Below are 114,050 nucleotides of genomic sequence, written 5' to 3'. Positions count from 1 at the left end.
TCTAATTAATCACATATTTGAGCATTAAATCCAAATTTAGATTACACTGCCCTGAACAATTCACCGCAAGAGATAAAACATACAGTACATGTGGACATATAGATGTATACATATAGTGAAATGAATCATTTAACAACACCTCTAACTCTTGAATACAATTATTTACTTTGAATAGCGAAACCACTTAAAAATAAATGATCTGATTTGGTTCTTTAGAGCCCTTTTAGTTTCATGGAAACTAATCTAACTTTTCGTGGTACAGTATATGACAACAGATATTATTAGATAGTACACAACTGATACAAAACATCTATAAACACAACACTTCTATGTTTCCTGAAGTATAAGCTTGAAACATTTTTAAAACATGGTGTAGGGCTTCAGCTTATCTCACTAATAGTGAGGTTCAGGAAATAGAGAAGCATCTTTGAGGAAACAGCTAAATCATTGTAAAATTGGAAAATAATTTCCACGAACCAATTACCAGTAAGCTTAGTGTAATAATAGTCCGTTCTCAGCAAAACAAAAACAATCTTGAATTTCCTGTGAGAGGAATACTGAGAACATGTTGGAATCTAGTACTACAAGTCGTACCTGTATTTAATGAAGGTGTCTTACGCACTCACAGTGCTTTTGACGTAAGTGTACAAATTCATTTAATGTTTGACGTGTGGTATTGTACTTCTGCATTCTTGCAGGAATACTAAGACAGCTTTTGGTCACAGAGCAAGCTATGAAGTAAGGAGGTAAAGCATCTCTCCTCTTCTCAGGTGAGAATTTTACTGCTACCAAAACCTAAATCTTTGCATAAAGTTTACAGGATCTTTTTGTTTTATTCTCACAAACTATTTCTACTTTAACTTGGTTATTCTCTCATGGTGCTGCATTTTCTCCGTAATGATTCAAGTGTCACAAATTGTCCATTAAACCGATAAATCTGTTTATGTTTGGATTCAGACCACTTCAGAATCAAATGCTAAAGATCGTGTAATGGGTCTGCTGTCCAAAAGAAACTGATTCAACAAAACTGTGTATTTCTACTAACAGACAGCATGGTGGCAATAATAATAATAATAAATTATAATAATAATTGCTTACACTTATATAGCGCTTTTCTGGACACTCCACTCAAAGCACTTTACAGGTAATGGGGATCCCCTCCACCACCACCAATGTGCAGCATCCACCTGGCTGATGAGATGAGAGCAGCTGCCTCACAGACCTTGGGCATTGAGGTCATTTCCAGCCTAGAACACTGCCTTGAGAGTGTTGAAAGATGCTACTGTATATGAGAATAAAATTGATTGATTGATCGATCGCACAGCGCTTGCATGTCCTCCTTCCTGAGTCATTCTCCAGGTGATCGACTTTCCCCTCATCCTTCAAAGACATGCTGGCTAGGTCGTGTATAGGTTACATGGTGTCACTAATTTACCCCTGTGTGCTGTCTTGTGTGTGTGTGTGCACACGCGCACATCCTGCAATAAATAGGCATTCATTCTAGGGTGTAGTCTCACCCTGAACCCCCATGCTGGGATGCCTTAACCCTTACTGGGACTGAGTAACCTTCTGAAGATAGATGATGGATATAGTGAAACTAAAAAGTACTATACAAGTTTGCGAAGTTAGATCTAATACCATCATTTTCTTCTTATTAATGTATAACTTTAAGCATTGAATGCGTGTTGTATTACCGCGGTTTTCTGGGGGACCCAGAGGAAGTACAGTAAACTGCTTCAAGGGCTACGGCGCGCGTTCTGGGTGCTGCAGAGCGCGCGTTCAGGGTTCCCTCGGCACTGTATTAGTAATCAGTATTGCAGGTTGTGACATCTGGGAGGCGACATTGAGTCTAACTTCATGAAAAAACAACATTTTTACCTTCTTTTCCTTTTACCCAAAATGCTCGAGTACGTTTGAGTGACCATGGACCGCGTTTGCTGTCATGTAATAGTACAATAATACGGCGAGGAAAAAAGGGGGGGAAGGATACTTTTGTCGGAATTAAAGGATCTACAATTCGAAACATGGCTGTGAGGGAAGAAGGAGAGGTACTGCACAGTAAAATCAAACACCACGACGGTGTTGGTAATGCAAACAGCACAGAAAGCTTCAGAAACGGCTATGTGAAGAGCTGCGTCACCCCTTTAAAACAAGACCACCAAAGGGGCTTTTTATTTAACGTCTGCAGGTTTTGCAATGCGGATTTAATAGGTTCAAGACGATTTCGGGCTTCGGCTCTTTACTTTGGTGCAATCGCAGTTTTTGCAGCTTCGCTACTGATTTCCAGGAGCCTGCAAAGTGGACCGAGCTCTTCGCTTCTGCGGACTTTGCAGTCATTTTTGCTGGTCTTCTCACAATCCGTCAGTCCCCTCTTTAGCATAGGCTGTGCATTCTTCTTTTTAACGTTTTACCTGCGGAGGAAGAAGAGGGAAAGTTACAGATGTTGGCTGGTATCGCTACCAGCATCATGCTACTTGGGGGATTTCTTGGTCTTGCAGTTTTTGCATTGGGAAGACAATCAGCATCAGATGCAAATGGTGGGCAGATTGCTCTTTGTGCTGGGCTGTGTGGGCATACTGACACTGATCCCCACTTTGAAACTCAGATACAGTGTTCTGATCTTGGTTTTTGCCAGTCTGGTCTGGCTCGTTTCCTTCACTAGCCTCGAATGCCTGCCCAAGCCTCTGAGACCCCTTCTGGCTTGTCTCGCAGGGGTTTCGGGCTCTCTCCTGGCTCTCTGTTTCGATCATTATTACCTACCACGGGAAGCGCCACACAGGATCGCTAACGCTGAGGAGAAAGTACCCGTGATCAGACCTAGGAGAAGGTCCAGTTGTGTGTCTTTGGGAGAAACCTCAACAAGTTATTATGGCAGTTGTAAAATGCCCAGGAGACCTTCATTGCCTTGTATTTCCAGGGAACAGGTAGGTCCCCAAAGGCAGACACACATATACCCAGTCTTTTGAATGCCAGCGTCATGAAACTTTTGTGGCAACACGAATGTATTAACGCACCACACGACTCGGCTCTTCTAGGAAACAAAGTATTGATGTGTGTTCTGCATTGTGCTATCCATTTTAAGGGGGAGGGGGTAGGTACTGTAGCAGTAACCGTTACATGAACTTGTAAGGCAACATGGAAAACTATTTGCAAGTTCACATGTTGCGACAGACATGCATTGCCCCCTCAAAGGCTTTTAGTGAAATCCTAGTTTTAAAACAATTCTGTACAGTTCTGCTGCTGAGCTCTTTAAAACCAGTTGACAGGACAAGTTTGTTTACTACGAGTGTTGCTTCACCTCAAGTTGTGTATAATTGTGCAAAGTAGGCCTAAGGAACTGTGCACTTTTCAATTAAAAGTAAACAAAAAAAACGTACTATATTTGTACAATTGAATGATGGAACTGGAGTGTTTGTCCCCCCCGCGCACACACAACACTCATTTTTCACATTATGATTAAATTAATATTTTCTTAATCGGATGAACATGTAAGAGAACTCGTAGCTTTGAAAATTTCGATTTTGTCGTTTTAAAATTGGTGCAAACATGGAAAAAAGGTTTTAAAGATCAAATCGTTTTAGTTTAAAACCATCTGGCGTGTTTTATGTGAATTTTTCTGAGCAATCCCAGATACTGATGTACTTTTTGTTTCAATGTTCAAATGTGAGGATAATTAATTTACAAGGTCTAGAATAGTAAAATCACACACTTCTTTAGATTTTGTACGGTTTATCTATTATTTTTAAAACTGGAAATATGCTACAGTGAACTACATTGTTCCTGCTGTCTGCAGGCATTTTTCATTGATGAGTAAATTACTGTCAACAGGGAACCTTGAGTACTTTGACGGTTCGCGGTTTGCTTGTTCAATTAAAATGTTCCTAACTATAAAACAGCAAAGTACAGAAGTAAATGACGAGCAATTAAATGTTGCTATTATTAATTTTAAAGTGAATGAAAGTGAAAGTGGCGGGCATTTAATTTCAGTAGCAGTATTTGATTTGATGTGTGAAGAGTCAGTTGAATGTTGGTGAATACTTTTCTATGCTGTTCGGTTTACCTTATAGGATCTACTGTAGGTGTTAGAAAAGCCCTTGAATTGGTGTATAATATTTTTAATCTATTTAGATGCATATGTTTTAAGTATGCAGATTGAATGACAATTCTTGGTACATACTTTATTATTATGATTTATCGTGTTTTACTTTCTCGCTGTCGAACCTAAGTTAGATCTTGATGCTTTGGGGAATAATAAGGCAGTATTTTTTAAAATAAAGTTGGTGTAGTATAGCACAGCGCGTTGTTTTAAATTTGAGTTTTCATAAGTTCATTTTTAGATCCTGCCTAAAGTAAAACACACTTTATAAATGCAAAACTACCTGTTTACCTGCCTTCCTGTGTTTATTTTATTTGAGCTCACCAAAATAAGCGAGTCAGCAATGAAGAAAAAATATCTTTATAAAAAAATTGCTGGAACCTTTTTTGGGTCGCATGGTAAAATACATTTTAACACTGCTTCACGACTCTGTCCTCCAATAAACTTTAAAGTTATAAATAAAATGTGTTTGATTTGACTGAGGCCAAGAGGTTTATATCTGCTAGACTTACAAAACTGACGTGGGAAATGGATTCATTCAGTACAGAGGTGTAGTTTCTTAAGAAATTGTGTCGTTGCTGTCTCTCAAGCATACCATTTAATAAAACTTACTGTATTTTAGAATATAAATTAACTAACTATAGGCGATGTTTGTATATTTGTTTTGATAAAACCTATAACATAGGTGTTATGTCTGGGCAAAATGATTCTTTAGAGTTTTTATTAATTTCCCCCTCCTTAGAGAGAAATTACATACTGTTTTTCTATGTGATAGGATTGTAGGGGGCAGGTGCTTCATATTCATTATATGTGCTGTCATTTAAATATATAGTAAATTATTTCAGCGTTTGTGTAAATAGGGAAGAAATACCATAAACTAGTCATGGACTGATTTACTCTCTGATCATTTATTTTAACATTACACTGAAATGTGGTATTATCTTTAAAAGCTATAGATAAAATACATATGTGAAAAAAAATACTTTTAAAGAACGTTTTTTAAAGCTGATCACATCCTTTTATGCAGTAGTTATTTGTAACAGTTATGCTGTCAATTTACAGTGTGTAGATTAATTTACTGTTCTTTTTATTGGGAAAAAAACCCTCAGATTTAGAACACAAAAGAGCTTATGGTTATTGAAAGTTTAAAATAATTATTTTTGTTATTACTGTATTTTCACATATTTCAAAGAAACATAACATAACTTTTGAACATTCTTGAAAATCCAGTGTTGAATGTGTCTATATATGCTGATAGACTTTTTTTTACAACAAATAATGGAAACATTTCCTCCGTTAATTAGAAGTGTAATCCATGGATAAAGTTCTAGACTAAAATTAGTTTCTGATAATGTGTTTGGTGTGAAACAAATAGAAAAATTCTGCTATATATGTGTCACTCTGATTCGCACAATAGTTTAAAAACACACCTTAGCCATGTTACAAGCAAAAAAGGTACAAATAACACATGCAGAGAAATATCATAAGAAAGGCCATGCCTCATGAGGTCATATTATTTTATAGGAAGTTTCTTTTGACCTTGGTCTGGGTTTTAAAAGAAAATGTATTGTGGCCTACAGTACATTGTTTCCTCAAAAAAAAGGAAAGACTGACTAACATTCAAAGTCTACACTTTTCAAAACAGGTCTTGGATGGTTAAACAGATTTTGCAGTTTCTGTTTTTTTGAACAAAATGGTATGGAATTACTTTGTGTACATTTCTTTTTTCTTGTAACACTTAAGATGCCAGCACGTGACAGTTTTAAGATCTCTTTTAAAAATATTTCTGTAAGACATATTTTTGTAAGATATATTGAAGATTTTGTGTAATAATTGATATAGTTGTAGTAACAGGACTGAGGGATGACCATTTGCATCAGGCGTCACTATAATGCCTCATTTGACTCCCATACTGAAGTGTTGCAATTAGCTCAAAGATTCTTCCTTATTAAAGCTTCATTTTATGTTATGTAGCAGCTGCATTGTTATTGAGAATTCTATTATGAAGAGGTGAGTTCAAATTAAAAACATTGTGGATTTACTAAAGCAGACATGGATTTCTTAAAGAAAGGATTAGCAGAGGGACTGGAGTATTGCTTGCAGAATGTAGGCAAGCTGTGTTTTTTCTGCAGAGGTCTTGGTTCCTCTCAGCTAAACTCCTCACTACCCACTGGTTGTGGCCTCCTTACCCTTTTACCAGCTCCAGATTTATTGTAGGTCATGTATTAAAGTATATAGTATCATACAATTGTGGAATACCTTTCAATTTACGTATTCAGACAGCACACATCACCACTGAACATTTTAGAAATGTCTGTAGTACAAAAAAGAGCTTGTCTTTCTTTTGGTAAGATTATAGCAATTCATCCCACAGGGCAGCATAGCAAAAAGATGGTAATCCTTTACGTTTGCGTGCATTAAACTGTACTGTCCTGTTTTTTAATTGGAATTATAAAGTAATGGGCACCTTGGTGGCACAGTGTGTGGCACTGTTACTTTGCAGCGCCAGGGACATGGGTTCAATTCCGGACGTGGGGTGCTTTCTGTGTGGAGTTTGCATGATCTCCCCCTTTTTACCAGGCACTCCCTCAGTCCAGACATGCTGGTAAGTTAAGTGGGCTCTGGGAAAACTGGCTCAAGTGTGTGTGTCTGTTCTAGTGAGGGCCCTGCAATGGACTGGTGTCCTGTCTGGGTGTATCCTGCCTTGTACCCACTGCTTGCCAGGATAGGCACCGGGTCCCTGTGGCTCTGTATTGGATAAAACGATGAGAAAATGGGTGGATGTATTACAAAGTGATCTTTAATTCAACTACAGTTTGTTTATTTTTGTAGCCATAGTGGGTGCAAATAGGCTTTACATTAACTTTGTATATTTAGAACAGATTATGCTAGCTGTGTGTAATGTTATTTTTCACACTTCCTTGAGCTACACTCAGTGACTCTTCTTTGCAAAAAATGAATTACAGCAAAGTAAGGTTTCAACTCTATATCAACCTGCCTGCCTGTTGTAAAGGGAGATAATTAGTGCAATTTGACATTGCTAAAAATGTCTTCACATGCTTTGGTTATACAGTACAAATGGGTTGTCACGTATTGGAGCTTAAATTGCCAGTTTTGTAACTCATGCAAATTAGTTGTGTTTTGAAAGACTATAGTAGTCTTCCATTTTGATACATCGCAGTCTTTGCTAGTCTCAGTTCCTTGTTTCATTCCACCACTAAATCAAATTTGCGCAAGGTGAACCTCATGTCCGACCTGATCCTTTTTGTTCACCAAGCTGAGAAACGAGTATTTCTGTTATTGATCTCCAGATGTTGTTACAGGTTATCATCTTATCTTGTTGAGAATAGTGATGACAGTGCTGGACTCCCTTATGGGTCCCACGCTAAATTAGCAGTAACTGTGAGGTCAAGATCTCTGGCCTGTGGTATCCCATGTGCAGGACTTACCTTCTGCATTGTTCAGTGTAATGTTTTATTGTAACACTGAGGATCTCTTGTCTATAAAATCAGAACAACACTTCAGTCTTCGCTTACATATTTTAAAGGTTTATGTGTACACAATGTAAAAGCAGCGCACTGTGCAGTTTAGGTGATGATTTCAGTCACGCACAGTTCCCTTCAGAGTAAACATTCCCCTGTGGTTGTAGTTACTCATCCTTGTCATTGCTAACAGTTCAGATTTTACAGAACAAAATTGTACTGATGATATAAAGGTAGCTGTTCGAATGTCAGTAACTCCCACATATTTAAAGTTCTGTTTTATTATCACTGTGCAGTTGCATACTTATAAACACGAGGCGCTCCTGCAATGCTTGTCAGACTAGTAAAATCTTGCTGCAGTTGTAACATTATTTTCTATGAAAACTAACATTCTTTTCTATTTAAACTACCATCTTCTGTTAAAATTAAAAATAAAAAAATTTAACAGCCATAAAATATTCTTTTCTCTGCCTCCATTTGAGTTTCAGGTTAAGTTTTTAAATCTTGCCAGGGAGAAGTCCTTCAAAAACATTTAGAAGGGAAATATGTTCCAACCAAAAAAATAATTTTAAGCAACTATTATCATTACAATTTGTTTATTTTTTTACAAAGACTGTGAATTTCCTTTTAGTTCATATTCATATATTCTCACACGCATTATAATGGGGTTATTGTGCCTTTCTGGTAACACATTTTAGGGTAGATGTCTACTCAGGATTTTTATTTTTTATTTTCAGAAATGAACAACTATTTGCAACTTCATGTACATATAGGATGAATAGGAAAAATACTTTGTAAAGTGTCTTGTTATGTTGGTGCGAACAGGAAGCTTATAACATGCCCTTTGCAAAATAAAAAAATACAATTATAGTTTTGGTCTAATGGAGTACATAGTAAAATCATACTTTACATGTATGTGCTGCAGCCTTTCAAATTGCTCTCATTCCTAATCACATTTTTGATTTGACTTTCTGAAATGGAAATAGATTTCATACTCATATTTAATTGTAGTTCTGAAATATATTTGAATTCCTTCATTCATTTCAATTGATTTTTGGGCAGAAGCACCACAAAGAGAATGAAAAAAAGAGTCTGAAGTATTTTAGCTATGAATGAGAACTTGGAATTTTTTAAGCCGCCCTAGTACTTTCTTGATTAGTGATTGTGACCTTTTTTGTTCAGGTAAGTATTGTTTAGAAAAGCAACACTGAGGTTTCTGATACCAAAACATTTCCTTTTGCGGGCATTTTCTCTCTTCGACTACTGTACTGCCCTTACTATTACAACACATGATTTCTCACCGAGAGTTGTGATCTGAGTGAAGGTTTTTATGAACAAAGAACTCTTCTGTTGATGATAAAACCTGAGATAATGTTAACCCTGGTGTGTCTGCAAAATGTCTAGCCACTACGTATTTTCTTCTATGAATGTATAACCTTTTTTGAAATGAGTGTAGAAGGGTGGGTCAAACTGTTCATAGATAAAGACATGTAAATTCATCAATTCAGTTTGATTCAGGGCTCATTTGGAATCTTACTCTTTGTCAGGTTTACATGAAGTAGATTAATAGAGAATCAATAGGAAGCTCTCTTATGTGCTGGAGGACAACAGGTAGAATGAAGCTAACCTTCAAAATGGATCGCACTAAAACTAAACACTGAGCCATCATTACTTCCTTTCTAAGGAACTAGAAAGGCCAACCAAACATATTGGCAATTGGTGAGTGTGTATGCTGATGGTAACCCAGAAAGCTAGGTACTTATTCTGTCACAGATGGCAAGAGGGCCTGTGGTAAGAACTGATGAAGGCAGTTTGTCACATCAATATATATGAGAAAGCAGAACATTTTGGCATTTACTTTGGAAGTATTTTGATGACTACCCAAGAGCATTTGAGTATATCCCAAGTCTTACTACTCCATATACACCAATGGAAAGAATCAGGTCCTCAGATCCCGCAAAACCTTCAGTGATGACCTAAAGGTATATGACTGTTTCACTGTAGATGATGAGACATGGATTCACCATCTGTGTGAAGTCCTGCTCCTTCATGTTCCACACTGTAATCACTAGCAACCAGGACGTGATGCACTCAAGCTTCAGCGGGCAAAACCTTGGCAACAATTTTGTGAAATTTAAATGAACCCTTCAAAATTCAACTTTTATATGACCTGTTTGTTGGGAAAGGCAAGCCCAGGGGTGTTGGAATGCTGGAGATAAACACAGCTTTTTCACAGGAAGCCAACAATGTACAAGTGTTGTTAAAGCATTCTTAGTAAGTTTCACTTGGTGAACTATGTACCTTATGTATACTTTCTGCCTCTGGTTGGTTACAGTTTTAAAATCTGAAGGTTCTCCTTAGTGAACAGGACTTTGCAAATAAGTAGAATATTTTGTCTGTCCATCAACCTTAAGAGTTCTGTATTTGTACTGGGGATGCCAAGTGTGTGCCAGATAACGCTATTTGGTTTTTAATTTGGTGAATTTTGTAATTTAGTGTTTTTATTAGCTGGTCTAACATTGTTTTATAGCAAAACTAGCAGCGATTTAAGAAGATATTTAAAAATGTTACCCTGATCAAAGAGCAAACTAACAAAGACATATATTACTTATGTTCCATGAAATGGCAATGGATTCTTAGGGTATTGTAGCTGCCTGCAAAAGTCTCTGCTTTCCATAAATGCCTTTTTGCTGCTTGCTTTTGTTCTGAAGTTAGTACCGATGGTGAACGTTTTTGTTTTCTAGACTAGACTTGGTGCAAAGGAGCTCTCTGGAAACCCACACTCATACCTTCAGGATAATGTGAGGAGATAGAAAGGCACACTACATCCTATATTTTGAAAGCAGCTATTAGAATGGGAGCACATGTCTGCGCAAAGTGCAAAGAAAACCAAAAGAAAAAGAATTGGATGACTGCATTCATTATATGACAAATTTGGTTTACTTTTCCACTTAGAAAAATGTTGCAAGGAAGGCCTGATGTTGTGGCCAGTCACGTTCGTCAGGGATGATTATACCTTGCCAGTACTTCAACACAGAGAACAAAAAGAATATTAACAGCCTCAATTTAGCCAAGTGAAATGCATCACAAAAACAATTTCATGCATAAGCATCAATTAGTACAAGACATTCCAATCACATGTTCACATTAAATTGCTCTTTATTATAGATAAATATTTATTTATGCACACAGATCTTGTGAATTGGATATAAAAGCTTAGCAATAGTAAACTGTAATATGATGTTATTATAGAAAAGACACATCTAGATGAATTAACAAAACAAAGCAATAAAATGTGCATGTAAAATATAAACCATCACATAATTACACGGTTATTTTGAATATTAATCATTTCCTTCCACCTTAACCATACAATACCTTCGGCATGATTCTTACATTGATAAATGAAACTACTGGAAATCTAAACCATGTCGCTCTTCACAAGTGGAAAAAAGTAGATATGTTACAGAATTGTACAATTCAGCTTTTCATATGTTACATTTTATATGGGCTGCATTACTATCCTCTTTTGTATTGTTTTAACAAGTGAATTTTAATATGTGCATATGTTTAGGGTCTAACTAGACTGTATTTAAAATTGATTTAAATGTAGTAAATAAGATGGTTTTTAAAGGTTTGATGTTGACTGATCACATGGTTATTACAGTAAATGTGCCTGTGTGTTTAGTGTATCTCCAAAGTCTTCATGGGAATTTTTCTTATTTTAGTGAGTGAGGGATTGACTTTCTTCTGTGTAAGCAGACAGGTTACATGACCGTTATCAGCTTGTAGTATCCATACATGATAGAGTTCTTTCTGGGAGCTCTTATATCATATTATTTATTGATCCCTTTGATAGGAAAAACTGTGGGACCAGCCTCTGTGGCTGTACTATGAAACATGAAGGTGTGTTTTGTGATAGGGTAAGTTTTATCATGGAAAGAAGCATAAGTGATGTTGAAAAAACTGTACAACCAAACCTTTTCAGAACACCTTTCTTGTTTTTTCAGCAGAGCAAATGGATTCTGCTCAAGGATAAAAAATGACCTCTTTTCCAAAAGTCAGAAGAATATTTATCCTTATTATGCAAGAGCTGGAATCTGATCCATGCATCTCACATATTTTTTTTAAAATAAAAGACTGCCTGTGAAGTGTTTTACCAATTGATGTCCTTATAGCTGTAGGGTTGTTGTTTACTTTATTTCACTAAGAAAGCTGAAATTGCTTTCCTGGCACCTCACTTGAATGAAATGAACGAAACAACAACTGATGTATAGTTGTGGGGCTTAGAAAAGAAAGAAACCGAGATGAAACAAAAAAGTCTATTGTATAAGTAAAAACTTTACTTTAAGAAAGAAACAACTGTAAACCAGTTTTGTTGTCATCTGTTGAAAGAAGTGTCCATGATGAATTATTGTTCACTCCCTTACAAATGCAGTCAAGTTGTATTCCTGTGAGATGTCATTGGTTGTTGCTGCTAGACAAAAGCATGATAAGAGTTTTCTTCTTTTTTTAGAAATTATTGTTTTGTTTTCTTCAGGACTCATAATTTCCTCCTCCATTTTGTTATGATGACACAGACCATACTGCACGTTCAGTCTCCTTTGACTCTGAGAAACGGCAAGGTCATTGGCCAATCAGATGTGACTGGAAGGTGATGGTTTCGATTGACAAATGAAAGGACAGCTGTGGCAGAAGGAACACAGCTGCTCTTCAGATATGTACCCAATTCACAAGGGGAGTGTGGACTAAAATAGGCAGGGAGAACAAAAAGGGAACAGAATGTGAAAAAAGGAGCACTAGAAAAAAAAAACAGGCTAGTGCTCTGTCATATTTTAGCCTAGGTAGAAAATTGCTCCCTGAGTAAAAATAGTCATTCTTCACCATTCAGGAGTAGATCTTCTGCTTCCTAATGAAGCTGACGTGATCGAGAAATTAGTTTGCCCTCTTTTTTAGGATTCATACTAGTTTTTAGGCTACCTTCTATGTGGTGTTAAATGTGTACAGTATCTCCCTGTAAATAACCTTTACATAAGAAGGGTCTCCTGTCTCAATTTGTAATTAAATGTAGTCTGTAATTAAAAGATTTGTTGGCATGCAGAACAAAAATGGCACTGTACATACAGTATATGTAACATTTTACTAGACAATTAATTGCAATTGAACTTGAAATTGAAAAAGGAAAGTAAAATATTTTAGAATGTGTCTGAAATATGATATACACAGACTTCAAACATATGTATGCCGTACTCAAAACAACAATATACCTTTCAGCTTTATTGTAAAAGTGAGCCTGGGAATTGCTTTTAGGGAAATGTCTGGCACTGAAATGTCACATAAAACAGGCCTTTTCTTCCTAGTTGCACAATGTATAGATTCTGCACAGAAGGAACTTTACATGATTGTGTGTAGTAATCCAATTTGCTCCAAATTAGAGGTAGTCAGCATTATGCTGATGGTTTGTCAACATACAGGTTATAAGGCAAATGGGCAGAGTGAATCCTAGCAACTAAAGGCAAATATGCTCTCACACGTCAGTGCCACATTGATGTCAGCAACTAGTTCCATTTGCTTGTGAAGTCCTTTTGTTTTAAAGCATATTTACAATGGGCCAGTTCAATGAGCATGCTTCAGTGAATAGGGGCTTGCGTTACACTGTGTTATTACAACTACATCTGGATTTTACCTGGAATCACCCAGATGCAGAATAGTCGAATAATATTCTGGAGTTACAGAATTTACAGTTACAAAAAATGACAGTTATACAAAAATCAGAATAAATTGGAAAAGTATGTATATATGTTATCCCACTCATGTACTAAAACACACAATGATGTATCAAGTTTTTGAGATCACATTTTTTAGTCTCTGCTCAGATAAAATTGCTGCACAATTTGAAAACATTTCAAAAAGGTTTTTTATTGTATTTAATGTTTTACTCTAATTGTAATCAATGTTTTAAATGTTTAAAACAGTCTTAAACATTTTTTTATTCTTTCTTTCTTAATATTGCTGCACAAAATGATGCCAGAGTAGTTTATGTGCTGAAAATGTCTTCGTATTTGCACTTTGAAAATTAGCCATGTGTTACTGATTTTCCATGTGTGATATGGAGTTTGTGGAGTTTACTAAGAAAGAGCATATTGTTTATGCTGAAATACAAATGAACACATTTTGCATCTGTGAGTAATGTAGACCACTGAATTTGAAAGGGGAATTATAATTTACCAGCTAGTAATTTTTTCCGCACATTAGAAATTAAATGCTCTTAAAGTGTAAAGTATACATATCACCAAGAAATCTATCCCCCCCCCCTCACCCGTAGATATAGGAAATGTTATAGAAAATATTAATTTTTATATCAATTGTTATTGTTTGTGTTATCTTTTTGCTGACCTTTCATAAAATAAGTCTGGATACTGCTACTTAATTCAAGTTATCATGGATGTGAACATTTTGTTTTAGAAGCTCATTATAAATACATAAGGAGTGTGTTTGTCTGACTGTGTACAACAGGTCAAAGCTCTTTTTCTGCTGATGTAAGGGCTTTTAGCACAGGTGTTTATCATTTCAACACATTAAAAAGAACGGTGACAACTTTGTACTGTTGCTGAGGTATGTCTGTCTCTGCTTAAATGCATTAGAGTTTGACCTAATTCTCATATTCACAGAATAACACCTCTAATTTGAACACCTGTGAATCTGCTATTCTAATGTCCTTTGTGCATGTTGTCTTAATAAAAAATACGGATTTTTGTATTTTACAATTTATAAAAGAAACATAAGTTGGAAATATGAAAGCCCTGTCCTGAAAGTATCAAATCTATTCCATGATATAGAGTTTTTTCTCTGTTTATATTTGATATTTTGTGGATGAATATTTGTGTTGTCTGCTGTGCACAGTTGCTGTCACCCCAATTCCCAGAAATTCTTCTTCATTGTTTTCACCTCTGGGGACTTGAAAACTAGGAAGAATAAATATGGTTATTTAAAATGTAAATAAATTAATGAATAATTTACTTTTTGTGGCGATGATGCTGATTCTTCCATTGTACTGTTTGATTCCTGAGGGCCCTCAGATACCTTTCCGAGACTTGAGTATTAAGCAAGCACATGATAACTGAAGGAAAACAAAAACAGGTTAAGTGATTTGTTCGGGGTCAAACAATGAGTCAGAGCCTTGGCTGGGGTTTGAGCCAGGAATATGTACATCTGATTCTGAATCCTTCACTTTAACAAGACAGGTACATAGTTACCGTGAGTTTAATCTATGTTTCTTTACTATTGCATGCCTATTAAAATGCAAAGCACATCTGATCATAAAGTTTCTCTACTCTGAAATATATATGCTTTTTTTATACAATAACATTACATAACATCATTAACATTCACAAATATATTTAGAAATTCACATCAGAAATATCCAAGGGTATGAGGTGGTAGATGTTGTTTGATAAAATACAAGTGGATTATCAATATCCAGTATGCCAATTGCTGTTTGTTGGAAATGTTTCATAACCCGATATATTCAATGCTGGATTTTGTATATGATCATGTGTGTAGTACATACATTTTCAACATTATATTTCCATCAACATTAAATTGACCAAATTAAATACAATTTTATGTTCAACTTTTAATGTGTATTGAATTAATATATCTTGTAAATACCTGCAGTTCTGTTTTCAACAGTTTAGTTGTACTCTAAACAATCTGATTTTACTTTCTTTGTGGTGATTTGGTCATAAATATGAGAAAGTCTTTTTCATCTTTTTATGATGAAAACATCTTGTTTGTCCAGTTTGTGATTTCAAGCCTGATTGTTTCTGAAATCATTCTCATTGTTATTTAGCATCATATTTGGAAGCTTTGGGATTTCTAAGCTAGATTAGTGAGTATGACAACGAAGAAAGGGCAATTTACCTAACTGCTACTTATGGAAAGCAATGGGGTGCAGTTTTAGGTCAATACTAGGAAGTTACTATTGTAATATCCATACTGTGCTGATAAGCACCTTGGTCCCTGAAGTACCCAACTTGAGCACCAGTGAAAATTATTTTTTAATAAACAAATGATAGAACACTCCTGCTTTACAGAACCAATCATTGCCTTTTTTTTAGCGAGCACTGAGTTGTATAAAGCCTTTTATAGCTGAAAATAGAATGAGATTTTAAAGCATTGCTTTAAATAAATAAATGACTGAGATCGAACCCTATAATTTAGAGAATGTAACTGCTGCTGAATTAATATTTATAGTTTTTCCAGACCTTTACAACTGCTAACCTTTCCCCTAAGGATATCTGGAATTCACATTTGTCAACTATGTAATTTACTTAATGGGAATTAGCTTGTTTGAAAGTAGATATTTTGGTTGAAAAGAGTTATAGCAAATCCTTCACAGTTTTGACAGGAAAATTTACGTAAAGCATCAAAGAAAGAAATATTTGTGAGATGTGAAATATTTTGATTTTTTAAGTGAATGGAAAAGAATAATCACAGTCCTAAACACCATGAGCAACACTAATCAGCCCATGAACACGGGCACCTGTAACTTGATTTAATTTTATACCTCTGTCTTCCTTTTGCCAAATATAAGTATTCCAGGTTTTTTTAAAATACATTTAAATATTGTCTTCTTATGTAAATGAGGTACCATTTCTCTGCTTGGGAATCATATTGGATATGATAAAATTGAACAATCATATTAGAAAAATATGGCTCCTGCAGGACAGATTAAAATCTAGTTAATTATGGAAGATGCACTTCATGTGTCTGTTTTTTCATCCTCAGATGCATTAACATTAAAACTAGATTTGCAGGGCTTGTCTATGTGGAATTTCCAATGGCCTGAGATGGTCAGACATGTGCAATGGCTTTGCGATGCTAGAGTGATCTTAGAACATTTGTGCTATCTCATAATCTATTAATGTGATAGCATTATTAATTGCATGGCCAAGCTTCCTGGAAAATGTTCACCCTTCTCTGCTCAGTGATTTGCCACAGAATCCCCATTCCCAGCTTATACACAGAAACAAGATAGTACATTCATACTATGTGAGCATTTCCTATGAAGTCTCAATGTATTTCCAGTTTAAGTCTTTCATCAGAGAATTCGGACAAAAAACAGTTGTATTTATTTACTTTTATTTACTCACAAAAAATGGTTGATTGGCCTATGACTTCAGTGAGGATTTTTGACTAATAAAGCCTGTTTTATCCCTTTGAATAATAACTTCGCAAGAGGAAGCAGGAGACAAGGGGAGATTAATGAAGACTTGATAATCAAAAGATACACTTGAGAAAGAGCAGTTTTGCAGACAGGAAATGGCAAAAAAATAGTTTCACCCCAAAATGGAGATGTTATGGGAGAACAATTATAAACTTTTTTTTTTAAATTACAGGCATAAATGTTTTCATAATAGCTTTCTAATGTTTTTCTACTTCTCATTTTCCCATGATGCTCGTAAGAATGTTTTCTCCTAATCTGGGAACGTGCAGTAACAGCCATATGCAAACGCTGATCAACATAGCAGACAGCATTTCAAATCACTGTTCTATAAATCTAAATCCCCACACAGCAGCGGAAAAGATTTTACAGAGCATTCATGTAAAAGGAGGATAAAATGGCAAAATAAATATCATTCCTATCACTTTCAACTTTTTAGTATAAAATAATTAGTTTTCTGCTCTATTTTCTCTGGTTCTAAATGTAATCCGTAGTAGTGAAGAGAGAATACCTCACACATACAGTGCTGTTACTACAAGGTTATAGTATACATACAGCAGTGCATTTTATACGATTATGTTCAGAGAATAATTCCTTGCAGATGGAGGAGAATGCACTTTCTGTCCAGGTGAAAATAAGAAAGACACTATGGTAGTCTGTATCTCAGAATGAAATCCATGAGATTATGAATGGACTAATGTTTTTTTATTTGTAAATTTGGGTTTAGAGCTGAGGCCCCTGCCTAGATACATTCTCATCCTCCAACCTTAGCTTTTGGTTAAGATGATGTCGCTAGGCCTTTGGATGTCTAGTGGAAGCTAAATTTGCCACCTCTCTCTTTGTAAACATGTCTACAAAGACAGAGTTGAATGAAATCCCTTCCGTGGGTATTTCAGCTGTCAATCAGATCATAAACCCAAAGGAGGCCGTTTGGCTGATTAGTTTGATGATTGGTAATTGATTCATCTTGAAGGAGACTTGGAAGGTACTTCAACAACTAACTGGGTGGCTTGTTCTAGAGTCCTAAAATGCCACACTCCATGCTTTACAGTGAAAGTGCTGCAGGGAGCGGCCATACGAAGTTGTAACCTGATCTCATGATCTTTAGAAGCTAAGCAAGGCTGGGCTTGGTTAGTTCTGGGAGACCTTTGAGGAAATCAGGTAACTGCTGCAAGTGGAAGGCTAGTGAGTAACAATTTGACCTTGTGATACTTTGTGACAAACTTTGTGACACTTTGGCTAGTACGTGACACAAAGTTTGAAATGAAAGCCCCATGAATGTAACAGGTTACATTGTGCTGCAGGAGGTGTTCAACTCAGGGCCCTACTACTTGGCTATTAAAGATCCTATGACTGTAAATTCCACTGTAGGTTTGCATAACATGGGTTAACTAAATCCCCCCCCCCCCTTAATTCAGTCTCTACTTGTGTTCCTGTGTACAGTACAAAATACACTGGGATACTTCAGATTGAAAAGCACTAAACTTTAATATTTTGAAGGGATTTGTCTTATTTTTATTCTGTTGCCTAAAATGAAAATATGCATTTTGTGAATAGTCCTGAAGTCTGCCATTTTATAGGATAGACAAACGCTACCATAAAAAACATACTTAATGCAAACCCTTGAGAGACCTCTTGAGTGATGAGCTCAGCCTAAAGCATGTAATTGCCAATTAGGTCATTTAGGAACTCTCTTGTCTGTCAGATTCTTGATTTTTGCACATGACATTTATTTTATATTTCCCCCTCTTTAAAATTGTGTATTTAATTTCTGTGAACCAAAAAGATTTTTAAGTTGCAATACAGCATCAACATTGCTAAATAAATGAAAAACAAGTTGAGATAAAAATTAGAGTTTAATTAAAATTCATTTTTAAAAATAATCTAATGCCACCCATTAATAAATGTTTTTTTAAATATTTCTGAAGTATTGATATATGAGGTTATTTGATATGTTAATGTTATCTTATTAATTCTACCTTTTTTTTATTCAACAGCCTGTGTATGTGGAAATAATGTGGAACCAGTAGTCTTGTGTTTGGCATGTGCCTAAATATATCTGTCTGCCTCATAGAACCTACAATTTGGCCACCCAAATATTTTCAAATCAATAGGAATTGTGACCAGAAATATCAAACATGTAAAAGAAATGACACCTGTGAAAATGAAAGCTGCAAGACATTTAATATCTTCTTCACAAAGAATATAGCACAATGCTTTCCTCGACCACTTTCATTACCTTATCAAGTCTGTATCTTCAAGACATTTCTGTTTCTAGCTGATTAGCTGATTACTTAAGTGATTTCTTTATGCAGCATGTCATTTTCTTCTTTTTTGAGAGTGGGTTTAGGAATGGTGTATTGTGATTACTCATTTCATTGACCTCAAATATTACAGCATCAGCAGAGCTATGCAGCTGTTTTTTTGTGGTTTGTCAGCTATTAGAGAATAAACCTCAAATATTTTGTATTTATTACTGTTTGCTTTTAGTTAGTCCTTATATATATATTGCTTCTTTCTTCATTTAGCAGATACGAAATGTTTTGTCAGAATCTGTCCTCATGTAAAGATACCAATCTCTTGTTTTTCCAAAACATTGACTTGAACACTTAGGGTTAAAATTATTGAAAGTTAACCTTGTCTTTAGGTGCTTTTGGTTCTGTTTAGGGTTTGGGTTATCAACCAGGGATAACTGATAGCCTTAACTAACTAATAAGTATGTGGTTTAAGCACTAAGCTGCAGTAAAAGCCAGTAAGCATAAGAACCTTCAGTTGTCACGTTCCCCTGCTGTAGAGCCATGTGGAATGATATAACATTGACGTCACTTAATGACGTGCGAGTTTTACTTATTGCCCTGTAGAATTTTGTGACTGCCTTCAGCTCTGCTGAAAAAAAGCTCAGACAGGAAAGTGTCTATATCACAGGCTGCGTACCTTTCTCCTTTATGCACCGTTTATACGGAGCGATTTTACGAAGGCACTTGCAGACTGTATTCAAAATAAATTATAATCTTTTAAGAAATTATATCTGTATGTCTATCTAAAACAAAATATTATAATGAGTTTAGGAAAAAAGACAGTTGAAAAAATTGAGTTTTTCATAATATTGAACTACATTGTAGCTTTTTGATTTAAAAAAATGTTTTAAATGATTTATCATATAACATCATGCATATGTCTGGAAAATGTGTCAATTATTTATCCAAATTCAACTAATTACTATTGCCATACAGAGATACATGGTGCATTTTTAGTTTTAATAAATGCTGTGCATGTATGCATTTATTTGTAAATATAGTCATTAGAATATTTTAATATTTTCATATACTGTAAAATGCTATATTTATAGATAAGCATAGATTTTTTCAATATGTCTACGTGTTAACACGGGGGCATTTTTTTACAGCTAAAAGCTTTTTCAATTTGAAAAGGCTGTGCCGTTTGATATCTTTGTATTGTATACGCATTAGCATGCCTTTAATCCAATAAAGTTAAGCTTTATATTTCCTAACCCTTGAAATAAATATATAAAGATGTACAGTCGCTCTGTAGAGCCTTTGTTAAAGAAGAGGAGAATGGTTTCCTCATCTTTATTTCCACTGGTGTTATGACATTTTAGGAGAAGGTGGATATTATTTAGAGAAAATGTTCCTTTTATACTGCAGTTATTTTTCTCTAAGTGCAAAAAGATTTGAGTGCTTTGGGCAATCCTAACAGAATAAGAAATCCATATTTCAGATATTCTCTTTTCACTTATTACAGTTCAGCCTCAGGCTTGAGTGCACCCCTTCAATATGTATTTATCTATTTGAATATTATGTTAACTTCCTGTTATATGTGTGGCAATATGCAGAACTTACTCAATATACAGTACATGTTCTAGTGTCTTGTCAAGACAGTCGAGGCAAAGAATATATTTGAAAGAAAAGCACAATTTCTCCACCTTTGTGTAAAAGATTACTCAGTCACTTTATTTACAGTAATTTAACATTTTGTAATTGTCTGAAATTTCAACTCAGCTAAGAGTTTCAATTTTTTTAATTAAAAGAGTCTGAATAGAACAAAGCATAACAATGGTTGATTTTGTGATCGCAAAAGACTGTTCATTTTTCAGTCTTTGTACTATTTTAATTTACACTCTATTCAGGGAAAGTTGTAATAATGAATGAGGTCTGCAACATAAGTAAACTGTTGCATGGTACGTGTGTGTTTTATCATTACAATTATACAACACACTTGTGTCACACATATACCAGTAATTGTAGTAATTGTAAATCTAGTAATGGAAGTTTAAGCTGTGTTGCATATATGCGTTTTCTTTAATATTATGTAATAAAAAATATTCAAATACCTATGTAAGTAATGAACTAGGAATAGCAAATTTTGAATGTGCACTTGTAATATTTTTTTAATGTATAGTACATTAAGTAAATTTAATAGTAAATTAAAATGAATCCTGCAACATTCAGTGTGGTTTTCAACATCTTGGAATTATGTTAAGATACTAAATGTAGATTGCTAATATTTTCTTGGGAATATAAGAAGGTTTCCTCACGTTTGTATCCTGTTTGGCTCACCTATCCAATTTGGTAGGTGGTAGGTACAGTAGGTAATTGATCCAAGGATTTTTTCCAGCTGTGTCTTGAAAGAAGTCAAGGTTTCAGAATGGCTGGGTAGTTTTTTCTTCTTATAGTTTGAAATAAAAAAATCCACACATTACACACAATACATTTTTTATTAAAACTAACTGGAAAGGTCTCTTGGAATAATCCATGTTGACTTTAAACGATTTCTATGTGATATGTTTTTTTAGTGTCATAACAATTGTATGTCAACAGTAATGTGCGGTAATGTGGACATAACCCTTTGCTTTAATTGATTTTATTACTAATTTAGTACAACACAAATCATTATTCTGTCGGATTAACTTGTTCAGGTTATGTTTATGTCTGATACCGTACTGTATATAGCCAAACTGTAACCTGAATTATTTTACAATGAGATGAACTCTTTTGCCTCAATGCACAATGGACTTCACAAAAAGAGGAACAAGTGTGAATTTGAGGACAGAAGTAGCCCTTGGATATATCTGGACTGAGGGTTTTGTTGGGAGTGTATTAAACGAAGCTCAGTTTTTTTAATTTATGAGGCTTATTTAAGTGTAAACAGGACAGTGTTGACAGAAAACAGAGGTTGATAATCTATTGCCCCGTGAACAAATGGTTTTAATTAAGCAGTTCATGTTCGCAGCAAGATTAAATATGTACTGCCATTAACACCAGGCTGTTTTGAGTAAGGCTGAAAATGTTGTTACAGTATACGACTGACAAAAAGTGTTATTTGCGTGGATTGCAATATTCTTGAACATGGACGGAATTTCGGTGAAATAAAAAAGGCAAAAGCCATAAGTTATAATTGCTTACTTTTTTCCCCCACAAGATGAGGGTTGTTGTCCTTTAGGATTTGTAAACATTTCATTTGGAAAACTTTTGAAAAGGACTGGCTTGTATGCTTCAAATTTCCCCTGCTTTGTTATCTTCAGGGGGAACATATTGTGCTAATGTGAAAGGGAAACAAACAAACAAACACAAGATTCTAAAGTTCTTGCTGTTGACCGTGGAATCCATATGATCACATTTTCTTGCTTAAGGACTTTGTTCGTGTAGTTTTTGTGAAGGCGGTGTGTGGTTGGGGAAAGGGTTAACCTGCGCAGTGTGCTTTGTGTTTGGCTGGCTAGAGACTGAAACAGGATGCAGTGACTGCATTGTCAGACTGCTGGTGTGAGTGCAAACAGATGAGGAAATGCTGGAGCGGGCACTCCAGAACTCTGGCTGTTGCCTAGGAAACTGTTTGCGTCATGATCACCAGCAATTAGCTTGCAGCTCTTTATTTTTGATGATAGCTTTGCAGGGCTAAGCTCAACTGCAGTAGCTGACAGCAAAGAAAAGTGACCTCAAACAGGACCCATACAGTCTCGTAGAGAAGAAATTCAAAGCTGGTCACTGTAGTTGTTTTTGATATTCCAGTTCAATGTATAGATACTCATTTTTTTATTTTATTTTTTTTACTTGATTTTGTGGTATGAATTAAGGCAATGCTCTGTGTGTTAACCATGAAACTAAGCATGACTGATTTTTTTTTACTAATTTTACTTTGCCATTGCACTTTTAATACAGTATGTACAATAGAAATAAGAGAGAAAGCTATAACTATTTAAAAACATCTTAAAGGCAGAATGATTAACACAAGCTGTGACGGAGTAATGCAGCAGCTGAGCAACAGAGTCCGTTATGTTTGCTTTCATGTTTTTTTTTCACCCTGGAATTGTAGAGTATTTACAGATGCAAAATACAGCATTTTGGTCCATTAGTTTATATTTACAAAAAAGCTATTACAAACCTGGACACATTGTAACTTAGAAAGAAAACAGGCAATATTGGCAGGTCTGACTTGTGATTTGATAAATGTGCTCTGAGGCGTACTTGAGTCAAACAAATAGTCAGTCACGTTGGATGTAGCTATGAAGTGAGTGTTTCCCTGACAAATGAGTTTGCTGATAAGTTTATGTCTTTTATCTCTGCTAAACTCTTATATTTGTTTTTGCTTCGGTGCGTCATTGAAGGGGACTATAGGGGTATTGCCTCTCTTGACAGTGCTGGTGTGAATGTTTCATGAGGCTGTAACATTTCAAACTTGTTTGATTTTTTTTGTGCTTGAGAAACTATGAAAACAAATGCAATTGGTTGATATACAGTAGCAAATGCTGTTGATTACAAAGATATCTTAATTAAATGCTTTATTTTCCAATATTGAGAATTTTGTGCTGACATGGCTTTTAGAAATACAGTTTAACTGAAAGTTTAAAATGCTGACAGCACTTTTAGGTCTACTGGCATTAAAAGTATATATTTATAACATGTTTTACACCTGTAAGTAAGGATACTTTTCTTATTGATTTCATTATAGGTACAGTAGGTGTGTCCATAGTAAATGTGGTAAAGAAAGTACAGCTGCTACTTGCTAGCCTTTGAAAAAAAGTCAGGACTCATCTGAGGTTGTTTTCCTCTCTTATCAGTCAACATCTTGGTTTGTTATGGATTGCTCTGAAGGGTGTGCATTTTTTGCTTTTAATTAGCATTTCACAGAGACTGAAACTGCGTAACTGGAGCATGCACACATGGTATTGTGCTAAAAGTTCCTGTCTGATTTCGAGCAATCTTTTTAATGGTTGCTTTGAAAGATGGCACTCCAAAGATAAGATGCTTTTTAATGCTGCAGCAAAACCACATTCACGTCTCTCAGCATACTGCTCCATCATTTTATGGAGTAGATGTGCATTTTTGGAGTCAAATTGCAATGAGAGGATACTTGCTGACATGAAGCTATCAAGCATACGTCCGGCAGCAGCCCCTGAGACCTGCTCTCCTGCTGTCGAATCAGCACATTTCATTCATTTAAGTAGAGCACAGATTTTCTGCATGGCTTATCTCAAAGGTTTATTGCTCCATACAGTTGTGAGTAGTTCAAACATTTAAGAAAGCTACTACCTTTTAAGTCCATGTTGAAACTATTACCTCTTTATGTGCATCAAGTAAAATACTGTCTGTTTAACAAAGTCACCATGGGGCAGTGGAAGGGGCAATCTTTGCATTTTTATGAGGCTGCGTTGTGTTGATGTACTGCCATTGTAGAGACTGTAAATGCTTTTCATATGTAATTGAAGGTAGGAGCAGAAATGTCTGTTTAACTTAGGAAAATGTTACTTTTGCTTCTCAGGAAATGTGAGAAAACATACCGGAACAGTTAGAATTGGGAATCTGTGTTAAATCACTCCCTTGATTTGTGTGAGCTTAATGATTAAGAAAAAAATTGGTATTATTTGAACAAGCATTTATGAATTTTCTTGGAGCCTCAAAATACCAACAGAAATGTAGGGCTTATAATAACATCCAGAAGATATTTTACATATATTTAGTACTGATTTTATAATTTAAGAAAAATGTTACAGTGAAATGATTTGCATGTGTACTTTATGTATTTTCTAAAATTAAAAAGTGGTTTATTATCAATATTTAAGAAATAGCAGAATATACTGTATCCTCAGCAGAGCCCAGCACTTAATATTCACTGATGTCACGCAAGCACTGGCTTAGAAACACTATTTTGTTGCTGGAAAAACATTTTTTAAATGATTAGTTTAATTTGAGGTTGCCAAATTCTGTATTTTATTATTTTTGTTTTGAATCTTGTAATGAAAATTTGAAAAATGCTGTAAAAGCAATGTATGGGTCAGTTTGTTTTTTGCACAATTTTGCACTGACTTAAGAAAAAATAAAAAAAAATGTCTAAACACCTATTTTAATTGTTATTTTTAACTTAGTTTTACTTAATTTGGTTTTAACTTTGATAAAATGGCACAACACAGCAGGGCGGGAATCTTGCAAAAATAGATGAATAGATTATGGATAGTCCCTTTGTCCTTAATAAAATGTGGACAATTTTAAAACTCTGCAAACACGGGAAGTAAATTACCTAATTGAAAATGCACTAAACCAAATCTGATTTCAGACTAATTAACTTTTAATCTCTCAGTAAAATACTATAAAAAAGCGTAGGTTCAAAACATCACTAAAAAAACTAAAAAATTTAATTCAAATCAACAGCTACAATCGGGTTATGAATCTTTATGAACTGACTATAAGGCCAACAAATCAATGCTTAAACTTAAAGTAAATGTCTGAGTCACAGTTTCTTTAATAAACTCACTTTTCTATTGTCAGAGCTTATGTTTAATCTCTGCTTAGAATGTTTTTATAGAATAGTTCCCACTAATATATTTTTCCTCATTTACAAAGAGGATGTTCATCTTTCAATTCTCCAATATTCATATTTAATGCACATCTTACAGAAGGGCCTTAAAATTAGTATTTTGGCATTTAAGTGGATTAATGTAAAGCTGAGCAGGGTTAGTCCTAGTATTGGCTGCAGCTATGAATTACTATTCTGCGTAGACTGTTGTTGTGTAACATAATGTGATTTTAAATGTATTATTCACAAAAAATGCAAATGTATTTTTGTGAGTATTTTTGTTCACATTGTTTTTTTAAAAAGAGACATTTGTTAAAATAAGAATAATAGATTTTGCTACAAAATAGCCCTTCTTTTGCCCATATGTTTATTTCATAGTTTGCACCTTAGACACTTCTGCGTTTAAGAATATTATTCTTTTAGTGTAAACAGTCCATTGCAACTGAGATAAAGCACATAGTAAGTTTTACTGTTAAGATACAGAGAAATTACAGTAATAAGATGTTAGTCATGTAGTTCAATTTCAATTTGTGTTCCACATGTACATTGAAAAACTGTGGTATTGTTTTTCAAGTTCAAACTCCTCAAGTCTAAAGTCGCAGGTCGCAACACACAAAGGATACACTGGTGAAGGTTATTTTTCTGGGGTCATGTCCCTGCTTTGTGCTTGTACTCTATGTATAGTTATACTGTGTGTAGCCGTGAGACTGCAGAACAAACTTAAGAACAGCCTTTGTATATAAAGGAGAGGTGAAAGGTCACAGTTTCAGATTTATATTTGACATTTAAAACACATTGCAGCCCATTGCCTAATATGTTGTCTTATTGCACAATGTGGGTTTACTGTGCAGCTCTTTCCTATGGAGCAAATAACTTTGAAAGTTTTTTAGTCATATTCTCTCCTACAAATCAAAATGAATTAATTTTTAACTGAAATTGATGTACAGTTTTCCTTTATATGTTGTTAATATTTACCTCTCAAAGCATTTGATGTGAATTTGCTAAATGTCAAACAAAATTTAGTTCATATGGAAAACCAAAGAATGCTTTGGATGAACATGGTGAGACAGCTATGTCAAAAACAGCGAAACTGACAGTAAAGCCAAAAATGGAGCCATATTACAACAGGTATAATACAGTATAATAAATGTAAATATTTTTTATGTTTACTGTAATATTTTTACTATTATAATAAATTTATTATGAGGCATAAATTAAAAGACAGTTTAAACTAAAAATTAAAAGACAGTATAAACTAAAAAACTGTGTCTTGGAAGTCTGATCTTTATTAGTTTTTTAATCAGATGGTGATTTATTTAAGCCTGTAGTTTCTTGGTTGAAATCTATTTATTTTTTTGCGAGCAAAGTCCAATTCAAAATTATACCATTTCAAACTATAGTGAAGAATCACATTAATGTTGCAGTTTGAAAGATATTTGCGTGCTGTTATGGGATTTGTTCAAACTTATTTTACATTTTAGTACTGGTTATTTCTAAGTAATTGATATTGCTTTTTAGTTCTTATTTTTTATTTCTGGAAAAAGGCTCAGTCCTTGCTTTTGCTTTTTAGTGTTAGTTTTTTTTTACGAAACTTTTGTTCCTTTGCCTTCCTGTCTTTCTCTCTCAATTGAAGGCAGTGTCTGAACCACCACTTTTACACCAAAAGGCTGTTACTAGGCGACTGCTGACGTCAGTCTCTGCTACAGAAGAAGGTTTGTGTGTTTAGCTGCTGAGGGCAGACCCCACTGAAAAGGGCAAAATTATGAAGCACTATTAGTCATTGCCATGAAAAGCTAAACTTCAGTGTCCAGGCACAGCTTCTCTCTGAATAATCTTGCATGATGCTGGCTCTAGAGACATGCCAGTTTTTATCCCCTCTGTAGCCTTCCGGAGAGTAACTTGTTTTTTTTTTAATTGCTCTCTCATCAGCCTTGCCAACCCCCCCCCAGCTCAGACACACACTCCTCCCCTAATCCTCCCCCTTCAAAATCTATGACGTAAGTGAGATTTTGCAGAGGGGAAAAAAATCAATCACTCTTGTCTCATCTAAAGAACCACTCTGAACATGTGGCTTCTGTATTCTCATAAGCCAGACAATGTATTTAGCTCCAGAGTCTTTACACTTTTTTTTTTAAACATAAGCAGTTCACAGTGCTCTCGTTTCTTTGCTGTTTAAATGTTCAAAGACGGGTCTGTAAAAGATGATCTGTGTTGAAATATATAAATAAATATATTTTAAAATCTGTTGTCTTAGTAGTGTAACCATTATATTTATGTATTAGTCAATAGAAAACTAGTGTGGTTTGCAAAATAGCAGACAAGTCCATACGTTTCTGCTATATTTGCCCCTTTCTATGGAAAATGGGCTGCTTTTATTTTGTGCATTTCTAAACTGTCTCATGGGGTATGGAAACACATTTTCCTTTTAAATAAATCATATATTTTAGTTGTAAAGCTAAAATGTGTCTTTTAACATTTTGATGACAGTGCATTCAAGTTAAAGAAAACAGACCTAACTTGCTCTTATGGAAAACTGTAGTTAAATACAACTTTACTGTACATAATTAATCTGAGGTATTAAACTCTTTACTTTTGAGACTGAAATGTGAAAATATTTTTGTTTTACATTTTGAGTACTGATTAGGTGATATGGGATATTATGCAAATTGAAATACTGCAATCGAAAGGCGTGTTATGCATTTCATGTTCCCAACACTACATACAAATATTTTTGTGATTTCTTGAACTATATAAACTTAAAAAATATTATTCCTTATGAAGGACTAGCTTCCTAATGTTTTGGTAATCACTGTGCATCTTTCACAAAGCAACATTTATCTATATGCAAACAGTTGTGCTGCATTTAAATGTTTACATTTATATACACACAAAGAACACTTATGATTTTGTACGTAAGGGCAGTTTTGAAATGAAACTGATATAATTGCAATTTGCAATTCATGTAGTGCTTTTATTTCCTCTTAAAGATGTCAAAGGCTTTTGTCACAGCCAGTGGTGTTGTGGAGTTATCTATTTAGAAAAAGGACTTTTGGACATTTTTGTCTAATTCAACTTTTATTAAAAACAGATTTAGCTTTCAAAATCAAACATAGCTCTATTAATGTCATAAAGAGATGCATAAACATAAAAGAAACATTTCGATCTTTCCTTCCACCTTACTCTAAATTGCTACATTATATCATCAGATACTGCTTTAAAATTACCATGTGTTTTTTCTTAAAGCTGAAGCAAGAAAAGAAATTGGAGTTGGATTATCAATGAACTGAGGTTTTTATTTTTCATTTGCCCAAAAATATTTTGCGTGTTCTTGACAAACAAGCTTTTTAATGCTGTCTGTTAATTATCCTTTTTTGTTTCAAGTTACTGTTGATACCAGTTACTACACAGAAAAATATGAGATTCCATTTTTTATAATTGGATAAATGGGTACTCCTGGGTATTTTAAATTTTTTATGTTTTTGAAGGTGTGCGTAAATTTATATAGATATGGGAAGTAAAAGTACTATTGATTTTGCTGCTCCTACTCCTTCAATAAAAGAATCTGCAGTTCATAATATCTGTAATGGATCGCACTGCTATGTAGTGGGAGGCTGGGAACCTTGTTTTCTTACATTTCCTAATGATTAGCAAAAGGTATACACATTTCCAGCCATGGATAACACACTGTGCCTGCTTTACATTTTACTGCTTAAGGAGATTTATGACCTTTCTATTCATTTGAGATATGAATCTACAGTACATCTTAAATTTAAATTTGGTCTTGTACTTGTGCTTAAAGAAGCATAAAGCAATAGAACTGTCACTTTTACAAAGGGTGGAGAAATGTACTTGTTTTTGTTTCCTTGTGATTGTGTCCTGATGGACTATGCTGAACTGCATTCTTTAGGCCGGGTGGATTATGAGTTGCCCAACAGTACTTCCTTTGACATGATTAATGGGTGTTCTCCCATCATGCCATTGACGTTGAATATGGTCAGAGAGAGTGCTGTGGCTGAAGAAACACACCTGACATGATCAATCAGGGAGCCTGGCTAGGTTTCAGCAGTTCGATTTAGGAAGCTTGTGGTCAGGGTTGTGTATTTTCAATGCTCTTCAGGGAACACCACGGGCAGCCATCCAAACAGAGCTTACAAAAAAGTCTAATAAAAAACACTGAGGCGGGAATAAATGCACCCATCCACTGACACCTGATAGGGAGGAGGTGGGGGGGGTGAAGAAAAAATAGTTTAGGCTTTAAACTAGAGCTGTTCTACACACATATCTACCGAGTGTACTATTTGAGCAGCATACACACGTTTATATTATGTTATGTAAAGGATACTAATAAGACTTGGCTGACTCACTTTAAATCTTATCGTTGTCATTGCTGGGGAGGTCTGATTGCGTCCCCTTTCCCTTTACTTTGAGTTTCATTAGTGTAATTCTGAGTTTGGAAAATGAGTTAATCCCTGTCACTAAAAACCCCCCTCTTGATTTAACATGGTCTTCTATCGATGTGAGGTTTGTTCCACACAGGACGAGCAGACACGAGAATGTGACTAACTCTTTTACACTTCATCTGTTCTCTGGCTCCGATAAGGGCAGTTGTGCAGAAAGCTGTGCATCATGTATCAGTTTTTTAGGTCATTATTCAGGCTGTTTATTTTAAAATCCCGTTTGTTGCAATTCTGGTTATTGTGGGTCGCCAATTAAAAAAGACACAGCTTAATGAACTGCGTTAAAAAGACCACACAGTGCTGACTTTGAAAGGGTAGCATAGTGTAGTGGGTCTCATACCTGGTGGGATGGCCAAGTTCCCACCACAAACATTGCTCCTGTACCTTGAATGAGTCCTTTTACCCCAGTTTCTCCAGTCCACACAGCTGTATGAATGGGGACCAGCATTGCGGGAAGGAAGATCTCAGCCGTGGGCTGGTGCTCCAGCCAGAGGCAGGAGTCACGTCTTTTGTCCTCTTAGCACTGTGGAAACCAGGATAACTGGCCCAATGAGTCGCCCTAGCTTGGATAGGGAAATTTCCTGACGTTAACATAGCAGTAATTATTTGTCCTGTACTTCTCTCTATGCAGTGTGTTGGTTGGACCTGTACTGCTCTTGGTTTGTTTCAAATTGATTATTATAATCTGTTAATGTCATGTGAGATGTCAAACCCCTTAGATATAGCTGAATTAAAGATCTGCAAAAAGTGATGCAGATATCAGTTTTGCTTTATTTATATTTGCATTGACCTTTAAATGAAGATTTTGTTCTACTTTACAATATTTATTTGCCAGCACATGGGCAGTTGCCAACTCTTTTCCCTTACAGGTCTAGGATACATTAAAGGGTTTCTCCATTTTTGACAAATTAAATGTAATTCTTTAACAGGGCTGACCGATTTATGCTTAAGTGCTGTTTCTTCATTATTTAACAATCACAGTTTTGGGAATGCCATAATTAAATTCCTTGGTTTACATAACCAAAGAGACACAGAAGTTATCCAACCACATTTTTGAGATTTTTTTTCCCTCGGTGCTGGGTAAGTGTATAAAGAGCACAAAATTGTCAGCATGTTTAACTAGAAGTCCAAAATGCAGATAAGCTAGATGGGGTCATTAGTATATGTTTATAAAGTGTGATGGGAAAGATCAAAGGGGAATATTCACAATGCCATTCACATGAATGAGTCATCACCAGAACTTGTGTGTAAAAATTATTTAAGGTACAAATGTGCCTGAAATAAGCAAATGGATATATACAGTAATTTGCCTCAGGAGCCCCTGAGTATTTTTTACTGAGCATTGTTATAAACTAATACATTTCTGTAAATGTATTACAAGTCTACAACTCCTTTCAGAGTTGGTTACCATTTTATTAAGAAACATTAAATTCTGCGTACTCCAATCAGGTAAGCAATTATAAAATAAGCTTAGCAGGAACAGCTGAGAAACCCGATTGAAGCTCTCAAAAGCTGTGTAAACAGCAAAATAAATACAGATACTGTACATGAAGCTATTTGCTATAAATACGTCTTTTAAAAAAAGTGCTATTTTGTTTTTTAGTTTTTCACTAAATTGCTTGGCTTTCAAAGAAACATGAAGCATGTGGTGCTGCCTGTGAAAAAGCAGGGAGCAGGGACTGTCGTGCAGTTTGTAGAAGCGAAGGTGAAAGCACCTCTGGGTGGAGGGGGAAGATGTGTTCTGTGGTCTTTTTATCACATAGTAAATAGGATGGGGTAGGTTGCATTACTGTTACTGAAAGAATGCAAAGGCTTTTGGGGCATTACATAAACACCCAAATTACTTTGGTTGTGGGAAGGAAGAGTAAATAGGTCCTTTGCTTTCTTCTTTATATTTCTCCTTCCTGAATGATGCTAATTACTGTCCCCATGGGTGTGCTCGAATTGGCTACTCCTACCAACAACCCCCCCACCCCCCCAAAAAAAAACCACACACTTTCTCTAGGGAGAAAAGTACTTCTCTCATGGTTTTTTGGTTCTGCTGTTTCTTTGTATTTTGTATTGAGTTCAGGGGTGGACTCATCCATTTCAATTATTTTTTTAGATAGTGTATACATTTGTATTTGCTGTTTAATGGGATTCCTGAATACAGTATGAGTATGAGGAAATGTATGAGTTACTTTTATGATAGTTTATTTTGCATTTACAACATTTGTTTATTAAAATGATGTTACCTGCGGTGGTAATAAGTTACACAACTTCATGCCTATGTCATAACCCAAACCTTTACACAGTACAATATTTTTATTTTTCTGTTGGTTCACCATTGCTTTTGAAAAACAAATAGTATTTATGTATGAACACTGATTCCCTTTTCCTCAACACATTCTTTACTTGCCTTCAGTCTTTCTTTGTAGTTTTAGACATGTATGTTCTGAAAAGCTAATATTGCTGTTCTCTGTATCATCTACTTTTTGTCATAAATGCCCAGAACTACAAGCTGTTTCTGGATGGGTGTGGTGTTTGTGCAAAGGTTTGTTTTTTTAATTAAGGGAATTAATTCAGGAACAGGTATCTGTTTAAATATTGGTGTTCTGATGACCCACATTGTGGTGATTTGGGGTTCAGTTGTTTATAGGAGGTTTAAGGTGAGATAAGAGTTTTGACAGCAGATATGTGAATTTCTGTGATATGTGGATTTTAAGCTGAAGTAATGAATCAAATTAATGTACATCTATCTAGGCTTCATTGGTTGATTAGATATATCTTTAATTTCTATGTCAAATGCCACATGTGTTTGCATATTGTTTGGCAGTACTGAACAGAAAATAGCAGTCCACCATCTTGCTCATCAAGTAAACTAAGCACTGAAATTAACAATACAGATATCAAAATCCTAGCCACTAGGTTTCTTTCATTATTTTACAAAAAAGTATTATTTGTATTGTTTTAAATAGGCAAATTACTGCATTTGAGTTATTTTGTAATATATATGTAATATACCATACATCTGTCTGTATAAAAACGTTCTTATAGCTGTTTTAACAATAAAATGACAGGTTCTACCCAAAACATACATCAATGAATAATGTTTTTTTAGGGGACAAATAAACATGTCTAGAAAAGTACAGTACACCCAATAATTTGTTCATTTTTGCACCAATGAGCAGTGCTTATTGAGGCCTATCGATGTGCCTGTACTCCAGGTGAATCCATTGTATAGTAATAGGTATGTGTGTCATTGTCAGAATCATTAGCAAGAGTACATTTATGATGTAATTGTAGCTGCAGTCCTTTGTTTCATGATCCCTGAAAGCTCTTACAGTGTTAAATGCAAAGCTTTATGGTCATAATTAGATACTTCATGCCATGTGCAAATTATGTATATGGCTCACAGTCATCTGGCCACCTGAAAGGGACTCAGAAGATAACTCAAATGTTTGCAGGCTATGGTCAGCACTCTCTAATTTATCTTATTAATTTTGCAAGAAAAAAACAGATAACTGAGGCTTCCCATATAAGGGTAAAGGTGTGATGATTGTCAAGGCAGTTTGGTCTGGCCCTAGGACTTACTGACAATAATGTTTGCTGATGTACTGAAGTTAAGCATGATTATCTGAAACGCAGGCTGATTTTGCTCTATAGACTAAGGATTTCAGGCATGTCTTTGTTTTTCCAGTTAATAGCCAGGTCCCTTTAAAACAATTTCTCGCCCTTTGTTAATTCAGGCACAGCCTGTGTGAAGCAATTTTCCTCTCATGACCAGGAGCTACTGTAATTAACAACAGTGAAGTAATCCGTATTTCTTGAGATAGTCTTTTTCTCCTATTGACTGTGCTTTAGGGAAATGCAATTAAGACAACACACAAAAAGGGTGAATGCTTTCATGTTTGGTGTATTTAATTCAATTTTTCTGTGAATATTCAAAACCAGCACAATTTTCTATATGATGATATAAGATTTTGATAAATGTGCTAATGGAAAATTGGAAAATTGTTTTGTAGAGATATAATGTAGTGAATTGTGACCATTTCCAGTCTGGGGCTTTCTTTTACTTCATTCTTTTGAGGGTGTCTGTGATCAGCTTTATTTTATGTCAGATCTTTATATCATCAAATGGAATGCTTTCATGTCCCTCACGGTGAGAGATTTATCTCTCCAAGACATTGGGCCCGGTGGTCAGTTTTTGGAAGTTTCATAGTTATGGTGGATGAAAATGTTATTGGGAGGTTTGTAAATTAAAAAGCAAATTTGCTTTATTTAGGTTTTGTCTGGCTGTAAAATTATACGTGACACCACTCCCAGGTGTAGAAGTCCAGATGTAAGTTATTTTTAAAACGGTTAATTCGTGATCTGCAGCAGTTATTTAGTCTATGACAAATTTTGTTTTTCATTTAGCTGTTCAGATGTGCCTTCAGGTTTATATATTCTTCTGCAGCTGCCAACTGTGCAAAGCATAAAACAAAACAAAACAAAACAAAACAATTTCATGGGTAAGAGTGCAGAATAATTATCGTAATAGATAAAAGTATGATTCATATTACTTTATAAATATTTTTGTAACTTTGTGCTTTCACCTTGTAGTAGTATACTAGATAATCACAATTATGAATTTTAGTGATTGAATGCTTTAAGCCAAAAGCCAAACGTGGTGTTTGAGAACTTACAACAAGTGACAGTTTAAATAATTGTGTTAGAAAATGTCATGCCTGGGGCAAGTGTTTGGGCATTTGTTTGTAAATGATTTACTTGTCAACAAGCTATTTTTCAAAGCTTTCCTGATGAATGACAGTTGTGCTCTCACTCTGAAGCTGTTCACATACTTGTAATTGGCTGGGGTGCCTGGGCTTCACAGGGCTGGTCTGTTTATGTGAGGAGACAGCTCTGATTCCTTGATAACACCAGATGTTCCCTTACAAGGCTGAGAATTTCCAGGACCTCAAAGGCTCTCCATATCAGGTATACACTTCCTGTAGTGTGCTGTTTAAGGCACATGGCATTCCTGGGAGCTTTCCTGGGCTCCTATGCATCGCCAAATTGAAACTGTGATTAAAATAGAAATCTCATGGGCAGCATTTATTACAAAGTTGCCTCACACTCAACAGTGAATATGTACATCCTAAGCAGATAGTACAGTATATGGCCCAAATAATGTTCCATATGGTGCTGGCTGTGATAGTTTTTAACTATCAAATTAATAATCAATTTTAAGTGGGGAAAAAAAACACTTTTTGATTCATGCTTTTGTAGTGCAAAAGGCATAAACTGAAGATTAAACGTGTGAAAACTGTATTGCAATGTTATCTTATTTTTTCTGATGTCATGATAGAAAAGCCTCATTGCCTTCTGTGACATTGAAACTATTTTCTCTTTTTTTACCATTTCCCAGTATTCCACAGTGCTTCATTCCTTCTCATGGGCTGTTTGCATCTCCTTTAAGAGGACTAGGTCAGTGCAGGTCATCACAGGCTCCTAACTGTGAATCCTAGAATAAACACAACAACAGCCATCTCGATCTCTTGATCACAAAGCATTGTGTAACAGTCTTGCAAGCCTGCTTTGTTAACATCTGGTGAATTTCTGGTGTTACTGGCTCTAAGTCTGCATGGCTGGTTTATTTTTTCATGTGGTATAAAAATCACCCAAATTGCAGATTTTGTCAGACTCTTCCTAGTTCCTAGCTCCTTTGTGTACCCATTGTATAAACCAGCGTCACTTTCTTTGTTGATGGGCTACTGAAAATGTCAAAAGGTACAGTTTTAATTAAAGAAAATAACAATTACAAACTAAACGCATTCACTCCGGGGCCGCACAGTAGTGCAGTGGTTAGTATTGCTGTCGTGCACTGCAGGGCCTCTGGTTTCAATTCTGGACCTGCAGTGCTATTTGAGGTGCCATTTCCTCCAATGGTCCAAAAAAATACAGGTAGGTTAATTACCTTTTGGGAAAATTGGCCCTGGTCTGAGTGTGTGCGTGTTTGTATCTGTTTTTGTCTGGGATCCACTGGCGTCCAGTCCGGGGTGTATCCTGCCTTGTGCCTGTCACTTGCTAGGATAGGCACTGACTCCCCCGACCCTGCTTTTTCAATAAAGCAGTTAGAAAGTGGATGGAAGGGTGCATTCACTCCTTCTTGGTAATTAGACTTGGGAAATGTAGGGATGCTTTAACTTTTGGAATGAATAATTCTGAGGTTTGTTTACCCTGTGGGGTTGGATTTGGATGCTCTTTACTTGCTCCCACCATCGGTTTCCTAAACATCCGAGAAACTGGTCTTTTTCCAACTCGGATTTTTTTAAAGCCCTTAAAGACTTGGAACCTAGTCTTTCACAGAGTCCTATTTTCTCTTTCGGGTTCATCTCTGTTTTAATATTACAAGAAAACAAGTTTAATTATGATGAACAGCTCCATGGATTTGTGTATACTGGCACTAGAACAAGAATGAAAGGTAGATTTATTGGATCGTATTGAAAAATGTAAGAATTGGGAAGAAATAAGTCTGTATTGCTGCCTTAAATTTAGCCCTTCTAAAGAGGAACTGGAATTTTTTCCTGCTCATAAATTATCTCTGCATAGATATCAGTTCTTGGAACTATACAGCCAAGTTAGAGAGCTATAATCATATATTTCGTTAATTGTCAAGGTTTTGTATTTAAGGTGTAGAACTCTAAGGTTGCCCTAACAAAAACTTTACTTGTAGTTTGAACTATGTTTAAACACCCAAACAAACAATAAACAATTCTTCCTTTACTCATTCATCAGCTTAGTAGTAGTATTCTCTTTTAGTGTACATACAAAATGCCCTTTTAAATAAAGATAGCACATTTGTTCTCAATTCATGGATTTCTTTTTGTTGGTGATTAGATGTACAGCTGGTAAAAACACACATAAAACTTTACGATTAAGAAAGACTGGCTGCCTGCAGCTACTTACACTGTGATTTACGGTGAGTTGTTTGGTATAAACACTGGAATGAAACCCTGTATTCAGGATTATATCATTTTCACGGACTACATTTTTTAAAATATTTTTTTCTAGTGTGCAATGGGTTTTCTTTGCCAGTCAAAACTAGTGTAGTAAGATACTGTAATCTAGCTATGGCACCGAATGTAATAAACTTTAACCAGCTAAGGTAGATTCATATCAGACCATACCACATAATGAACAAACTCTTCCTTTCTTTTTGTCACTGATTAAGTGTCAGTTGTTTCATTATGATAAAAAAGTTATTCATAAATCTATTGCACAGAACTGATAGAATTGTTGTACAAGCCTAATTTCAGTTGCAGGTCTCAATGTGTGCCTTTTTATTCTGTTTTATTTGTTCAAAATGCTTTTTTTTTGTAGATAAAAAAAATTAATGCCTGTAATGAAATCAGAAAATGTTCAAGTCAAATATTGCAACATTATTTTTCTAAACCTTGCCACCTTACTGTAAATCCAGACTGGAGCCAGTGTAGTTCAGTGTATTTAAAAATCTTTCATCTTAAAATGTAATGTGGGTACTTAGCTAAGTAAAGGTGCAGGATTCTCTTGGGTGTGGGTTACAGGTAACTAGTTTTATAATACAGACATATGATTCTTTGAACTAAATCAGCCCAATAAGAGTTTATAAACTGTGTGTGGTGCAGCCTTTTTTACGGATGGGACATTCTTTTACTTCCAAAAGTAATCCAAACACAAAGAAAAGGGAAAATACCACTACTAACCTTTATTGCCTTAATTTCCTACAGTTCCTTGGTTCTTTTCTATATGCACTGACTGGCACCAAAAATGATCACAAAAGCATTTCTGAAAAAAGTAAGTTTTTAAGGCACATTTAAAAGCACTTGTGTTCATAGACCAACATTGTTTAGGTATTGGATACATTATTAGAATGTTACGTGAATAATAATATGAACTTCTGTAATGTAAAAATAATTGCTGTGTTTTTGTGCAGGAGCCTCCCTTTATAGATATCTTTTTCTCAACAAATGATGGATGGTGCAATACACAGATCTCCTTTTTTAGCTTTCATGCAAGCTTTAAGACATGGAATTAGGGGGACTGAGAGTCGCAGAATAGAAATGGGGCGTTTGAGTTTGAAATGTGCCATTGTGGGATAAAGTTCATTTCTGACGTAATTGGGTTGACCTTCCTCAGCTTGTGGCATCTTTGTTTTTCCTGCAAACACGTGTTTGTCATTATGCTAGCTTTTTTCTGTCTGGCATCTTGCCAGGAAAAGAAACTTTAAGAAGAAAAGGCTAGAGTGACAGTTGTGAAGATATTTGTGAAAAAAATTATGTGCACAACAGTCGTATTACAACATCATGTGTAACATCCGTCATTTCACAGTTACCTTTTGGACAGCTGCATGTTACCAGTGGAAACAATTTCTTTCCCCCAATTTCCCTGAAATTTGCTGAGAGTCTTCCATGTTTCAACCTCTGCCTTTGTTGCCGTGTCCACTTTTAAATAATAGCACACACTGCATTTATTAATAAAGAAATAGGTTTACATGGTTTAATTTCTGAATAATAATTTAGGGACTGGTGCAAACATCTTCCCTGGGAATGTAATAATTACTAGAAATTATAACACCATATCAGTTGGAAAAAAAAGGGTAATTTATAGTTTTATAGTTTCTATATTTTTCATGTTTAAAATGAAATAAAATGTATTCTTTTTTTATGTGAGTGTTCCCGTAATTGTCTTCCAACATCCTAAACAAATCCTTCTGATTTTCTTTTTCATATTCTCAGCCTCTTTTTCATATGCGTGAGCTCAATTTTAAACAATTTATGGACCATCTGCTCTGTAGACAGAGAGTATTAACTGATAGGCATCGGTTTGAGTTTCTCGTGGTTCTTCATCCCTGGCATTTACTGTGGGCGAAACAGGTCAAAGTGCAAGCGACTCTCGAGAAAATATGAAGGCAGGCGAAGGTTGGACGAGATGTGAAAACAGATTACATGGATTTTCTTGATTGATGTCAATAAGAGCTGTGGAAGAGTCTTACTCCGAAGCAGCACATGTTGCTTTCTCTGGTCATGTGTACCGAATGTTCTCTGAAGAGAAGTGCAGGAATATCCCTTTACAAGAAAAGTGTGACCTTTTCATTGAAACTATGGGCTTCCTGTGGGGCCTGTTGAACACCATAAACAATAAGTTGTGTACATCCATGAAACCTTTAATATTATAATTTGGTAGGTTTATGTTGCCTTCGGAAAAGGGGAAAGTAGTTTTTTAGTTTTCAAAATGTAACAAATCTGGTCCAACATTTCTCTCCCAGGAGAGTATAGCACAATTTGAATTATTTAAAACATGTTGACTAATAACTATAGTTTTATCCTTTCAAGGTACTGCAGGTGCTGCTGATAACTAACAGTTTTTGTGTAATTTTCCCATCTGTAAGGAGTGTTGTAGCTTTATTCAAAACCTCTGTGGTAAATATTTATTTACTATATGTACCTTGCAGAGACAGGGCAGCTGCTGCTGCTGCTCTGTAGCAGAAGAACACAGCGGTAAAATAGCAATTCTGTTCTGCAGATTTGAATTCAATTTCACCATAACAGCACAACACTTTCAGGATGGATTTACTGCATGACTGGATCATGTTACAGTTACGAGGCGCCAAAAACATTACTCTGCGTCTTCAGTCGTGAGGAAATCGCTTGAAAAAGGAAGCCTCTCCCCGCGTCAGAGGTCTTGTAGCTGGCTTGGTGCTTCTGTGTGTGCCCTCAGTTTGGGTTCTTTATAAAAATAATACTAAAAAGAGCTGTATTCTTCGCCCTGGTCAAGGCCTCAGGCTTCAGAGATGCTTGTATAATTGAGAACTCTTTGTGACTTATTAATTACCCTCCAGGGTATGCAGCTGTATGCGGGCCAGGTTGGCTGTCATCCCGGTTTGCGTCATTAGCAGCTGTTTTGGTTTGAGGCAGGTGGCCTGAAGGAGATGAGCCATAAATTTGAATACTGCTGCACTCCTTACAGCAAGCTTTTAGACCTTCATTTTCACAGCACTCTGCATTCCTTGAGCCTGCCCTACTGCGCACGCACACAGATCCCTTTTCTGGCTTACTGTCTTGTTCAGTTGTTGGACTCTCCATGTTCTGTAAACATTGCCAATGTATGGATACTAAGTGTTGTCCTGTAGGAAATTGGGAATCTCTGTGTTTATTGTGAAGGGTTCTGTCTTAACATATACTATCATTTTTTTGTCTACATTGAACATTTATTGTGATTTTTCTGACATTTGTTGCTGTTTTTTTGCTAGTACTTCAATACTGAAGTGCTGTATTTTTCTTGTAAGTTTAGCATTTCAAAATTTTGAAACCTGCACCTGAAGAAATTTCCACAGATGAAACATTCTTACATTCTTTTTTTTTCTTCTTACTTTTTACACTGCAATTTTCAATATGGAATTAATGTTTACAGTACATTGTTCAGAGTAATGTATAGAAAGGTGCAGAGTTTTGTAGAATCTGTTTCTATGCATTTCTTGTGCTACACTGTAGTTTGCTACAGTTCGACAGTTTGCTTCGTGAGTGACCCTGTGTGTTTGGCAGTATCTGGGTGACCTGAGGGCAGCACTGGTTGTAATTGTACCTGTCTGTGTACTCCCGGTGCTCAGCAGGAACTCTAAGCCCTAGTCAGCAAACACTTGGCTACATCCCGATTTTTCCATCTGCTTTTTGGGACTCACCCACATGACTCTTTTTGGGGAGCTATTGATGAGATGCCTCACGCCGCCAAGTGCGACAGCACCAGGCAGCAGTGCCAGACTGCGATTCAACAACATAGACAAATTCCATTTATACATTTTTTTAAGGAAAATTAATACAGTGTTAGCAAAGGTAGGAACTAAGATCTATGAATGATTAATTGGATATTTCTTAATGAACGTTTTATCTTTTCATGTGTAATTCATGCAGAATTCAGTATTAATGGAACTTTTAGCATCTATAAAGCATCATTTTCTAAACTAATGTGTTGCTCACTCTCCTTCTATAAGGGAAACCCCAATATCGCATTCAAAATCTATTACACCTGTGGAGGTACTGAGGATACAGTATTTTTGTACATGATCTAGTGCTAGTATGTGTTGTTCTGTTTGGCTGCTTGAGTGTGTGCAAAGATGCTGCACTTTCTTTGGTTTTTCAAGTTGAGGGTTTTGTGGTTTTAAATTTCGATGTGCACTATAGATTTCGGGTGACAGGGAGATTAAATTACTCTGTATAAAAATAAAGATCACTACTCTTACTTATTGCAAGTCCCATCTATATTTGTTATTAAATAGGTGAATAATTATATTAAATAGGTCAAGTGATGTGTTAATGATCCCCTAAAATGATGAGTTCATTGTTTTACAGACTGATATGCTAACTTACAGTACGTATCACAATGATTAATTTAAGAATACACAGTTGTCTATGAACTATGATAGTTTGCTGCTTCTGATATCTTTTCAGGCATATTCTGTACTAGTCACTTAGTCCTTTGAATAATTTAGTATGATTGTTGTTGAAATTGTGAATCTCAAAACGTGAATCCACTAATGCTTATAAGCAGTTATTTTTCTCATTGACTGAGAATCTGCGAGTATATGGCTGTGGTTATTTCCTTAAAGACCTGTGATGCCTGATAGAAGGGAGGTTGACAGTTATACTAATCCCTTCATCTAAAATCTTTTGCCCTTTCTTTTGTAAATAAAATCATAAATATTTTAGAATCTCTTCTTTTACCAACTACATTAAGTTCTCAGTTAGCAGATTGCCTTCTTGTCTTCATTTCAAAACATTGTCATCTATCACAGAGAAGGAAGAGATTTAGTTCAATTCTGCAGTGTATTTTTTTTCCAAGTGATAAAACAATAGTTTTTCTGGACAAGAGTCAAAGGTAAAGAATTTCTGATATTAAAATTTAACTATGATAGGAGAAGGCAAAGCAACTGTTTCTTATTATGCAAAGTTGTTCTTTTTATGTATGTGCCCAATGGCAGCAGGAAGGGAACTTAAACAAAAGAGCCAAGATAATATTTGGTATTTAAAAATACAGTGACCACAGTAACACCTGAACAGAAATCTGAGGAGCAGGTGTGAAAAGACACACAAGCTTACCAACACATGCCCCCTGTTCATTTCCAAGAATTTTTCCACATGCTTGATAATTTTCATAGTCGTGCTGCAGGGTTATTGGCTGTTATAGGGAATGACTTTTTTAGCTGGCTCCTTGCTGTTCAGCAAAAGAGCAGGTTCTATAAGCTAAGACTTGTGAGAAGTTGTGTGCATAGTTAAATCAGGGAAACAGCATGAGTACAGCAAGATTTGTAAATGTGCTATGTGTTCATCGACATTTCATCTTGGAGAACGAAAGAGTTGTTAACGTATGATGGTGATAAAAACGACAAAGTGATTTTAATATTCTATTGTCATAATGATTGATTATTCTGTATGCACTTGTTTATACTCTTATATATTTGCTTATACTCTCCTTTACATGTCTTTGAGAAGTGAAGCATTGATATACCCTGTGATTTAAAGACTTTCAGGAGCCTAGCAGACGGTACCAGGTGCTGTCATTTGATATACAGTATGCTGAGGCCTAGTATAAGTCATATCTCACAAATAATAAAAACTCCATGTAAGTTGTGTTTTTTTTTGTTATTGGAATTGCTACAAAATGTCTGTGAATCACAGTGCTCAGGGTAAATGTATTTTTTAAAATATCTTATATGCTGGTTTTATTTATATTTTATTTAATTCTGGATACAGGACAGTGAACTTCTTTATTTCAATCTCCCTCTGTGGTTTCCACATTAACTGCTGGTATCTCTAAATAAATATCTGATTTACTGCAGGAAAACAGTATCGGAAGTTATGCTTAACATTTCAATTACTTTGTGATTCTATGAAAACATTGTTTCTACGTTTAGTCGCTGAAGCTGCAACACACACTTAAACCAAGGCCTGTAATTCATTAATTCAAAAATAGAAAAAAAAATACATCTGCACAGTTTCCGTTTAAAATAAATACGTCAATTAATCTGTTAGACATTTCTGCACTTGAACACGGAAACTCGGTGATGGCCAGAATGACTTTACTCATTAGGTTGTTTTTTTGGGAATTGGTCCTTTGAAACATAAGGAAACTCTTAATTGTGAGTTAAGAAAAGTGCTCTTGCTGTTTAGCACAAATACTGAAGAACATATCCCATCTTATGCAGAAAGATTGGCACACTCCAGATGTGATACTAGTCCTAATCCTCAGGGCTCACTGACTGCTATCGTACCGTCCATTTCAAGAGCCACATTATCTGCAGAATGAGGGGATTTAGAGCGTGCCTTAATTCTGACGTCAATATCAGCAGTGCAGACCTCGGTTTTACAGTAGTGACTGCTGGGGAGAAATTCTATTGGCTTAATTTGAAAAACAGAAACTTCCTTTGCTCACTCCTATGAATCTTGCTGATCACCCTCTTTCAGTTTTCAAAATGTAATTTATATTCTGGTGTGTTTCATACAACGCTATCATTCTTGTCCAATATATTAATGCAGTTCATATGGCCATTTGTTAGTAGTGAATACATATTTTTGTGATTCTTAATAACTAGGGTCAGATATGCGGTTTTTGTCATAAATGACAGGAGACATGGCAGCTGCATATCTAATATGGTGCAGGTGTTTTAAGGACTTTTTAGTGCACTCCCTATCCTCAACATTTAGCATGCTTGAATGAAGCATAATTTAAAATTGAGCATGGCAAACTATTGTTAAATAAATGTGCTTTTTATTAAATGAAACTCACAGTTTTAAATGTTTTCTTTGATACACAACTTGCAAAGAAAAAAAAAACTCATGCAAATAAACTGTGCTTGTCCAGTATATCGAAACACACAGTTGGTTACCTCCCTATCCTGAGACTTACGATAAACCTATTTGCATATCAGTGATGGTTTTGGAGGTCTAGCTAATATACGAAGTGCTGAGTGACCATACAAGACTGTAGGGCTGTCAGTTTGGCTGGTAGCTCTGCTCCAAGATCATAACTATCACTTGTCTTGAAGGAATAAAGACTGGTGATTCCCTGGTTTATGTCTTTACAAGAACATTTTTGTTTGATCAACTTTGTGTTTGCTTCGCGGAACACAAGTACCCTGTCTTATTCACCAAGCCTTGTTGAATATGATGGGAAGCTCTCAGAATGGAATCAGTTTGCATTGCCCAGAGCAGTCCATGGTGTTGATTTATTGTTTTAGCGGGGTTGTGTAAATAGTGCCACCTTTTTCAAACACCTGTGCTGTAAATATTTTATTGCTGCTGCTGGGTTTTGGTTTACAAAACTGATAAGTTTGCTGTGTTATGTAAGGTATGTAAGACAACATAAATTATAGGCTGTCATTGTGAGCGTTGTTAAACCACATGACCCAGGGACCAAGTTTTTGAATATGCTTGTTTGCAGTCACAAATATTCCCAATCCTAGAAATAAAACAAACAGGCAGAAATGGAAGGTCTCCAATAGCATATTGATATTTCTACAGCACATCGTTACACTGCTGGACAATTACTCATTGTGATTTAGTATCTTTGTTAGCTGATTCATCCAAGATATTACTTCACCATCAAATTCTCTTGTTGATCAACCAGGCATTACATGAGCTGTCTCCTCTGCACATTCAAGAGCTGCTATCCCAGAATATCCCAGTTCGCGAGCTTCATTCTGCTGGTTCCTCAGTATTCGAAGGACGTCTTCCCATTGTTAATTAGGGGATCTAGCTCCTGATCTTTGGAATACTCTTTCTGACCGTATTAAAAATGTAGCTTGTTTGAAATCTAACTTGTTTTCAGTGGTCTGCAATTCATATTTCTTTCCCTTAGTGTCACATTCATACATATTTTTATTGTCCTTTTTGTTTACTATATTTTTTAGCTGTAGACTTCATATTAAGTGTCTTGAGAATGATTGAAAGGCACTCTATAATACAATTTATTGATTGACACTCAGTGTGTGAACTGTTTACCACAGCAATGAATCAGGTCAGGTCAAGACCATTCTGTATATGCTAAATGAAGGGTTGATATGTGGACATGTAGTATATCCTTAAGAAAATTAATGCTTTGTCAAAAAGAAAGCAAAAATATGCAGTACACTCCAAAAATGGATATAACCAGTTGTAATGAATTATGAATCAGGTAACTACTGTCTTGACAAGCGAGTTGTGTCCTTAAGCATTGCTGTAGAGTGTGTGTACAGGACTTGCAGCTTCATGACATAATGATTTTTTTGTTTTACAATTACATACTGTATCATATCTGCACAACAGCATTATTATTTATTATAATATTTAAGATATAAGTATGTGAAAATAAACATAGTAAGCAGTTACTTTAGCTGCCTGTACAAAGTAAAAAGAAGTATTGTAGCTAGCTGTACATTTCCAGCTGCAGATGCATTGTACAGTATTATAGACCTACCGGACGAGGTCAGACAAATACTTTCAGTATGCTCAGTTCATCACCATTAAAATGCCGTAAGATGAGCTTCATGCCCTTCCTCTGAACCTGGACTTTTAAATATGTTACTTTTCTGTTTTTTCTGGGGTTTTTTTTCTTTATAAGCGAGACTGACCTTATAGCGAAGAAGAGAAGGGTAGCATAGCAAGCTAAAAGCAGCCTAATGTAATGTATGTGTTAGTCAGTGAGATTCAAAGATCTCACTGAAATCTAGGAAATACAATAGGTGACTTAATTTATATAACAGATTACATCGTCTACAACATCTTAATTCATTAAGGTCGATTTTAACAGATGGTCTCATAATCATACAGAAGAAATGTCAAGACAGATTTTGAATTTTGACATTTTTCTAGGGAGCCTTCTCTAATCTTTAACCTTCCTTGTGATCTTAAGACCTAGGTTAGATTTGAGCTATAAGTCTTACTCAGTGTCACCAAGTTACAGATGTTGTATACTCCACAAGTGATGACTTCCTACATTTTTTTCCGGCATCAAGTTGTTATGGTGTTTGTATCATTGTTTGCTTAATTCTATGCTGGGTTGTCATGGAAATACTTATTTACTGAACTAATGTCTAGCAGTGTCAAACATATGCTGATGACAAACCAAGATCATTTCCATTTGATCAATGAAAACATCTTCTGATCTAAAAAAGGCACAATAATGGGTGTAGAAAATGTACTTTTTTCTTTCTCCATCTGGAATAAACAACAAAAGGGAAAAAAAAACAAATAAATATTTAAACAGCTTGCAAAACTGTATGCCCATTTAAGTAATTTGGGAAAACCTTAAATGCTTTTGCTGATATTTTTTTTTATCTACAGTCGCTTTAAATTATATTTAGAAGAATCCAATATTTTTATTGGAAACATCTAAAGAAAGGTAATATAAATCCAGGAGAAAAAAGATACTTAGGCTTTCCTTAAAATATATTCTAAGTGAAAATAAAACTGAGCACTTCCCAGAAACACTCATTGTTATAGGTTCATTGTAGGCACAAAAACAGAAAAACAGAAATAGAATTAATTATAATTCATAACACAAAACAGGGGAAGTTGTATGATCAAATCATAAAAATGGTTTATGAGGAATTTAAGATCTCGGTGGTCCAGTGGTGTTCATATTTCATACTAATGTAGTAAATACATCAGGTTATTTATTGCAATGAAATGTTTTATTATAAAAATATTTCCTAGCTTTCCAGAAAAAATCAAAACCAAATTTCTGTTCATTCATGGTGCAGGCTTAACGAGGGAATTTTGTCTAGGAATGAAACAACTTGTACACGAGAATGTCAGTACACAGGCAGCTGTTAGAAGAGGCGTCCTTTTTGGATATGAAGACGACAGTGTGACAGGATTAACAAATTCTCTTTGTTGGAAGAAAAAAAAGCATCAAGAATTGTGGCTCACCCTGCAAATTCTTTTTAACTCTGTACACCCTTAGCCACAAGAAGGAGATGAGTGTCTGTAAGTCATATCGCAGCTGGACTAGATGAAGCAGAGCAGGACAGTTTCTCCAGAATGTCTTTGCAGTGTTTAGATCGATCTAATTACCACCGAGAGGTTAAATGTAATATAACTCATACCTGATGTATACGGTTTGATCCTGGTCATTTCACTTTTAAAACTCTCTCTTAACGGTTTTATGTGTTGATAGAATTTGATCCCATCACAGGAACTACTGTAAGGTGTTTTTTTAAAAGAAAAAGTGGTCAGACTAAATAGAAAACCAAGTATGTCTCCCTAAGAGTCATTTCCAGTGAAGTATATCAGCCTTTTTCTAAACACAGCAACAATGATTCATTCAAGATTTACATGAGAAAAAGGGTAAGATTACCGGGGGGGGAATTTTAATAGTGGGGCAATTTAAAATACAGAATAATTATAAAGTGACAAGAGGTGCTATTTGAAACTCTTGTATTTCATTTGTCCTCATTTGGATCTTGAGAAAAGCCAAGCCAGCACAGAGAAATAAAATAGAGCTGTTATCAGTGGTCCCTTTAGCTATTGTGTGCCACCTTGTGGCACAACCACTGAAGTCTTTAAGATAAGGGGTCTTGTTGCATAAGACTGTGTGTACAGAATTTTATAAACCAAGTACATTTTTGTAAATGCCTTCTAAGTGTTTATATTGAGCTCATGCATGCAGGAAAATTGATTATTTTGTATCATATATCCTGCTTAATGCTCTTTATGCCCTGTCTTGTTGTTTTCTTAAAATTTCTTGTAGGTATCAAATCCTGATCTTGAAATTCTTCAATGAAAACACAATTTAATTGACTGTATTGTAATATGTTTTCTATTGCTGAAGTCCTCAAACAGCTTGTGGGTGTAACCTATATTAAGGCTCAATATCTGTTTGAAAATGTCACATGTGTGAAACAGATTGATTCTTATTTGTTCTCCTCTCCAAGTCATGATGGTGGCCTATTCAGCCATGCTTGATAAAACTGTGGAAGAAAAGTATACGTATAAAATAGTAGATGTCAAAAAGTCTAAGCAGTTTTGTCAAGCACAATGCCAACACTGTTTGAGTGGCCTCATGTTTTGTGAGTTTTCTGTCTGCACAGATAACATGAAAATAAAACCCAATTGACGTAATTAGGCCTGATAAGATCTGAAAGGCCGTTGGTGACGTTTTACTGCGGTTTTAGTGGTTTTCTGTTTTTTTTGCATGAGGCATAAGTTTGGTTTTAATCTCAATTCACCGAAAGACTGTAACCCAGAAGTAAATGTTAAGATAAAGAGAACTTCGCTATTGTCTTGCATACCACAATTTACGATTTCCGTACTAGGATTTTGGTATATAATTGACACCAAAAATTAATATGTACCTCAAAAACCTTATAACATTATAAATTCTGGAGGTAATGAAGCTGAATGCAGTTATGCTGCTTTTTTGTTGGCTTGTTTTAGTTGTGCTGTATTCACTGCACTTGGGACGGTACGAATCCATGTATCCAGTGCAGCTTCCTCCCTTAAGGACAGAGTTTATACAGAACAGAGCGGCCTTGTTTAGACATTCTTGTGACCTACCATTTAATTTAATAGATACAGTGTTTCAATATTTAGGACTTTTTTTGCGAATCAGCAGCAATGAATTAATGTTAATTAAATCTACATCGCCTTTAAAAATGTAGCTAATTTGACAGATTTATTAATAAGCAGTTTTTTATAATCCCCTCTTCATCCAGATTTTTTCTTTTTTATTATCTAACGGAAAAAATAGGGAGACCTTTGGACTACAAACAAATAAAAACTGGCCATGACTCTACTTGGCAAATGGTGCTGTAGGTACCTGGTCATCTGAGTTCTTTGATGTCTCTGTGTGGAAAGGTTGGACTCAGTAGATGAAGGCATGCTGTCAGCGTGGGAGAAACTCTTGTAAACTCATGATATGCTGTGTTTAGTCTCGTGATAGATAAGAGATCTTTGCTACTTCGTAGTATGTTACTCACTTGACACCTGCCTCAGCTAGAGCATATCGAAGTGAAAGATGAGTGCGAATGAACATCTGTGAATTGTGCGTTACTAAGAGGGAGTACACCTTTTACCACTGTGTTTCTAAAATAACACCACAGAAGTTCAAAGTCCTCAGTGTGTTCATCCATAGCGTTACAAGAAGGGTATGGAGGAAAGGCTTAGTTCTTAGGGGTAAAAAAAGAACTCATTTTACAGGCTGCACACAGTGCATTCAGCAAGTGCTGTGTACTGTAGGTTTTCAGATAACACATACTGTAGAACTTATCAGAAAAACAATTCTGAAAAAAACAAGTTTTGTTTTTCAAGCAGGCAGTTTTTCTTATTTCACTTTATTTGTAGGTGAATGTCTGTATAGACATAAAATGTTTAATAGATCTGAAAATTGTGTGGTTTTACTAATCTAAATAACAAATGTAAAGTTCACCTATACACCTATAACTGGTGAAAACAAAATGGAAAAAAACATCTAAGAAAAGTACAACTATAGTGTCCATAGGCTTTATTTTATGTTTACTTTTCCCTAGCCAGTATTATTTTACAACATGGCCCATATTTGCATACTACTTCAGTATAGCACAGTGTCTTCCCTTCAGCTATTTATATATACTTGAAGTGGTGATCAGCTTCCTCAATCTCTGAACAAAGCTCTGTAATTGTCTGGGGGATGAGATGACATCATGTTTAAAACTGCAGGTCACACTTTGTTCGTGCCCAGTATGGCTATGACTGTGTCATGCAGTGTGTTATTATTGCTCCTTTTCACCAGTGAAGTGAACTGAACTGTGTTTTTCTCTTTTACAGATGATTCTTTGGGACTGGGACCTGAAGCAATGGTACAAACCCCAGTATCAGGTAAGATCTGTAGGCTGCAAGGTCTGGGTTTATTTCACTGTAAACGTTTTCTTTAGTTTCCCTATACTCCTTTTTACAGATCATTACCAAATAATATTCAGTAGGATATTTGGAAACTCTATGAAATTGTAAAAAACGTTTTTCATTAGCACAAATTACTTTATTATTCATCATTTTTTATTTAATACAGTTCTTTTAAATTTGCAAATGGCATCACATGAATAGCTTTTAGGGTGGTCTGTACATGCAGTAGTGTCAGAATTTTATTTTATTGTGCAGCCTTTCAAGAGCAAAGTCTTGAATTCATCTAGGCTTGTAAGAGGTGCCTTAAGTTACTGTGACTTGTGGTAGTTTGCATCAATCTCCCCAGTCATGTTGAAATTCATAACCTTGAGTCACAGATGATCCTTAGACAATCTAATAGGACCAAATGACCTATTATCTTTTGAAACTAATTCTTATACTCCTAAAACATGCCATATACTGTAGTACTGTACTCTTACCTTTCTTTAATAACAAAACTTTGAACACTAGTAATGCAACACAGCATTAGGTAAAATTAACCATTTATGAATTGTTGTTGAGCTTGTGTTATACTCTACTTTAGTGTATGCATTAGAAACTTTGAAAGATCAATAAGACACATTGATCTGATTTCTTAGATGGTGTTTTGTACTACAGTATATCTTTATTATCAGTGCCTTTTTAAAAGCACTAGGTGGCACCGTTTCGCCACATTAACACAAATCTAAACTGGCCATGCTCACTGATATTGCAGACGTTTCTCCCTTAATGTGAGTCTACTTTTAATCATAGTTCTGTAAAAAGTTCTGTCTTTAAAAAAATAGTAGCCTGTTATTTCATTTTATGCCTCTTCCATTTAGAATTTTGTATTTCCAGCTGTAAATCAGATAACCCTGTTAACCACTATGGTAACCTCTAACCTTTAGGAACATTTTACCAGAGCTAAATGCCAGATTAGGGTGGCAGTGGTCAGCATAGCTGCCTTGCAGTGCTGGGGCCTGGGGTTCAATTCCAGACTTGGGGAATATCTGCATGGAGTGTGTATGAACTCCCCTTGTTTGTGTGGGTTTCCTCCGGCTGCTTTGGTTTCTCCCAGAGTCCAGAAACATGCTTATAGGTTAATTGGCTTCTGGGAAAACTGGCCCTCATGTGTGTGTGTTTACAGTATGTCTGCCCTGTGATGGACTGATGTCCCGTCCAGGGTGTACCCTGCTTTGCACCTCTTGCTTGCCAGAATAGGCTCCGACTTCCCTGAATCCCTGAACTGGAGGAAGCGATCATAAAATGGATGGATGGAAAAATAGCAGTTTATACAGTGTGAGTCCTATAGTGGGGTAAATACATTTACACCCTGTGAGTCCTACAGTATTGTAAATAAATGAAACTGAATGGAGGAACATCGCATTTCTCAGTGAAAGCCCTGCAAGCTCACAACCTCTTCATGGCTCATAGACATCAATTTGGTTCAAAATACCACTGCATTTCAAGTCCTATAACCTGAATGGCAGCCAAGCATGTGCTGTTGTATTGCAAGTCATAGCTATGCACCATATCTGTACGGAGGTAGTGGTTGATTTAAAACATTTTCTTATTTGCTTTTTATATACTGCACATTTTTTAATTTAAAGAAATGTTTTATCTCCTTAAAGATGTTTCAGATGAAAAGCCTTTGAAATCTATTAAATATTCCTGTTTGGAGGAGCTACAGGTACCTAGTGCCTCAAGCAGTTAAGGTGCTGTGCGAAATGAAAGATGGCTGGAGTTTAGGGGTGGCCTTGGCATAGTCCTCACCCCCTTCATGTTCATATATGAGCAGAGCTGGATTAAACAATCAGTTTTTACTGATATCAGTGGACTAATAAAACCCTAGTGTAAAACATACAGTATAATGTGAATTTTGTAATAATATGAACTTTTAAAGGAATGTGTTACAATGCCTTTGTTGAAAGTGATAATGGTAGAGAAATTATGGCCTAAACAAATGTCCATTAGAGGGTGGAAAAGAGGGACAAACTAGCTTTGCATCTGTGAGCCTTTGAAAGAGATGTAACTTGGTTAAACATTTTAAAGTGCTCATGGATCTCAAGGTTAGGAGACAACCAAGGGTAGGCAGAACACACTAAGTAGGAGTCTCTAATGAGAAGCATAAACTAGGTACTGGGACACAATGATTGATATTACGTCTATCATGCATGTCTTACAATAGCAATAAATATGGAAGCATTAGAACTCTTAATTTAAATATATCTAAACTTTTTTGCACAAAATTAAAATGTATCTTTACATTACATTTTTAATCCATTTTGATTTTTAAAAAGTTCAGTGTTGAAAAACATTTTTTTTATCATAATGCTGCCAAACTTCATTCCGGTTTCATCTGCTTCATTTAGGGCTATAAAACATGTCACCCATTAAGTACACTGTGGTAACAACACAGGCAAAGAAAACAGGATGTTCTGTAAAGCATGTGCAGCTGTCCGCAACTGAGGTCACTTCTAGGGCCATATCTAATAAACAGGCCTCTGTTTTCCCCTTTGTCTTCGGTGCGTTCAGAGTTAGACATAAAAGAATCTCACAGGTGGTAAGGTTAATCAGTGGGGCACTCAAGTGTGTGTGTGTGTTTGTGGAAAAGCAGCATTACTTTACAACACAGTCAAGAGCTTGTCAAGCATGACGGTTTCACATCTGCCACAACCTGAGAAATCTTCATGCAGTACAGTGGAGGAGGTACTGTAACTAGAAGCAAAGTGTGCTTCATTTATGTGACCATACATTTACAGTACATAGTTACCCCTTTTATAAAGGAGTTAATATGAGACCAAATTGTACAGTATATGAGATGGAATTTGAAGACGTATTGTACTCAATTCGCATTCTGTGCTGTTTTTTCCTTTCTTATTCGCCTTACTTTTGACATTTTACAAAGTTGGAGCTTTTATTTCTATTAAAGACACAGCTCCTAAATATTATCTAATATGTTTTGTCTTCATTTGTCAGAAGTGAAAGGAAGCAGATGTAATATTTGTGTGTTTATTCAGTTTTTATCATCCACAATCATGGGATAAAGGCACAGTGTTGCACAGGTGACAATAACAAGAAGAAGAAATATCAGGCGATACCTGCAGGTAGTGGAAGTTCTTTGTAAGTGTCTACTAGTGGTATAGGTAGACTGTTCCAGTTATCTGATGGAAAATAGGTTTATAGCCATAGTACAATGTGTATTGCCACCTCGGGGAGACATTTTGATTATTTTTTATTTTGAATCACAAAGCTATTTTCAGTTGGCTCAGCCTCTATTGTGCGTTACAGACACACTGTACATACTGTATGCTCGGGTCCGAGTGTAGCTGTTTTTCTGTGTCAGGGTGCTGCAAGTGGGAACGGCGTGGACCTTTCCGTCATCAACGAAGCTCGTAACATGGTTTCCGACTTGCTGGCGGACTCCTCCCTGTCTCCTCAAGTCATCGCCTCCCTGCGCAGCATCAGCAGCCTGATGGGAACCTTCTCGGGGTCGTGCCGGCCTCGGGTTAACCCTTTCACTCCTTTTCCTGGGTTCTACCCCTGCACCGAGATGGAGGACCCTACAGAGAAAGGAGAGAGAAAGCCCCATAAGGTCAGTCGCAGTGCTTGAAACATTTGTTTTCTGATTTACAAACGGATCTGTGGGATTTGTTGAGCTCCAGCCCCGGTCCTGGAGAGCCCCAGACCAGCAGGTTTTGTAGGGCCACTATTAAATCAGCAGTTTCTAAAGACATGGAGCAATGCCATGATGATCATTTCAACAAGTCATTTGTTAAATTGCATAGCTTAGATGTTGATCAGGGCTACTTTTCAGCCATAAAGAACCAGAGTTCTCTTAACTGAACACATTTCTTGTTTAATTCATTTGTAGCTTGCTGGTGTTGCCAATCTGTAAAACAGTTGACCTATAAGACTAACCGGATTGGGGTCCTCTAAGTCTCTAAATAAAGTATTGTCTAAAATGGCATCCTCTCTATTGTTTGCCAAAGCACTGTGTATTGAGAATACATGATGTAGACTTTAAGCCAGAATTGGAATTTTCATGGTGCTGGAAAAATATTCAGATGTACTGAGGAAAAAGTTCCTAAATGTCTTGTTACAGTTCAGCAGGTTTTAACAGTAAATTGCATGCAGAATAACTGCTTTAATCTGTTATATACAGATTTGAGAATGGCTGAGAACGACACAAGCAGTGCTAATGGGAATATGTTTGGACAGTTTATTACATATTTAGGAGCCTGCCCGCTGAAGAGCTTGCAAGTTTACTCTAATTTCTTTGCAGAAAAAAATGAATCCATTGAGATTTCTTAAAATGTAATTTCAGTTTTGCTTACAGACCTCTGGGGAAGAATCTGGGGTTCTAATTCAGAATACTGATTGATTGTGTGTGTTAGTGTATTGATGACTAATGCTGTGAACTTTTTCAATTTTTGTACATGACAAATTGATTTTTGGTATGCGTTGGTTCTTTCACCCAGGGAATGAACAGCAGGAATAGCCTACCCACCCAACAGCTACGACGAAGCTCAACATCATCTTCTACACTTCCGTCTCTGGAGGCGTCTGCTCGTTGGGAGCGCACTAATGGAAAACGACCTCATCAGGAATTTAGCGCTATGAGGTAAGCCATGCTTACATCATCATGACGCTTTTTTAAAATCAATTTAAGAATAAACACATTTTATCTATAGACAGACACCCCAAATTTTTAATGTATTGTTAGTATTTTTCTTGAAATGATGGTATACATTTTGATCTGTGGAAACAAAAACAGTATTTTGCCTTTTTGCAGCCCAACAGTGCAATTCCTCATTTCCACAGTAGATGGCAGGCTCTGAACGCAACCCACAGCTCTGCTTCACAGGGGAAGATCTGGAAATACTGTTGTAGCTGCAAAATGTTCAGATGACTCACTTGGCCTTCTCCAGAATTAGTGTTCCAAGTATCTGCAGAGGAATATTTAGGCATCACTTGTGCATTTACAGATTTTTATTGTTATTATATTTTATGAACACTGTTTATGTTCTGAGTTCAATCCGAAACCTTGCCATAACCCTTTCTGTTATCAACAGCAGAATCTTTAGAGTGGCATCAAAAATGCCCATTCATTCTACAAAGACAACTTTTAAAGAAAAGCCCCCAAAACAGTAAAATATTGTACAAGTGCATCTTTTAATAGTTGCAGTTGTTTTCCAATAAATTAAATATTTAAAACAGATATTGTAATTTCAGTAGAAGAACTATTTTCTTTAAAAGCTGTGATCACTGAGGACTAAGTCTAAAGTATTTATCTAACGTAGAACGTACATATTTGTAGAATGTGTAATTTTATATCTTTATCAGGCTCTGACTATTGTAATTGCTTACTGCGGTAGTTTTATATGGATCAAAATAAGACTTTAAATGCAGTTTACATTATCAATCTTTAAAACTCTAGGCTGAAAGCAATTAGAATGCAAACTGTCCTTAATTATGGTCCACATAGATGTATGTCTGTTGGAGCCAGCTTTATGATGTTAATTTATTGATACATGATGCAGTCTCTTGTGTTGTTACATTTTTGTCATAATTAACTAGACAGCTGCAGTGCAATGTTGAGTTATGATCTAAGTCTTCAAACCTGCTGGTACTTGGTGGTTTGACTTATAAATTGAATGAATCAACCACAGCATACTGTTTTTAATGTCAAGAGTACCTTTCTTGTTTCTGAATGTCCAACAAGGCCCAAGCAAAAGTAAAAGTAGTAAAATAGCTTTTGCATGACTTAATCAGATAACTGAGAACATGCACCACTTCAAAGCTGTGGACTGTACACACATTGCACTAAACACACACAACTGATTCTGTACAGCATAATAATGGAAACCATCTGCCCACATAAAATACTTGTCTAGTGGGTGCATCTTGTAGTGAAGTATTTTCTCACCCTTTGTATTTGTCAACAATCTTGGCCGGAGGCTTTTGAGAGTGAGCGTCTAGAAAACTATTCTTTATTTTTAAAGCCCAGGGCCCCAGCCAAACGGACCTTCCAATGCAAACCTCTTGACAATCCCGAAGCAAAGGTCTTCGTCTGTGACACTGACGCATCACATAACAAGACGAGCAGGTAGGTGCTGGACAAAGCCCTTGTCTGACACACTGTATTGTGATCCAGGTGATGGACCTTTACCTTTAGTTTCTCCTAACTGTGCTTTTATAAACATGCTGTTCTGTTGAACACTGTAATATATATATGATTATAACATAAATATTCTTATGCACTATAGTAGAAAAGCAGCCCCGTTTGTGTATGCTTCACAAAAGGTATACAGTATTAGCATCATCTCCTATCTGTTGCTCAAATATTTAAGAGTAATATATATGAATTTAATTTTTTACCTTTCTTTATCACAGGAGCACATTATTTTAGTCTTTCTTTGAATCTGCTGTAGTACTGTAGTTGTTAAATAGATTAATAGATTCATTGTTGAGAATGTAAATCACTATCTTCAGTAATTTGGTGTTAATTAATGTGATAGAGGGACGTTAGTGAGGGGGTGTTTGAGCATCCTATACACATAGATAGGCTGACATTAGCTTGGAAGAGTCACGCCAGATACTTTCTACATGTTTTGTCCCTCTGTCACATTCATTAGGATCTAACAGAAGTACTGAACTAGTGGTTAATTTTCTCTAACAATTAATCTATTCATCTATGTAACAGAAGACCTAGGTACGAGACTCAATTATGCAGGCATGCTGAAGTGTGTGAGATTAGGAGCTAATCTTCCTCCTGAACTTCTGTTAGAAACTCCAGAAAGTGAAGCAGTTTGAGTTTGAGCAAGCAGTTTTTTTTAAAAAAAGAAAAAGTTGCTCTGTGCAACTTCAAGTAGCTTTTCAAGTGATGGATGCTTTACATCTCTGTTGCTGTGTGAGATATACCAGTTGACACACCACTTAAAATGTCAGGCATAATCATCTTTATTGAGGAGTCAGTTGAGATTTGAGAAGCAACTTTAATGTTGGATATTATTTGAGAAACAAATGAGGGCTATAATTCTTTTTATTTGCTGCGTAAGAGCTATGATACAAATTGTAAATCTAGTGTGCTGCTCTCCATGACAGTGCATTGATGAATCAGTCTCTCATCGTATTGTGTCGCCGATGTTGAGAACAAGGCATTTTTGCTGTGATTGAATATCACTGCCTGTTGTTTGAATAATATAGGAAAAAAAAACATCTACAGTTAAATGTGACACAAGCTTTTCAGAAATAAATTTCACAGCAGGATTGAAAGGAATAATAAATAATCTTAGTGCTAAGGTTCGGCGTTGCAAAAAAAAGTGTGGACAGTAAATATACAACAAAAGCATATACATTTTCTAGTAAAATAGACACAAAAACAGTGACAAAAGAATGATAACAACCATACATCATACTGAATTGTTGGATATAGTTTTATCCCTTGGCGGCCTGTTTCTGAAACAAGGTTATTCACCATTTTAAGTAGGACAAGTACAGTTTTTTAAGTCACACTGAACTGTCAGTAGTTCCTTGCATTTGGACAACACTTTCCATGTAGAAGGGTGGCGACGTGACAGAGGCAAAAGAAGCCTCACTTTATTCACCACTGAAGTGCAGTGCCCATTTCCACTTCAGGGGCATTACAGCAGGTTAGCCATAGATAATGAGCACTTACTTTGCGGTTTAAAGTGTAGGAGGAGTTTTATCCAGGTCGGGATGAAGAAGTCTGACTTTAAAATCTGTCCAGGAGACCAGGGTTAGCTGCCCCGCTTTTCTGAATAATGTCCACACGTTGTCTGCAGTTCATCATCTTCCATAACTTGGAATTTCTGGGTCAGAGGGAAGCTACCACCTCCTATTTGTAATTCACCACGTTTTCATGCACGCGTCTGATTTTTCTTAAAGCTCTTCCAGGAAAATGCTGACTTTGTCCAATCTTTCTTGGTGAGATCCACAGATCGCCAGATTTCTAGGTTGTGTACCTGCTAACAAGAAAACCTTTGCTAAACTTTCAGGACATCTGTTCATCCTGACAAGTCATGGTTAAATTGTTCTAGTGAATTTCCATTTACTTTCACTCAATCTATTGCGTTTTACATTAAAAGATGACAGTGTATATGCTTAAAATTGGAAGGGCAATAATCCTAGTTTTTCTGTTTTGAGGCACGTCCCCCAGTCTGAGTCCAGTGAACTCTCCAAGCCACAGCCCAACCGGTGGCAGTGGGTCTCTGGTGACACGTTCCCCAGTTGAGTTCCCAGACACTGCTGATTTCCTCACCAAACCCAGCGTCAACCTGCACAAACCTCTAGGGTACGCACTCAGCTCTCCAGACTTCCAGCAACAGTTCAGGACTTCAAGCATTCCTCTCTGCACAAGGTAACCACCCTCCTGTAGATCTGGAGTTAGTTAGAATTCCAGTGCAACAGACATGCACCATAAGACTGGATTAAATGCAAGACTTCATTTTTTGTGCAGTTCTTGAATTGGTGTTGAAGGTTTGTGATTGATTTTGCCCCTTTGATGCATGGAGATGTATGGCTCTGATTCAAGCTGAATAGTGACTATTAAATTTGTTTTATGATATTTAGAGTGCCTTGCTCTGAGACCATTGAAGGGCTCTGCGCCTGTAGCTAAAAGGTTGTGTATTCTAATCCTAGACGTGTCACTGCTGTTGTATCCTTGAGAAATGTACAGATTACTACAATAATGTGACTAAGTGTATAAACGGGTAAAAAGGGAAGTCATTTTGGATAAATGTATCAGCCAACATTAATTAATAAGATTTATTTCAAACTACTTCTGTTTTCTTTTCCTTATCAGTTGTGGACGTCAGATGCTGAAAACAGTTCCCAGTGCAGAGTCAGGGGAGGCTAATTTACTGTCTGCCACTGAGACGCAGCGCAAGAGATCAGGTAGGATTTCAGTGCCCATTAATACTGTGATTGTGGAGCAGTCATTTTACTGATAAGGTGAAGTTTAATCATGACCCGAAGTTAAAGATGACATGCATAAGTACTCGAATGGCCATAATGCGTCTTGGAATTTGATCAGGAAATGTTATCCAATTAACAGTAGAACAGAATTCAAATATATATGTATATCTAAGAGCTTTTTGTCTTTTATTATTCCCTGAGACCATAATGTAACAAAATTATTCCATGCTGGTCAGTATTATAAAAACATACTCTAATGTTAAATTGGCAATGTTAAAACTCTTTCTGATCTGCTTAAAAATACTGTAAACTCATTATGCATTCCAGAATGTGTTTAAACAGCTTCCATCTTTAACCACTGCATGATAAGTTAGTTATCCCCATTATTTGCAGATTATGCAAATGTACAAAAGCAGTAACATCTTGTACACGTCAGGTGTAATTTTAGAATTACACATAACGCATAGATGATTCTTTGTGGGATGAAAATTCAAGTTTTACCTGGGTGAGACATAATTCACATTCTGAAGCAGGCATTTTCTTGTCTGCTCTTTTTTGGCTTAGGTTTTTCAGCAAACCAAAGTTTCTGTTGTGGCTCAGAATCTCAGAATGAATCTCGGGGTCTCATTCTTCTATTCTGGGTGCTGTTGATGATACATTTTTGTTTAGTAAAAACCAAATAATGCAGTAGGAGACAGTTGTTATTTTTTCAAAATACGTTTTTGACTAAACACAGTTCTCCAGTTTTGATCTTGAAGCGTCCTCTGTTGATTCTGTTGATAAAAGTCTGTAGATCTTTATTCTAAATTTAGATAATAAATAGAGTCTGTGACTCTAACAAATCTGTCTAGAACTTCAAAAAACGAATCTTCAGAACATCACAGATTGAGACAGAAGTGCTTGGTTTTCAGAGAACGGGTCATGAATGAAATGATGACGCATTTAAATGCCTGTTTTTTTTCCCAAAGGTGAAGGAACAGAAAGTCCATGTGACAGCTCTCAGATAAAGGAAGCATACGAAAAAGCAGAAACACAATGTGAAAAGTACCCAGACATCAGAGAGTCCGATAACGAGAGCCAAACGGATACAGAACAACAACAGTGTCAGACACACACGAGTCAGGAGACTGAGGTAGGACGGTAATGGATTATACATATTATCTTTTTGTTGTTGTTCCTCTACTGTAAAGTAAAATGCTTTCATCAAAATCACTTCAGATGGAGGAGATGGCATAAGCACCCTTTTTTATTTTAATTTCTCTACTTTCTACATAAGAATGACCTAGGGCTCTGATTTCCGCACTAGATATAATTGGAAATGCGTGTAGCTGAAAATGACAACCCTTGATTTTCATGAGTTCAGGGTAAAAAGGAGAGTGATGTCACAACAAAGGGATGTCAAACTCATTTGCTGTGGTGGGCTGAGTTGATTTAAGTGTACTTCAAGGGGGACATACATGCCATAAATGATCAAAATACAAGGTACTGTATTACAACTAACACAGAATTAGTTGTAGTGTTTTACAGTATGTTTTTGGTGTAAATATCTCCATTTAAAATGTAGTTAGCTGTCAATACCTTCACACAATTATTTAAAATATCATATTTGTGATTATTGTATAGTAGAGTATAGAAAAATATGTTTTCTTAAAAAGAATATCATTCAGTAACTTCTGAAAATACTCAATTGTGTACACCCGTTTCTTCACCCATTTTGTTGCTTGTTTCCCACTGTAAAAAGTCTATTGCACTACAAAAAAAGGTGCTTCCCTTGTGATCGTGCTTACTTAGTAATTTTTCTCATCAAATAGCCTCCTTACCAGTGCTTCAGGAATAACTTTCATCTAAGTTCTATTATGCCCTACAAGTCTGGCAGATATAAGACCACAGGAATATAGCAAAATGTGTGAACCTTTTCATTTTTTTTAATATTATACATTGTGCAACTACAGACATGGCCATCTTCATCACTGCAGACATGAATTACTGGAGTTAGAAAAATGCTAAGATGGCCAATACTTTCTTTTTTTTTACCAGAGCAACCAAGACTTCATATTGGACCCACTGCTACAGGATCATGAAGTTCTTATGGAGAGAATCAACAACTGGAACTTTCCTATCTTCGATCTGGTTGACAAAACAGGAGGAAAATCGGGAAGAATACTGAGTTTTGTAAGTTCAATTACAACTATTTTATCTGTTGCAGTTTAAACACTGTATTTTTGTCACAAAACATAGATAAAACCTTGCTTAGACCATGTCAATCACTATACAGTATGTCCGTTTTTCCTATATTAACCATATTATCCTTGACTTAGTTTAGTAGAAGCAATGTAGAAAATTGGATGGGGATTTCATCCTACTATTTGTTTTAAAGATGGTGGCATTTCTTGCTCTTCCAGGTTAGTTACACCTTATTCCAAGACACTGGTTTATTTGAAATTTTCAAAATACCAGTCCGGGAATTCATGTCGTACTTCTGTGCACTGGAGAATGGCTACCGGGACATTCCCTGTGAGTATTTTATAACATTTCTTCTAATTTTACACTTTATTTGACACTTTATCAAATAGCGATTGCCTCAGTTTTTCTTTCTTAATTAATGTTAATTTTATTGTTGCCGTGTCCTGAATGAATATACATTTAGCTTATAATATTGTGAAGTAAATTCTACTTTACTAATGATGGATAAATAATTTTGGATTATTTAGATTGAGTGCTAATGAGTGTCTGCAGTTTTGGAGAGTGTTCAAGTTCTATTTCTCGCTCAGATCACAATCGTATTCACGCCACGGATGTCCTTCATGCTGTCTGGTATCTGACCACAAGGCCGATCCCTGGATTCCAACAAATCCACAATGATCACATCACTGGGAGTGACACAGGTAGCAGCCATTTGACTTCTACTTGAGCAGCTGTCAGTACTTTTCAAGCTGATATCAAATCTTTTTTCCACATTAAGTACTTGAAGATTTATATTATATAGACTGTGACTGGCAAGATGCTAATTCTGAGCTCATTCTGGTCTCTGGTTGTTTGATTTGTAAATAGGCTATGCTAAATATGTTTTAGTTTTTAAATTAATGGAACATGTGGTATCTGTGTTGATGCTGCCTTCAATAAGTCATGAATTCTGTTTATTTTTTTCTCATGTTGCATTCTGAAGATATTATTGTTGTATTCATTTTGTTGAACACATTTTTTGTGCAGTCCACACCCTCAATGGCTTGTTTAGAATAAGACCAGAAAATTCTTAAGTCTCATTTTGGTTAATGATATTTGACGTAGCCTTGATCCATAGAAAATTAATTAAAAACCTCTGCTGACTGATTTACCTCTTCTGCCAAAAGAGCAGCTGCCATTAGATAAGAAGGCCTCCATTGTGATTGAAATCTGTTGTTGCTGCTGAACTCAGCATGTTTCAAGCTTATTTTAACTCTGCGGATGGCTATTTTAATTTTTTAAATGGAGCATAGCCTGAGTCATTCTTTGACTAATTCAACCTGCAGAGTGCATACTGAAATGATAAGTAGTTTAAAGGTGTAGTGCCCCAGGCTGTTTTGAGGAAGCAAGAATACAGTCTACTGTAGTATAGATTTGGAAGCCTATGATGAAAGTAGTCATCCCTATACAGCAGGCATGGAATATTAATTGTGAAACTGTTTTGTTTATTAAACAATGAAAGTGTGAATATAGACTGGGGTGGATATAAGTACAGGCACATGGTTTCTGCCACACTAATTTACAGTAAGTCAATTACAGTACTAAATACAATAAATATTGTTTGTTTGGTGATTCATACTGTTAGTGTATGTTTAGAAACTGCACAACATGCACAAAATCGTGTCTTGTATTAGTGCATTCCTGAAAAATCTTACTCCACTATTGAAGGGAATTCAACAACTATTGGATGAGTCTCTCACTGATATCACTGGAAGCTTGCAGGCACCTAGCAAAGTTGTAGGAGTCGCTGAGGGGCAGGCCCCCAGTTAACCTCAACCCTACGGCAGCAGAGCTGTGCCAGTTATGCACAGCCTCACAGGGAATCTACAGTAGGTCACAGGTGGTGAGTGACTTGACCCAGGCTCAGGGTAAAGCTCTGAATCAAGCTCCTTTACTGTTTGGGCCATTTACAAGCCTCTGAAGACTAATATCATGTGCCCAAGACCTACTGTAACAGGTTCTACCAGTAACTCAAATGCAGTTGTAGTTAATCGGTAAAGGCTAAATGAAGCATGTCTTCCTACCAGAAAAAGAGACAAGAATGTGCTTGTTTCCTGACATTTAAAATGTCTATTCTTTGTATACGACCTACAGTATAGAGGGTATCTGCAAAATTAAAACCTCTAAAGATTAATTAATTAGATAAAGGATTCCTTTTCTTTAGATTCTTCAAGCTACTGTACAGTATAGTTCTCTCCTGAAGGAGACTTATCGAACAAGTCTGTTTTTGTCTTCTCCTTCTTATCATCATGCTTGTTTTAGCTAGTTTATGATTATTGATGAGGTTGATGTTCAGGTCATTTAGCCTACTTGTATACACTACGATCCAGATTTGGTGGAAAGAAGTTAACACAGAGACACTGAAATCACAGGTGTTTTAGAGAACACATGTAAAAGTTTTACCATTAATTGTTGTTGTAACTTTTTGTTTTGCAATGTTTTATTATACTGTACAGAATATAAAGTATATTATCAACATTATTTATGTGATGTTATAGAAATAACATGGACCTTAAGTATGGCTATAATAATACGCCTGTTGTTTTAAAAGCAATGTTTGACAGTTTTGGTTGCAGAGACACTTTCATGTGCTATGGGGAATTGGGAATCTTATTCCATATCTGCATGGCTGCAACAGAAAACCTGTAAATGTAATATTAACCTTTGTAAGAGATCAATTGTGGCATGCGGCTGACTTGAATGCTTTCATTTTTTCCCCTCCGCTTTTTATTATTAGTAATGTAGTTTACATCCTGAGGTTATTTCTCTAAGAAACAATACTATGTACTGTAAAATGCAACAAAAGCAGGATTATATATTTTAATTCTTGACATGTATAGCTGAGTAGTTATGCTTCTTGAGGTGACTCAACAGTTATTCGTCCTCGCAAGATATTAAGATATTCCAATAATTAATTGAGTGATTGTGTATGCAACTGTATATGCATGGGTATACGCATATCTCTGCGTGAGGTAAACATCACCTGTCCTTTGAACGTTCCTTTTTACATCGACAATTGTTCTCCATTTCTCCTCAATTGGCATTTAATTTTGATTTGATTGCTAATTAGATAAACGTTTTGCTTTCTCAAGATTCGGACAGTGGGATCTCACCAGGCAGGGTGGCCTATGCCTCCTCAAAAAGCTGTGTGATAACAGATGACAGCTATGGGTGTTTATCTTGGAACATCCCGGCCCTTGAGCTCATGGCGCTATATGTAGCAGCTGCGATGCATGATTACGATCACCCTGGTCGGACAAATGCTTTCCTTGTAGCCACTAATGCACCCCAGGTAAGCTGAAGTGCTGTAAAACATATTAGATACACTGTACTGTGATGTTAAGTGTGATTAGTTTTTCTCTTTTTGTGAACAAGTAAAATACAAATTCACTTCAAATAAAATAGATAAAAGTAATATATTTTAGAGGTACATGTAATGTATTTTAGTTTTGTGTACTTAAAGGCTGTACTGTAGATTCTTTTCTGGCATGTGATCAGATTTCCAGTGCTCCATTACGTCTTTGGTAATATTATTAAATAACCGATCAATAGCATAGATCTAAATTAGCAAAATGCCCCAGAAATATGTTGGTACGGGACTCTAATTTTTCTAAAAACTAGATAGCATGCCTTTCTGGCTTATTTTCAAATGGATTTATATCTTTATCTTCATCAGTCTCTTTTATGCTGTTCTTTTAATATTTGGAAAAAAAAATTAAAAACTACCAAGTCAGAGTTGACATCAGTGCTGGCTGCAGCTCAGAGTGTTATTCTTGGTTTGGCTGGATCATTTTTGCTGAGAAAGAAACCCAGGTCCTGCTTGATGATGTGAGGTGAAAGCATAACATTGTTTCTGTTCCCCCCATTAGGCTGTGCTGTACAATGACAGATCAGTCCTGGAAAACCATCACGCAGCGTCTGCCTGGAGTCTCTACTTGTCCCAGCCAGAGTTCAACTTTCTGGTTCACCTGGACCATGTGGAGTTCAAGCGCTTTCGTTTCCTTGTGATTGAAGCTATCTTAGCCACAGACCTCAAGAAGCATTTTGATTTTCTGGCAGAGTTCAATACTAAGGTGGGGTGGTAGTTCTTCCTTAGAAGAGCAAACCATTTAAAATATAGATTTAAGAGAACCATTCATGGCCACTTGGAAGTTATTCATTTGAAATTGTTCGATTTACAGTTCTGCTAGAAAAAAAGCTAGTTATTTGTATCACAATGAATAGTAAAATACTTTTTTTTCTGCCCGATATAGGTCAATGATGTTAACAGTCCAGGCATAGACTGGACTAATGAAAATGACCGCCTGTTGGTCTGTCAAGTGTGCATTAAGCTGGCAGATATCAATGGTCCTGCTAAAGGTCGAGAATTACACTTGAAATGGACAGAAGGCATTGTCAATGAATTTTATGAGCAGGTATGCAGCCTCAATGTGATTTATATTTCTAGCTCATTATACTCAAGATGTGTCATACAAATAAATATGTATATTAAATAGATAAAGTACATATATATTGTATATATGTATAATGTACATACCTTGTGTTTCACAGTCTGCTCAGTATTGTTGGAAAGGAGATTGAAAGGCATCTGAAAGGCTTTTTATGCTCTTGGGTTGTTTAAGAAAAACTCCAGATGTTTCGTGGCTGCAGTGGTCCATGATCAACGCTGCAAATCTTGCTCTGGCCATTTCATCAACTAAACAGAGCTTTCTTTTTGGAACCGTTTCCAGGGAGATGAAGAGGCGAGCCTCGGCTTACCCATCAGCCCCTTCATGGACCGCTCATCGCCTCAGCTGGCAAAACTGCAGGAGTCTTTCATCACTCACATCGTGGGGCCCCTCTGCAACTCCTATGATGCTGCAGGACTCCTACCCGGTCATTGGATTGATGAAGAATCTTCTGAAGATGTCGAAGATGGGGAAGAAAGTGAAACGGAAGATGATGACCTCGAGGAGGACATAGAACCAAGTAAGAACGATATGCAGATCTTGCTTTAACAGTAGTGCTGACGAGCCAACCCCATTTTCACCATTTGAACTTGCTTAGCAATTCAGGCATGCTTTGAATCAGGTAAAATAGTGGGTAAATCAAATTCTAAGAGGTGAAGAGGTCTGTCCAGTATGTGCTCTAACAAGTTAAGTCTTTAGTATTGGGAACTTTAACCGGAATCTCCATTGTGCTCAAAACAGAGTTAATTCCATTATAATCATAATCCTTTGAATCAGTCTACAGCGAAGAAAAGAGGTGAAACTCCCATGTCAAAGAACCTGTTGTGTGCATCCCACTTATTTATAGAAGTAAACAAATGTGCCAGCTTCATAGAACAATGAGGTGTTCTAAAATGTTATTTATAACGTCAGTACCTGAATGCTCTATGTTTCTGTACCAATAAAACAACGTAATACAAAAGGGAGATGAAGCATGAAATACTTGTTGAAATGTTTAAATTCCACAATAATGATACAGTAGGTACTATAAATTAAAACTAATTCTGTCACAGAAATAACTGATCTGAACATTAGATTTGAAGTTAAGGCACAAGAAAGTGACTGGAAATATGCCTGTGTTGTTTGTTTCAATTATACTCTTTCAGAAAGATATGCAGAATGTAAGGGAACAGGTGAAGGTTTATTTCATGCCGAAAAGTAAAGAGACACGTTTTGGCTGTCGAGAAGAAGGCACACCTGAAAAGGGCTCCACATTCTAAACGCCTCTTTTCAGCATGGAATAAATCTTTACCTGTTCCTTTGCAGCCTACGAATGCTGACTCAGCGACCTACTTGAACTTATGCAGAATGTAGTCAAACATTGCTCTAGCTGGCAGAACAGTTCACGCATTCCTGAACTGTTATCCCCTTTAGAGCAGTAGGGTCAGTGACTTATTAATGAACGTTCCCCCGTTTATTGCTCTGGTGCAGAAAGGAGAAAGACCAGGAGACGGCTGTTCTGCAACATCATGCACCACTTGACTGAAAATCACAAGGTGTGGAAAAAAACTATCGAGGAGGAAGAGAAGAGCAAAGTGGAACTGAGCAAACAGCAGATAGAGAACTCATCTTTACCTCAGACATCTGACGAGATTCAGGTGATAGAGGAGGAGGCAGAGGAGGAGGAGAGGCAGTAGGCCACAGTGGAGGAGAAGTGGCCCCTCCTGCCCCGCAGGATATGACACACACTGAATTGTCACTGTGCCGACACCAGACACTGATGCGTTTCACGTCACATTGAAAAGGCCTTAATACTGTGAGCGGATTCTCACTGAACCAGTGGGAGACCCACTCCTTTGCACTTTCGCCCCATGGAAATAAAGAGAAAACTTACTTCAGAAAATAAAACAAGCATATGTAACATGAAGTAAGGGTAGGAATGCCTTCAACAAAATAACGTTATCTAGCTGTGATGCTGCCTTGTTGAACACTGAACACTTACTTTCCATGAGGTACTTAAAATATAATTTAAAACAATGAAGCCCTTCAAACTATTGACACCAGTTACCAAAGTGAACAGTTCAAGTATGGAAATGTAGGTGATTCCGAGACTCATTCAGACTCACCATCATTTAAAAAAAAACAACAGAAAATGTGCCTGTCTGAACCTAGCACTGAGCGCTGCAGTGCGGACTGAATATGAAGAAAAAAAACTGTAACTGCACAGTTTTACCCTGAACACTGAGGACTGGGAAAAGTGGACAGTATCATTAGAACGTGTTCAAGTTCTGACGTTTTGACTGAAAACAAAAAAAAAATCACCTGCATCATTTTTGATGCCCTTTATTGCTGTGTATAAACTGCCTTGTTTGGGTTTTATTTTCTGTTATTGTTTTTTGTCCAGGAATGCACAGCGGCCAATCAACTTAATCAACTTGGGAATGTCTATTGTTGTTTACCACATAGCATACGGCATACAGAACAGGAAAACTGTTCCAACGAAGGGATGTTTTTCCTTTTTTATTTTAATATATATATATTTTTTCACTGTTACTCAGGATTCACACTTAGATTAATAGTTATTTTGCAAGAGTTCAGCTCATGAAGTCATAATGATTTCTAATACTCTTGTAAGTAAAAACTATGTGTAATAATAACCGTTTTTATTCTTTGTACGGAAACTTTGCACCAAACTTGTTTTACCTGTTCAAATTCACCTTCATTAAATTATTGAATAAATTCAGAGGTGGATTTAACTCATGTTGATGCCCCCTCCCCATCACCAAAAAAAAGATTTAAGAGTTTTGTATTTATTTTTGGAGAGAACCCCTTAAACTCAAACACAGGGATATTACTGTAAGTGTTTTTATGATACAGTAAGTTGCAGAATGGCAAAAATAAAATCGTACATTGAATAAACAAGGTTGTTCATGTATTAGAATAGGACCAGAGGTTTTCAGTTGCCTTTCTGTATTCATTATTTTAACAAACACTGTTATAAACCCACTCAATTGTTTATCCTTCTACAAACAACAGTATTTTCATGAGATGATAATTCTTTGCAAGACGTACACCAAGGCCGATAATTATATGAGTTAGCTTTCCACACTTTTCCCCAGAAAAAGTTATATATGTGTGTGTTGTTACGTTTTCATTTTAAAACATAATTTGAGTTTAGGAATATAAATACTTTTATTTTTCTGTAAGATGGGAACTCTAGACATTCCACAAAAACAGTATATTTATTGAGACTTACATTTGTGAAGGAGTTTGTATTGTGAGACATGCACAGCTCTTTCACAATAGTTGAATTTTAATCCAGTCATAAAAGTTCTCATGCAAGTGGTGCAAATTAAGCTATTACATGAAAATGTGCACCTTTTACAAAAAAAAACACAATTTTAGCAGTGTTTTATTCTCTGCACAGAAAATATCTGCATAGTTTTTTTTAAGTAGTCAACTGTATCCAAACTCGTCTGTTTTATACATGTGGCTGAAAAATATTGTACATAGAGAACCTGTAATTATCATCCAGTTTCCAGAGTTTTTATCTAATACTATTTACAGATGTGAAATCTGTGAGAAGAGCCATGGGAACTGTTGTTTTTGTCTGGCTAAAGTGTCGTCATGTTTCTAATCATAACCACTTGTCTCTACGTCTTCAAACACAACTGGTGCCAAACTCTGTTCCCCATCGTGTCCCATGCCGCCTTAAAGTGTCTCCATGCTGCATCTTGCAGTAATAAATGACTATGAAGATAATAGATAAACACTGACAAAAAAAAATCAGAAACATGAATTAAGTGCAATCAGAAAATGAATTAACATAAAACAATCTATTTGCTTATTCAGCATAGCAGGTTGCAGTTTCTGAAAGCTCCCCTGTGCCCTGTTTCTCAATTCTTCTGCTCATTATATTGTAAGCCTAATTGTTTATTGACTTATCACTGTGCACCATCATATACCACAGTCTTCTCGGATGTTCTTGTCATAAATACATTTATGAATGGTTGTCACCTTGTAGCACCGTTATGTATGTATGTAACCATTCGATCCCATTGAAGTGGGGAAAACCATTTTTAGAGTTTTATTGTTATTTAAAGATGTTATAAAACACAACCCCTACAATACTTTCTCAGAGGACAGTTCTTTGTGATCCACAGCTAAACGTTTTTTTTTTCCCTTGTTGACTTACTGTACAAGCGTGTGGATGCGTGTATACCAATGGCTGTGTGACCGGTAGGTTAAACTCTCCTGCTTTTACTAAATTTAATCAATCTGTATCCCACAACACCCTGACAAACAGGTGATAGCTAAATAATGGGATCACCCAAAATACTCATCTAAAGAGTCCAGAGTGCCTAATTGTAGAGCATCAGAAACTAACAAGTACACTGATGGAAGCACTGGGAGTCATTTACAAGTGGATGACAAATCCAATATAACTATTGCTCCAGTCCCAGGGTACAGTGTGAACTTCAGTGTGAGTAACAACTTGTCCATAAGACGTGTACAGAATAAGTCTTTCAAAGTCCCCGCTTGTGTAGAAAGTCTCGTCATTTCCATAACCTGTAACAAATGGGCCATTGTAACATTTTACAAACCAAGAAGACTGTTCATGTCACCACTGCGAGACCTGCGACTGCACTGATATTTTAATTGACGTGGTTTTTTTTTTTTTTGCTCTTCATTTTACAGCCAGGTTCGTGTGGAGAGTAAATGTATCCATTGCCTGGGTGTTGTGGTTTTTGTATTTATGTTCACACAAAGATTTCATTGAGAAGAGCCAGAAATATAAAAACATAATAACACTCTACTGATTTTCCATTCATGCAATAATTGAAAATACACTGATCCCTGTACCTGCTGTATTATTTCATCTGACAATTGTGTTTATTTTCATTTTGACACCAGGAAAGTCGGCAAAGATACACTCACAGGTATTCTTTATTTTGATGTTGTCTAGTCTAATGACAATTCCCACCCTCAAAGATTAAATTCATGATGTTGTTATGGTTCCCATGACTTGGATTCAAAATACCAAAAGCTGTAAGTTTCTGAATTATCAAATGATTTAGAAACTAAAAACATTTTCAGGATCTTTTGAAAGTTCCATTTTGCAGGCTGAACTTTGAAATTAGATGTGAAAATGAATGAAGACCGGTCTACTTTGCAAGACCCCTTATAGCAATAATTTCCACACTTTTTTGAAGTTGTTCAAAATGACAGAAAAAATGTTTGTTATAGTTTTGACTAAACTTTCATCTTCACCTACTGTATGTGTAAGATTTTTCATGAAAATTTAATTTCAGAAGGATAAATATTATACTGTTTTTGTTTCTTCTTTCTTGCTATGTGTAAACTGAGGTCCTTACTTGTGTGTAAATGGCCTTATAAAAAATAACCAGCACAAATGTAGCAGAAGCATATTTTTTAGCAATGTTAATTATAGGTTCATTTATACAGTACATAATGTGAAGAACAATATGTCTTACAGGCAGTCTAGATTATTAGAGAAGTAAATTCAAGTCATTCTTAATTTATTAGTGGTTCTGCATAGGACTGTGTTCAGTTCTCAAAGTTACGACTTTGATATGCGATAAAAGTATGGCATTTAATTGTACTGTTTACTTTATATAGGTTAACGTTGGTGTGGCTCACTTGTTTAGTCACAGAAGTTTTTTTTTAACTTCTTACCCATCGCAACATCCCCCCATCATTAAGATCAGTTTTCAAAATGAGTTAAAAAATGAGTTAGCACCATCCTAAGTACTGGTTCCTCAACTATTTTTATAAAGTACAGCTCTCCCTCCATGTACCACCAAGCTTTGGCCAGTAATTAAACTAGCAAAAGTAAGTGTTACAAAGGTGGCAGGGTAAAGGGAAAGTTGTTATTCAAGGATTTAAACTGTCGGAAGAAGGCGAAACGTAAGGGTGGCATTTTAAAATGTGTGTGTGTGTATATACTGTATATATGTACAGTACTGTCCCAACACAGAAACTGTGCGTAACAATTTTGGCAAGATTCTAAACATACCATGCAGTTCATTTTTGTGATTCATACATTGAATGCATTGCCCCCAAACATAATGTTACTAATAGGGCATGTTCAGAACATGTACCAGGGCACATGGAAAAGGGTAGTATGTCTCCTTTATCAAGCTCAGACAGGTTTGTGTTGAGAGGAAATGTATCCATTGCCTGGGTGCTGTGGTTTACAAGTGGATGACCGTTCCGGCAAAAACTGCCTAATATCAGAGATATCCATCCATAAACATCCATCCAGCTCAGCTATGGCACTTCTGACTTGGTGGTTTGAATTTACACTCCCCCTTGTTATAAGGATTAAATACAGAACCTATACAATTGGATGAAGGTGTGTAGTCAGTTTTAGGAATGTTTCATTCATATGTAGACTGATTTTGTTGTATGTCGTACACATCACAAATACGTCACATTGGCATTGCATACACAGTTTCTTTTTGGGGACAGTACAAACAATGTGTTACACCTTTGGTTTCTTTATTTTATGAGTCTTGAAACATGAGGAAAAGTGAATTGTGAACAGTGGTACCTTAGGGGAATCAAAGAAGGTCAGTAATTCTTCCACCTGATCTGCTCTGCCATTTAGGATTTTGTAGTTCACTGCAGTGGTTAACATCTGCAGAAAAAAATAAAAATACAGATAAGCACAGTAACACAGTGGAGTAATTCTATGATACTATAATTGAAATCCAACACAGAAAATGCAGCATTATTACAACAATAACAAATTAAGTACATCAGCATTACAATGCGGGTTGGAAAAATGATGGTACAATTTAATGGACATCAAATGCAACGATTACGGAGGAAGTTGGGCAATTCCAAGACTGCTGGGAAGATCAGAGGTGCTGTCTGAAAAGGATGGTCCCAAGGGCAGACCAGAGGACGTGCAGACTGTGTTATTTGCTGCAGGGTAAGTTATACTGTATAAGCAATGTTCTTTGCTGTTCCAGTAGGATGCCTTGTAGACCGTTGTGTACCGATCGTGTTTACATAGGATGCGAAGGCAAGTCTTGAATTATACGAAACTCCAACCCCACATAACAGTGAAGCTGTGGCTAATGTGAGCTGCAGGGCAGAGGGGACAGAAGCAACTGAATAATAGAACTATCTACTTTCTAGTATAGTCAAGACAAATTTAGGCAAAAGTTAATGGTATTTAATCGATCCTCATGCTATTGTGTGTATTGTTACACTCACCAGACCAGTGGCACCAGAACCAGGCTAGTTACTGCAACCAGTAACTAGTGTTATAACCTGGTGCCACCCCCCAGGGAACGGGGGACAATACAAAGATGTTGCAGACCCAAGAGCTAGGGCGCGCAGGAGCTTGGCCTGCCCAGGATGTCGGACTCCACATGTGTGGTCGAGATTCTCAGCAGCCAGGCTCCCAGAGAAAAGGCTGTATGGGGTAGAATACAGTCCGCCGGAATCCCCCGGGACGCAGGCAGGCAGGCTGGGACTAGAATATGGGAGCAGTGCAGGGAAAGCAGGTGCAAGACAGGGAGGGCCATCAGGGTCCGGAGGGCTGAGGAGTCCAGCACAGGGGCCGGGCCGGACACCCACTTTGGGGAGCTCGTCCAGAGGGCAAGGCTGAACGGGGGGTCTCCTGCCGCGACCAGGCCAGCGCACGTCATCATGTCGGACTTCTAAGGCGCACCAGAGACTGGATTGAGGGTGTCATCTGCTGAGTCCTTGTCCGAAGTGGGGTCCCACCCTCTCTTCTGCACTCAACAAGCTGAAGCAGCCCTGGACAGCACAGCCACAGCAGTGTACACGTTATACTATACATTTAGAACCTCAGAAAAAGTACCTGCGGATATACCCCTCACCTAACTGGACATAATCTGATGAACATACTTGCTTACTGTAAACCTATTTCTAAACATATAAACATATAAGCCAATAATTAAATTAAAATGTGAATGCCTCGTGAGATAAATGAAATAAGGCTTTCAGTAAGGAATGTCTGGCACATATTGTATTGTGCTCCTGAATGATACTAATCTGTTTCAAAGAGTATCATGCCTTTATGCTACCATCTTTAATAGCTTAAGTACACCAACACTATATTAGTAACTGAATACAGAGGGCTTTGTAATAAGTGGAAAATGCAGTGTACTAAAGTGTCTTTTAAGACCTCCTGGAAATGGGTGTAGAAAAGCAATCGACACTGTATGATGGTTTCAATCAGATAACTTCCAAACTCATCTTCTGTATTTTCTTAGGTTACGCAGCCAATTTCAAGAACAACATTTCATGGCTTCAAGGACAAGTTTTCATTGCCATGCTCTTTGTGTTTGATGACACTTAGTAAATTAAACATATTTGTTATCATTGTACTGTAACAAGCTACATAGAAACCATTCTGGTTAACATTTTTATGATGAACGCCAACCTCTCAAACTACAATCTGTAGCCCGAAGTCCGCATGTGACCAGATGACGTGTGTACGTTTGGCTGGTCTGTTACAGTCTGGCTTGCAGAACCCCTCCAGACTATGATAACCTGCTTAGACCCCCCCAAACAAACAGTTCATCATAGAGGTATTAGTCAGCAGATCTTCAGTTCCTCTTCTTCTACTGTGGAAGAACTCTACAGTCCTCTATTCCTTCCATTGAAAGAGCCAGAACAGACATACATTCCTGTAAAACTCCTCTTAGTTCTCGATTCTCTTCCTTTTTAATTCCCTGAAACCCCTGCAAACTCCACTGGGACCACCCATCCACAGACAGTCTTTCCTTTAACTGGAAGAAAAGCCCCTGTCCCTTTCCTACTCCAGAACTCCCAGCACATTCACAGTCTGCCCTTCACTGGAAGATACTCCTTCCAGGTCTCATCTGAGACCTACTGGTGCTCCCTATCCACCTGATCCACTGGCGCCCAGGTTCTAACTAAAAACAACACTTATCTACAACTCTGCAGGAATACATATCAAGAAAAATAAATCCTACATTCACTCTTGAACTACTGTATCTTTCTTTTCTTTCTTTTCAATATTTACTGTTTTCACTTAATAAAAAAGTTTTTAAGTATTTGAAAATGAATTTGCATTTTCTATTTTTTGTAGAACATTTTAATTGATTTCTCTATTTTGTTTCAAAACATCATCTGGAAATACTTTGCTCTTAAGTGTTTAAAAGACCAGAGCACATTTGGTAACTCTGAGATAGCATATATGGACAAAATATACACGTCTGTTAGTGATCCTTGCAAGAACTTTAATAAGGAAAATAAAGAAGCAGTTCCACAACCTCAGTATCTTACAATGTCTACAGCGAAAGACAGACAGTACCTCCACCATAGTTGTAAACAGGCACTTTTAACATCCGAGTTTAAAAACAGAATACAGTGATAAGAACAGAATATTGCAATACACATTAAAATAAAGATACTGCAACTGCTATTTCCACAGTTGTATCTCTGAAAAGGCATGGTTTTTCAACAAAATCTCTCAATCTAATTTTTGATTGTATTCCTCGTGTGTTACTCTTAACTTCACAGTTTTAGCAAATCATATCAAATGTTTTACTACAAACTTTTAAGTTATTTTTTTTCTGGCCAGACCAGTTAACATTTATTGTAACATAAAATGATTTAAAAAATCTAATAGAAAAGCAACATTAATAAAATGTCCATATCAGACTAAACATTCAGTAAATGGGCAACAGTGAAATGCATATTACTCACTGTATAGCAAGGACACACTCTAATGCAGGGAGATCATTAGTCCCATTGTGTCCCTGACATGGTGTAGTAATTTACATTAAAGTTAACATTTAACTGGATAACAAGTTCTCTAGAAAGAGTCATTATAAAAGAGTACCAAGAATTTATCACCTTGCAGAAGAAAAAAATGTGCAAGGTTTTATGGATGGATTTTGAAGGTCTTCATCTTTACCTTTTTTAATTAGCAATATTTCCACTTAAAACCCATTTTCTTATTCTTTGCAAGTTAGCTGCAAACTAACTTTTTTTGGACAGCTCTGACGGAGTGCTCAGTTGAAAATATTTGACTATGTTTGCACCATTACAAAATGGAATTAAAAACTGCCTTCTTCAGTTTGAGGTTTGTTGGTGTGAAAGCACTTTAACTGCACTGGGTTTCAGTGATCCATTTCCCTGAGTTTACTCATAATTACTCATACTGTACAATTCTGTGCGCTACTGCCTCCTGATGGCACAGATGAGATAGGGATGAGGCTGTAGAGTCATTCCTAGTTTGGGTGTAAGAGTTGGTTCTGACCCTTGAGGAAATTGAAGAGTAAACCTTTGAAGCAATGTTGTGAAGAACAAGAACATCTCCATTCTCGCCAGATGCTCCCCAAGACAGTGTCTTCTTCCTAGCAATTAAATACACAAAACCATGACTGAAAGAAGCCACTCAACACTGGAAAACAGACAGAATTATTATAGAATGGGAATGTATCAAAGCAGCTGATGGCCTAAGATCTAGTTAGAAAGATCTTGTCATTTACACTCTAGCAAAACAAGGTAGGTTGTGCTTTTGCATATGTTTTTTGTTCAGAGAAAATCAACATAGTACATTCATAGGCTTGTACAAATTACAATAAAGTAAAAAGCTACAGAATAATAATATTATTTTTAGTAGTAGTATAATAAGACACTGTACAGTAGTTGTGAAGAACGATGGGTCTCTATTAACCACTGACAGGTTTTCTGTTAAGTAATATGGAGCGTAAACTTGCCTAATGAAAACGGTGCAAAGGCCTCTCTCTTAATGAAGTTCCCATGACAGTCTAGGAACCTCTCTGGAGAGAACTGCTCGGGTTTGCGCCAGTATTTTTCATCAAAATGAACAGAGTACAGATTTGTTATCACTGTGGTCCCCCGTGGTATTGAATATCCCCTCACAACCGTGTCTTCAGAAGTCGCCCGAAAAATCCCAAGAGGCGCTATGTTGCAGAAGCGCAAGACCTCATGCAGCACAGCTTCGGTAAATGGCATTTTAGGCTTGTTATCTAAAGAAGGTAGCTTGCTCTTTCCAACAACACTGTCTATCTCTTTCTGCACCTTACCTAGGAAAGCACAAGACAATCAGGTTAGCTGCAGCACTTAGCCCACTGTAATCTGTATATCATTTCAGTCATGAATAATGTATGTAATACCCATCTCCATTTACTTTCTGAACTGTTGTTAGAGAGTAATGATCATGTTCATTCAGAGAGAAAGAATTAAGCTTTGTGGCAACTCGCGCTGTCACATGATTTCTTACTGTCACATCCCAGTGAATCACATTACTGTATTTTCAGTCTTGTGATGCAGGGTGTTATACAGTTGTGCTTACCTTGCATGCTTGGGTAGAGAGCCATATACAGCATGGCCCAACGTAATGCGTTAGTTGTTGTTTCTGTCCCAGCAATAATGAGCTCACCTACAGAAAATATTAGATTTTCTTTGGAGTACGAAGCTGCGGGATCACTAGCATTTTGCTCCATCTCATCGAAATAGGCATCAATGTAGTGTCGCGGGGACTGATGCACTCTGTTCCGAGAGAAGCGGTCAATGATCTTCAGCAGGAAATCATATACCTCGGCTGCGTTTCTGAAAAGCTTCTGGTGTTTTCCGAAAGGAAGAATCTTAATCCATGGGAAGGCGTTGTAGAGAAACGCCCACCCGCTGGCAGCCAGCTCGATGTTCTCGCTAAATATTTCGATCATGTGCTGGAAGTCCGTGTCATTGTATGTGAAGCGTTCTCCAAAGATGATGAGGTTGGTTATGTTGGACACGGCGTTCGTGACCAGGTGTTTGGGATTGAAAGGCTTTCCTTTGTAGTCATCGATAGCATCCACAAAAAACATACACTCTTCCGAGATTCTGTTTTCAAATGACTTTTGGCCATAGCCAAAGTATCTGAAGCTGTTGACAGCGAGTTTGCGATGGTCAATCCAAGCCCGGCCATACTTGCAATTAAGAAGCCCTAAATAAAACAAAGAGGAAGGAGAAACAAGTAATAATAATAATTACAAGTAATAGTAATAATTTCAAAATTACATAAAATTAGTTTGCTTAACGTTAATTCTAACTTTTGTTGCTTCTGTAACAGATGAATTAATTAAATGAAACAGAAAAGTAATTTGTCTAAGTCAACAAAACTTAATGCACATACAACATATACTGTGTTCTTAACACTGGCCTGATGACATACAGTAAGGACTGCACACTGAGTTAATAATTATTAGATGTATTGATTTATTTTTGTATGCTTAATTTAAAAGTTAGGAGTTCACTTTTAAACAGTGCTGCCTTATCCCCAGTTTCTGATTTTTAATGTTGAATCTGTTTTGAGAGAGATCAATTCTGAGCTTTGTACTACACTGGATGAGGTTAGAAATAGGACAACACATTTAAATATATATATTTAAAAGAAAGCTAAGTTTTTAAGTTGCACACAAGAGTTCAATCATTCATAAATCATTTTCTTCATGAAGTTTCAAATACATTTCCTTCTTCAGCTGTTTTAAAAAAAAGGAAATAGTTCTGCAATGCACAAGGTTACACAATAATAAAAAGTATTTTTTTTCAGATCCTTAAATTATTTACCAAATAATTTAAAGCTTTGTATAACTGAGAAAAAAAATGTAAATTGCAAATGTCAATATTTTTGTGCACTGCAGTTCAACCTACTCCTCAAAAATCATTTGTCTAATGACATTTTGGACCAAAGTCTTCAACTGTTTAGAAAGACTAAAAGAAAAAAAAAAGGAGCAGTCTTTGGACTAGCTTCAAAATGCATGTCTGAAATCACATCAAAAGATGACTGTACAGTGCAATAGACTTGTTGTTCAAAAGTTCTCTGCAGGATGTGGTGATGTCAGAATAGGAATGTTCACTCCAAGAGGTTCCAGAGTCTGCAGAGAACCTCGTCTTTAGATCAGTTCTCATTCCGTTTGTTTACAGGAAGCATTTATTTCATAACATTGAGGTCAACATGTACTATATAAGTACATTTTGACTGGAGCAAGATGATATGAAAAACAAAATAATGACAAAAGCACAATCAAGTTATAACTGCACTGCACTCAAGAGACCCCATCAGGGTATTATTTGTTAAATGCCTTCTTTGCATAAAAGATAATTCGTTATTTTAATATTAATTTCAATTTAACATTGTGCCTCAACAAATATGTCTTTACTGGTGTCTTTAGCCTAAACATGACTTTGGACTATTAAGGATGTGTTCTGTTGCTAAGGTGGCACACAACATTTAAACATATCTTGGCTCGATGCCTCTTACTTTATTTTGGGGTATCTTCCTCTTTTGCAACAAGCGGACCTTCCAGTTAAAACAAAGGGCAAAACTACAATAAGAGCATAGTCAAGACATGGCTACATTGCATTGAAGAGTCCCTAGACGAGTTAGGGCAAAACCGGTCTGTAACTGCTGAATGTTTTGTCTGCTTGTTTATGAGTCAAGACAATAGACTTGTCTTTTGTGATTTCAATGAACTGTATCTGCACATACTGTATACAGCGCTTGTACAGAAATGTGGAGGGCTCAAATAACAATAATAATAGTCATGTGAAACTTGCACCATCGAAGGATTAATTCAGATATACAAATGAGACACTAAGAACACATTACCATGGACAATGACAGGACAAACTGGAGGGTGCTGCACTGACTCACAATGTCATCATTACTTGTGTCTGTGATAGCTGGAAAAACTGGAAGGACACCGCACACAGATGCTGAAACTGATCTGTACCCACTATCATGTACCATGGAAAAATTATTCCCCATAGTCCTACCTGTGTGCAAACCAAATTTCATTTCTTCACTTCTTCCCACTTCTCATGATACAGTGTCTGAATAGACCATTCAAGTTTACAAGCTGGGATTGACTCATGAATTACTTTCAAGCTGTGTTTTTAGTGCTCACAGTCAACAGAGGGATCATAACAAATAACAATGAAGAATTTGCACATACCTCCCATTTTGGTCATCTTTTTAAATAAAGGCAGAGAAGGTCTATCTGCAAAAATTTCACTCTGGTGTGAAAGACACTCTTTAATGGCATCGTAACCATTAAGCACAACTGCTGATATGCCACCCAGGTCAAGACTAAAAATCTTTAAAAAAATAAATAGTACATAGATGAATAATCACAACTGACCATTACACAAAGCGCTTTGGATTCATGCAAATTGATACTATCATCATAATATGTCGGTTTCTGTATTGTTGCGATACATATTGACTTTCCACCTTATAACACTGTCATAAAGTTAGAAAAACAGAGATCTTATTGATATACAGTATTTTGTTTTACAGAATTTATGTCCTTCATTTTGAATAGCTGTATGCAATACAAATTGTGTATATGTATGCAAAGAAACAGTGACAACATTATCAAATGTCTATTTTCATTGCCAGTGGTGTGCGATATTATTCCTTTAAAGTTTAGAATACTTTCTTTACCACGATGATAAAAGTTCTGAGAAGAGCAAACTCAGCAGTTCTGGCTTCAAAATGCTTCCAGGCATTTTGCAATGCCAAAATTGCATTTTTTTCTAGTACGAGTAGGCTGATGAAATTTAAGAACATAATTTAGATGATCTTAGCGTTAACCTTTGACACACTTGAAAGACAAAAGATGCTTTGTTGCCATGTTGAATCTCTAAAACACCGTGTCCCTGCAATGCTATGAATAATATGATTCTACAGACTAGTTTACAACATCATGTACTCAGGGGACATTAGGACGGCGATTCGCAAACCGGGCACGGCACTCAGTGATTAAGAGTATTAATAACACAGTACTTTATTTCTTCGGTAAGTGAAGTTGTCTACAGTATATCTGTTTCTTTCTCGTGTCTTGATGAAATAAATCACGATCTGGAATAAATGTATGGCTGCCGTCTGTAAAGTTCTACCTGTCCGTAGGTTTCACTCTGTTTCTTCATGTAGACGTGCGGCTCCGAAGCGAGAGACAGGATATTCCCAATTAGAGGCAAAGGTGTAGGTCCCAGAGGGAAACCTCTGGGTCTCCTCTGCTTAGCAAGCTGACGGATCAGCAGGAAAAACAGAAAGGTAACTACCAAACTGCCGAAAGCAACGAAAGCCTGCCTGGATGACAGTGACAGGAGAGCAGTCACCCCTGCCGTTACCATTTTCAATCTGTATGAACTAAAGCCGTTTCACAAATTAATCTTCACTCTCCTTATAGCAAATATTGCTATACACTGCATCACGTTCTCCGGCACACATGTTGTAACAGTGCCCGCCTCTAGTTCGCCAAGATTGGTTAGGCGAAGTAAGGTTTCCTTACTACTGATGAACTTTGATTAGAATGTGGAATTGTCAGTCAGTGGAACATAACTTTAGGAAAACGGAGCTGCTTTAACTGTAAACGGTCGGAAGAATAAAATGTACTGTAGACAGTCTGAAATGTTCTTGTTTTGCAATGAAATGGTGAGCTCAATTCGAATAGTTCTCGCGTGTTGCAAAAGTAGTATTTGTTCCTGTAAATAACACATTATAAGGTCCTGCAGTTTTTGATCTCCTTGCCCAGTAATATTTATATAATACGCTAAGACCCCCCCCCCCAAAAAAAAACATCTGTTACAGAAACAACAGTGGGAAGTAGTACACAGGGGCTCTGGAGTCACAGCCAGAGAGTTATGGGTTCAAATCCAGGGTAGGAGGCTACTACTGTACCCTTTAGCAAGGTCCTCCAATCAATGTTCTGTTGTAAAAGAAGGACATCTCCAGGTCATCACTGTACATCAGAATTGTTGTTTCCTTATTTAAAATTAATTTTAAGTAAAGGATTGTATTAAAAACAAATAAGTGAAGCTACCTTCAGAAGTAGAGAAACACCTACACCCACAAGATTGAAACAAGCAGTAAAACCTGTGTGATGGGTTATCGAAATCCTAGACAACTTTTCACAATGGCTATACTTTGACTAACTATATTTAAAGTATATAGTTTTCCTTTGTGTAATATTGTGACTAATTATATTTACAGTATATAGTTTTCCAGTGTATAACATTGTAGGTCTTACAAACTCCTGTACTTCAGACCTAACACTGCACTATAACATATTAAGGCATACCTGGACTAGTCTGGACTTTACCTACTACCAAACAAGAGTAAAGAATTAAAATCTGCTATTTAAGAATTATTACTCACTGAATATGTCCTAAACAATTGCATGGATTTCATTTATCATTGTGATACTAGGTATGATAAGTGGGGTACACTTGTAAGTTGCTTGCCTTTAACAAAAAATTGTCTTTTTTGTGATATGCTCCTGGCAGAACTAAAGATTGGAGTTGTTTGCCTGTGTCTTTTACTGTGTCCTGAGTACTATTATAGGGTCTCTGTTTAATGTCAGGCAGACAGATTAATTGCACTAAACATTGACCACCAGTGTTGCTTTTTTCCATGTCAAGTGTCTTTAACCAGTCATACTGTATTGTGTACTAAACATTTAATTTCTAGTTTGATTTTTAAATCTTCATTAGCTGAAATACATAAATCACCGCAGTGGCTGGCGACAGGTCACATGTTTTAATTGCCTTCAACTTAACCTTCTAAAAGACCTGCCAAATTTGAACAGCATTAATAAACTCCTACACAGCCCTTGAAATTATGCCAAAAGATGGAGTTTAGTAGAAAAAAAACGTGCTTTCTTTATTCTCGTTTCACCTCACTTCCCTTTCTCTCAAATCCTGACCTATTGTGTTTGATTGATTCACTATTCTCCTGGGTGGAAATGGTGGAAATGTTAACGAAACCCCTTGTTGAATGTAAGCACTACCATGTTCCCTTTGGCATGCAAACAGATTTTGTTAAATTTCCTGTTCACTGACTTTCTTTGAAATTGTTCCTCATTAGCACAGATGACTATTTACTGTGCTGCATATCCTTAAAACTAAACCAGCTGGCATTTAGCTTTCATATCCAATACAATAGTTTTCCATGGGTTTCTTTTAATGCACTGCTCAATATAGCATTAGACTTTATTACAGAATGTATTTTATGAAAAAGAAGGTGTCAGGATCCTAGATCATTTTCATGAAGCAATATTAAAATCAATATTCATCAGAAGAATCATGCCAAAGTATAAGCCACATTACAATAGGGAATAGTGAAAGTACCACAGAAGAGGTTTACAGACAGTACAACTGAGCAATCAACACATTTTAAATACCATTGAGCTAAGACCCCACAGATAATGGACTCAAAGCACTTTCATGCATTAATGTGAAGCTTCTGAATTGACACAAAACTAAAAATGTCCCAGAAAACAAAAAGACAAGAAGCCTTACTAAATGAAGAAATTGCACTGTAAGGGGTAAGCAAAATTCAATCACAATCCTAACCTGATGCACGTTTGCAAGCAAAACACAATAGATTATAACCGATTTTCTTAAAATTGTGAGTGATTCACTATGACTTCATTGTCCATTGTTTATTTACTATAAATCATAAGCAGTACAACTTACTTACTGCAGCTACACTTATCCTGTTGCCTTAATAATGATACAGCTATATGCCTGCTTCTGCTACAAATTCAATTTCCTGAGATACTGATAGAGCTAATAGTAATAAATGCGTCTCTTAACCCATAGCAGTACTTTTTTTTTAAATCCAATGCTTTCAGGAGAGCCTTCATTTCATTTTAGTAAGTGTTCAGGTGTGATGAAAAGTTTTGTTTTCATACAGAAGGATAATCTAATAAATGCACTTGAGACATGTCTCTACTGCTTCATATTAAATCTGTCAAATTTAAAAATGAAAACGAGTCATTCTTAACATATAAACATGACAGTCAAATGAACAATGAACATGAATCATGAAAATCTTTTCTTTTATACTATCATCTTCTACCATTTATACATCTGGTAGCCATGGAGATGTGCTTATTTTAAATAATAAAATATTAAATAGCAATATTAAGTAAATAAGTAAAATATTTTTATTCTTGTATACATATGTTAAAATAACACCTTTTAATTCTTTAAGTGGCAAGCCATGTAATTTTTTTTAAATAGCCAAATTATTTTTTGTAGACCTTTCTCTCCCAATATGGCATGACCAGCTGCCAGTCAGTATTGTTTGCTGCAGTGAAGACAATTTACAGACCTGAGAAGTGAATTCTTAAGCCATCTGCCTCTCTTCACATTGCAAAGCAAGTTGTCTATTTTGTGACATGCAGTTCTGCAATTTGTGGGTGTATTTTCTATGTGTGCATGTGTTTGTCATACGCTTTGATCTTAATTCTCTGTTATGTTGAGTCTTTTAACCTGAGAAGATTAGGGACAAGACACCTTTGGTGCATCACCTTTTATATTATATTTGGCAATCTGTCATTAAGTGCATTTAGCTCTTGAAAATGTAATAAAAATCACTTGGAATTGTATGCCATTTTATATTATTATTTTTTTTACAATAATTTGTTGCAGTTTTCATCCACATTTTTATGTCAGAGATGCAATTAGTGAGAGCAGAGACAGCCACATAGAAGTCAGGCTTGGCATGGATTTCTATGAGTATCATCAGCATAGAAATGATCATTTAGACCAGGTGATCTTAATAGCTGACCAAGTGGGAACAGGTAAATTCTGAAAAGTAGGGGTCCAGGATTGATCCCTGAGGAACGCCAGACTTAACAAGTCCAATTTCAGAGTTAAAGCCACCAAGAGAGAGAAAGTGACAGTGGTCAGTGAGGTAAGACTTTAAAAAACCATTTAAGAGCAGTGTCAGTAACAGCAAACACATTCTCCAGACAAGAAAGTGAGATATCAATGTTAACAGTGTCAAAAGCAGAACTGAGGTCAAGAATAATTAGGATAGAAACCAGAAGAAGATCATTAGTGACTTAACCAGAGCAGTTTCTGTGCAGTGAAGTTGTTGGAAACCAGATTCAAGGGGTTCAGAGAGGTTTTCTGCGAAGCGATGGTTATTTAACTGAATTGTAACAGCGTGTTCCAAGAAAGTTTAAGTTGGAAATACGGCAACAATTGTTTAGGATGTCCAGAGCCATATTTATTTTTGTGGCACAGGGTTAACAGCAGCAGGTTTGAAGATCACAGGTACTGTACCACACCAGTGCTCAAGAATTCATTTATTATGGTGAGGAACAATGGGTCAGAGAGTAGTGAACCAGGATTGAAATAAAGCAGTGGGAATGGGATCTAAAAGGTAGGTGGTGGATTTCATATGCGAAAGTCAGTTAACTGAGGCATGCAGAGTCAAGCAGAGAGAAACTAGAGAGAAGAGAACCAGTAAAGCTGGACAAGCAGGGAGGAGTCATGGAGAGAATGTGATGCCAGATGTTGTCAATCTTGGAGCTAAAAAACTCTAAGAATGTCTTACAAAAGTTAGGATGAGGCAGGTAACGTGGTGGGGCAGTTTGGCTTTAGCAGTCTGTTGATGGTGGAGAATAGGTGTCTAGGGTTAGTTATGTTATGTTAGTTTTCAATGATCTACTGTATGAGGCAATCAGAATGAATCAGTTTTAAGTAGTTCTAACAAGGAGCCATTTTATACAGTAGTTTCAAAGAAAAAATACATACAAAGTAATCCAAGACATACCGTTTCCCCCAAATGTAAGCATACCCCTGATGAAATAGGAACAATAAACATTAAATAAAGATTTGCTGACTGGATAATGTTTCTGGTATTAATTAAAAAATATATTATATAATAATCCTAATAGCTTTGAACAGAGCATAGTCATGTTCGTCTATGTGACTTAAATAATTCAAGTTAAAAAAATACATTTAGAATCACATTTATTCACACTCCTCTAGTATTGTGTAAGTCCACCTCTGGTGGGGATTACACTATAAGGTTCTAGCATATACTGTACAGTAAATAAGGAAATATTCCTCAATATAAATTTGCTCCAAGTCTTTTAGCCCTTTTGGTTTCCATTAGTGAACTGCCATCTTGTGTTAGAATCACAAATAAATCAATTGGACTGGAGATTGAGATTGATCCAGTCAAAACATCTACATTCTGCAGATGCAAAAAACCCAGAACAAAAAACAATAAACATCCAAAACATTTCACAGTAAGCTCTCCTTTTTAACGCCAACCATAAACCTGCTGAGCACGTCCAGAAAGCTCAATTTACATTTCCTCTGACTATAATACAATGTTTCAATCCTTCAAATGTTGTCTGGTGAGTTTGAGTTGTCTCATTTTTGGTTCATCATGAGAAGAGGTTTCTTTCTTACCACCCAGCTATGAACTCCACATCCATGCAGGGGATTTGGAGAGGCTGTTGCTTTTGGATTTATAGTCACCTCCAAACCACTTGTTTCACAGCTCATGGTAGGAAGATTGTGTCCTCATCCTGGCAGTGTGGTTACTATATAAGTAGTCTTAAACGTATTAGTAATGGAAACTATAGTGGAAACTGGTAGATTACACGTTTTATCAATCTTTTTATCGTTTTTTCATTTATTACGTCCATTTATAACCTGGGAGAAAGAGGAAACCTTTGGAGGTGGAGGCCTCTCTACAGTTCAGGAGTCTGCCTCTGCTCTTCCAAATTATATACAACAGTAACATTAGAAGAGGATACTTTGAGGCGTAAATAAATGTGAACCAATAGGTTTCTGGAATTCAATTTTGTATCACAAATATGAATTTGTTGTCTGTACTGATACTCTGGTTAAATTTTTAGTTACTATTATAATGCCATTATAACAATTTAAGTGAGGTATTATCCAATCTGGAACCTATTCTGCTATATGAAATTTTTGTTCCTATTTAACCAAGAGTACAAATAAATCTGGGAGCAACTGAAAATGCTGCTGAGGACCTGAAGCACATTCATCTCAGAAAAAAGACTGATGTGGAACATCTAAAACATAACGTCCCAGCACATACACAGATAATACTTTGTCAACACAATTGTTTGTATCTAAAGTTAAGCTGCACTTATTAGGAACCCATATATAAAGTCTAATTACCTCTTGTGCCAGAGAGCCGGATCTGTATAGTATTTTTTTTCCATTTTTAAGGTCTGACTGTAGTTCTGGCATATGTAAATATTAATCCCATCACAACTCAAGTCTGCAGGTGCACAAATGTTAAACATTTTAAACTGATGAAAGAAACACAATAGAAAGAGCACATGTACACACAGATTGATTTGTGATTGGTAAACATTCCACTTTGGGACTCGGACTGATTCGATTTTGAGAGTGATTGATCAGAGAGTTTGCTACAAAGGCTTAAGAGCTGCATGCAGCTTGTTTTTTAAAGGAAATTGTAATTAAGACCATGCAGAGGTCTTGGGCCATGAGCACTTAAGAGTGAAAGATAAGGTTAATTGCAGCATGCCATCCTCTACAGATGTTACTGTCATATACTGCTGGTTATGCTATATTGTTTAAAACCACATTTAAAAGGTAGAGTAGATAGATTTCCCTTCCATATCTATCAGTTACTGTAGTGAGATCAATCACAGCTATATGTTTGATCAATCACAGCTATCTATTGTATATAACTAAATTCGCACTACAATAATGTTTAAATATTTTTGTTTTCGAATCTGAATCAGTTATCTGAATTTATAAAGTTGGCAAAATACACATAGAGATTTAGTCCTGTTTAAGACCACAGGGAATTAGCATTAGATTCCCTACTTCAGAATTGCATTGAGCAGTTCACTGCTGTACAGCTTACCCACATTGTAAGATTTATTATTGGATTTTACCAAGAGCTATGAAAAACAAATTGAATGGATGAACAGTTACATATTGCATGTTTTTTTTTTAGTTTCAAGACTGTATTTACAGTTCTATATGTACCTATAAGGGATATATACTGTACATTTATATTGCATCATCCATCAAAATAAGCTTACTATGCTTATTTTACATTGGAAAAATGACTTCTGATACAGTAGTTCAATAAAAATGTAAATAATGTATAGTGCTGTTTAATTGACCATTCTGGATGAATCAGGTAAGACTTTAAAGCTTCATTGTTGAATATCTGTGTTGCAAAATCAGGGGTTAAGTGAATATTGTAGGAAATAAGTTTGGAATAAGACTCATAGTGGCTAATTCTAATACAGAATAATAAGCAGAGGTTTAGTCCCTATTTGAGCCTCTGACTCTGATGTAGCCTGTTTTTTCTGAAGCTAGATTTACTGGAAAACCGCTTCCGCTGCCATTTGGAACAGAAAACGTGCTGCAAAATTTGTTTCATTGAATTACATTGCAGATTCAGAAAGAACACGTTGTCTTTGCACACAGAGTTAGCATACAAAGATATCACAGAGCATGCTTACAAAAATAAAAAGAAAACAAGCACTTATGTTTTTTAAAAGAGATTATGTAAATGTCAAAGAATCAAATACTGATTATTTGACAAGATGAAAAGATATTCCTCAATAAAAATAAATAAAAAACCTAGATACACAGCTTAAGCCCTTATTTATGAATGAGGGAAGTAAAATACTTATTTCATTCATAAGACTCTGACATCACTTCAGATCGAGAAAACATCTTTAAGAATAAGGCAATAATGTCCATTTGGGAGGATAGAAGGATACAAAAATAAGAATAGCTGGAAAAGGTTACAGTATTGACTTTAAAAATGTCTTCATTAAATGTATCTTCTTCTTTAATGCCAGATGCAATAGATTTCATTGAGAAATAGTCATATCCATTTCTCCCTCTCCATGAATATATATAATAATTTTGCCTCCTTTATCCTTATTTAAAGGACATATTGTCTATTAAAAATGATACATAAATTGATTTTTTATTTTGATTTAGTTAAAAGAAAAAATGTGCACTATTCAATTTTTATACATATAACATATATTAAAAATGAATGTATGCAATTGTCATATAAAGGCACAAGAAACAAAAACATTTGCATATGTTTATGTAGTGTCAATATTCAACAAACAAGGTTGTTAACCGATTTATATTTATTGAAAATTGTAAATGTATGTTTAGATGATGTCTGATCAACATGTTTCATTGAGAAGAGTTTAGACATTCAAAGGAATTTCCTAATGATAAGACCGTTATTATGTTTTCAGTTTATCCTTAATAACCTCTTTGTACAACTGGTCACTTACTGAAATCCTAAAACAGCTTGCAGGAAAATTAACAGGGAAAATCTACTTCATTTTTTGCATCTCAGTGAGCTGCTATGTGCTCTCATTCAGGAATTGTATATAGGCTGAAAACATAACTCTAAAAACAGGTTGTTACTAGTTTCCCTAAAGAATGGGTTCTGGACATACTGCACAATAGAATTACATCTTAAATAAAAATAAAGGAATTAGTTTTTATATACCTCCAGTTTACATCACGCTCCAGCAGAGCCTGGATGCCTGCCTGTGTCTAATTCATGTGATTTACTAGTTCTGTCGTCTGCTTAGTTCAATAGCACTAAAAGGCTCATCCACACTAATGGGGTTCTTGTGTGACGCAGAGGAAGCCTTTCTGCTGGAATGCTTTATGATACACTCCCCAATAATGAAAAATAAAAGGAATTAGATGATACCACTCAAAAACAGCTTTATAATTGGCTTAAAACTATTCACATTGTCTGCTGTATAGATATGGATTAGAACTACTAAGGATTAATGCAATTCAAGTAGATAACTGTGAAGAATTATAAGATACATGTTTTCTCAAAACGTTAAGTAAATAATAATTCTAGAAATATACTTACACACCACCATTGAAAACTCCAACAAGCACAGAACTAGCTCCGAGTTACACTCAAAGTAGATTATTTCACGTAAAAAAATAATATACTGTTAATAATAGACAAAATATGTTACCACTAATACCATGCTGTAGTTTAAACCTACATAAAAGAGCTTAATTTCTATCCACTTGACAAAGTGTGATTTTAACTATTTCAGATACTAAACAGTAAAAACATCCTCAGTTGTGGTCCCATATTCAAAAATACACTGAAATACAATTTGTGCACACTGCTGCTTCAAACAAGTCAGTGAGCAGCCTGCTTGTATCGATGAGTATGGATATATGAATGTGCGTCTGCAGTATGCTATGCTCCACAGCAGATGGCTCTGCTAGCAAGTGCTACATCTAGTGCTTATTGATTTGACATTTGAAAAATAGCATGCAATGTTACTTTTTTGGAAACCTATAAAATATTTATTGCATTGGATGATTTCCATGGTCGTTTATTTGATTTGCTCCTGTTTAATTAATGATCTCAAGGTAAATTTAGATATCAAATGGTTCAAATGACTGGCAGATTTTGTGAATGGAGCACTTAGTGACTAAAGAATGACGTAATCTGAGTGCCATATCCCTTGTTAGTGTGGCAGATCCAAGAGATGGGCGTCGATTGGCTGGCCTTTGCAGCCGAAGGCTGTGGTTGGCTGATGGATGATAATTAAACACCTACACAGTGGATACACAAACCTTTGTCATACATATATAGGGATGTACACCTTAACTGCATGCAGCAGAATCAAGAGTTGGTCTACCACTTGAAAGACATCAACCTTACCAGTTTTCTCAGAGGAAGATCTGATAATCAAGACAAGGTAAGCATTTTGTCTTAGCTTTTCTTTATATTGTGATGTACAAAATATAATACACACCATTTTTGGTTCTATGACTTGATGTTATGATAGACAAAATGCTATATGACAAGCCACTTTCATTGCAGCAAATATTCACGTTGTGTGCTATACATTTCAACTGATAAAACAGAATTAAGTTTCAGATTTGAAGAGTTTAAATTTGTAGGGCTACAGTCAGTTATTGTGTATCTGTGGAAGAAAATATATTTGTGTGCATTTGGAAGAAATATTTTTCAATACAGCACATGTCCTGAGAAAACAGCCTGTAGTTCATTAGAGTAATGCACATAATCCCAGTGGGAGGCTTAAAAGAATCAATAATCTTGATGATACTGCTAATGCAATATTCCACTCTTCCTAGCATCAAAACCTGCAAGAAACATTTGGTCTTGAAAGCTGTTAAATTTCTCTTTCTCTCAGTTATGGAGAAAAAAACAAGTTAGAAACAATGCTGTACTCTATAGGTACTCTCTGCTTGTCTTTCACTCGTAAAGCACAATTAAAATACTTTAATGCTTCAGCTTTGAATTATAAAAAGAATACAGAAATGATTTACCATAGAGTAACAGATTGTTTAACATCAAAAAGTGCCAGCCTTTCTTTAAATGGTAAGCACATACTAGCTTTATCCTAATATAGAAATGATAGATGACTTGATAAACAGTCAACACTCTAGAAGACATTTTTACAGATAAAACTATTTAACCAAGTTTGGTTGCCTTGCTTGTACACTTTCCTAGAACTGAATAAAGCAATTGTGAGAAGTTAATTTCTCATTTCTCAGTATTTCAGGAATACCTGTAAAGCTAATTAGCAAACATCTTTATCTGTATTTATTAAAGATCCTGTTAATGACCCATTAAATTCCAAGTGTTTTTTTGGGAATATATATACAGTAACTGTATCTCCACTATAGGGAACAATGGTTATGTTGAAGATCTCTGCTTTCCTTGTCACCTATGCCTTGGTTATATGTCAGATGTACAGCTCACAAGCAGCTCCAGCCAGGTGAGAATCAATGTACTGAAATATACACATTCAAGAACAGCATAAGCATTATTGAACTTAGAAAGTAAGTAGCCTAGATCTGGAAAATGTTAAGGGAATTGCTTGTCTGCTTTTAAATGTTGAACCTGAACATAAATGATGGGATTCACAGTTTGGCAGTATGTTTGACAATTTCTAGATAAAAAAAGAATTTTCAGATTGTCTTATGGATACACCTACTTAGGCTTGTACCCTATTCAAGATCATGGACATAGACAGCAACTATCGACCAGAGAAAACTTGAGAAAAAATGATCTCCCTAGTCATGATTTAATATACAGTACATAATGTAAATTACTGTAGAAGACTTAAATAATGTAAAAAAAATGAAAATTGATTTAAGTGAAAAAGAAAGCCTAATTATGGCAAGTGCATTTTCACAGAACACATTTACAAAATTAAAAAAAATGTAAGTAATTTATTCAGTAAGGTTAATAACATAAAACACAATAAGTCACTGCACACTCATAGTGCTTGCTACAATATTGATTTTCCCATAAATTCTTACTTGGCTACCTCTCAACTTTTTTAAATGGAATACTTTTAGCAGATTGTTGTGTTGTTGGCTGAGATCCCTTTTAACAGGAGCCAGTTCCTTTTAGCACTAACAATGTTCTATCCAAAATTGCTATTTCTAATCTTACGGTGGTAATGTTGAGCCATTCTAATCAGCATCATTAACTTTTTGCCAGCAGACCTGGTTTAGAGTCAATGACAGACCGTGTCACACTCAGCGACTATGAAGCTCGGAGGTTACTCAATGCTTTAGTAAAAGAATTTGTGCAAATGACAGCAGAAGAACTGGAGCAACAAGTGAATGACGGAAATAGGTATGAAATTTTGTATAGCTCTTTGCTAACTTTGTTAACTTATTCATACTAAAGTACATAATGAGCATAAATTCTGTTAAGATCATATTTGCAGTTTCAAACCAATATATTTGCCTTTTTGTTTTTGTGCAAAATAGCCAGAACATTAACTTGACTAAGACATTTTCAACGGTCAAATGCTATTTGTTTAACTTTTATTCTTTTCATGCTGTTAAGAAAAAAAACTGCACAGCTTCCTAAAGCAGTTTGTGCTTCAGATTTGTGATTAAAATGTTCAGGATGTAGAGGTATGTGTTCATAATTTAGATGTTCGATAATGCACAAGGAAGGAATAAAAATAATGGCATTTAATTCTCTGTCATATTCTTTTTTTGTCTGCATGGAATAATTTTATTTTACAAACAATTTTAGAGAGCTTGTTTGCCTGCTGAGAGCCTCAAGTATAGAATGCCTAAGGGAATGGATGCATGATCTCATTTATTCCAAGAAGAATGGTGTGCATGATAAAAAAACATGTCAATGTTCTTGAAGCCAAAACAAAATTAAAGGGACAAAGGCATGATTATTGTAATTTTCCCTACCCTTTAGACATGCATTTTGTAGAATAGAAACCAGAGTGATGGTAACAAGGAGACGGTGCATGATACTGTATTTGCCTGTGATGAGAGAAGGTGTCTAGCTTTAATGGAGAAACTGAGCATGCATGTGCATGCACTTCTTTTTTATTATGAGCTTGTCTCTGCATGTTGTCTTTTTCTACAGCCTGGATAGACCTATTTCCAAGCGCTGCTCCAATCTGAGTACTTGTGTCCTGGGCAAACTGTCGCAGGAATTGCACAAATTGCAAACTTTCCCTCGCACTGACGTCGGAGCAAGCACGCCTGGCAAGAAAAGAAGCGTTGCGAGCGGGCTGGAAAATGAACGCTATGCAAACTATGGAGAAACATTTGACAGCATCTAAGAATCTTACTTTCCTTTTTCCCGCTCCCTTCCTTTTTTTTAAAAATCTTGATGCATGTGGATCGACCCTGCTTGATTGATTTAAAGCCCTGATTGCATACCTTGTTAGTTTCTTTTTGACCCCCTGTTGATTTGGCAGAGAATCATACTAGAAAGATACATAATTCAATTAAACACCAAACAGTATTTAAAAAAAAAACAAACACACCGAAGATTAGTTTAAAACAACTGTTTCCTTCAGGTCGTATTTTTTCTGATAACGTAATATTGCTTGACTTCTCTGGTAATAACATTAGTCATAACAACGAGAATCTTAAGAATAATAAATGCTTCTTTCATGCGTGACTATGTTTCTTGTTTAATAAACTTATTTTTCTACCAGGAAAAATTCTTTCTCCTTTATTTAAGTGTAAATAATATTAATATGTATGCAAAATGAGTTTACAGTTGGCCAATTAAAAACAGGGAGTAATTCAAAGTCAAACTATGATCTTATAGTGGTATTTAACTGAAGTAGCAAACAGTGCACCTCACAGTAAGCTAACAAATTACAGAATAGGGTCCTCTAGATCCTCAAGATGGCTTTCAGGTAAGATTTATGTATTATATAAATAATTTGTTTTGAAATGAATCCGGTAAATTAAAAAAATGAACAAATTTAAACAAATCAATATAAACTTATATGTTAGTTGTAGTACATGTGCTGACTCTTATATTTGATTCAACATACTTTATACAAGGAATGTTTTTAAAAGTTGGCTTGGTATTGGATTTCACCATTTTGAAACTGTGCTCGCCTATGATTTCCTCTCAGAAAGCAAATAGCTGATCCTTGTTTTCCCTTTCTTAAAGCAGCGTTACAGCACAGAAACGAGCCTGCAATACAGCCACATGTGTCACTCACCGCTTGGCAGATTTCCTGAGCAGATCAGGAGGCATGGGCAACAGCAACTTTGTGCCAACCAACGTGGGATCCAAAGCATTTGGGAGGCGAAGGAGAAACATTCAAATGTGAAATCCGAATGCTCTTCAGGGATATGGTAAATGGATGGCACTATGGAGTGCTAGTCTCCCTTGCTTGCACTCTCTTTATCACTGTTAGTGTTTCGCCCTTGCTCGGTTTTCTCCCTTTTCCTCTCTCCTACTCCTCTGCATGATGCCTGTTTCATTCTGTCACTCACTCTTGCTCTCCCGGTGCTTACTCTTGATCTGTGTGCACCATAGCCTCTGCTCGTAATTCACTTTACTTGGTGAATCCATTATCCGTCTCAATTGCTCAGCCACAAGAACCATTTGCAGCGCACATACTGTATCACCTTGTATTCATAAGCCATTTTTTCTTGAAACCCATAGGTTTTCTCCCATTTGAAAACTGCATAAATGTGATACAGAGCCACGATTTTTCATTCAGGACCTCACAGAAATACCTTTAGTTGCTGTGCTGAAACAGAAAAAAAAGATACTAAAATCACAACCTCATTAATGCAAATGCGAGATCATGCAGAAAGAGAAATACAACAGGAATACAAGTTTTGTAGATAACTCAAATTAAAAAAAAATATTTCAAACTATAATGTCTAATAACCCTGAATCAAATATGTTAATGTTCGAGATGTACAGATTGTTCATGTGCAGCCTGCTGCTTGTTAATTTCATTACATTTTGTGTTTTTCTTTTACAGATCCACACTCTCAACAAAGCAGCATTACATATCTTTTGGAAAAACGAAAACCCTGTCTTCAACTCTCATACTTAATCGAGGAATGGCCTAGAGACCATAGGATTGACTTCTCATCCTCCTGATGTTCTGAATATTTATATTTGCTTTTGGCAAAGAGATAAAAAAAAATGAGCACTTCAGTTCTGTATATTACACGTAAATCCTGAATTCAAAACTATATTCATTTTTATATGCAACTCTATTTCAAATAAAAACAAAATAGCACTGGTTATTTATTTAGTTTTTGGCCTAGACTGCATTTGTACAATGTGATCCACGCTACTCAAACCTGTCTCAGCAGTGCTCTAAAGAACCTCGGGGACTACATTAAACTCCGCCTTCTCTTGGCTTCCCTGTAAATGGCTGTGTCTTGTGCCTTGATGTAAAACACTTTACATAACATGATTGTACATTATGTTAAAAAAATCAACTCAATATTGTAACAATTGTGAATTTCAGCAAGATTAAAATGTATTTTAGATACATTTGGGTCGGGATACTTGTTTTATTGCAAAGACTTAAAGTGATTGAGGTTACTCACATCCAAACAAGATCGCATCCCTATTAGTCTTCTAACCAGAATTCTTTAAGCTAAATTGATAGTGCCTGATGGAAACAGATCTCTTAACCCAACTTCTTCACTTAGGATGATTATTATACAACCAGTCCAGAATAATAGATATTTGTACACTGGGCTTTTGCCAGTGCACGCACTGGAAAATCTAAAATGCCTCCAGTAGAATTGGAGCTATAATTAGATATGAAAGCTATCTAAAATAATTTCCTTTTTAGGGCTGGCAGTCTGATCTTAGACTCTTTTTAATTGTAAAACTGGATAAAGGTTTTAAATGTCCACGATGCACCTTTCTAAATCCATATTTTGCTTGATCCAATTCATTGGATTAAATACTTTAAGGATATGAAACATGTATTCTACAGATCTATAATATCTGTAGAAAAGACTATTTACATACAACAAAATATGAATCATAATAATTAGCTCATATTTTGAAACGGCTTCAGCAAAACCCTTAGAAAAGTTGGCACAGAACTCCATTTCTACTGCTGATCTATTAGCTTATGATTAATAATGCTCTCTGTGGCTGGCTTCTGAATTTGAGAGAAACATAATGTAAATGTGATTCTCAAGAAAAGTGAAAATAATAAAGAAAAAGAAAATGTTATGATATTCTTTACGGATACTACATCTTGTACATGTAAATTGGGAAAGGTGCTATATGAATATAAGATATTATCCTGTAATTCCAAATGACTACAATACAGTACACAGATGAAGAAAACTAAGAAAGCACAATGTATTCTATTACCTATAAAATGCAGGAACCTGGAGCTCAACCTGAAGAAGAACTGACTGTTGCAGCTTTCTTAAACAGTTTTAACTTGAACTTATTAGTTTATTGAAAATATCCGTAAAACCCAATTGATCTTTCACTCATACAATTGCAGAAAATAAAAAGTGTGAAGACAACAACGACAAAACATTCCTCTCATAATATCTGATACCACATTACACATTTCCTTTAAATACAGTCTGAAGAAGAAGTGTTAAACTTAGGTTGTTACCTTATTCTGTTCACCGCTTACAAATGCGCAAACACATTCATGCAGATTTCTGTAAAAACCACCAAAGTTCTGGTTAGAAACCTTCAATGTGGATCCAGAAGACCATCACGAAAGACGACATTCAAAGATATTTCCCATGTACAGGTCCTTGGCCTCTCCAGATTTTTTTGCCCTGCTTCCACCGACCTTTCCAGAAAACATGAATGCCTCTTTTATGTCATTTGCAGGATAGTTAAAAAAATAGATACAAAGACTTTGAGTCCCACTTGCCTTACAGGGTGTTATCACACATCAGAAGACTGAAATCACTGAGGATTATTCTAGAGAGGGGTGTAATCTTTATGTATTATAGGTTTTCTTGGTTATTATATCTTTTGTCCTGTCGGAATGATACTTTCGAATAATATTTTCACATGTGTTGTAATAAGATCCTAATGATAATTAATGTTAATAGAGGGATTGAAACCAGAATTTAAAACCTACAACATGATAATCATAATGAAGGTAAAATGCTACAATCATCAATGTAGCATTTTGTAAAAGGTAGTGTTACATGTATGTCTTGAAAATAATACATTCAAAGTATATTAAAACCAGGTGGAAGAGGTATCACTGCATAATTTTATGAGGGCAAATTGGTCAGATACTAATTTATAATTAATCAGTTTTTAATTGAGTATATTATAAACTTTTTTTCTTGCAGGCCTGATTACATCATGTACCTATGATTGATTTAAAGATGTGAACTATATTTAGACCCCAGAACTGATCAAATCTGAACTTTCATGTAAAGTGTGAATGTTACATTAAACGGCTTCTTCATTAGAAATAGTGCAGTTCAGGGGATTGCGCTGGGAAATTGAAATTACTGTAAACAAAAATCTTTGATAGTTGATAGCCAAGGGAAAAAAACAAGTTTGGACAATGTATGAATGTAGCACTGGGTCGAGGTGTGCAACACAGTCTCTCCCCAAATGTCAGGTATATCCACATAAGTATGATAACAAGCTAATCATTCAGGTGTGTTCTGAGGAAGTAGCCACTGTCAACCTAGTTTGCGTTTAGTCATTGCAGTGTGTTCTGCTTTATTTAACCAGGAAAGGAATGCTCGTACATCAATAATGATAGTTGCATCCACAAACAACAACAGCTAACATTGGACCGCCTGACCAGGAGGATGGAACATCTTTTTATCACCACCCCCCAGGTCACTGAAATCACCCCAAGACATGAGGCAATGAGGCAGGAAAGAAGAACCATGGCAACACCCACCAGGACACAAAGAGCAAAACCCTAGATGCATCTTGACACAATGTCTCCGGTGCAGTGTAATAGAATCACAGCGCTGGAACAGGGAACATTAGAACACAATAATAAAACTGGACATGCAAAAAATCTTTACGCTAACACAAGAATACGTAATTATTTATATAACACGAATGTGTACGTATATATAAATGTATAGTTGCATGAACCCATTGTTACAATAACAACTCCTGATGCTCAGTTATCACTTTTTGACTCTAGGAGATACTGCGAAGTATCATAGTCTTTGATCAAACCCTGGCTTAGGACAACATGCTGCTCCACTAATAACATAGGACACCATTGTTTCCACACCACATCAATTCTGTAGAGCCAACATGCAGTGATTGAGCATCTCTACACTCCTAGTAGGACCTTCTCACATCCCAACATCAGCTGTTTTATGAAGAATGGTTTATACTCTCCTTTCATGGATATACTGTAATTTTGGCTCAGCTATGCAGCACTTCTCTCTCTAATGCTGAATGACTGGAAACCATTGGTAGCGGAGGCTCAACCTTCTCTCCAAGGAATACCTATAGACTGGATCTCTATCTCTATAGACATCCTTTGCTCCCTCTCTGCCTATACTGCAGGTATACTGACTACCCTGAAGTTATGGTCGGTGTTCTGATTTGACTGTCCTAAAAGTTCTGTCTGTTCTCCCTCTTGCTATGGTAGAGATGGCCTCCATGGCTTCCCTCTAGTGCTTCTACAGCTGCAAGCTCATGCTCTGTGCTCTGTCCATTGGCAAGAACGCTGATAGAGGGACCACTCTCACTGGCATTCCGACAACTTCAGCCTAACATTCACCTGAAATTGCCTCCAAACCAGATCGGAGTAGGAACAAATTCTCTTTCCTATGAAGTCCAGAGTCCACAGCCTGTAGCCACTACTCCATGCTGCTGCCCACAGTATTGCTTGAAGAGGGACATGCTCCCTGGGCTTGTTAATACCAGTGTGAAAATAAAGAGTGCCTGTATAACCACTTGTGTGGGCTTGGATTCAGAAACTTTATAAAAAAAAGATTAAATTAAGTCCATGAAAACAAGCCACCTGAAATTGTATTGTAAAAGGGTAGATGTGTGTGCTCGGGTAATTCGTGCAATTATCCTACACAGCATTATTTCTCCAGGGAAAATTGATGTTTACACTTCAGGTAAGCCTGAATGTAGGCGTTCTAGTATAACCTTTGATTATTCAATCTTAAACAATGAATCTGTATATTGTCATTCATAAATAGTACACAGAATCCTCCAAATTTATTCACACCCTTGATGAACTGTAATGAATCGCTTTAGAAAAGAAAATGCTGGTGTACATCAGTATTTATCTACGTGCGTCAATTAACATGCATGAAAAGGAGTAGTGAATACAATAATAGTATTAGTGCAATCCATATCTAAATACACAATGTTCAAATTTATTCACACCTTGAAAATGAGCTAAATAGAAGCACAACAAATGTGATATTGTAAAGGATTTTATTATCTAGTAGTTTCACAAATTTCACAACTCCCCAGGAAGTGCCTATTGACGTTGTGGGCATCACAAGTCAGCTCGATTGTGACTATGTATTATATTAAAACAGAACTATTTCAACATGAGGAAATGTCAGAGAACTGCCCCAGGTTAGAGGCAAAAGACTGATTTCTAGTGATAGCTGTTAAAACACCAAGACATCCCAATTTCAAATCCAGTGTCCATTACCAAGATGTTTAAGGCTAATGTGATGATTACTGTATACAGGTTTGCAACGGTGATAACTGGGCATCAGTGAAATCACAAGGATACAACAAAACCAAGATAATGACAACAAAATCAAAGACAGAAAGGTAAAGCTCACCTTGACAAAGAAAGCTAGGTTATATAGGTGGGTCTGATTTGCCTTGGGGTCATTCTACATTCTCTGGTCCTGGTTCCCTTGTTAGAGGTGAATGATAGACAGATGTTATCCAAAAACCTGGTTCCCCTCCAACTAAAACGTGCCAATTTAACTGAAAAAATCGACTTTTACTCAGTCACCAGAATAATCTTACAGTTAAAGTTAAAAGAAAAGGAGAAGTGTTCTTTAATAAAGTGAGAAAACAGTGAAGTAGGAATTTTGCAATCTACTGACTAATGATGGCAATATAGGAAGTATAGAAAGTTTATTGATTGCATTAGATGCAGTCTTTACTAATAACTTTCTTTCTTTGGCATGGTATCACTTAACCACTAAAACAGTACCCTGGTTAGACAGAAAACTCACTTGTCACCTTCAGCCAACCACTCTCCTGCCTGACAGTGATGCAACAGACAAAGTCTCCAACAGTAAGGACTGGTGATACTTACATATATATACTCGTAGACAATATCAGGCTGTGAAAAAATTAAACAGGCGCTTCCAACAAATGAGACTCATAATATGTGAAGGATGATGTTTCAAATTTGCATGAGAAGCGGACAAGAGGCTAATAAACTAGTTTTTCAGTCGATAATGGGTGTCATTTGAATTGCAGACATTTTTTATTACATATTGTAATAATGTTATTTTCTATAAAATTTTCTATAATGGAATAATAATTGTTTTTATTATATAGAGAGTGTGCCTGTACACAGCATGACATTATTGTTCTGCTTAGTCTGTTTGAAAAATTTAATCAGTTATCCATTTATTTTCCTCTGTTTTATAGCATAAAATGTTTAGCTCGGTTCTGTTAAAGTGTAATTGACATATACAGAATTTATTAGTTGTGATGGTATTTCATATGAATTAAAGGTTAGCACATAACATTCAATCTGTGTGTAAGTAATGCATACATTTTAACAGTACACTTGAACTTCTGCTATTAAGGCTTCTGCTATTAGGCAGCACTTCAGTGAAGTGTTGCTTTTTACATATCAGTGTGTCTCAATGACAAGATGAGGACTCTAGATTAAAACCATACTACTACTTTTTCAGCTGCCTATAAATGGATGATTTTCTAAATGTTTATTGCCACGTCCTTAAAAACAAGTTTCACTGTACTACTATATAATTACCCATAAAATAATTTTTGGAGCTGTTTGAAATGATCATGCTCTGAATTAGTTCTACCATATTGTGAGGGGGAGGTAATAGTGTAATATACTGTAGTGTCTTTTCTATGACGGATGTTAACTGTGTTTCCCTGTCTAGTGGAATTTAAGGAGCTGTAATCACTGCGGAGGGTAGATCTGTACATAGCAGAAAATTAAGTTAAATTCAGAGATTATTTTCAACTAAAACTGTAGAATCACAAATACAATCCAGACATCTCACCATAAGATATTAAATATATCATATTATATATTAAAAGGCTCATACAAATCCCATAGGTGTGCATTGAAAATTGTTACCTGAACAGGATTCCTACTTGTATTAATATCAACCTATTTTCTTACCATTCTATATTCTACAGTCTATCTTGACAAGCAATAGGTGCAAGGCCCTGGGTGTGACACTCCTCCAATGCAGGGCACGGCACAGACACAAACACACACACTAACACTTGGGCTAATTATCTCAGAAGACAATTTAACTACCAGCAAGCCTTTGAGCTGTGGGAGGAACCCAATATGAACATGGGAAGAATATACAGAACAAACTCCATGCAGATAGGAACCCAGGTCCAGAACTGAGCCAAGGGCCCCAGTGCTGACAGGCAGTAATAATAACCACTGTGCCACCATGCCACCCCAGTATTAAGATCCCTGATGAGCAATTACACTGTCAATTGGAATCTGTAGGTTTAATTTTCAACAATGCTGTATTATAACTTCCTTATAAACTCATGGGGTTTATACATGTCCATTAACCTTAGATTAGAATCTAATATGTTAATGTTCCCTAAATATGACAATGGCTTTATAACTGAGTTTGTTGTGTTATTAGGGGTCATTTCTTCATTAAATCTCCCAAAGGACAGATATTACTTTCGTTTTGTATTCAGCATAGGGATTGTTAGTATAAATATTATGAATACAGCAGATTTTTTTAAAAAAAGTATTAATGTTAGTGGTCTTACAGAGTTATGTAACCCAAAACTCTCTTGAAAATGAAAAGGACAACGTTTTAAATAAAAAAGTTTTCTTTATTTGAATGTCTCACTTACAATAATAAAAGTACTGCTTTCCAATAAAGGTTAATAATGTTTTCAAAACTAAAGCCAGGGTATAACTCATTTCCAAGAATGTAACATTTGAAATACATATTTTATCTAATTAGTTCGCGTGAGTCTGTCACAGTGTTAGTAGCTATCCCAAAGTGTGTTTTAGTCTAGGTCTGGATATAAACTACTATAGCAAAGGTGTACATTCATGCTTTGCAATCTCAGAATTAACTGCGTTTACACTATTCGAACAAGAAACACTCTCTCCAGTAGATGGCAGCATCAAGAAAATTTAACTCGGATGTATTCTTGTTCTGTGTACTTTCAGCAATGTGGAAACAAAACTTCATTGTTATAACATCATTACGCAGACTGTAAGCTCCTGATGAATTCTGCTTTAAAACATGTACGGAAAAGACAGTACACATTATACAGTATACATTACTGCATGCATGCAAGCGTGCAGAACCTACAACATTTGTCATTTGTAAGGTTTGTGAGATGTCCGCCAAGCTTTTGTAAAATGTATTACTAACGTGAAAATTAGTATTTTTTTATGTGCAAACATGCCGTGGTAGGGGAATAACTCTCTTGATTCCAACACTTTCAACAAAAAGTCAAAAATCTCCTTTGCAAGAGGAGACATGTCTTGTTTAGAATTCATTCAAAATCAAAGACAAAAGTTATCAGCTTCTTCACATGTCCTCTTTTTCACACAGAGGTGTTCGACATAACTTACCAAGCTCCGGACTGAAGTTCTCCGGTAAGAACTTCAAAATACACTTTTGGTTTCAACTGATTCTAGCTCAACTCCTCTTGTCCTCGTTTCTTAATTCTTAACACAGGCAGTAATGTTAGCCATCTTGGCTCCACAACATGTTTTGGACGCAGAGCCAAAATGGTGGGAGGGGCGCTCTGTTATTCTGTATATATATATTCTTTCCCCGGGTCCTAAAACACAGTGGGTTTTGCGAATGTACGTTAGACACAATCCTCCAAAACTATGGGTCTCGTGGGACAACTGTTTTCTCCTTAATTTGCTTTAGTAAAAACAAAATCTCTAAAAACATTGAATGGGATTTAAACATGATATCAATCCTGTACCAATTTCTGAGTTTCCAGAACTGCCCCCATTCAGGAGTTAAATGAGATGTAACCACCTGAGCCTCTGGAAAAATAGAGGTAGAACAGAGGAACATACAGTGATACAGTGTTATTCCCATGTTTCTGTTCAGCACATATTGATCACCTACAGTATTCAAAGCAGTTTAATTAAGGAAAACAGGCTTATTATTTCTAACTGCTTAAAGTTCTGTGTGTTGAAGCTGTTGGAAACAGTTCCCTTGAATAAGGGTATTTGTGAAACTAGAAATCTAAAGCATGCAGGTCAATATAGGTCATCTAGTATTTTTTTTAGCTTAGAATGAAAACCAGCAGAAACCTTAGAACACGGGTTAGAATCAAGTATTCTAGAACAGTGGTATTTGGAACTGATGAACGCCTGTGTCTTCTGCTTTTTGCTCCAGATGAGGTCTTAATCACAGACTAATATATTTCATTTTCTATTTCAGCCCTATTTTAGAATGTATTTCAGTTCTTTAAAAAAATTCTCCATTAAATCTCCCAAAAGACTGTATTTAGCATTTCTATAACATTTATATGTATTTAGCATAGGAATTGTTAGCATTAACACTCTGGGCTTATTAACTCGCTCAGTTTCAGAGTTGCCCTAATTAAGTTGTGCTAAGTGGAATTTAGCAAAAGGAAATTGTGGTGTGGAAATTGAGTGTCTGACACATTGTCATTCCCACCTGTGTCTGTTCATCATAAATTGATTGCCTGTTAATGTTTTTTTTTAGATAAAGGTAACGAAGCAAATGCTTAATTAGCATGTTGAGGAGAGATCTTATAAAATTGAGTGTAGAAATAAAAAGCGAAACAAGCAAATATATCCATTACAGGCATCAATTCGCACCTGTTATTACGTGTCAATTTGGAACAAGAACCATTGGACACAAGGGTATTCCAGGACATGGACTGAGGAAATGGAAATCGATGTGTTAATTTAAAGTCCAGATTTGTTTGGAGAAAACACATACTGTACCACTTACACACAGTAGTAGTTATAAAAAATATCTATGAGAAACAAAGCAAAGGTGACGAGACCGTTTGGAAAGCAACTAAAATACTGTAAACCCCCAACATAAAATACATAAGAACTTGTGGAGATATTCCCAGCACATTTAACGAGAAGAATCATAGGCACGAGTCTACACCGCACTCTTGCTGTGCTTTTGAAGACACCACCATCTCCTTAGCCTGCAGTCCATGTCCTTTTTTCATTTCATGTGATAGAAGGAGAGGCAGTAGAGCTGGCCACTGCTCAGGCAAACAAAGTACTGAGCAGCGCAGTGGTACTAGTACTATGTAATTTGTATTATATAACAAGTGACTTATGACTTCCTTTGACTGAAGTACTGATCATTTAAGACAATTATCCATTTGCCAGGGGGAGTCAATTAATGGGCTGTGGCTCATTCCTTCAGCTTACATAGTTAAGTTAATAGTGAAATGTAACAGAAAACTGAAAACTCCTCATACCAGATAGAAACAATTTTAAAACCCCTATTTTGTTATTTCCACTGAGTCCATTCTCATCAGTATCATTATTCGTATTGCTTGCAGACGTAAACCCTTTTTTGTCCTTCCATGTTATTACAAGAAGCTTGTATGATAAGGGGGTGTGGTGCAGTTGTTCTTCCTTCTTCAGGATGGTACTGTACTGTATTTCTCCTTTGCGTTTCTTGTCTTATAATTGTAACTTAGGGTTCCCCTGAATAAAAACTATATATACAGTAAACAGCATGTATTAATAATCGTTCAGGTGGGGAGCTGCGTCAGCATGCGTAGGCTGCAAAGGAACAAGTAATAGGTTTATACCATGCTGAAAAAAGAAGAAAGAGAACACAATGTTTTGGCCGTGGAGCCTTCTTCGGGTGTGACAGAAGAAGGCTCACACCTGAAGAAGCCCTCACACCTGAAGAAGGCTCCACAGCCGAAACGTTGTGTTTTCTTTCTTCATTTTTCAGCATGTATTAATAATGTCTCACCAACTAATTAATCATATGAGTATGTGGAGCAACCTCAATGCCACCCCCTTTAACACTTCATGTATTTCTGAGTAATTCAAACCACACACAGAAGTTTCAGCTCCTTCAGTTTTCTAAAAGATAGCCGTTTTCAGGACTGCCCTGAAATAAGACACCCTGATACTCATGAGTGAAAATAATAATAAAACAGTTTAGTGACCAAACTTCTTTAAAGTTTTGATCTGTAGAAGAGGTTCAGTACTTTTTCACAGCAATATAATTCACGCTTAAGATCTGCTGTGGTGGCATTTCTGCATTTTCTCCCCCTTCTGTTCCACATCTGGATTTTAGTTTCAAAATTATTTATGTGGTTTGTTCTTTTTTTACACTTAAAGTTATTTACCTTGCACTTTTGGCAACTTACTTAGATCCGATGAAGTCTACAATTACACTTGACCATAACTGGTCACTGTGCAATTACATGCTTGAAAACAGAATCTTTAAAAATACCGTCTTACTACTCAGATGGTTGACAAAAATAGAATAGTTTCATGTCTGTTTGGACGGCAGCCCAGCTGAAACTATGCACTGCTTGACTGACAGAAGGATGTGGTCTTTTCTCAAAAGAAAAATCCTAAGGTCATTTTAGACTTTAAGTAAACTCCAGTATGTTAGAGAAATCAGACGGATCTGCAGAAAAATGACTGTGCTAAGCTAGGTTTGCGTGGCTATCATGACACGAATGGGAACATTTAATCTGTGAAACCAAGGCGGTTCTTTAGGTAAGTTTACCAAATGTTCTTGTTTTGTCTAAAAACCTGTGTTCTTTTAAAACATTTTGGATTTTTGTCTTTTTTTAATGTCTTTCTCACTGGGCCAGAAACTACTACATCATTTGTGTACACTGTACACATAAAATCAGGTGCTTGCTATAAGCTGCCAACACTTAATGTAAATACTCAGAAAGTGAGGTTTGTGATGTGTTATGGCAATTTTTAATAGTAATTATACTACTGTAGAGTTGACTTAAACAGCTTATGTTCAGATTTCCTGTAAATCAATCTTGCACCACATGATAACTTGATTTAAAGTAGCTGCTATCTCATTGTGGCTAAGGGTTTTATGCAGTCTGTCAGAAAATATCGTCTGCTTTAATGAAATACTCTCAATTCTTGGAAGAAAATAAAATATTCAAATGTAAGCATGATTGTTTATTTCTGATACATTAAAATAATACTCAACATTTTGTCTCATTAACAGTACAAGGTTTACTTTCAACAAAAGTCTGCCAATGTAAAACCAAAGCTGATTGATAATAAAGCAAAGGAATGTATGGTATACTGTACATGGTATAAGAATAGGAAAGCTGCAAAAATGATAGAAACTGCAAGATGAACATACTGTACAGTACAAGTGCCTAATATGATGGAAGTAAATATTTAATAGTCTCTGGTGTCTTTGTTCATTCTATTTGGCTTTGTTTTACACAAAACAATAAACCCAAACCCAAAATACTACACAGCCAGTCTCCATTTGCATTGGGATTTGTAAACATTTGCTTCTTTGAAAACATAAATGCGATGCATGCTCTTCACAAAGCACAAGGCAATTGAGTTTCTATTCAAAGAGAAGTGACTGCAGTTTTTGTTGTTGTTGTGACTACTGTACGGTTGTCTGGTTACCTGCAGTTGTCTCTGCATTATGATATCACCTTGTGCTTACATGCACAGGTTGCAAGACGTTCTGCTTCGTTATCATGTAGTCAGCAGGACTTTTAATTGTTTCTGAATAAAGTTGCAGATGCCTGGAAACTTGTTTGTGTATGTGGCACTCCCTTACAGTAAATGTCCTGGAATAGAGATACACCACTAATGACATGTGCTGAAGTGGGTGAAATCTAGATGGGAGGAGAGCCGGTCCTCTCTGAATACAGCACTGTTTGCGGCTTACAGCTGAGCATATGCATGAAAAGAGCTCGTGGTATCTGGTTTCCCTTTTGTGTTCATTGAGAAAGACTCTTTGTTTTTCATTCTGCAGCTTAGTACGAGACTTGCTTCTGGTTGGGCAACAATGTTTTTCCTTAAATATATAAAAATCCTATTTGCCACATTGGTCCCTGCACACTGATGTTTCTGCGAGGCTTAAATTCTCACCTGCAGAGCTGTGTGGCCACGTTCTCTACAGAGCTCTGCTGTTTGACAGTTCTTTGCTTTGTCGCATGTTGCAAGCAGCTGGGAAGTTCACATTTAAAAGGCACCATTATGTGCCACATCTTGGCATTCCAGTCCTGTTATGGCGTATTGTTAAATTATACATTTTCTGCAGGGCATTAAATTAAGGACCTCCTCAATTAAACTGTTTATTTTTACTCACCCATAAAGCACTGCTAAGCTCTGTGTTTTGACTGACAATATTCGTTCTAAATGATCTGAGGCAGGCTACAGTTCTTCCCTTCATAGAGCCACCAGTCCCATTCTCTAGGAATGCCAATTTGATTTAAATAGTGTTCGCTGTTTAGCTGTGCATTTCCACAAATTAATGCAGCACCCCAATGACCACTCCACGTTATTAGACTGTCAAGGCTGAACCATGAGGTGCTTTGGCAGTAATAGTAGTCTGGAGGCTAATGCATACTTTTATAGCTTTGGCTAATTTTCAGCAACAAAACAGAAATACAGTATGTGCGAAAGGCGCATCTCCATAGCTTTGTATATGCACTGTAGATCACATAAAAAATATGAACCATTGATGTCAACAGTGGTATACAGTATATGCAACTAAGTCCATTACACAGCACAGATACTGTATACAGTATAAACCTGTAATGTCAACAGAAGTTCCTTCTTTAACAGTAGGAGAATCATATTTTGGTGTAGTGAGATTTGTTTTCAGTTTAGACAAGTAGATTTAAGTTTTTAGAAGTATTATTTTTAGAACAAAGATAGTTCCAAAATGTCCACGACTCTCAAGTTGTTCTTGATTCCCTAATCTTAGTATCTCAGAGTGAGGAAATGTGGATCAAGTTCATTTCAACAGATAAGAAGTAATATTTACGTGTGGACTAGCACTAAATATTAAAAAAATGTGTAGGTGTCCACAAAGTCTTTGTCTATTTAGTTAAAAGGAATTTGCTGCTTACTGCTTCCTGAATTTACTTTGCCTCTTCAATTCTGAATAGAAATATGACTATTTAATGCAATGAAAAACTGTACAAGAAATGTTCCACGGAAAGGATTTCAAATTCCCGCTGACTGAGCTAGTCAGAATTGCAGGAAAGCACGTTTAGGCTGGTTTAAAATGATTAATAACACATTCTGCGACAGTTTCAAAAACATTCCTTTCTGTATTACCATAGCAACATCCACAGCCAGTAGTCACGGTACGCAGACTCACAGCTGTTGACCCTCATAACAGGAAGAGCTACATAACATAATACTTGAGAACAGAGCTGTATTATAATTGAGCTAATGATTTATTAAACAAAGTGAGGTTTGGTCTAGAGGTATGGCTTAATTGCATACTGCATGCAGAGACATTCCCTTCACGTTGAAAGTTTTTAAATTTAGACAAAATAATTTTTAACTTCTTTGGGGCACCTCATGCAGTTTTTAAAGCACATTATGTGAGCTTTATACTCACTCATGAGCTTCTGTACTTTTACTTTGGACACTGATCTGTAACAGGTACTGTACATTTACTGGTGATCCGGATTTAGCCCATTTCAAGACATGAGTCAAGTCCTTTACAGTTTATTATTGCAGCAGGTGTGGTAGCACCTAGATTAAAAAGGAACTATAATTGTAAGCATGTTAATTTTTTAGATCAGTTGTGTTTAAATACAGTTTTTTTTAATAAATACATGGCACAACAGGAAACAGAAGAGACAAAAAAGAAATTCCAAAAACTGCACCTTTTGGAATACCAGAAAGCATATCACATAAGATCAATCACTTTTATGACCTATCTCATGGATTTAGGTGTGTGCCTCACCACTTACTGTATATAACGGCACAAGATTATTGAACATATACTTGTTTTTAAGTTAGACAGATATACTGTACATATATATAATTCACATTTTAATCTGCAAACAGAGCAGGCTAAACAAATAATAAACGTTGCACATATGCCTTGGTTCATTGGATGTTACCCAACCAAAGATTCAAGCAGCTTGAAGTATAATTGCGCTCTGTCCATGCTGTTTTCCTAGCTTGGGTTTTTTAAAAATGTCTGTTTCATTCTAAGTGAATAAAACTGATCTTTTAAAGAAGAACCCACTAACACCTGGGACCTGAACGCCGAAACAGAGCCAGTGTGTTACACAGTAATGAGTGTGTTGCTGTCGACATGGAATATAACCCAAAATGCTGCTTCAAGAGGAAGTGGAATCCAGCTTCTGACAGCAATTATGCTTCAGACTTGGAGCACGGAAAACAAAGGTTGGATCCCTCAATGCATCTTATAACTACAGAACTAGAGATGACGTTCTGTATCACAACAACAAACAGCTCTAGTGACATCACTTCATGTGTCCTTTATTTTGGCACTTTACTGATTTTGAAGTCAAGGACTGGACACTACAAAAGCTGTTCTTGATGAAGTGAAAGCTGTCAAGAAGATGAAAGCAACTGTCGTTAGCACTGTCGGGCAAACGTCCCTGTCAGACAAGACCACAACGCAGGGTGTCCAGAATTTGAATGATTAAAGTGTTTTGTTTATTTCGGATTGGTTTGAAAGATGCTTAGATTCTGTCACCAACTGTCAACTAATCAGCAGACTCTAATGAAATAGTGGAGTTTTTTATGTGTGTGTGTGAGATACACACAATTACCAAGTCTTCCAGGTTGCAATGTTGGGTCTGATTACTCTGGAAATTAGTGTCAGTGATAATGGTGTATTTGAGTTTAAGGACACTTTTGAATCAATAATTGCGTGTTAGTGACAGAAGAAACACCTGTAAGTTTTGGGCAAGTGAAAGGCTTTTGCCACTCAACTGACGTAAGTAGGACCACAGGTTAAAGTCCAGCACTGCATAATTCACCAAAGCATGCTGGAATTTATTAGTACAATAATAATAGACCAAAAGTCTATTAATGCTTCCATGCCATCACAGCACAGCAAGGTATGGTTTCACTCGCGGAAACAGAAAATTATTTGAACATTTTGTTAATTAGCATTCTTAAAAATATTCATTACATTTTGTAGTATTTTGTAAATGATGATTAACCACTTGTATAATTGTACTATTTTGTAGGTTACAAATATCAGATATGACCATCAAGACCTACAGTATCATTCTTGCTTTCACAATCCAAATATTCCTAAAGCCTCAATCATCCTGAAATATGAGAAAATAACACTCCACTGGAGAAAAATAGACAGTATAGAAAGCTGCAATTTGATTAGCTGTTGGTGGCAGTAATTTTTCATGTACTGTATTCAGTTTTCTTAATAACACTAGTAGCAAATAGTTCAAATTTAGTACATATCAAGATTTTTTTTCCATTTTGGTGTATAATACAAAATACAACATAGATGCAACATATATAACCTACCTTTTTACCAAAAATGGAAAATGGATTATGTACACGAAGTTTCACAGCTGTACTTTTTACCATTTATGCTAAGAAAAGCCTTGAAAACCTTCAACATATTACCAGAATCCAAAATGGCAGTCATACCATGTGACCCAATAGCATGATGTTCACTCAGATACAGGTCTGCATAGGACTTTCTCAAATTCTGAAAAAGTATTTTGATATCTGATTTTTGCTTGTCCATCCATCTTGGATTGACAAAATGAACACTGAACCTACTTATGTGTAATAAGAAACCTACAAAATATGCTAATCAGCCCAGCGGTTGTAGAGTTGCAGTTTAAGGCAAATTAAATGGAATTCCAAAACATTGGAAATCTTTGTCCAAAGTTATACTGCTGAAAATAATTGAGGTCAGGCAGCATGTCAGTGCCTTTACCACTGAACTTTACAGTGTTCGGTTTTGAAAACACATATATAAATTTTTGTGTAGGAAGAGTGGAAATGGCAGTGTTTCTCATGAGGGGGATAGAGCAAAATAATCAATGCCAAAGAAAAGGCATTAGAGACACGGGATGTCACGTGCCAAGTTATCTCTTCCTTTAATTTATTTCAAGGACACAAACCAAATATACAGTACTGTGTCATTGATATAAAGTACATTCTCTAGAATTCAGCCTTGTAGGAAGTTTGAACTTTGCATTTTGAGAAGTGATGATAGATGTCATGAATTAAAACTTACCAAGGGGCAGGATGACAACATGTGATGCAAATTGTTCAAGCTTATCAGCTTGCTCAGTGGTCAGTGCTATATGTGCTATTTTAAATGTGTCAAAACTGCAGCTCCTCTGCAACAGGGTAGATTTGCCTCAATATTTCAATACTACAGTGGATGCTCTTATATACTCTAATTGCCAAATTAACAGTTCTCATTATTTTGACCTATCTACCTTGGCTTCCTGTGTTATCTGTGTTTTACTTGCTTCCATAACAAGTACAAAATTATTTCAAGTCATTCGCATCCATTCCAGCCCTCTGGGGAGCAATACAGATGTGTGTGTCAATTTCATTTTACTGTTGGTGGTACTGTTAGACATTCTCAGTGAGAAGTTCAAAACATATGCTCTGTGGTGATTTTTAGAGTTTTGTAACAGTCTATATCATATATACAAATCTAATCGTTAAATACAAACAATAAAGTTACTGAAAAACTCATGGAACTACAGGGATACTTAGTTTTGAAGTACAGTACATGTTATAAAGCTAGCAGAGCTCAATGTTTATGTGTATGTGGGCCAGTTAAAATCCTCAGCAGGCAACATAGTGACCCAGTGGTTAGCATTGATGCTCTGGTAGACCTGGGGGGCTATCTGCATGGAGTTTGTGTATTCTACCTATCATTGCATAGGTTTTTGCCAGGGATGGAATATTATCAGCTGAAAACCCCCCAAAAAAGCAATGGACTGGAGTGCTTTTGGGAGTTGAAGTACGATATTAAAAGGGGAAGGCACATGTGTGTCATCCTTGAGTTATCAGTAAGCTTGTTATCCCAGAGAGGGAGATGGTAAGCCTGAGGATATCCTACAAGTGTAGGGTATAAGGCAGGAAAAGGAGCCTGCAAATCCCTCTCACTAGATGGGAGGGCTATTGAGGAGTGCGGGATATGGGGAGAGGGGGTCTTTATGAGATGGGAGAAACGGTGGCAAAACCAGACAATCAAACCCAGAACTCTGGTGCTGTGAGACAGCCGGACTCATCTCCATACCAATCTGCGACGGAGAGCGGCATACTGTATGTTTGGGAACATAAGGATGGCATTGCTGTTGAATAAAAGTTGCACACAGGAAGCATGGAAAGGTGCATGCTTGGAGTAACTAGAAGAGGCAGAAGACGAAATAAATGAGCTAGAGATCAAACCAACTGGAAGACGTGATAGTAAGAGAAGAGACTAAAATGCCACTGACAAAAAGACGAAAGGGAGAGAGTGAAAGAAGTTCTGAAATGAATCTCAAAGGACAAAAAAGTGTTCAAAAAGAGGGCACCTCATTAAGTGGCATGATTTAATCAATAGGTCTGTATGAGTAAGCTGGATAAGGAGTGCCAGTGACAGTTCATTGGAATAATCTAGTGTAAGCCTTCTTCCAGCACTGAATTCATTTGTTAAAGGCTGTTTGTGATGATTCATTCTTAATTTCATACAACTTTTGATCTTACGTTTACGATCTTAGTACTTATGTTTTTAAGGAAACTTAAACTAGGGGAGTGGTGAGGAACATGGATTTCTGTCTTTCTTTTTGTTATCGCTGGACTAGTTTTAATTTCAGACGCTCTCCACTGCCTTTTTAATTAAAGGTGAAAATCACATCAAACTTCAAAAGTTCCATTTGATTCTATGCAATTTCTAATGCAGTCGGCATCATAACAGTGAAAATGGAAAAAACTGATTTAAAGACACTTAAATCCAGAAGAAGATTAAATATGTATAGATAAAAATGATCCTTAGTCTCTGTGGTTTGTTTACTTACATTAAGAGGACTTCATTTAATTTACAGTTATGCATATAGTCTTACAGAATATCTAAGATTTTCACTACAAAATATTTGAAGCAAACCAGACTGTAATAAAGGAATAGACTGAAATCTGATATCCCCAATTATGTTGGTAGGCCTAGATTTCTACTAAACACCCCTGTAATTATGAAAAAAAAATCTCAATCTAAGTCACTCTTAGTTTGTGAAATGCAGTGTTTTTCTTAAACCCCCAGAATTATCAGACAGATCTGCATTTTCTTCCTTTGGTGGTGTACTGTAACATAACATTTTAGAAACAAACTGCAGGAATTCTGTACTTTTCTGAAGTTCTGTCTGTACAATAGTTTCATTTTTTTTCATGCGAAAGAGCTCAGAATCTGGCACAAAATTAAGCCAAAGGGTATTAAATGACAGAAATTCACCTTTAATTCTAACCATATGCTTTTCTAGTCAACACAGGATACTGTAGGTGTGTCTGCCTTTCTAAGCAGATGCTGTGGTGCTGTAGTCACTTCCTCAGGTGGATCGAGCAGATTCCTTATCTGAGGTCTTTCAGAGAAATCCTTGGGAATCCTTTCATGAGTTTCAACATTTTATATATACCTAACAACCAATAAATACCTCCATTGTTTGGTTTCTAGTGCTTACTCCCATTAGTAAGGCAGCTCTGTTGCTGAGTAAAAACTCAGGGAACTGGCTAATATTATGATGTGCAAATAAGAAGGAAGTAAATGGCAGGAAGGGGAGGACATATGGGAGACAAAATCCTTTGACTATTTGTCAATATAAAAAGAATGATTACTGTGCATATAGTTACTTATAAATACCTCACATGTTTAGTTTTATCCTGGATACATGTAGTTTACATTGGGTAGGGCATACTCACCGTTTTGTCAATTAACTGAAAAGACATGCTCATAACTGATTTAAATGAAGTTTTCAAAAGCTGTATGTATATTTCCAAGTATTTGAAAGGAAGAGGTGTATTCTAATATTTTCAGTTGGATGTCATTTTAAGTCAGTATGTACAGTATGTCAGTGTTGGGACTAAGTTTTTCTTTCATGGTTTGCAGTACAGAAATGTAAGGACATTCATGAACACCATTATATTGTACTTTAAACATAAATGATTGAAAAATAGATTTTTTAATCATTTGTTAAAGCCATACTCAGTAAAAT

The 114,050-nt window shown here is 36.1% G+C and overlaps 4 protein-coding genes across 10 annotated transcripts in view; 3 read left to right on the top strand and 1 right to left on the bottom strand.

Annotated features, from left to right (window-relative positions):
* The first annotated feature begins 1,810 nt into the window (after nt 1-1,810).
* pde3b (phosphodiesterase 3B) lies at nt 1,811-70,944 on the top strand. The gene is made up of 16 exons (XM_088611616.1): nt 1,811-2,924; nt 49,848-49,898; nt 53,287-53,535; nt 54,422-54,564; nt 55,946-56,049; nt 58,110-58,323; nt 58,768-58,859; nt 59,849-60,012; nt 60,918-61,052; nt 61,283-61,394; nt 61,652-61,765; nt 64,196-64,395; nt 64,973-65,176; nt 65,357-65,518; nt 65,834-66,071; nt 67,022-70,944. The coding sequence occupies exons 1-16, from the start codon at nt 2,025-2,027 to the stop codon at nt 67,225-67,227; spliced, it is 3,288 nt and encodes a 1,095-aa protein (XP_088467742.1). The 5' UTR covers nt 1,811-2,024; the 3' UTR covers nt 67,228-70,944.
* A 3,831-nt stretch (nt 70,945-74,775) lies between these two features.
* On the bottom strand, nt 74,776-80,830 carry cyp2r1 (cytochrome P450, family 2, subfamily R, polypeptide 1). The gene is made up of 5 exons (XM_088611617.1): nt 80,474-80,830; nt 79,528-79,669; nt 76,884-77,516; nt 76,281-76,614; nt 74,776-75,914 (listed from the first exon to the last, which is right to left on the bottom strand). The coding sequence occupies exons 1-5, from the start codon at nt 80,708-80,710 to the stop codon at nt 75,740-75,742; spliced, it is 1,521 nt and encodes a 506-aa protein (XP_088467743.1). The 5' UTR covers nt 80,711-80,830; the 3' UTR covers nt 74,776-75,739.
* calca (calcitonin/calcitonin-related polypeptide, alpha) lies at nt 80,237-95,196 on the top strand. Of its 6 annotated transcripts, none has more exons than XM_088611622.1 (6): nt 80,241-80,372; nt 89,888-90,117; nt 91,073-91,164; nt 91,896-92,033; nt 93,846-94,033; nt 94,675-95,196. In XM_088611622.1, the coding sequence occupies exons 2-5, from the start codon at nt 90,031-90,033 to the stop codon at nt 94,006-94,008; spliced, it is 480 nt and encodes a 159-aa protein (XP_088467748.1). In that variant the 5' UTR covers nt 80,241-80,372; nt 89,888-90,030; the 3' UTR covers nt 94,009-94,033; nt 94,675-95,196. The 6 variants fall into 6 exon arrangements, with proteins under 6 accessions (XP_088467745.1, XP_088467747.1, XP_088467748.1 ...); XM_088611624.1 differs by having other exon boundaries at nt 80,242-80,372; nt 91,899-92,033; XM_088611623.1 differs by having other exon boundaries at nt 80,242-80,372; nt 93,849-94,033.
* Nucleotides 95,197-105,387: 10,191 nt separating this feature from the next.
* insc (INSC spindle orientation adaptor protein) overlaps nt 105,388-114,050 on the top strand; it is a 64,696-nt gene continuing 56,033 nt past the window's right edge. For both annotated transcript variants that reach the window (XM_088610916.1, XM_088610915.1), the window contains exon 1: nt 105,388-105,585. The gene's annotated coding sequence lies outside the window, so the exon portion shown is untranslated. The remainder of the gene's footprint in view (nt 105,586-114,050) is intronic.

Source organism: Lepisosteus platostomus, chromosome 18 (assembly GCF_059453375.1).
Source record: "Lepisosteus platostomus isolate fLepPlt1 chromosome 18, fLepPlt1.hap1, whole genome shotgun sequence".
Lineage (NCBI taxonomy): Eukaryota > Metazoa > Chordata > Actinopteri > Semionotiformes > Lepisosteidae > Lepisosteus > Lepisosteus platostomus.
Note: the sequence above shows the minus strand (reverse complement) of the source record. Positions and strands in the feature narration are given on the sequence as shown.

Coding starts and splice junctions, on each gene's coding strand:
- pde3b (XM_088611616.1), top strand. CDS start 2,025: ATGGCTGTGAGGGAAGAAGGAGAGGTACTGCACAGTAAAATCAAACAC. Junction 61,766..64,195: donor CATCACTGGGAGTGACACAG/GTAGCAGCCATT, acceptor TGCTTTCTCAAG/ATTCGGACAGTGGGATCTCA. Junction 65,177..65,356: donor TGGCAGAGTTCAATACTAAG/GTGGGGTGGTAG, acceptor TGCCCGATATAG/GTCAATGATGTTAACAGTCC.
- cyp2r1 (XM_088611617.1), bottom strand. CDS start 80,710: ATGGTAACGGCAGGGGTGACTGCTCTCCTGTCACTGTCATCCAGGCAG. Junction 76,615..76,883: donor TCTCTACCCAAGCATGCAAG/GTAAGCACAACT, acceptor GTGCTTTCCTAG/GTAAGGTGCAGAAAGAGATA. Junction 75,915..76,280: donor GCACCGTTTTCATTAGGCAA/GTTTACGCTCCA, acceptor ATTGCTAGGAAG/AAGACACTGTCTTGGGGAGC.
- calca (XM_088611619.1), top strand. CDS start 90,031: ATGCAGCAGAATCAAGAGTTGGTCTACCACTTGAAAGACATCAACCTT. Junction 90,118..91,072: donor GATCTGATAATCAAGACAAG/GTAAGCATTTTG, acceptor TCTCCACTATAG/GGAACAATGGTTATGTTGAA. Junction 91,165..91,895: donor TCACAAGCAGCTCCAGCCAG/GTGAGAATCAAT, acceptor ACTTTTTGCCAG/CAGACCTGGTTTAGAGTCAA.